The sequence below is a fragment of the Ranitomeya variabilis genome, chromosome 5, assembly GCF_051348905.1.
Source record: "Ranitomeya variabilis isolate aRanVar5 chromosome 5, aRanVar5.hap1, whole genome shotgun sequence".
NCBI classification, from domain to species: domain Eukaryota; kingdom Metazoa; phylum Chordata; class Amphibia; order Anura; family Dendrobatidae; genus Ranitomeya; species Ranitomeya variabilis.
The window spans coordinates 70,451,824-70,596,002 of record NC_135236.1 but is presented as its reverse complement, the minus strand read 5'-3'; the positions used below and the strand labels follow the sequence as shown (position 1 = coordinate 70,596,002).

Below are 144,179 nucleotides of genomic sequence, written 5' to 3'. Positions count from 1 at the left end.
TACACTCTGTATAATACCTCCATACCTCCATGTCTGGATACACTCTGTATAATACCTCCATGTCTGGATACACTGTATAATACCTCCTTGTCTGGATACACTCTGTATAATACCTCCATACCTCCATGTCTGGATACACTCTGTATAATACCTCCTTGTCTGGATACACTCTGTATAATACCTCCTTGTCTGGATACACTCTGTATAATACCTCCATGTCTGGATACACTCTGTATAATACCTCCTTGTCTGGATACACTCTGTATAATACCTCCATGTCTGGATACACTCTGTATAATACCTCCATGTCTGGATACACTGTATAATACCTCCTTGTCTGGATACACTCTGTATAATACCTCCATACCTCCATGTCTGGATACACTCTGTATAATACCTCCATGTCTGGATACACTCTGTATAATACCTCCTTGTCTGGATACACTCTGTATAATACCTCCATACCTCCATGTCTGGATACACTCTGTATAATACCTCCATGTCTGGATACACTCTGTATAATACCTCCATGTCTGGATACACTCTGTATAATACCTCCTTGTCTGGATACACTCTGTATAATACCTCCTTGTCTGGATACACTCTGTATAATACCTCCATGTCTGGATACACTCTGTATAATACCTCCTTGTCTGGATACACTCTGTATAATACCTCCTTGTCTGGATACACTCTGTATAATACCTCCATGTCTGGATACACTCTGTATAATACCTCCATGTCTGTATACACTATGTATAATACCTCCTTGTCTGGATACACTCTGTATAATACCTCCATGTCTGGATACACTCTGTATAATACCTCCATGTCTGGATACAATCTGTATAATACCTCCATGTCTGTATACACTCTGTATAATACCTCCATGTCTGGATACACTCTGTATAATACCTCCATGTCTGTATACACTATGTATAATACCTCCTTGTCTGGATGCACTCTGTATAATACCTCCATGTCTGGATACACTCTGTATAATACCTCCTTGTCTGGATACACTATGTATAATACCTCCATGTCTGTATACACTATGTATAATACCTCCATGTCTGGATACACTCTGTATAATACCTCCATGTCTGGATACACTCTGTATAATACCTCCATGTCTGGATACACTCTGTATAATACCTCCATGTCTGGATACAATCTGTATAATACCTCCATGTCTGGATACACTATGTATAATACCTCCTTGTCTGGATACACTCTGTATAATACCTCCATGTCTGGATACACTCTGTATAATACCTCCTTGTCTGGATACACTCTGTATAATACCTCCTTGTCTGGATACACTGTATAATACCTCCTTGTCTGGATACACTCCGTATAATACCTCCTTGTCTGGATACACTCTGTATAATACCTCCTTGTCTGGATACACTCTGTATAATACCTCCTTGTCTGGATACACTCTGTATAATACCTCCATGTCTGGATACACTCTGTATAATACCTCCTTGTCTGGATACACTCTGTATAATACCTCCTTGTCTGGATACACTGTATAATACCTCCTTGTCTGGATACACTCCGTATAATACCTCCTTGTCTGGATACACTCTGTATAATACCTCCTTGTCTGGATACACTCTGTATAATACCTCCTTGTCTGGATACACTCTGTATAATACCTCCATGTCTGGATACACTCTGTATAATACCTCCTTGTCTGGATACACTCTGTATAATACCTCCTTGTCTGGATACACTCTGTATAATACCTCCTTGTCTGGATACACTCTGTATAATACCTCCATGTCTGTATACACTATGTATAATACCTCCATGTCTGGATACACTCTGTATAATACCTCCATGTCTGGATACACTCTGTATAATACCTCCATGTCTGGATACACTCTGTATAATACCTCCATGTCTGGATACACTCTGTATAATACCTCCATGTCTGGATACAATCTGTATAATACCTCCATGTCTGGATACACTATGTATAATACCTCCTTGTCTGGATACACTCTGTATAATACCTCCATGTCTGGATACACTCTGTATAATACCTCCTTGTCTGGATACACTCTGTATAATACCTCCTTGTCTGGATACACTGTATAATACCTCCTTGTCTGGATACACTCCGTATAATACCTCCTTGTCTGGATACACTCTGTATAATACCTCCTTGTCTGGATACACTCTGTATAATACCTCCTTGTCTGGATACACTCTGTATAATACCTCCATGTCTGGATACACTCTGTATAATACCTCCTTGTCTGGATACACTCTGTATAATACCTCCTTGTCTGGATACACTGTATAATACCTCCTTGTCTGGATACACTCCGTATAATACCTCCTTGTCTGGATACACTCTGTATAATACCTCCTTGTCTGGATACACTCTGTATAATACCTCCTTGTCTGGATACACTCTGTATAATACCTCCATGTCTGGATACACTCTGTATAATACCTCCTTGTCTGGATACACTCTGTATAATACCTCCTTGTCTGGATACACTCTGTATAATACCTCCTTGTCTGGATACACTCTGTATAATACCTCCATGTCTGGATACACTCTGTATAATACCTCCTTGTCTGGATACACTCTGTATAATACCTCGTTGTCTGGATACACTGTATAATACCTCCATACTGTCCTGCCTATAGAACGTGGTTTCAATGAGCAGCTACTTCCTGCATTCTCTCAAGGTTCCATTATGAGGAGGTTCCATTGTGACGTCACGGCACTGTGTGTCCATATATGGACAGTTACGTCACTGGAGCTTCCCCGGGCGGAGATAAAAAGCAGCCGGAGTCCCCGGACAGAGCATCGGGATTCTGAGCGGACTGGAGAGAGAATCCGCAGAGCATCTTCCCTGAGGGAGGTCTATTAACCCCTTAGCTGCCACTTCTACATCTAGAGGGGGGGATCTGAAATACCCACACCTTATAAATGCCATAATAGTCTTTCCAGCTGCCCAGGGTGGGCGCCCACACCATCCATTCAGGACACCTGTTGCCCATCTCATGCATCATCCTCAGTACACCTATGTGCAGCCTTCATTTGCGCCTTCTTAGCGCCTTTTTCTGGGTAGACCTGTTCCACCATCTTATGGGGTAGCATTATATCCTCCTTTCAGCATTCCATTAACTCATCACATCCCGTCTCACCAGCCACCTTCCCTCCCTCATTTCTATGCTGCTGCCAAGGGCTCGGTGCAGGATCAGCGCAGCTCTGTGCATGGGGCACAAGTGAGACCCCCATCTCCACCATGGAACACAGCTAGTCCCCCCTCTTCTTCCTATTGGGGGCAGATTGGGTGGCTGCAAACAATCCAGCGTTACTGAGGCACAGCTCCGATCATTGCCCCTGCACTAAGGTGGGCATCACTTCACTCCTGGGCGCTGGAAGGGGCTATGACCGGGAAGCTGCTGGAGAAACTCCCCGTGAATATGACATCCCTGCTACCGGACACTCTCTACTCCGAGGATGGGCAGGATCTGACCGGAGCTCTGGCCATTTACCCTGGTGGGGGCAGCGAGCAGCATTACTCTGCCATGTCTGCAGGTGAGTGTGGGCACACATGTGGGGGGCACTAGCACAAAGACAGGTAGGAGGCAGGTGAGTGTGGGTGCACACATGGGGGGCACTAAGGCAAAGGTGTAGCATTATGCAGGTGAGTGTGGGTACACACATGTGGGGGGCACTAGCACAAGGGCAGGTAGGAGGCAGGTGAGTGTGGGTACACATGTGGGGGGGCACTAGCACAAAGACAGGTAGGAGGCTGGTGAGTGTGGGTACACATGTGGGGGGCACTAAGACAAAGGTGTAGCATTATGCAGGTGAGTGTGGGTACACACATGTGGGGGGCACTAGCACAAGGGCAGGTAGGAGGCAGGTGAGTGTGGGTACACATGGGGGGCACTAGCACATGAGTAGGAAGATGCAGGTGAGGATGGGTACACATGTGGGGCACTAGCAGTAGGGCAGGTAGGAAGCAGGTGCGGATGGGTACACATCTGGGGGCACAAGCAGTAGGATGCAGGTGAGGGTGGGCACACACATGGTGGGCACTAGTAGTAGGGCAGGTAGAATGTAGATGAGGGTGGGTACACACATGAGGGGGGCTAGCTCAAGGACAGAGGTGCAGTAAGGTGCTTGGTTTATGAGGGTGGACAGATTTTGGGGACTAGGTGATGGGGTTGTTTTATTATTATAATGGAGAAAGTAGCCATGTATTTAAGAGGTACTAGCAATGTAGCTTAAAAGGGAGGTGAAAATGTATCCAAGCACGACTAATAATGAGCTGCTGCTGTATGTAATTATCAGTTAAGTTCGGTCGCCTCCTGTCATGTATCTATAGGAATGTTACGCTGATGATGTCTCTGCCGCATGTCACATATTCACACTCTCTTGTTGTTGGAAGCAGTAACTACTGTAGTATACAGCTCAGGTATGGCAGAGGGGCGCTGACAGTGTAGCCCACCTTTGCTGTGCCTGGCCTGGGGTCATTGCTGATGTCAGGCTCCCCAGTAAGATGTGGGGCAATGTCTTGGTCTCCTTACTGTATATGAGGACAGGTTTGCCCAGTTGTTTCCCGGAGGGTTCCCCACCACCAACAGAGCCCCCCATGTGCAGAACTCCCATGTGCAGTGGCCCCCATTCCCAGAGCCCCCCATGAGCAGAGTACCCCCATGTGCAGAGCCCCCCCATGTGCAGAGCCCTCCATGTGCAGAGTACCCCCATGTGCAGAGCCCCCCCATGTGCAGAGCCCTCCATGTGCAGAGTACCCCCCATGTGCAGAGCCCCCCATGTGCAGAGCCCCCCCATGTGCAGAGTACCCCCATGAGCAGAGTACCCCCATGTGCAGAGCCCCCCCATGTGCAGAGCCCTCCATGTGCAGAGTACCCCCATGTGCAGAGCCCCCCATGTGCAGAGCCCCCCATGTGCAGAGCCAGATGCTCCAACACCGAGAAGTGAACGTCACATTGTGGGGGAAGGAAGTCTTTAAATATGGTTGCGGAGGTGGGGGAGCTCCCAGCCCGGTGTGTGGGGGTGGCAGGAGACTGAGTTGGGAGGTGACACGTGGGGGCAGCTGGTGACAGCTCACAGGATAGTGGGTGAGTAGGTGTAGTGTGGGGGGCAGGGGGATTTCCAGGTTTAACTCCTTAAAATGCAGATGACCTTTAAAACTTTGAGGAGCATAAAAGGTCAATCTAGAGAAAACTTCATATAACTCCAATAAAAGGAATATAATGACTTGTGTACTTGCAACTACGAGTATACACATAAGAGGACACTACACTTATACAGATAGAGGACACTACACGTATACAGATAGAGGACACTACACGTATACAGATAGAGGACACTACATGTATACAGAGAGAGGACACTACATGTATACAGATAGAGGACACTACATGTATACAGAGAGAGGACACTACATGTATACAGAGAGAGGACACTACATGTATACAGAGAGAGGACACTACATGTATACAGAGAGAGGACACTACGTGTATACAAATAAGAGGACACTACATGTATACAGATGGAGGATACTACATGTATACAGAGAGGACACTACATGTATACAGAGAGAGGACACTACATGTATACAGATAGAGGACACTACATGTATACACATAAGAGGACACTACACTTATACAGATAGAGGACACTACACGTATACAGATAGAGGACACTACACGTATACAGATAGAGGACACTACATGTATACAGAGAGAGGACACTACATGTATACAGATAGAGGACACTACATGTATACAGAGAGAGGACACTACATGTATACAGAGAGAGGACACTACATGTATACAGATAGAGGACACTACATGTATACAGAGAGAGGACACTACGTGTATACAAATAAGAGGACACTACGTGTATACAAATAAGAGGACACTACATGTATACAGATGGAGGATACTACATGTATACAGAGAGAGGACACTACATGTATACAGATAGAGGACACTACATGTATACAGATGGAGGATACTACATGTATACAGATGGAGGATACTACATGTATACAGAGAGAGGACACTACATGTATACAGAGAGAGGACACTACATGTATACAGAGAGAGGACACTACATGTATACAGATAGAGGACACTACATGTATACAGATGGAGGATACTACATGTATACAGAGAGAGGACACTACATGTATACAGATGGAGGATACTACATGTATACAGAGAGAGGACACTACATGTATACAGAGAGAGGACACTACATGTATACAGAGAGAGGACACTACATGTATACAGATGGAGGATACTACATGTATACAGAGAGAGGACACTACGTGTATACAGATGGAGGATACTACATGTACACAGAGGACACTACATGTATACAGATAGAGGACACTACATGTATACAGAGAGAGGACACTACATGTATACAGAGAGAGGACACTACATGTATACAGAGAGAGGACACTACATGTATACAGAGAGAGGACACTACATGTATACAGAGAGAGGACACTACATGTATACAGATAGAGGACACTACATGTATACATATAGAGGACACTACATGTATACAGATAGAGGACACTACATGTATACAGAGAGAGGACACTACATGTATACAGAGAGAGGACACTACATACATACAGATGGAGGATACTACATGTATACAGAGGATACTACATGTATACAGAGAGAGGACTCTACGTGTATACAGATGGAGGATACTACATGTACACAGAGGACACTACATGTATACAGATAGAGGACACTACATGTATACAGAGAGAGGACACTACATGTATACAGAGAGAGGACACTACATGTATACAGAGAGAGGACACTACATGTATACAGAGAGAGAACACTACATGTATACAGAGAGAGGACACTACATGTATACAGAGAGAGAACACTACATGTATACAGAGAGAGGACACTACATGTATACAGAGAGAGGACACTACATATATACAGATGGAGGATACTACATGTATACAGAGGATACTACATGTATACAGATAGAGGACACTACGTGTATACAGAGAGAGGACACTACATGTATACAGAGAGAGGACACTACATATATACAGATGGAGGATACTACATGTATACAGAGGATACTACATGTATACAGAGGATACTACATGTATACAGATAGAGGACACAACATGTATTCAGATAGAGGACACTACATGTATGCAGATAGAGGACACTACATGTATACAGAGAGAGGACACTACATGTATACAGATAGATACATGTTGTAGTGCAGCGGGGTTGGTGCAGTGTGACAGATAGGCAGGGACCACAGGAAAGTTCAAAGCCAAAGTCTTTTAATGTCCAAAATAACTCACGAAATGAACAACACACGGTATCCTCCGTATCACAGCCGGAGTGTCACAACAGTCCATATGCAAGACCGGTTGCCGAGGGTGACTACACCAGCGTGTCACGCTGTGGGGGGCGGGGTTCACTGCTCTTGGCTCTGTGTTACCTCACACAAGCTGGACGCTGCAGAGCCACCTGCTCTGCCACTTGCAAACAAGCACTGACACACCCAAACCCTTTACTGCAGGGTTTTTAACTGAAATCTGTGGCCATGGGCCACTTGTAAGACCTGGTCCGGAGGGAGTGAATTGCCCCACTACCATCCTGTAGTTCACTCCAAAAACAAAAGCCCTTAACGTGTTTTCCTGAACATTGCCTTGGCCAAATATCTTGACCAGGTCCACACTTACTTTTATTTTGCCTTGTGACTCACAGGCGTCCTGATGTGGACACAAGGCACCCCAGCGGGTCTATTAGGACTCCGTCCGCATCCTGGAGGATACATATCGACCCTCGCATATGATCCCCCTCACTGCCTCACATATCCCCTCTGTTCAAACTTGTGAGGTTTAACACTTGTCACCATATAGGGGGCCCATGACAGGGCATCTGCATTTCCCTGCGACTTCCCTGCGTGATGTTCCACAGTGAAATTTAAATTTTGCAAGCACAGGAGCCATGTGGTGACCCGAGCATTCCTCTCATTGGCGTTTCTCAACTAGTCCAAGGGTGAATGATATGTCACCAAGCGAAACGGTCGACCGAGCAAATAATAACGTAGGGACTCCAAGGTCCACTTAATGGCCAGGCACTCCTTCTCGACTACGCTATCATTTTTCTTGTTCGGGATGAGTTTCCTACTTAGGTAGGTGACAGGATGTTGTTCTCCGTTCACCTCCTGCGACAGGACCACTCCTAGGCCAACGTTAGATGCATCCGTCAGCCCGATGAAGCCTCTCTTGAAGTTGGGACTGATGAGGACGGGCTATCCACACAGCGCCACCTTCATAGACTGGTTATGCTTCCTCCGCTTGCGGGTTCCACTGCACCATGATCGAATTCTTTCCCTTTAGGAGATCGGATAGGGGTGTTGTTCTCCCAGAGAAATCAGGTATAAACTTACAGTAATACCCAAGAATGCCGAGAAATGCTCTTACCTGTTCGGTGGTCACAGGTCAGGGCCAGTACTGTATGGCCTCGATTTTATTAATCTGGGGTTTGATAACCCCACGGCCGATCACGTATCCCAACTACGGGGCTTTCTTGAGCCCTATCGCACATTTCTTGGGATTCGCCGTCAAACCCGCTGCTCTGAGTGAATCTACTACCGCTTGCGCCCGGGGCAAGTGGGATTGCCAGTCAGTACTAAAGATGATGTCATCCAAGTACACTGACGCATACGTCCGGATGGGGTTGTAGGACTATGGCCATTAACCTCTGGAACGTAGCTGGTGCCCTATGTAGTCCAAAGGGCAAGACAACATAGCGATACAGACACTCTGGTGTTATGAAGGCGGTCTTTTCTTTTCCCAATTCTGCACCTGCCAGTAACCCTTGGTCAAATTGAGCGTGGTAAAGTACTGGGCCTGACCCAGTTGCTCGATCAGCTCGTCTACCCGGGGCACTGGATAAAGGTCATATTTCGACACCTCGTTCAGCTTACGGAAATCATTACAGATAAGTAAGGACAAGCCGGCTTCGGGATCAGTACAATGGGACTAGCCCACTCACTTCGGGACTCCTCAATTACTCCCAGCTGAAGCAATTGTTTCACCTCACTCATGATGACTTGTCTCTGGCCCTCGGGCACACGGTACTGTTTCATTCGTACCCTTACGTGATGCTCAGTGACAATGTCTTGCTGGATGACAGAGGTACGACCGGGTAGTCCCGAGAATACATTTGTATTCTCTTGTACTAATTTCCGCACCTCTCGCCGCTGCTGTTTCAACAGAGTGTCTCCTATCTTTACGTCTCTCTCGGCCTCCGTCCAGGCCAATATCGGAGGGTCCCCAGATGACATGTCTGGTGTCACTTCCGTAAGCATACACTCCCGGTAGTTCCACGATTTTAACAGATTGACGTAATACAACTTTTCAGGTTTTCTTTTCCCGGGCTGGTAAACTCGGTACTTTACTTTTCCCACTTTTTCCCAAACTTCATATGGCCCCTGCCACTTGGCCATAAGCTTGCTTTCGGTGGTGGGCACCAAAACAAACACCCGATCTCCTACTTTAAAGAAGCGGAACGAGGCTTTTTTGTTATATATGCAGCCTTGCGCTGCCTGCATTCAGTAAATGCTCTTTTACTATAGGCATGACCGCTGCAAATCGGTCCTGCATATTGGCCATGTGCTCAATGACACTCTTATGTGGCGTAGGTTCCTGCTTCCACGTCTCTTTGGCTACATCTAGCAGACCCCTAGGATGCCTCATACCTTTCCGACCGCACATTTAGCGTTTCCCACTCCCACACTACATCCTCATCCCACCCTCTCTCTGTTGGAGTCCCTCAAGGCTCAGCCCTGGGGCCCCTACTTTTTTCCATATATACCCTTGGCCTAGGACAACTCATATGACATGACATGACACTCAGATCTACCTCTCTGGCCCAGATGTCACCTCTCTGCTGTCCAGAATCCCGGAGTGTCTATCAGCCATATCCTCCTTCTCCACCTATCGCTTCCTAAAACTCTATGTAGACAAAACCGAACTCATCATATTTCCTCCATCTCGCGTATCTCCCCTACCCGACCCATCTATTATGGTAAACGGCATCACACTCTCTCCCACACCTGAAATCTGCTGCCTCGGAGTAGGGGTACTGTCACACAGTGGCACTTTGGTCGCTACGACGGTACGATCCGTGACGTTCCAGCGATATCCATACGATATCGCTGTGTCTGACACGCAGCAGCGATCAGGGATCCTGCTGAGAATCGTACGTCGTAGCAGATCGTTTGGAACTTTCTTTCGTCGCTGGATCTCCCGCTGTCATCGCTGGATCGTTGTGTGTGACAGCGATCCAGCGATGCGTTCGCTTGTAACCAGGGTAAACATCGGGTTACTAAGCGCAGGGCCGCGCTTAGTAACCCGATGTTTACCGTGGTTACCAGCGTAAAAGTAAAAAAAAACAAACAGTACATACTCACATTCCGGTGTCCTTCAGGTCCCTTGCCGTCTGCTTCCCACTCTGACTGACTGCCGGCCGGAGCAGAGCACAGCGGTGACGTCACCGCTGTGATCTGCTTTCACTTTACGGCGGCACTCTGTCAGAGCGGGAAGCAGACTGCAAGGGACCTGACGGGCACCGGAATGTGAGTATGTACTGTTTTTTTTTTTTTAACTTTTACGCTGGTAACCACGGTAAACATCGGGTTACTAAGCGCGGCCCTGCGCTTAGTAACCCGATGTTTACCCTGGTTACCCGTGACCTCGGCATCGTTGGTCGCTGGAGAGCGGTCTGTGTGACAGCTCTCCAGCGAACACACAACGACTTTCCAACGATCACGGCCAGGTCGTATCGCTGGTCGTGATCGTTGGAAAGTTGCAGAGTGTGACAGTACCCTAACTCTCGACTCTGCCCTGTCCTTCAAACCGCACGTCCAAACTCTTGCCACCTCCTGTCACCTCCAACTCAAAAATATTTCCAGAATCCTTTCCTTCCTCAGCTCACAATCTACTAAAACTCTTGTGCATGCCCTCATCATCTCCCGCCTTGATTACTGCAACAACCTCCTCTGTGGCCTCCGCACTAAAGGTACCTTCACACGAAACGACATCGCTAGCGATCCGTGACGTTGCAGCGTCCTCGCTAGCGATATCGTTTCGTTTGACACGCAGCAGCGATCAGGATCCTGCTGTGATGTCGCTGGTCGCTGAATAAAGTCCAGAACTTTATTTGGTCGTCCGATCGCTGTGTATCGTTGTGTTTGAAAGCAAAAGCAACGATACCAGCGATGTTTTACACTGGTAACCAGGGTAAACATCGGGTTGCTAAGCGCAGGGCCGCGCTTAGTAACCCGATGTTTACCCTGGTTACCAGCGTAAAAGTAAAAAAAACAAACAGTACATGCTCACCTGCTCGTCCTCCAGCGTCTGCTTCCTGACACTTACTGAGCGCCGGCCCTAAAGTGAAAGTGAAAGCACAGCGGTGACGTCACCGCTGTGCTGTTAGGGCCGGAGCTCAGTCAGTGTCAGGAAGCAGACGGCAGGGGACGCGCAGGTGAGTATGTACTGTTTGTTTTTTTTACTTTTACGCTGGTAACCAGGGTAAACATCGGGTTACTAAGCGCGGCCCTGCGCTTAGCAACCCGATGTTTACCCTGGTTACCCGGGGACCTCAGCATCGTTGGTCGCTGGAGAGCGGTCTGTGTGACAGCTCTCCAGCGATCAAACAGCGACGCTGCAGCGATCGGCATCGTTGTCGCTATCGCTGCAGCGTCGCTTCGTGTGAAGGTACCTTAACTCTCTTGCACCATTCCAGTCTTTCCTCAACTCTGCTGCCTGACTAATCCACCTCTCTCCGCTGCTCCCGTTTCTCCCCTTTGCAAATCCCTCCACTGGCTCCCAATTCCCCAACAAATCCAGTTCAAACTACTAACACTGACCTACAAAGCAATCTACAACCTGTCCCCTCCCTATATCTCTGAACTAATCTCCCACTATCTTCCCTCACGTAATCTTCGATCCTCCCAAGACCCCCTACTCTCCTCCACACTTATTCGTTCCTCACACAACCACCTCCAAGATTTTTCCAGAATATCCCCCATACTCTGGAATTCCACGCCTCAACACGTCTGATTATCCACCACCCTCGGATCCTTCAGACGGAACCTGAAAACCCATCTCTTCCGGAAAGCTTACATTATGCAATAACCATTCTCCCGCCTCACCACCACCCGACCTGCTGCACCCCCGACCTTCTGTCTCTTCCCCATTATCCCATAGAATGTAGGTCCGCAAGGACAGGGTCCTCTCCCCTCTGTACCAGTCTGTCATCAGAAATTTGTTTACTGTAAATGGTATCTATAACTTTGTATGTAACCCCTTCTCATTTACAGCACCAGGGAATTAATGGTGCTATATAAATAATAATAATATAATAATAATAATGCCTGCCATACAATAGTTCAAAAAGAGAAAAACCCTTGGAAGCCCGTGGTACCTTGCAGATAGCGAACATTAAATAGGGCAGTAACATGTCCCAATCCCTCCCGTTCTTGGAGACCACCATTTTGAGCATGGACTTGAGGGTTTTGTTAAAGGGAACCTGTCACCCCCAAAATGGAAGGTGAGCTAAGCCCACCAGCATCAGGGGCTTATCTACAGCATTCTGTAATGCTGTAGATAAGCCCCCAATGTATTCTAAAAGATGAGAAAAAGAGGTTAGATTATACTCAACTGGGGGGGCGGTCCCGCTGCGGTTGGCGTCGCAGTCAGGTCCGTGGCCTCCTATCTTCTTACGATGGCTTCATCTTCTTGGATACTACATGTATACAGATAGAGGACACTACATGTATACAGATAGAGGACACTACATGTATACAGATAGAGGACACTACATGTATACAGATAGAGGACACTACATGTATACAGAGGACACTACATGTATGCAGATAGAGGACACTACATGTATACAGATAGAGGACACTACATGTATACAGATAGAGGACACTACATGTATACAAAGAGAGGACACTACATGTATACAGAGAGAGGACACTACATGTATACAGAGGATACTACATGTATACAGAGAGAGGACACTACATGTATACAGAGAGAGGACACTACATGTATACAGATAGAGGACACTACACGTATACAGATAGAGGACACTACATGTATACAGAGAGAGGACACTACATGTATACAGATAGAGGACACTACATGTATACAAAGAGAGGACACTACATGTATACAGAGAGAGGACACTACATGTATACAGATAGAGGACACTACATGTATACAGAGAGAGGACACTACATGTATACAGAGAGAGGACACTACATGTATATAGAGAGAGGACACTACATGTATACAGAGAGAGGACACTACATGTATACAGATAGAGGACACTACATGTATACAGAGAGAGGACACTACATGTATACAGAGAGAGGACACTACATGTATACAGAGAGAGGACACTACATGTATACAGATAGAGGATACTACATGTATACAGATAGAGGACACTACATGTATACAGATAGAGGACACTACATGTATACAGATAGAGGACACTACATGTATACAGATAGAGGACACTACATGTATACAGAGGACACTACATGTATGCAGATAGAGGACACTACATGTATACAGATAGAGGACACTACATGTATACAGATAGAGGACACTACATGTATACAAAGAGAGGACACTACATGTATACAGAGAGAGGACACTACATGTATACAGATAGAGGACACTACATGTATACAGAGAGAGGACACTACATGTATGCAGATAGAGGATACTACATGTATAAAGATCGAGGACACTACATGTATAAAGATCGAGGACACTGCATGTATACAGAGAGAGGACACTACATGTATACAGAGGACACTACATGTATGCAGATAGAGGACACTACATGTATACAGATAGAGGACACTACACGTATACAGATAGAGGACACTACATGTATACAGATAGAGGACACTACATGTATACAAAGAGAGGACACTACATGTATACAGAGAGAGGACACTACATGTATACAGAGAGAGGACACTACATGTATACAGAGAGAGGACACTACATGTATACAGATAGAGGATACTACATGTATACAGATAGAGGATACTACATGTATACAGAGAGGACACTACATGTATACAGAGAGAGGACACTACATGTATACAGAGAGAGGACACTACATGTATACAGAGAGAGGACACTACATGTATACAGAGGATACTACATGTATACAGAGAGAGGACACTACATGTATACAGAGAGAGGACACTACATGTATACAGATAGAGGACACTACACGTATACAGATAGAGGACACTACATGTATACAGAGAGAGGACACTACATGTATGCAGATAGAGGACACTACATGTATACAGATAGAGGACACTACATGTATACAGATAGAGGATACTACATGTATACAGATAGAGGACACTACATGTATACAGAGAGAGGACACTACATGTATACAGATAGAGGATACTACATGTATACAGATAGAGGACATTACATGTATACAGATAGAGGACACTACATGTATACAGATAGAGGATACTACATGTATACAGATAGAGGACACTACATGTATACAGATAGAGGATACTACATGTATACAGAGAGAGGACACTACACGTATACAGAGGACACTACATGTATACAGATAGAGGACACTACATGTATACAGAGGACACTACATGTATACAGATAGAGGACACTACATGTATACAGAGAGAGGACACTACATGTATACAGATAGAGGATACTACATGTATACAGATAGAGGAAACTACATGTATACAGATAGAGGACACTACATGTATACAGATAGAGGACACTACATGTATACAGATAGAGGACACTACATGTATACAGAGAGAGGACACTACATGTATACAGATAGAGGATATTACATGTATACAGAGAGAGGACACTACATGTATACAGAGAGAGGACACTACATGTATACAGATAGAGGACACTACATGTATACAGATAGAGAACACTACATGTATACAGATAGAGGACACTACATGTATGCAGATAGAGGACACTACATGTATACAGATAGAGGACACTACATGTATACAGTGAGAGGACACTACATGTATACAGAGAGAGGACACTACATGTATACAGATAGAGGACACTACATGTATACAGATAGAGGACACTACATGTATACAGAGAGAGGACACTACATGTATACAGATAGAGGACACTACATGTATACAGAGAGAGGACACTACATGTATACAGAGAGAGGACACTACATGTACACAGATGGAGCATACTACATGTATACAGAGAGAGGACACTACATGTACACAGATGGAGCATACTACATGTATACAGATAGAGGACACTACATGTATACAGAGAGGACACTACATGTATACAGAGAGAGGACACTACATGTACACAGATGGAGCATACTACATGTATACAGATGGAGGATACTACATGTATACAGATAGAGGACACTACATGTATACAGAGAGAGGACACTACATGTATACAGATAGAGGACACTACATGTATACAGATAGAGGACACTACATATATACAGAGAGAGGACACTACATGTATACAGATAGAGGACACTACATGTATGCAGATAGAGGATACTACATGTATACAGATAGAGGACACTACATGTATACAGATAGAGGACACTACATGTATACAGAGAGAGGACACTACATGTATACAGATAGAGGACACTACATGTATACAGAGAGGACACTACATGTATACAGATAGAGGACACTACACGTATACAGATAGAGGACACTACATGTATACAGATAGAGGACACTACATGTATACAGATAGAGGACACTACATGTATACAGATAGAGGATACTACATGTATACAGATAGAGGATACTACATGTATACAGAGGACACTACATGTATACAGAGAGAGGACACTACATGTATACAGATATAGGACACTACATGTATACAGATAGAGGACACTACATGTATACAGATAGAGGACACTACATACATACAGATGAGGATACTACATGTATACAGATAGAGGACACTGCATGTATACAGAGGACACTACATGTATACAGAGAGAGGACACTACATGTATACAGATATAGGACACTACATGTATACAGATAGAGGATACTACATGTATACAGATAGAGGACACTACATGTATACAGAGAGGACACTACATGTATACAGATAGAGGACACTACATGTATACAGATAGAGGACACTACATGTATACAGATAGAGGACACTACATGTATACAGATAGAGGATACTACATGTATACAGAGAGAGGACACTACATGTATACAGAGGACACTACATGTATACAGAGAGAGGACACTACATGTATACAGATATAGGACACTACATGTATACAGATAGAGGATACTACATGTATACAGATAGAGGACACTACATGTATGCAGATAGAGGACACTACATGTATGCAGATAGAGGACACTACATGTATACAGAGAGAGGACACTACATGTATACAGATAGAGGACACTACATGTATGCAGATAGAGGACACTACATGTATACAGATAGAGGACACTACATGTATACAGAGAGAGGACACTACATGTATACAGAGAGAGGACACTACATGTATACAGAGAGAGGACACTACATGTATACAGATAGAGGACACTACATGTATACAGAGGACACTACATGTACACAGAGGACACTACATGTATACAGATAGAGGACACTACATGTATACAGAGAGAGGACACTGCATGTATACAGAGGACACTACATGTACACAGAGGACACTACATGTATACAGGTAGAGGACACTACATGTATACAGAGAGAGGACACTACATGTATACAGAGAGAGGACACTACATGTATACAGATAGAGGACACTACATGTATACAGAGAGAGGACACTGCATGTATACAGAGGACACTACATGTATACAGATAGAGAACACTACATGTATACAGATAGAGGACACTACATGTATACAGAGAGAGGACACTACATGTATACAGATAGAGGACACTACATGTATACAGAGAGAGGACACTGCATGTATACAGAGGACACTACATGTATACAGATAGAGAACACTACATGTATACAGAGGATAGTACATGTACACAGAGGATACTACATGTATACAGATAGAGAATACTACACGTATACAGATAGATGACACTACATGTACACAGAGGGTACCTAACACTGTCCTCCTGATCTGATGGGAGCCAGCACCATAATCATGGCATGTAAAAAGCGAGCAGATTGGAAAGGCTCATTTCTAGGAAATTACATTTCCTTGTATCATAATTAGGGAAAAAGTCAGTATGTGTGAACCTGGCCAAAGGGACCAAATTATTATTTTAGTAATCTTTCCGCTATAGATTGTTCTCAGAAATACTGTTTGTCTTTCACCCCAGTGTCATTACACATGCATGGCACAGGTCTATTCCTACAGTTAGACCAAAAGATACCTGCTGTAGTGATTTTGGGAATCTCAAAACTTTAATCTGATTGGCGACATAATCTTTACATGTGACCCAACCTGTTACATTACAAATGCCTCAAAGAAGACACAATGTAAGTAAATGTTATCATTGTGAGGAAGTAATAATATATATATACATAAGGGGATCGCAGGAAGAAAAAATGCTCAAAAGGGCGTTCCCATTTCTTAATATAGTGCTTCTTAGAATTAAGTCCCCAAGGGCAGGGCCAGCGTTTGGCACAGGCAGACCAGGCAGACGCCTGGGGCCCCCACCTACAAGGGGGCCCCCTGCATGTGCAACCCCTGTATGAAGTGCCCAGAGGGTTTTCAGCAGCAAATAATGCTTTGCATTGCTCTGTAGTCCTAGAATGTCTCCCAAACCCCCCTTGAGACCCCCTCAGTGCAGTGATTTACTCATGGGGTCCCAGAGCTCTGTGCTGTTTGCTGTAGGATCAGGTTTCACCGTCACATACAGCAGGGATCAGCATTGGCTCTGACCAGTCACTAAATCACTGCTGGTAATCTGACAGGGCGACCTGCTGTCACTACTGTCTGTATGACACAAGGCAGGAATATTGTCTGCTGAATCAGGGTATTTATTATATAGAAATAAATGAATCCCCACGTGAAATAATAAGGGTAAACTATACATATATAGTACAGGTGTGCATAGGAATCAGCGTTTTTGGTGCATTTTTTTTGCAGCCAAAGCCTGCTATCTTGGCAGTAAAAACACTGCTTTCAAAGCCCCCATTTTTTAGGGTATGTGCAGAGGATCCGGAAATGGCAGCCCTTAGGATGCAGAGGACATGTGAGGTGTCCAAAGTGCTGCCATGTTTTGAACACAGGTGATTCCGCATGTGTTCATTGAACCGTGCGGAATCACCGCGTCCTATACATTGCACGGGTGAGATTTCTCTTGAGGAGACTCACGTCTAAGCCATATAAATTGGCATGCTGCGGTCTGGACAGACGCGCCCCATGTCCGTCTCCGCAGGTGAGGTGCGGGTGTCAGTGCACGCATAGTAGAGATGGAATTTCTTGAAATCCCCTCCACTATACTGTAACATCTGGCCGCTGCGGGTTGGACGCTGCACAAGTACACAACAGCCGACCTGCAGCGTTTTCTGATTGTGGGCACACACCCTTAGAGCTTTTGCTGTTCGTTTTTTACAGTATGCATTTTGTCTACAGTACATGTTTAATAAAGTTAGTGTTATTCACAAAAAAACGCAGCGAAAAACAACGTTGCAACATTTGTAGCATTTTAAAAACTTTTTCATTGCTTTCTACAGGTGAAAAAAATTTCTGAAAGCGACACGCTGCAGATTTAGAAAAGGCTGCAGTTGTGAAATTCAATCAGGGGAAAATAAAAGGGTGTGCAGGAGATTTCTGAAAATCACAGTGTTTGCTTGTGCTGTAAAATGCTGTAAACTTCTTATTTGCAGAAGAAAGAGCTGCAAAAATTCTGTATATGAACATGGCGAAAAGCTGCTTTATAAAGTGCCAGCAAAACAGAGGAGATTTCTGAAATCTCCTGCAGGCGCTTGTTTTTTTTCTGAACTGTAGCGCTTTTTAAATCCGTAGCGTGTCACTTCTTTCAGTGTGTGTTCACCCGTAGAAAGCAATGAAAGAATAAAAAAGCTGCAGATATTGCAACGGCATTTTTCACTGCAATTTTCTAAGTGGTTTTGGTGAATTAAACTATTAGGTCTCGTTCACATGTTCAGTATTTCACATCAGTATTTGTAACGCAGAAACAGCAGTGGAACAATGAGGTTATGTGCACACGTTGCGGAATCTGCCGTGGATTTTTCCACACAGATTCCTAAAAATCTGCAGGTAAAACACAGGGTGGATTTACGGCGGAATTACCGCATTTTTTGTGCGGTTTTCAACTGCATTTTTACACCTGCGGATTCCTATTATGGAGCAGATTTTCCCAGTAGTAGGTCTTGTGGTCCAGTGTGGACATGAACTTTAAGTTTGGGTTTATTTAGATCTAAAGAAAATCTGTTAAGGATCTCGAAGATGAAAGAGAAATAGAAGCCACAGCCTTGGATTTCTTTCCTCTTTTATGTAAATTAAAGAAAAGCCACATATACAGATATTAGAAAAAACTTTTTGAGGGTGATCAATGAGTGGAACAGGCGGCCACAAGAGGTGGTGAGTTCTCCTTCAATGGAAGTCTTCAAACAGAGGCTGGACAGACATCTGTCTGAGATGATTTAGCGAATCCTGCATTGAGCAGGGGTTTGGTCATGATGATCCTGGAGGTCTCTTCCAACTCTAACATTCTATGATGTACAATTGTGTGAAAAAGTGTTTGCCCCTACCTGATTTCCTATTCTTGTGCATGTTAGTCACACTTAAATGTTTCAGATCACCAAGCAAATTTTCATATTAGACAAAGATGACACAAGTAAATATGAAATGCAGTTTTTAAATGAAGGTCTTTATTATTAACCCCTTAGTGACAGAGACAATTTTGTACTTAATGACCAGGCCAATTTTTATATTTTATGTGGTTCTAACTCTGGAACGCTTCAACAGATCCCACTGATTTTGAGATTGTTTTTTTTGTGACATATTATACTTCATGTTAGTGGTAAAATTTCATCGATATGACTTGTGCTTATTTATGCCATTTGCCATTTTCAAACCTATAATTTTTGTTCCCTTAAATCAGAGCGTCATATCGCACAAAATTGTTAATAAATAGCATTTCCCACATGTCTACATCAGCACAATTTTGGAAACATCATTTTTTTTGTTAGGACGTTATAAGGGTTAAAAGTTGACCAGTGATTTCTCATTTCTCATTTTTCACAAAAAAATTACTTTGGAACCAAACTGTTGTATTTTTACAAAGGGTATCAGGAGAAAATGGACCACAAAATATGTTGTGCAATTTCTCCTGAGTACGCCGATACCACGTATGTGGGGGATAGCCACTGTTTGGGCACATGGCAGGGCTTGGAAGGGAGGAAGTACCGTTTGACTTTTTGAATGCAAAATTGGCTGGAATCAATGGCAGGCGCCATATCGCATTTTGAGACCCCCTGATGTACATAAACAGTAGAAACCCCCCAATTCTAATTCCAACCCTAACACAGCACTAACCTCAACACACCCCTAACCACAACCCTATCCACAACACCCCAACACAACCCCAACCCTAACCCCAACCCTAACCCCAGCCCTAGCCCCAACCCTAACTCCAAACCTAACCCTTGCCCAACCCTAACCCTAGCTCTAACCCCAACCCTAACCCTAGCCCCAACCCTAACCATAGCCCCAACCATAACCCTAGCCCAACCCTAACTCTAACCTTAGCACAACCCTAATCCTAGGTCTAACCTCAACCCTAACCCTAGCCACAACCCTAACGGAAAATAGAAAAAAATACATTTTTTTACTTTATTATTTTTACCTAACTATGGGGGGTGATAAAGGGGGGCTTGATTTACTTTTTGTTATCACTGTGATAGACCAATACGAAAAAGCTACTGTTGCCTGGTGCCGGCCAGCAGATCTTGACGGGCGCACTGCACATGCGCCCGTCATTTTCTTCCCAGAAGAAGATGCTGAGGGCCGAGGGACAGAGCCGGAGGGACCCCATTTTTCTCTCCTCTGGTATGCTAGATCATATCAGAGGAGAGAGAGATAAATGCGAAAACTGCCTTTTTTTTGCGGTTGCTGTTATTTGGCGAATAATGGCGATCGTAACACTGGGGATGGTAAACACTTATCCGAATAATGTTCTCCGGGGTCTCGGCTACCACCAGAGAATTTCCTACGCTGGGGGCGTTATACCCTTATTTCTCAGTGCCATTAAAAAGGGGTGCTGAGGAATAAGTACCCTTAACTGCCACCGTTAAAAGGCGTATCGGCGGTCATTAAGGGGTTGAGGGAAAAAGAAATCCAAACCTACAGGGACCTGTGTGAAAAAATGATTGCCCCCCCTCCCTCCCTAAAACATAGATTAACTGTGTTTTATCACATCTTTGGGAAGCTGAGTTAAAATTCCTTAGCCACAACCAGACCGAATTACTGCCATTCCTGTTCTTAATGAAGCAATCACTTAAACAGGATGTGCCTGACAAATTAAAGTAGACCAAAAGATCCTCAATAGTTAGACATCGTGCCGCTATCTGAAGAAATTCTGGAACAAATGAGAAACAAAGTAATTGAGATCTGTGCAGAAAAGGTTATAAAGCAATTTTTAAAGCTTTGGGACTCCAGCGAACCACAGTGAGAGCCATTATCCACAAATGGCAAAAACATGGAACAGTAGTGAACCTTCCCAAGAGTGGCTGGCCAACCAAAATTACTCCAAAAGCGCAGCGACATCTCATCCAAGAGGTCTAAGATGTCACAAAAGACTCCACAACAACATCCAAAGAACTACAGGCCTCACTTGCCTCAGTTAAGGTGACACCATAACAAAGGGAATGGGAAAAAATAGCCTGCAGGGCAGAGGACCAAGACGAAAACCACTGATGAGCAATGAGAACATAAAGGCTTGTCTCAAGTTTTGCCAGAAAACATCTTGAAGATCCCCAAGACTTTTTGGACAATACTCTGTGGACTGACAAGACAAAAGTTGAACTTTTTGGAAGATGTATGTCCCATTACATCTGGCGTAGAACTAACACAGCATTTCAGAAAAGGAACATCATACCAAAAGTAAAACATGGTGGTGGTAGTGTGATGGTCTGGGGCTGTTTTGCTGCTTCAGGACCTGAAGGCTTGCTATGGTAAATGGAACCATAAATTCTGCTGTCTACCAAAAAATCCTGAAGGAGAATGTCCGGTCATCTGTCCATGACCTCAAGCTGAAGAGCACTTATGTAATGCAGCAGGACACTAATCCAAACCACACCAGCAAGTTCAACAACTTTGGAGTGGCCTAGTCAAAGTCCTGACTTTAATCCAATTAATATGCTGTGGCATGACCTAAAAAAGGCGGTTCGTGCTCCGAAACCCTCCAGTGTGGCTGAATTACAACAATTCTGCAAAGATGAGTTGTGAAAATTCCTCCATAGTGTTGTAAAAGACTCATTGCCATTTATTGTGAAAGGTTGATTGCAGTTATTGCTGCTAATGGTTGCCCAACCTGTTATTAGGTTTAGGGGCAATCACTTTTGCACGCAGGGCTCTGTAGATTTTTTTTTTTCCCTTAATAATAAAGACCTTCATTTAAAGGGAACCTGTCACCCCCCCCCCAGGCATTTTTAACTAAAAGAGCCACCTTGTGCAGCACTAATGCTGCATTCTGTCAAGGTGGCTCTTTAAGTTGGGGTCCCTGCCAATGCTGAACTATTAATTTTTATAATTTGCCCCTCATACCTGTAGTTTGTCCGGGGGGCATGTCTTTTTCCCCCGGACACAAATGCCTCCCCAGCCATCACTCAGGCCCTCCGCGCGCCGCCTCCACTTCATTAATGTCCCTGGCGCCTGCACTGTAAGTTCCCATAATGTGATGGGAGTCGAAGGGAAGTGCAAACTGCGCATGCCCGACAAAAAACCTTACAGCGCAGGCGCCGAGGAAATTAATGAAGGAAGTGGAGGCGGTGCTCGGAGGGCCTGTGTGATGGCTGGGAGGCGTTTGTGTCCCGGGGGAAAAGACATGCCCCTCGGACAGACTACAAGTATGAGGGGCAAATTTAAAAATGAATAGTTCAGCGTTGGCAGGGACCCCAACTAAAAGAGCCACCTTGACAGAATGCAGCATTAGTGCTGCAAAAGGTGGCTCTTTTAGTTAAAAACGCCTGGGGGGTGACAGGTTCCCTTTAAAAACTGCATTTCGTATTTACTTGTGCTATCTTTGTCTAATATGCAAATTTGTTTGGTGATCTGAAACATAAGTGTGACAAACATGCAAAAGAATAGGAAATCAGGAAGGGGTAAACACTTTTTCACACAACTGTACGTGAATGCAGAGTTCTTTTCCTATTGTTGTAGTGCACACTCAGGCGATGATCACATAATAAGATCTTTCTTGGTTGTTAGTGATGAGTGAAGGTGTTAACCGAGCATGCTCAGGTGCTAACCGTGTGTCATGGTCATGCTCAAAAAATATGTTCCAAGTCCCCGCGGCTGCATGACTCGCGGCTATTGAATAGCCGCAACATATGCAGGGGTTAACAAACAGGCAATCCCTGCATGTGTTGCGGCTGTTCGACAGCCACGGGACATGCAGCCGCGGGGACTTGAACATATTTTTCAAGTATGACCATGACACTCGGTTAGTACCTAAGCATGCTTGGCTAACCCCTTATCCCAGCACATTTGCTCATCACTATTGGTTGTGTCTTAGAACCCAAATATTGACTCATATAAAAGATGTGTCTTGTGGAAATGCTCCTGTCACCTGACCATACATTCCAGTGGGCAATTCAAATGGATCCGATTTCACAACATCAGCTGAATACAATATTACATAGATCCTTTAGACCTGAAGAGGCTGCTGCTCCTACTTTAAAAATGCTCGTCCGAATAACTGTATAATACATGATGAAAGTTTTGCTATCTAATATCAATATGAGCATTTTAGGAGTCCAGCTTGTAGCTCATTTTAATTTTTTGAATTTTTGGATTATACAGTCATACTGACGTGGACAAAACTAAAGTAATTTCAAATGGCAACTTTCTGGCTTTAAGAAACACTAAAAGAAATCAAGAACAAAAAATGTGGTAGTCAATAATGGTTACCTTTTTTAACCAATCATAGGGGAAAAATTATGGAATCACTCAATTCTGAGGAAAAAATTATGGAATCACCCTGTAAATTTTCATACCCAAAAATAACACCTGCATCAAATTAGATCTGCTCGTTAGCCTGCATCTAAAAAGGAGTGATCACACCTTGGAGACCTGTTGCACCAAGTGGACTGACATGAATCATGGCTCCAACACGAGAAATGTCAATTGAAACAAAGGAGAGGATTATCAAACTCTTAGAAGAGGGTAAATCATCACGTAATGTTGCAAAAGATGTTGGTTGTTCACAGTCAGCTATGTCTAAAATCTGGACCAAATACAAACAACATGGTAAGGTTGTTAAAGGCAAACATACTGGTAGACAAAGGAAGACATCAAAGAGTCAAGACCGGAAACTTAAAGCAATACGTCTCCAAAACAGGAAATGCACAACAAAACAAATGAGGAACGAATGGGTGGAAACTAGAGACAATGTCTGTGACTGAACTGTAAGAAACCACCTAAAGGAAATAGGATTTACATACAGAAAAGCTAAACGAAAGCCATCATTAACACATAAACAGAAAAAAAACAAGGTTACAATGGGCTAAGGATAAGCAATCATGGACTGTGGATGGCTGAATGAAAGTCATATTCAGTGATGAATCGCGAATCTGCATTGGGCAAGGTGATGATGCTGGAACTTTTGTTTGGTGCCGTTCCAATGAGATTTATCAAGATGACTGCCTGAAGAGAACATGCAAATTTCCAGTCATTGATGATATGGGGCTGCATGTCAGGTAAAGGAACTGGGGAGATGCCTGTCATTACATCTTCAATAAGTGCACAAGTTTATGTTGATATTTTGGGCACTTTTCTTATCCCATCAATTGAAAGGATGTTTGGGGATGATGAAATCATTTTTCAAGATGATAATTCATCCTGCCATAGAGCAAAAACTGTGAAAACATTCCTTGAAAAAAGACACATAAGGTCAATGTCATGTCCTGCAAATAGTCGGATCTCAATCCAATTGAAAATCTTTGGTGGAAGTTGAAGAAAATGGTCCATGACAAGGCTCCAACCTGCAAAGCTGATCTGGCCACAGCAATCGGAGAAAGTTGGAGCCAGATTGATGAAGAGTACTGTTTGACACTCAGTAAGTCCATGCCTCAGAGACTGCAAGCTGTGATAAAAGCCAGAGGTGGTGCAACAAAATGCTAGTGATGTGTTGGAGTGTTTTTTTGTTTGTTTTTCATGATTCCATAATTTTTTTCTCAGAATTGAGTGATTCCATAATTTCCCCCCTATGCTTGGTTAAAAAAAAGTAACCATTACTGACTACCACATTTTTTGTTCTTGATTTCTTTTAGTGTTTCTTAAAACCAGAAAGTTGCCATTTGAAATGACTGTAGTTTTGTGCCATGTCTGTGATCTGCTTTTATTCTACAAAATTAAACAACTGAATGAACATCCTCCAAGGCCGGTGATTACATAATTTTTGCCAGGGGTTGTATACTCACCCCCCATTCGCAATTCACATTAATATTTCTATTAATCAATATGGAGGATGAAGGGTTCAGCGGCTCCTGGTCACTTCTGCTTATGTTGGAATTAAGACCCTATATTAGCAAGTAAATCATCCTCCATAAAATGTGCTGACATTCAATTTAACATGGATATTATTCTCTAGAAGCATTGCTTACTAAAGGGATTGTCTCAACTAACTTCAAAATTTGCCCTCAAGAAGATCGGCTGGTGCGGCCAGCCATGCAACTCAAAGGTAAATGTAGTCTTACAAGCTGTCCATTTGATTCCACCACAACAAGAACCACATTTTCACTCTCTGTTCTGATTCATAGATGATGGTCCTCCTGACAACAATGTCCATATACCCCAACATGTCCATACGCTTCATAGAGGCTGGTTCTGGGCAAATAACCCCCTTATATAATGTCCATAAGCCTCATAGAGACCGGTCCTGAGTAGGCTTGATCGAATAGCTTTGGATAACTCCTTATCCGAATAGCTATAGCGCTTACTGAATAGCTGCAGCGGGAACCCAGATACCTGGGGCGCTCCCGATAATCAGCTGCTCGGCGCCGCAGCTGTGTGACAGTCACAACAAACTGGCTCTCCATGCATGTACGGTGACTGTCACACAGCCGCGACACATGCAGCTGCGGCACCAAACAGCTGATTTTTGGGAGCGCTCAAAGTATCCAGGTTACCGAGGCAGCTATTCGGCAAGCGATAAGGACCTATCCAAAGTTATTCGATCAACCCTAGTCCTGAGCAAAGAACCCCCTCATATAATATCCTTATGCCCCAACATGTCCATACATCTCAGAGAGGCTGGTCCAGAGCATAGAAAACCCTATATAATCTCCATATGCCCCAACATGTATACAAGTCTCACAGACACTAACCCTGAGCAAAAAACCCCGTATATAATGTCCATATGCCCCCAATATGTCCATAAGCCTCATACAAGCTGGTCCTAAGCAAAGAACCACCTATATACATCGAGTTGGTGACTGGTGAGCCCTGGAGTTGGTGACTGGTGAGCCCTCGAGTTGGTGACTGGTGAACCCCGGAGTTGGTGACTGGTGGGCCCTGGAGTTGATGACTGCTGAGCCCTGGAATTGGTGACTGGTGGCTACTGGAGTAGGTGCCTGGTGAGCCCTGAAGTTGGTGACTGGTGGACCCTGGAGTTGGTGGCTGGTGAGCCCTGGAGATGGTGACTGGTGAGCCCTAGAGTTGGTGACTGGCGAGCCCTGGAGATGGTGACTGGTGAGCCCTGGAGTTGGTGGCTGGTGAGCCCTGGAGATGGTGACTGGTGAGCCCTGGAGGTGGTGTCTGGTGAGCCCCGAAGTTGGTGGCTGGTGAGCCCTGGAGTTGGTGGCTGGTGAGCCCTGGAGTTGGTGACTGGTGAGCCCTGGAGATGGTGACTGGTGAGCCCTGGAGTTGGTGACTGGCGAGCCCTGGAGTTGGTGACTGGTGAGCCCTGGAGTTGGTGACTGGCGAGCCCTGGAGTTGGTGACTGGTGAGCCCTGGAGTTGGTGACTCGTGAGCCCTGGAGTTGGTGACTGGTGAGCCCTGGAGTTGGTGACTGGTGAGCCCTGGAGTTGGTGGCTGGTGAGCCCTGAAGTTGGTGACTGATGAGCCCTGGAGTTGGTGACTGGTGAGCCCTGGAGTTGGTGACTAGTGGGCCCCAGAGTTGGTGACTGATGAGCCCTGGAGATCGTGACTGGCGAGCCCTGGAGTTGGTGCCTGGCGAGCCCTGGAGTTGGTGCCTGGCGAGCCCTGGAGTTGGTGACTGGCGAGCCCTGGAGTTGGTGACTGGCGAGCCCTGGAGTTGGTGCCTGGCGAGCCCTGGAGTTGGTGACTGGCAAGCCCTGGAGTTGGTGACTGGCGAGCCCTGGAGTTGGTGACTGGTGAGCCCTGGAGCTGGTGACTAGTGGGCCCTAGAGTTGGTGACTCGTGAGCCCTGGAGTTGGTGATGCTGATAGTCACTCCAAAAAAATTAATTGCCGACGAGACTCCATTGTAACCGTGTTTCTTGCTATATATCACAGCCACTTCACTCTGCGGTATATTACTTATATACTCATAAACGCTCAAGAATATGTTCCAGAGAAGGGAAAGTGCCATCTTGTCATATTTTCCTGAAGCAATCATTAGATGTATTTTATTCATACAGACCCCCCCATGGATATACTTAGCACACGGCTAAATAGCACACCGTACTGTAACAATTTACCAGTACAGCTGCCTGTCGCTTATCACTGAATTACCAGCACGCTTTCTCCGACTTCTGGTGCTATGGAGATATATTAAACCCTCTGTAACTCTCTCGCTGCTGGGGGCCATGTACAGAAACTTACATAGAGCAGAACTGCAATTATTACATTGTGTCCAAAGGTGATCATATTGTGTCACAGTGCACAGAAACGGCAGACAAAACAGGAAAGCAAATGAATGACATTGAGCCTTTGTTGAGCCCCTCAGTGTGATGTATTAATAACGCAGGCACACACAAAGGACAAGGGTCCTCGCGGCAAACTCCCAGAGAGGTCACACAGTAAGTGCCGGACCTTACTCAACACAGAATAGGAGGGGACAACACTTGTCTCCTCATTCACGTCCTTACTAGTCTTCAACTTGTAAGAAAGGATTGTGTCGTTCCCTTTATTTGATGAAATTCTGTAGCTATGAGGAGAAAGACCCAATTAATTATGTGGTCACATTTCCCACTGAGAAGGGAAAAGGGTTCAACGTTAACTGGGTAACTGGGTTCAACCTTAACTGGGCAAATGGGTTCAACGTTAACTGGGTAACTGGGTTCAACGTTAACTGGGTAAATGGGTTCATATTTTTGCAGTAGGTACATAGCTGCTGCAGGGGATGCATGCTCATAAAGAGGGTTGTCAGGTCTTAAACTACAAGTCTGAAGTCACTCTGACTGTAGACTTGTGAATCCTCACAATGCACACACTCCAGCCATATGCTCTGCCGCATATTCCCAGCCACATTCCCACTAGACTGTTTCCAGCCTCACCCAATACTCTTGCATTGCGTGTGTTCGTGCCCATGTAGTCAGAATTTGGCCAGGAGTATGCATATCGCATACTTGAGGTCCGAGAATCCTTACAGCGTGCACTGTGCGCATGATGTGAGGATTCACAAGTCTGCATTCATATAGTGACTGCAGACTTGTAGTCCAACGGCAGACAACCCCTTTAAGGAGGTCTTTCCTGCTCTGCTGACATCACTATATTCCCCATAATATATCAATTCTGGAGTATCCTTAGAATTTATATAATTCCTTTGTTAATCCTTCTAGAAATATAAGAATAAATTGACAACAGGCTGTTACCAGTTATGGGTGTCTCGCTAAGAACTCTACCATTGTCCAATCAGTGTGTACAGTATCAAACAGTGCAGGGACACACCCCCTAGACAGAGGGGAATGGTAACACCCAGTTGTCAATTTAGCCATATATTTACAATAGAAATAACAGAGGAACACTGTAGTGCAAAGGGGAGATGCTCCAGAAATACAAGTATCGTTAGGAGACATGACAGCTTCACTGAAATATACTGTATTATGTATTGTGCTCACCACATCATAAGATCTGTTCTACAAGGGCTGACATATTTTACTAATAATATTATGACTGTGGAGAGGATAGTGTGACCATGTACATAAGTGAGCCCCTTATATTCTTTCTCTCTCTCTTCAGATAATGTAATGGATTTAGGTCTGTCAAATGACAAGACATCCCAGGATCTTTCTTACACAAGTACATTCCAGCCAGGCAACAAGACTGTCACATATCTGGGAAAGTTTTCTTTTGATTCCCCTTCCAACTGGTGCCAAGAAAACATCATCAGCTTAATGAGCGCTGGTATCCTTGGTGTGCCGACTTCTCAAGCCCCCACTGGTGGTGGAGGCGGAAGCAATGGGAGCGGCGGTGGAGGAATTATGGGTCAGGCACAAAGTGATGTGGAGTCTATGTTCCACAGTCTTCCGCCTTACTCTAGTTGTGGGGACCTGTACCACGATCAGGTGGGTTTTCAAGGAGGTGGAATGACCCCATACTCTTCGCAGGAATACCAATCAACTAAACAAAGTCTAGACTCTAGTGTATTCCCAATGATACCAGACTACAACTTGTTTCACCACAACACTGAGATACCCACAGTGGACCAAAAACCTTTCCAAAACATGGAAGCAATGCGGGTCAACCCACCACCCATCACTCCACTGGAAACCATCAAAGCTTTCAAGGAAAAACAGGTCTTGCCAAACTTCGGGGGTATGAACCATCAACCTCCGCTTACCCTCAAACCCATCAGGCCACGAAAATACCCCAACCGCCCAAGCAAGACCCCATTACATGAGAGACCTCATGCTTGTCCTGCTGAAGGGTGTGACCGGCGCTTTTCACGCTCTGACGAGCTGACCCGCCATCTTCGAATCCATACAGGCCACAAGCCCTTCCAGTGTCGTATTTGCATGAGAAGCTTCAGCCGTTCTGATCACCTGACAACACATATCCGCACACACACGGGGGAGAAGCCTTTCGCTTGTGACTTCTGTGGGCGCAAGTTTGCACGTAGCGATGAGAGGAAGAGACATGCCAAGATTCACCTCAAACAGAAGGACAAGAAAGGAGCGGATAAGGCAGTCTGCTCTCCCTCGGTGGCACCAGCAGTTACCACATGCGCTTGATCTCTCACCCAAATTACTTTTCCTGAAAGGGAATGCTTGATTCAGTCTCCTCATCACTGTCATCAAATGCTCTTCAGACTTATTGAAAGGGTACACATCCAGAGATCAGCGCTGAACTTTGCATTCTTACTCCTTCCATTTTCGGAGCATTAACCTATCACACTCCTGAAGACCTCTTTACCCCACCTGGATAAATATGTAGAGAATGACTTTCCTTTGGAAGTCTACTCTAACTGTAGATCCCTTCTGCTCTCTCCTGTGCATACCTGCTCCCCTATACCCGAACTGCAATCCTCTCTGACTTGTATAGCCTCACTGATGAGAATCTGGCGGCACAAGGGTCTCAGGGTACACAGGATTTAGAGAAACTAAATCCATAGTTTGAGGCAGGGTTGCTTAATTGCTGCTATGGCAAAAAAAAAACAAAAAACTGCTGCTACGTCCAAATGTTAAATCCTCACGTGCCTGTTGTCTGTGTCACGTGGCTTCATTCCTTCTCTATCTGTCATTCTTTCCATTCTCATCCTGCTATCATCATCCTTCTAGTATCACATCTGACAGATTTCACATCTCTTCCTTAAAGATCTATTCTCCTTCTCTTTCCTTTCCATCCCCCATCTCCTCTCCCTTTTTCACTCTCTCGTATAATTCCCCCCCACCCCCATTTTTTCTTTTCAACGTCTGTCACACAATTTTATTACAGGGGGAAAAAAGAAGGAAAAAAAAGCATCTACAGCTTGAGTCAGTGTGTGCAAAAGCGTGCGTGCATGATAATATAGGATTTTCATCATTACCGTCCCCATGTGTCGTTGTCCTCAGCTGCAGAGGGATGGAGGAACAGGAGAACAGTGATAATTGTTTGACCAAAGAGCCAACCCAGTTTGGTGACTTTCTGCAGTTCTGTCCATTGGTCTAAGTGTTACTTACCCAGCAGTTGTAAAAAAACCCAACTTTTATTAACTCGCTGGTCCAGGCAGATCAATCATATATTAGAATAGAAGTCGTTTCACCACACGTGGGTCCTGTGTGGTTGGGAAAGGGCCGAATCCAAATCTTCTATGTAAGGGCTTCACAAGCTGCGGTTATGGCATGCAGCTTGTAAATAATAAGAAGGGGTGTACTATAGTCGTAGTCGGACCCTGAAACCTAGAGGGGCCAAAATGTCCCCTTGACTAATATAAGAAGACCAATACCAGTGAAAGTTGAGGGGCCTGTAGGTTTGGGGCCTACGAGCTTCAAGTTACGTCTTTGATGGTAAGATTGATCAAACTGTACTACATCCACTTAAAAATAGAAAATCCCTTTTATTTTTCCAAATTGAGAGGACCTGGAACAGGCAGGGTATAAGAACCCATGATAAGGTTTACGTAATGATAAGTGAATCCCATTACAAAAATCAAGAAGTTCCTTATCTTATACTTGCTGACACCACTGCACCCACTTCTCTAGGGGAGCTAGGTTTTGTTCACCCCCTTATCCCTTTGTGGGAGAGAAGACGGGTCTTGAAACGCTTTGAGGAAAAGGGTAGTCCTATGTAAATTTTAGCATAGGCCAGTAAGTAAATTTTGCAATACAGATGGAAGGAGGATATTACAAATTTTGCATTGAGGCCCAGGAGCATCATGTGGAGGCGAGATACGGCTAATCTAAGCTGTGGCCCCCACTTTTCACAGGGCTTATTGGATGTGCGTTTTTGACACATGGTAGTGGTTAATGACTATGGAAGGAATATGCCCTCCGCTGTTACATTTCCATAGGATTATAGGGACTTCTCTCAGTTTTCTCTAGCCTCTACCTTGATCACGTTCTCTCTGTGTCAGCTACTCATCTCTAAAATGCACTCTCCTAATTTCTCCTCTCTCCCTGTATTCTCCTTGTCACTCGTGCTTCCTCCACTCACTGTCATTCTCCCTCCTTCCCAGATAATCCTGCCTGTGCTTCAGCCCTCTCCTTTTATATAATGACATGTGTTTGTCACTTTGAGAAGAGTCGGTGGGGGGCCAGGGTTTGGGGATGAGCCATCCCACCTCTCTTGCATGTCTCTGCATGACAGTCAGGTCTAAAAAAAAACAAAAATCAAATTTTATTTTTTGTTTTCTGATGTTCTTTTTGCTGCTATGGTAAAGATATCATATAAAAAAAATCCAAACAACGAAACAAACAACAACAACAAAAACTTTGCCCCTTTACTGCCAGTCCAAAGACTGAAATGACAGCCTTTGTGGAAAAGCCTATAGTGTATATTGACAAGTGTAACCCAAGAAGTGTATCAACAGGAAACATTTAGTAGCTTTAAAAAGGGACAATGGGCTAATTACAGGGCAACAATGGCTATTGTACTTTACAAAGTAAACTATAAAGAAGGGTACTAAAAAAGTCTTTAACGGAAACCTGTCACATTAGACATGGTGTCCTATCTGAGAAGTCCAATGAGTGGTCCTTATCAGTCATTGACATCTATCACAGTAGGTACATTTACAAAGGGAAGGTTGTCAATCACTGATTAGGACCGCCCACTGGACTCCTAAGCCCCCCAAAAATGGCCAGGGATCCTCAGATTAAGCAACATTTCCAAAGATGTTAATCATGTTATACTGTATTACTTTGCAGCACAGTAATGCTTTTGAGCTGCTGAAGACCCCCTATATTTTCAGAGTTCTGTTCTCACTAATTTTTACCTTGTAAGGCCACATTCACACTTTTCAGTATTTGGTCAGTATTTTACATCCGGATTTGAAGCCAAAACCAGGGGTGGGACAATCAAAGGAAAAGCCCATATAAAGCGCCATGAATAAATTGCGCTATAATAATAAATAATAATAGAAACACGTCACCACTTCTGTATTTATCTGGATATTGTTAACTTTACCGAGCCGTCCTGTTATCCACTATATCAAATTCTCAAGGCACGTAACACGGAGCAAGGAGAGCTAAGATAAAACCATTTTTCTGCAAATTACACTATTCTTGGTGTAAAATATGTAATCCTGAAGGTTCTAGGAGAGTCGGTTCTGTGACCAGCGCTTAATAGATTCTTAGCGTATTAAAATGACTTTTTTTAAATGTGACATCTTGTAAGGATGTAAGAAATTAATTTGGCGGTAGAGTACGATAAACGCCAGCAGGTACAAGTCATATTTTTACTAATGAGCTGAATATCGTAAGTATTTGTACTATTAGATCTCTCTAAACAATTCCAAAAATAAGAACACTCTATGGAGTTGTTTTCCATACATCAGCACTTTAATTATTAAGTAGATTGCTCTCCATATGTATGAATGCTGCACTTTTTTTTCCTAAAAGCAGTTCCATGGTGAAACGTTAAACCTTACCTATGTTCAGACATCACTAGGTACTTTATTTCTTTTCCATGTCATCCAGTTATACTTTTTCCTATTTCAGCAGGGTTTAGAAAAAAAAAACAGCTATTTTTTGGCAGCTATGAAGGCCCTGTTCACATCATACTTATACCAAACGTACCTATAGGTTTCCATACATCTGGAGGGGCCACAGTCCTCCCGCCAGTGTATATGGGTATTGCATTTTATCTGGTATGCTATATCTCAGACGCAGGGGCGGACACAACATTGGTGCAACCTGGGGCTCAAGAGGTAAGGAGACCCACTTTCATCTCCAAAACCGGTGGAATCCTTTATTATGATGAGCTATTTCGGCGCTCTTTTGTATGTGTCCGCCCCTGCTCAGAAGCCTACACTAATCCATACACATGTACACAGTACATGTTTTGTTTTTTATCGGATCGGATATTGAGATTCCAACTGTCCTATTCTTCATCATTATCTATTGGGGTACAGCTGAGTGGTCCCTATACACAATAAATGGTTGGCTGGTCCAGCCGGCGGGTTTGGACGATACATTCAAGGGGGGCCTTTAGTTACACGTTCTGGTTTCAAAGATATGCATAGCTTTTGCTTTCTGCTCTTTTTGTGACTTCTCAGGTTTACACTGGATTAAATGGCAGTATAGAAGTAAAAAAAAAAAGCTACAAATGTGGATAATACATTTTTCCATGTTCTAAAGAGGAGTTTTTGCTCTCATTTTATTGCTGCTGACTCCTGTGTATTCTGTTCTGTCTTCTTTTTTTAAATCTGAAATACGGTTCCAGAGATATGGGCCTTTTTACTTAGTGCTCATTGGTAGCAAGGGGGCGTTGCTTATAGGGTAATAATGCAGAGGAGCCTAAAGACACGCCCCAGAGGATCCTGTAAACCACGCCCCCCCCTGGGAAACCGCTTAAAAATAGCACAAAATAGTAGGTCCATATCTCAGGAACTGTATGGCAGATAAAAAAAACAACAAAAAACTAATTACTCAGGGGAGCATCGGAAATAAAGTAGGAGGAAATACTGGGCACTCTTGACCTGGTGACAAGTAATACAGTGTTCTAAGGGATATGTATGCATGGACTTTTAGCGCTATGGCTGAACTTCTATCTGCTTTAAGCCATGCTTGCACACAGATATCCATGCTACTCTACATATCGGCAAACAATTCTAGATGCAACAGGTTAAATATACATGTGATATTGAAGTGCACTGTATAGTCGGGAAAATATTTTGTAAAACCTATGCTCTAGCAGTGAAGAGCTTAAAGGTAATGTACAAAGTCCCTTTTCTATATATGCATGTAATAATCTGCAAAAGAGGTATGGGATATGGAGGGGGGCAGCGTTTCCACTCGCATTCCTGGCCTTTATAGATATCCTGATATTGAGCTGGTGCTGTTACATGGCTGTTGCACTTTACAGTGGTGTCTGGTATACAGATAAAAAATATGCTGCATTGTATCACGACTATCTCTATATACTGATGATGACTACGCTGCATTGTATAACAACTATCTCTATATACTGATGATGACTACGCTGCATTGTATAAATGACACTGAGTACCTCTACGCTCCCCACATGACTACATGGTACAGATCACACTTGCCACTGCTTTTACGTGTGCACTAAATGTTCATAATCATGGGAGGGGAAACTGCTGCTTTTGTGGGGATATTTTCCAAAATGGCGGCTGTTTTATTACACGCTTATTTTATTTTTTTTTTTGTACAAAATTGTAAAACAAAAAACAAAAAAGTGAAAGCAAATGTTCTATATATTTTGTGGCTGTTTATATTCCCAGAGATATTTCTATGTACCTTATAATAAGGTGGATTAATATATATATAGATCTATTTCCAGAAACCAGTGGCTTACCTTGATCTTGGGCAGAGGGACCTTCTGTCTGGGAGAGAGATGCTATGCTGCCAATAAGTCTGCCAGATCCCACGTTTTTTTTTTCTCCCTCTGTAACGTGGACGTGTCAGGCTGATAAATAAAAGCATTTCAATTGAAGACTGGTAAAAATTTTCATCTCTATGTACTGTGTCCTGTTGTTTTTATTCAGTGTGATATGTGATGGCTGAATGATGAGTGATATTTGTATTGAGATAGAAAAATTTAATCTCCTAGGTTAAAATGTTTTTTAAAAAAAAACAAAAAACAATATATACCCTATTCATTAAAGCGAACCTGTCACCCCCAAAATCGATGGCGAGGAATGCTCACCGGCATCAGGGGCTTATCTACAACATTCTGTAATGCTGTAGATAAGCCGCCGATGTTACCTGAAAGAGGAGAAAAAGAGGTTAGATTATACTCACCCAGGGGCGGTCCCGCTCCGATGGGCGTCTCAGGTCTGCTCCGGCGCCTCCTATCTTCATTCCATGAAGTCCTCTTCTGGTCTCCGCGCCGCTGCTTCGGCGCAGGCGTACTTTGTCTGCCCTGTTGAGGGCAGAGCAAAGTACTGCAGTGCGCAGGCGCCGGTAAGGCCTGCGCACTGCAGTACTTTGCTCTGCCCTCACCAGGGCAGACAAAGTACGCCTGCGCGGAAGCCGCGAAGCGGAGACCAGAAGAGGACGTCATGGAATGAAGATGGGAGGCACCGGAGCAGACCTGAGATGCCCATTTGACCACAGACCACAGCGGGACCGCCCAGGTGAGTATATTATAACCTCTTTTTCTCCTCTTTCAGGTAACATCGGGGGCTTATCTACAGCATTACAGAATGCTGTAGATAAGCCCCTAATGACGGTGAGCTTACCTCACCATCGATTTTGGGGGTGACAGGTTCCCTTTAAAACAGCATGAATTACACAAGTGAATAATAACTTGAAACATCTTCAAGTCTCCTCCTCTGGGAACATAGGTTTCCACTAATAGGTTCCTACTATTGTAGTTTGTTTTCTTTACTTTCACTTTCTCCATGGACCAGCAGATGGCGGTGTTCACTTCCAATTACTCAAATAGCCATCAACTTCAACTGTGTTCTTTTCTCTTGGCCCCCTCCTTACAGCTGCAGGACTCCAAAATTGTATCCATTTTCTATGCAGAGGATTTGTAGCTTTAAATATATATTAGAAAATCAGTCAGCATTAAATTATTTTTATTTAGACTGAAAAATGGTGTTCAATGATGTGCACTTGAAAGTGTGACTGCACTTTCAAGTAAGAATAAGCAGTTATGTGAGTGCATATGAGGAATAACACAATTTCTGGCCATTATACGACTTGTAGTCTGCATTTTTTCAAATTTTTCTCTCTGCACTAAAGACCGCCTTAGCAATTTCTTTTGGCGTTCTCGGACTTTTTCTTCCTTCAGCTTCTCCCTTTCGCATAGATAAGGTGTATTTTGATCTTTTACTGCAGACAGATTTGTAGACAGATATAAGCAGTTTTTGAGAGTGAATGACCAGTGCAAGAAAAAAAATAATACATATATATATATATATATATATATATATATATATATATATATATATACACACACAGTACAGACCAAAAGTTTGGACACACCTTCTCATTTAAAGATTTTTCTGTATTTTCATGACTATGAAAATTGTAAATTCACACTGAAGGCATCAAAACTATGAATTAACACATGTGGAATTATATACTTAACAAAAAAGTGTGAAACAACTGAAAATATGTCTTATATTCTAAGTTCTTCAAAGTAGCCACCTTTTGCTTTGTTGACTGCTTTGCACACTCTTGGCATTCTCTTGATGAACTTCAAGAGGTAGTCACAGGGAATGGTTTTCACTACACAGGTGTGCCCTGTCAGGTTTAATAAGTGGGATTTCTTGCCTTATAAATGGGGTTGGGACCATCAGTTGTGTTGTGCAGAAGTCTGGTGGATACACAGCTGATTGTAATAATTATAGGGGATAATTCAGGAGACTCTTTGCGTGGAACAAGACAACTACAGGACACAGTTTTATAAGTGGTAAAGTCTATATTATCACACGGTGATTCAAACAGGTGCAGAGAGAAACTCAAGTCCACAACACTTGGTGCAAATAATAAACGCAGCTTAGCAGTCTTCAGAGAAAAATGCAATCAAGCAGAAAGTCTATGAAGCACAATTATTCTTGAGGATACTTGACACGAATAAATCCTTGTCTTAGTCCAGACACAGATAGATATGCTTATAGGCAGTTCAAATCATATCTTAGCTCAACCAGGGAGGCCTGGTTAATAGTCCCAGGTTAATGCAAAGCAGCAGCAGCAGCTTACATGTCCAGCAAATGCAGATGAAGTAAATACGAGCAGCAGATGAAGGAGGATTACTGGAAACTTGTGTATGCAGCAGGGAGTAGCAGGATCACCACACAGGTTCACAGGAGCAGGTGTATAGCCAGGGAGTAATCAGAGGTCAGGAGCTGGATGCAAGGCAGAATACTCTAGCACAGACTGAAGGCTGGGGTGGAGTTTTATAGCAGGAAGACACAGTGCACATGAGACCAAAGACGCCATCTTGGAAGAGGGCAGTAATGCACAAAAGGTAAAAAATGTTCAGAGTCCTGACATTACTCCCTCCTTAGAAGCGGCCTCAGGACGATCCTGGACCTGGTTTCTCAGGGAATCTCAGATGAAAATGAGAAATCTTCTGTTGGGCATTGATGTTTTCCACAGGTTCCCAAGAGTCTTCCTCAGGGGGATATCCCTGCCATCTTATCAGATATTGGAGCCAATTCCTGCGAATCCTGGAATCAATATTTCCTTCACCACAAATTGTTCTTGCCCATCAATCACCACAGGCTGCGGAGGTGGCACAACACGTCCCTGGAAGGTATTAGGAGATACATGCTTTAGTAAAGATACATGAAAAACTGGGTGTACCTTCATTGTCCTAGGCAGCTTCAGCCGGCAGGCCACAGAGCTCACAATACCGTTGATCTTGAAAGGGCCAATGAATTTCTGTCCAAGTTTTTGTGAAGGAACGTTTAACTTCAGATTCTTAGTTGCTAACCACACGGAATCTCCTACCTTGAACATGGGTGCAGGTTTACGGAATCTATCAGCCGATCTCTTATAACGTTCTTGAGCTGTGGTCAGGGATTCCTTCAGAACCTCCAGATTTTGTCTCATCGCAGTCAGCCTTTCCTCCACTGTCGGAACCGGAGAATTAATTGGAGACCTAGGTAAAATACACGGATGATAACCCAGATTGGCAAAGAAAGGTGTAAATTTAGTGGAGGCGCTCTGAGAATTATTATATGAAAATTCGGCTAATGGCAACAACTCCAACCAATCATCCTGGAGATGGCTGACATAGCATCTTAGATATTGTTCCAGCATCTGGTTGGTACGCTCAGTCTGACCATTTGTCTGGGGATGGTAAGCAGAAGAGAGACAGACATTAATATTTAGTGCAGAGCAAAACCCCTTCCAGAATCTTGAAGTGAACTGTACTCCATGGTCAGAGATGATCTCATCCGGAACCCCGTGCAACCGAAAGACATTCTGTATAACCAAGTTCACTGTATCTTTAGCTGAGGGGAGGCCGGTGCACGGAATAAAATGAGCAGCTTTAGTCAGGCGATCAACTACCACCGTGATTGTATTCATGCCGCCTGATGTAGGCAGCTCCACAATAAAGTCCATTGATATAGACCCCCAAGGGCGGGACGGAACCGGTAATGGTTGTAGAAGACCCGTAGGTGCCACATGAAGAGTCTTGTAACGGGCACATACCTCGCAAGAGAGAACATAGTCCTTGGTATCCTTCAGGCAAGTTGGCCACCAGAAGAATTGGCTCAGGAACTCTTGTGTCTTCTGTACCCCCCTGTGACCAGCCAACTTGGAGTCATGTACCAACTTGAGGATCTGCAGACTGGCGACCTCCGGGACGTAGATACGTCGATCTCTGAACCACATGCCACCCTTAAAGACAAGATTAATATCCACAGGTTGGTTGGCCAGAAATACATCACCTTCATAGGCCTCCCTGCACTCCTTCCACAAGTCCTGATCGTGGATAACTCCGATTAAATTGGCATCAGATAGAATGGTCTTGGACGGGGCTCCAGGTACGGAATCAGCAGCATGGATTCAGGATAAAGCATCAGCCTTCCCATTACGAGAACCTGGACGGTACGAGATAACAAAGTTAAATTGATTTAAAAATAAGTTCCAATGAGCCTGACGAGGAGAAAGACATCTATCGGATCTAAGGAACTCTAAATTGCGATGGTCAGTTAGTACTATGATCTGTTGTGCAGCTCCTTGCAGATGATGCCTCCATTCTTTGAAAGCCACAATAATAGCCAGCAATTCCTTGTCTCCCACGTCGTAATTCTTCTCTGCTGAGGTTAGTCTACGGGAAAAGAAAGCACAAGGATGTAGCAGACTCTTCTCTCCAGTTCTTTGGGAGAGAATAGCCCCCAAAGCATTATCAGAAGCGTCCACCTCCACAATGAAAGGTTGTGTTGGATCTGGGTGTATCAACAGTGGTGCTGATGTGAAACAGATCTTAAGCCGATCAAAAGCTTCTTGAGCCTGTGATGACCACTTAAAGGGCTTTTCCTTTTTTGTCAAGGAAGTAATGGGATGGACAATATCAGAAAAATTTCGAATGAAGCATCTGTAGAAATTTGCAAAACCAATAAAACGTTGGACCTCCTTAACGTTCTTGGGTACCGGCCAGTCAAGGATAGCCTGAATCTTACCAGATTCCATGTTCAGCCCCTGGGGAGAGATGATATAACCTAAGAACTGTATCTCAGAACGATGGAACTCGCATTTCTCCGGCTTAATATACAGATGGTTCTCTTTCAGACGTCTTAAAACAGTTTTGACATGTTCGTCATGTTCCTGTAGAGAGTCAGAAAAGATTAGTATATCGTCCAAATAGATCACTACAAACTGGTCCAAAAAATCTCTGAAAATGTCATTAGCAAACTGTTGAAATGTTGCAGGGGCGTTACAAAGCCCGAAGGGCATCACAAGAGATTCAAAGTGTCCATACCGGCATCTGAATGCTGTCTTCCACTCATCCCCTGGACGAATACGCACCAAATTATAAGCCCCACGAAGGTCCAGTTTAGAGAACACCTTAGCATGGCGGACTCTTTCCAGTAATTCGGGAATCAGAGGCAAAGGGTAACGGTTTTGTACGGTTACCTTATTGAGTTCTCGATAGTCAACACAGGGTCTCAGGGTCCCATCCTTCTTCTTTACAAAAAGATAGGTGCCCTGCTGGTGAGGAAGAAGGACGTATGAAGCCTTTGGCCAGATTTTCATCAATATACTCTTTTAAGGCTTGAAGCTCAGGTGCCGCCAAAGGGTATACGTTACCAAAAGGAATGGCTGCCCCGGGAAGCAGCTCAATGGGACAGTCATAATGCCTGTGTGGAGGAAGCTGATCTGCATTCTTCTTGTCACAGATGTCAGAGAACTCTTTATAAGCTGGAGGTAAAGAAAATACCTGTACATGTGGTTCCGTAGTCGTGGACTCAGGGACAGCTTCTGTTAACGCTGAGTTGCTCCTTGTTGAGAAGATAATCTCCTTGGTCTCCCAGTTGATAATTGGGTTCTGAGAACGCAACCAAGGAATGCCTAAAATCACAGGAAAATGAGGAGAAGAAATTAGCAAGAAAGAAAGTTGCTCCTGATGATTAGGCTCCAACAAAATTTCAGGGGTACGGTCTCCTGATCCACAGTCCCAGAGATTAAAGGTGACCCATCCACTGTTTCCATGGTAATTGGAGAGGCTCTTTGCTGAATTTTAATACCATGTTCCTTGGCAAATGCGATATCCATGAAATTGCCACCTGCACCAGAGTCAATCATAGCTGAACTGGAAATCCACTGTCCTGAACACAGGATCTTAATAGGGAGAGAACAGTGAGAGTTCTTTTCCTTCAGCTCCTTAGGGGGTGAAGTCATAGAAAGTGAATGGAATACAGCGTTTAAAGGCAGGCTACATTCAGAGATGTCAGATTCATCATCACAGTTGTCATACTCCCCTATTGCTGCTAGCACCTTGTTAGGCCGTCTAGGACACTTAGGACAATTGATCAAGAAGTGGTCAGACTGGCCGCAGTAGAAACATAGACTTTCACGAAGGCGATGCTTCGGCGCTCATTGATCTCGCGCCTCTGAACGGAATCAATTTGCATGGGCACCTCCTCCACCTCCCGAGAGGTTTTACCTGCAGGCTCTTTCGAAGGAAGGGAAAAGTTAGAAACACGGTTATATGCAGCAAATTTCTCCTGCCTACGCTCAGTAATGCGAGTGTCTATGCGCACACAATGCTGTATAAATGTCTCTAGCTCTTGTGGTGACTCAGAGCTGGCTAGTTCATCTTTTACAATACTAGACAGACCCCTTTTAAAAATAGGCAATTGTGCATAACTGTCCCAATTGGTATCTACCGCCAATCTCCTGAATTCAGTGGCATACTCAATAACAGAATGTTTAGCCTGGCGTAAAGACAACAAAGCAGATTCAGCAGTTGCACGGCGATTAGGGTCATCAAACATTAATGCCATAGCGGCCAAGAAATCATCCAAGTCATTTAACCGTGGGTCACGAGACTCAATCATCGGATTCGCCCAGGCGAGCGCTCGTGAGGTCAGTAGTATTATTACACACAATACTTTGGATCTATCGGTAGGAAAATGGTCAGCATGCACATCAAAATATAGCATACATTGATTCACAAAGCCACGAAATTTGTCGCGATCACCATTAAATCTGAATGGGGGCAACTTAGGTGGGCTAGCTGGTGGCGGTTGCCCAGAGGGTAAAGTCACTTGTGCAGCTATTTGCGTGCTTATGTCCTGAAAAGCCCGTCCATACTGGGACTCTATGCCAGCAAGTTTGTTTTCCTGGGCTGCCATGCGGTTGCTCAAGTCCTGCAAAGTCTGTCCAAACACTTGTTGATTGAGTTCAAAGCTTCCAAACTTCTTTTGCAGACTTTCCACATCTTTCTGCAGTGATCTAATTATGGAAAACACCTGCTCTAATCTGCTTTCTGCAGTCATTGTTCCAGCAGTCTCCTTTTTTTTTTTCTTAGGCTAGAGTATTCTGTAATAATTATAGGGGATAATTCAGGAGACTCTTTGCGTGGAACAAGACAACTACAGGACACAGTTTTATAAGTGGTAAAGTCTATATTATCACACGGTGATTCAAACAGGTGCAGAGAGAAACTCAAGTCCACAACACTTGGTGCAAATAATAAACGCAGCTTAGCAGTCTTCAGAGAAAAATGCAATCAAGCAGAAAGTCTATGAAGCACAGTTATTCTTGAGGATACTTGACACGAATAAATCCTTGTCTTAGTCCAGACACAGATAGATATGCTTATAGGCAGTTCAAATCATATCTTAGCTCAACCTAGTTAATAGTCTCAGGTTAATGCAAAGCAGCAGCAACTTACATGTCCAGCAAATGCTGATGAAGTAAACACGAGCAGCAGATGAAGGAGGATTACTGGAAACTTGTGTATGCAGCAGGGACTCAGAGCAGAGTAGCAGGATCACCACACAGGTTCACAAGAGCAGGTGTATAGCCAGGGAGTAATCAGAGGTCAGGAGCTGGATGCAAGGCAGAATACTGAAGGCTGGGGTGGAGTTTTATAGCAGGAAGACACAGTGCACATGAGACCAAAGACGCCATCTTGGAAGAGGGCAGTAATGCACAAAAGGTAAAAAATGTTCAGAGTCCTGACACTGATAGTCCTACTGAACAAACTGTTAGAATTTATATAATGGCAAGAAAAAAGCAGCTAAGGAAAGAAAAACAAGTGGCCATCATTACTTTAAGAAATGAAGGTCAGTCAGTACGAAAAATTGGGAAAACTTTGAAAGTGTCCCCAAGTGCAGTTGCAAAAACCATCAAGCGCTACAAAGAAACTGGCTCACATAAGGACCGCCCCAGGAAAGGAAGACCAAGAGTCACCTCTGCTTCTGAAGATAAGTTTATCCGAGTCACCAGCCTCAGAAATCGCAGGTTAACAGCAGCTCAGATTAGAGACCAGGTCAATGCCACACAGAGTTCTAGCAGCAGACACATCTCTACAACAACTGTTAAGAGGAGACTTTGTGCAGCAAGCCTTCATGGTAAAATAGCTGCTAGGAAACCACTGCTAAGGACAGGCAACAAGCAGAAGAGACTTGTTTGGGCTAAAGAACACAAGGAATGGACATTAGACCAGTGGAAATCTGTGCTTTGGTCTCATGAGTCCAAATTTGAGCTCTTTGCTTCCAACCACCGTGTCTTTGTGCGACGCAGAAAAGGTGAACGGATGGACTCTACATGCCTGGTTCCCACCGTGAAGCATGGAGGAGGAGGTGTGATGGTGTGGGGGTACTTTGCTGGTGACACTGTTGGGGATTTATTGAAAATTGAAGGCATACTGAACCATCATGGCTACCAAAGCATCTTGCAGCGGCATGCTATTCCATCCGGTTTGCGTTTAGTTGGACCATCATTTATTTTTCAACACGACAATGACCCCAAACACACCTCCAGGCTGTGTAAGGGCTATTTGACCAAGAAGGAGAGTGATGGGGTGCTACGCCAGATGACCTGGCCTCCACAGTCACCAGACCTGAACCCCTTTGTGAACCCAATTGAGATGGTTTGGGGTGAGCTGGACCGCAGAGTGAAGGCAAAAGGGCCAACAAGTGCTAAGTATCTCTGGGAACTCCTTCAAGATTGTTGGAAGACCATTCCCGGTTACTACCTCTTGAAGCTCATCAAGAGAATGCCAAGAGTGTGAAAAGCAGTCATCAAAGCAAAAGGTGGCTACTTTGAAGAACCTAGAATATAAGACATAATTTCAGTTGTTTCACACTTTTTTGTTAAGTATATAATTCCACATGTGTTAATTCATAGTTTTGATGCCTTCATTGTGAATGTACAATTTATACAATACAGAAAAATCTTTAAATGAGGAGGTGTGTCCAAACTTTTGGTCTGTACTGTGTATGTATGTATGTATATATATATATATATATATATATATATATATATATATATATATAAATATATATATGAAGAAGCATAATTCTCTAATAAACAATATTACAAAGTTTCCTATCTTCGCTTGTACTATTGATTTATGGGGAAAAAAATGCAAAAAGTGTAGTTACTATTTAAACAGCATTTTATGAAAACCTGCATTGCCATTCAGATGCAGTTATTACAATACTTAGTAGTTCTCAAGTGTAAAAGACTCTTGTTCATATCTGTCAACTCTCCAAGAATGTCCGGTAAGCTCTCAGAAAAAATGGAGAATTCCAGAACTTTTGGAAAAGTTTACAACATTGCCGAAGCCTCCCCCAAAACACCTGGAAAGTATAGTAACATGAAGGTTTCTTGTGCGTGACCCCGGGATACTTGGCGACCAAACAAGGACTTGGCATCCAAATGCACATTCAGGGGGTGGGATATATATATATATATATATATATATATATATATATATATATATATATATATATATATATATATATATATATATATAGGCAAGGTTTGGAAGAAAAAAAGGGGAAAAAGGTGAGTGGGCATGTGAAAAATGTCAATTGGCGCTATGTTAATTACCATCCTTTAGGGCATCTCCAAAAGCTGTTATATCACTTGCTTTACCTGGACCTTTTTGATGAGGCATTTATTTACAAGTCACTTGATCTATTTTACCATCTTAACAGTTAATCTAGTGATGTTGAAGCTATTCAGAGAGGGTATAAAGCCTATAGAAATAGGGCTTGGTCCTAAATCTCCACTGCCAGGTCAGACACTGGACAACCCCTTCCATTAGACAGCTGTTGGCCAAAAGATCTTTCGGCCGACAACTATATCTTTCGACCTCCCAATACACAGGCTGGGACAAGCTTTCCCTTTGACAGCAGCTTATCTCCCCGCCAAACAAAATGATTCTCTGTCCCTATAGCCATATCATTCTCAATCCCAACATTATCTGTTGGGGTATAGTTTGGCCAACTTTTATCTAATATGTATGGGGGGCCGTTAGTACCATGATAGAGCCTTTCATCTTATTAACCTGATCTTCATTTTATCAGTATGTATGTAATTATTAATATTGGGAAATACAGATATATAGGATTAATAGTCACAGTAATATACTTGTCTTAATTCCTGATTGCTGTGGTTTTGCAAACAGGGGAACCCACCAAATATGTTCATAAAATCCACATTTTTTCCACATCTAGAACAAAACATACATTTTCACAGATTGCCAGTGTTTGGTAAATGATTTAGCTGATCGGAGGACCAGACGCAGATCCTAGGTTTATGATTGGCCGGCCTCATGCAGCGAAAGTGAGGTAAACAGATCAGAGTTACCATAGCAACAGAAGCAAACTGCACAAAAAAGAGAGCGTAAGTAATTAACATTTGTGTCTAGAATGTGCATAAGGAAGGCTATATATGTGAATGCATTTTAGTGCATTGGAATGAAAGCAGGTAGTTGGCTATGAATGGCTGTAAAAGGGAATGTCTGCACAGAAAAATAAGTAAACCAGTATATTATGAGAACAAATGATGCAAAAAATGTGAATACAATCCCATCAAGGCACAAAAAACGGAAAGATGAAGTTATTACTAGAGGTCATTTAAAGTGCACCTCTACTTCCACACTAAATGTGGCAGGTATGCAACTTGTCAGAGAGATACAATCTTCGCTTCTGACAGATCCTGCACATTGGGATCTGTCAGGAATTAGCATATGAGTTCCTTAGGACATGCATAATACTGGTGTCATAGAGGAAGAATCTATATGAATTAAATTTCTTTTTTTAAGTTTCTATTTGTGAATTTTTAATGAACAGTGAACATTTTGTAATAAACAAATCGCACACATTTTAGATCCTTCTATACATGAAATGTGTTGTCTGTAAAACAGTCAAGTGCACAAAATAAGGAAGATACAATACATTAACCTTACTGAGCACCATAGTAGGACTTTGAAGCTAGCACATACAGTTGTGCTCAAAAGTTTACATACCCTGGCAGAATTTTTACTTTCTTGGCCTTTTTTCACAGAATATGAATGATAACACCAAAACTTTTTCTCCACTCATGGTTAGTGGGTGGGTGAAGCCATTTATTGTCAAACTACTGTGTTTTCTCTTTTTAAATCATAATGACAACCCAAAACATCCAAATGACCCTGATCAAAAGTTCACATACCTCATTTCTTAATACCATGTATTTCCCCCTCTAACATCAATGACAGCTTGAAGTCTTTTGTGGTAGTTGGGGATGAGGTTCTTTATTTTCTTGGCAAAAAGCCTCCAGTTCCAGTAAATTCCTGGGCTGTCTAGCATGAACTGCGCGCTGGAGGTCTCCCCAGAGTGGCTCAATGATATTGAGGTCAGGAGACTGAGATGGCCACTCCAGAACCTTCACTTTGTTCTGCTGTAGCCAATGATAGAGACTTGGCCTTGTATTTTGGATCGTTGTCATGTTGGAACATCTAAGTACGTCCCATGCGCAGCTTCCGAGTTGATGAGTTCAAATTTGCCTCCAGTATTTGCTGATAACGTGCTGCATTCATCTTTGCTTCAACTTTAACCAAGTTTCCTGTGCCTTTGTAGCTCACACATCCCCAAAACATCAGCAATCCACCTCCATGTTTTACAGTAGGAATGGTGTTCCTGTCATCATAGGCCTTGTTGATCTCTTTCCAAATGTAACGTTTATGGTTGTGGCCAAAAAGTTCAATTTTGGTTTCATCACACCAAATTACCTTGTTCCAGAAGTTTTGAAGCTTGTCTCTGTGCTGTTTTGCATATTGTATGAGAGATCCTTTGTTACATTTGCGCAGTAAAGTTTTTCTTCAAGTGCCTCCTTATTGTGCATCTTGAAACAGCCACACCGCTAGTTTTCAGAGAGTCCTGTATTTCAGCTGATGTTATTTGTGGGTTTTTCTTTGCACCCCAAACAATTTTCCTGGCAGATGTGGGCAACATTTTTGTTGGTCAGCCTGACCGTGGTTTTGTTTTTACAGAGCCCCTGATTTTCCATTTGTTAATCACAGTTTGAACTCTGCTGACTGGCATTATCAATTCCTTGGATATCTTTTTGTATCCCTTTCCTGTTTTATACAGTTCAACTACCTTTTCCCATAGATCCATTGACAATTCCTTTGCTTTCCTCATGACTCACAATCCAGAAATGTCAGTGGCTGGATGAAAGATGCAAGAGTCTGTCTGGATCCCAGAAAATCACTCAGCTTTTATGCACACACTGATTACAAGCAAACAGGTCACAGGTGAGGATGTTACCTTTAGTAGCCATTCAAACCCATTTGTGTCAACTTCTGTGCATGTTATCAGGCCAAAATCACCAGGTCATTTGGATGTTTTGAGTTGTCGTTATGATTTAAAAAGAGAAAACACAGTAGTTTGACAATAAATGGCTTCACCCAACCACTAACCATGATTGTAGAAAAAGTTTTGGTGTTATCATTCATATTCTCTGAAAAAAGGCCAAGAAAGCAAAAATTCTGCCAGGGTACGTAAACTTTTGAGCACAACTGTAAATACTGCACCCTTAAAGGGGCTATCCAGGCCTAAATTACTTTTTTGGCTCACAGTAAAAAAAAAAAAATAACAGGCAGGTAGTTGCTAACTACCTGTCTGTTCTATAGGGCACCTGCTCAAAGTGGTCACAGAGAACTACTGTCGGCGATTCCACTGCTCTATGTCAACAGAGCAGCTCTTCCTCTTTCGGGCTCCTCTGTCAACGGGGCGTAATTGCCGACATCATGCTGATTAACTGCGAGAAACCCATTGTCAAGACAGCAGGGAGCCAGCTGTCAATCATCAAGACATCAGCAGTCACGCTTGGTCAACAGAGCAGAGAAAAAGAGAAGCAGCTCAGCTGCTCTGCTGACGTGAAGTAATCGGAAGCCGCAGAATCACCGTCAGGAGCAGTCTGAGACTGCTCTGTGCTGGCAGAGATCTGCACCGGGCAGAGTAAGCTGGTAGATAGCAACCACCTGCCTGTTAGTTCTTAGGCCATTGGTAAAAAATTAATATAGTCCTGGATAACCCCTTTAAATAGGTGTATATTTGGAAATTTCCACCATGTAAAACACAAATCCACTGACCCCATTCACTCACTTCCTGGAATAACCACCAGACACTCCGGCCTCCATGCCTTACAGCCCCATAACCTTACCATGCACCTGGACATTTCACCAAATACAAGTAGAAATAATAATAGAAAGCCCTAAAAAAAAGCAAGGTAGCTACCGGACACATAGTTGATGAGAAGTATGTATCACAGAGGTGGTTGTACTCTGATATAAACCTGAAGTACTGCTCTAGTGCACACAGTACTAAGAGGCTTGTTATGTGCATTTGGATCAGATTTATGGGCAGCCTGAGAGATTGCCGGGTCTGGCTGCCCACATACCCCACCTCTGGGTGTGGTTCACAAGTTCACATGGAACCTGGTTGTTTGACACATGGTCTGTATGTTGAGGTAAGACCTGTGTGATTTCTTCAGACTGAGCCGGTATACTGGACGCTATCCAGCCTGAGTGTCCTGAACTGTCTCTAAAGTGACTTTGTTGGAACTGTTTACTTTATTTTGCCTGCACTGAAAGGCCATTTATTTTTCTTTGCTTGTGGCATGGTTTATGAAGCACCAATAAACCAGCCTGGACATTTAAATGGAAACGGTTCCTGTGTTATTTCACCATCGCACCCAAGTGAATGGTATTCCCACAAGGCATAAAGTAGCAAACTTCTTCTATTCACTCCCATTGTAAAAAAAACAAAACAAAGAAAGGTCTGATTAACATTTTTTCCTGCATTCCTCAGTATAGGGGGGTCAGTTGTGCAAATGATAGATACGGATCTTTTGCAGAGCTTTTAATAGAGATGATGAACACAAAACTTAAACAGGTAATTACAGTACACAAATATAAGAAACACATTTTTATTTAATGACCTCTTCCTGACAACTATTCTCAAATACTCAAATAGTCTCAAATTTTCTCTTCTCTGTGGGCATGTGGTAGTTCTTATTGGTGTAAATAATTGGTGTAAATCGCACCACGAAAAATCCATCCTTATTCCTTACATATGACCCATGATTCAAAGCACATATTAAAGGGAACCTGTCACCCCCCCCCCAGTCGTTTCAAACTAAAAGAGCCACCTTGTGCAGCAGTAATGCTGCATTCTGACAAGGTGGCTCTTTTAGTTCTGGGTGCTGTAACTTGAGAAATAATCAGTTTTATAATTTGTCTGAAATACTTGCTCCTCAGTCAAGTAGGCCGGCGTTTCCCCCCTGCTTCAGACAGCACACAGCTGTCACACATCTTCTTGGCGTCGGGCGCCGACTCCTCCTCACCGCTGTTTTCAAAAGTAGCCGGCGCCTGCGCTCTTTTCCCCTGCCTGGTGCAGGCGCAGTGAGCGCTGCCCGTCTTTCCTCATATGCAGTCCAGCTGACTGCGCCTGCCCAGCCGCCCTGCTTGTGATTCCCAGCCCCGCAATGTGAATAAATCATAAGTCACTGCGGGGCTGGGATTCACAGGCAGGCGCAGTCAGCTGGGCTGCATATGAGGAAAGATGGCCAGCGCTCACTGCGCCTGCACCAGGCAGGGGAAAAGAGTGCAGGCGCCGGCTACTTTTGAAAACAGCGGTGAGGAGGAGGCGGCGCCTGGCGCCAAGAAGATGTGAGTGACAGCTGTGTGCTGTCTGAAGCAGGGGGGAAACGCCGGCCTACTTGACTGAGGAGCAAGTATTTCAGACAAATTATAAAACTGATTATTTCTCAAGTTACAGCACCCAGAACTAAAAGAGCCACCTTGTCAGAATGCAGCATTACTGCTGCACAAGGTGGCTCTTTTAGTTTGAAACGACTGGGGGGGCGGGTGACAGGTTCCCTTTAAGCCATACTGAACTAGAAAACCCAACATAAGAGGTGATCTTCTTTGTGTCCTGTCACATTGTGGTATAGTTCCTCAGGGGTGTGGTCTCCATGCCACCACCCAACATCCCCACATTACCGTATCATTCCTGCTTGAACTGATCTTTTTGGTACTTGATAATGTCTGTTACCCTTACAATACAATTGATGTGCTTCCACCGGCGCAAGAGCAAAGGAGCTGATGACAGCTCCCTGCTCCGCTGGGAACTCCAGCAGAAAGCAGGACACTTCTGGACTTCGCCCTGTTGGAGATGACGGCACACACAGGAGACGTCGGATGGCGCGATGCAGGGATGTCATAGCGCCATCCAGCGCCCACTGCTGTACAGAATAGAAGAGGAGACAGAGGCTGCGCTCGACGGGTGCCTGGAATTAGGGAAGTATAAGCTTTTTTTTATTTTTCTTATATAGTATTGCCACAGAATAAGGGCCATCAAAAGAGGAGCTGGTTGTGGGGGCATAATACTGGGGGCTGCTGGATATGGGGGACCATAATACAGTGAGCTGTTGGCTTTGGGGGACCATAATACTGGGGGCTGTTGGATGTGGGGGACCATAATAAAGAGGGCTTCTGGCTGTGGGGGATCATAACATTGGGGCTGCTGGGACATAATATTGGGGGCTGCTGACTTTGGGGGGACCATAATACTGGAGTTGCTTGCTGTGGGGGACCATAATATTGGGGGCTGCTGACTGTGGGGAACAGTATACTGGGTGCTGCTGGCTTTGGGGGACTATCACACTGGGGGGGTCTGGCTGTGGGGTACATTGGGGGCTGGCTATGGGGAAAATTATACTAGGGACTATCACACTGGGGGCTGGACTGTGGGGGGCATTAGATAGCTGGCTATGGGGGACATTATACTGGGGGCTGGGTATGGAGGATATTATACTGGGGGCTGGCTGTGGGGCGACATTATACTGGGAGCTGGCTGTGGGAGACATTATACTGGGGGCTGGCTGGGAAGACATTATACTGTATAGAGGGCTCTTTTGAGATCATACTATATAGGAGGCATTGTACTGTATAGGGGCTACGGGGGAAATAATACTGGGGGTTCTGGAGGTATCATACTGTAAAGGGGGTTATGATGATATATACTGTATATTGGTGGCTGTAGTGGATAGTATACTGTGTGGGGTGCTGTGGAGGACATTATACTGCACATAATGGGATGTGGGGGCCATTACACTGTATTGGTAACTGGGGTGACAATACTGTATGGGGTGCTGTGGAGGCCATCATACTATATATTGGGGGGATGTCGTGGCTCAGTGGAGGCTATCATACTGAATGGGGTGTTGTCGTGGACATCATAATATATATTGGTGGGCTGTTGTGGATGCCATTTTGTATGGGCGACTGTGGTGAACATCAAACTGTGTAGGGGGACAGAGTGAGGAGGGGTACAGTCTGGAGAGGGCAGTGTGGTGGGCAGTAGGAGGGCAGAGGGTGAAACAGGGACACAACTTACATAAGAGCACAATATGGAGACAGGTTAGCATGGTGGGGGACGTGTGGAGATATAGAGTGTAAGGGAAAACAGTAGAGAAGAGACAGCTTTGGTATATAGACTGTGGTTCATAAGGGTGGATGGCGTGGCTATTATATCTGATAATGGCAGACAAGAAGGTCATACAGTGGGTGGTTATAGATCATTAAGGTGTACAGTGTTGAGGCCATATACCATGCAAGGCTTATTTAGAGCATAGTTTTGATGGATATTTTTATGCAGAGGGCATTTTAATAACATACTTATTTTTAAGGTCACAGTGTTAGGATGTGCTCCAGAAGTCTGGAGAAGAGGGAAGTCTGCAGAGATGAGATGTGGATCTGAAAAGTCATCATGTATTCTGGACAAGATGGAGACAGAAAGAAAGTACAACTCTAATCAGATAAAAGTGCACCTAAAAGGTACCTGGATGTAAATGTTTACTTGTTGATACTGACTTTGTCTCATCAGTTCTGTGGTTCCTGTAGGTCCAAAGTCTGATAATGACTGATAAAAAGAACTCCCAGCATCTCCTTACCATTATTAAGGACATACTGGGAGTTGTAGGTTCATGTGATACAAATGTATATGGGCTGACTTGACATTGCAATTGATTGCTGTACTAAACTAAGTGATGTAGTCATGTACTGATGGTGGTTCTGGTGATGCATTTGTGTACTTTTTTTTATTTACTGATGGTAGTTCTCGTAATGTAGTTATGTACTGATTAGGTTCTGGTGATGCTTTAATGTACTGATGATGGTTCTGGTGATGTATTCATGTACTGATGGTGATTCTTGTGACTTTTTTAGTTACTGATGATGGTTCTGGTGCTGTATTTATGTGCTATTGATGGCTCTGGTGTTGTATTTATGCACTGATGATGATTTTGGCTTCATATTCATGTACTGATGATTGTTCTGGTGATGAATACATTACCATAACACTAATCACTATATGAATACATCACCAGAGCTATTAGTAGTACATGAATACAGCACCAGAACCACCTTCAGTACCAGATTACAACACCAGAACATCAGTATATTAATAGCCACAAGAACCACTATCCGTACAAGAATATAACCACAAGAACCATTATCAATTTTGTTGCAAGCTGTATTTGTTGCATGAGGGATTCAAAAACCTTCATATGTATCCCTTTATCTATAATGGGGTCGTCTATTTAGTTTCTATTAGGCATCCACCAAATGCTGGGCACCTTAATTGAAATCAAACGACCCTTATTATAGTTAAGCTATATTAGTTTTCATGACAATCCTTGTGTCTGAAAAATATTTAGAATTGAGAGTCCTCAGTGGTTGATATCTTTTAATGGCTAACTGAAAAGATGGTAACAAATTGCAAGCTTTCGAGACTACATACGCCTCTTCATCAGGCAAAGACGTCTTTGCCTGATGAAGAGACGTATGTAGTCTCGAAAGCTTGCAATTTGTTACCATCTTTTCAGTTAGCCATTAAAAGGTATCAACCACTGAGGACTCTCAATTCTAAATATTTTTCTATCTACTGGCTAACACGGTACCAAGATATATTTCTTTCCTGTATCCTTGTGTCTGACATTTAAAATAGTGGACATCAGGGATAAATATCGCTATTTGTCCCTGGTATTGTGCAAATGGTCAACAAACAATTAATGAATCTATATCTAACTTTGAACTTGCACTCCTTGTTGAGCCTCACCCCTAAAGTACACGACTTACATATGCTGGTATTATTTTCACAAAAAAAGGTAACAATTCTAATGGAAGTGGTCATCAGAGCTTGTTACCTGACCCAATGGAGAGATGTGGGGGTGCATTAGAGCTCCTGTTACCTTAGTTACTGACCCATTCCTTTGCTTGGTGGATGAGGGTGCATCAGTGGGGAGGGGGGCGTCATTGGGTTCAGATGCTTAGGGCACCAAAATACCTTGTCCCAGCGTTGATAGATACCAATAAAAACTTGTGCTTGGCACTAAAAGAACAAGCCAAGAGGATCAGAATGAAGAAATCATCAGGACGATGGCTCTAACCTCGCTTCTATAAACCTGCCTGGAACAGGACTTCTTCAGGGGCAGCGCTGACGTTACTTACCACAATTTCTTTCATTGCTGCCCTTCCATGATATCTGAAATCAATAAAGCGGATAGAAGCAGTGGGCAAGAAAACCGCACCGTCGAGACGCTACTTCTGTCACTGCCAGTGACGGCATCAGTTGAGCGGTGATAAAAGCAGGGTGAATGGCAGCAGCACTGCCCCCTCATGATGCTCACCAAAGCCACGTTCACATGTTCAGTATTGGTCAGTATTTTACATCAGTATTTGTAAGACAAGATCAGGAGTGGAACAATCAGAGAAGTATAATAGAAACTCGTGCAGTTCGGCCACTCCTGGTTTTGATCAGGGGCTGCCAATGGTGTCGTCATCTGCAGGACCATAGCGCACTGGTCGTTAGCTCCACATACAGAGTACATCCAGACACTGCTGTAATCCTTCATTGCATGTGCAGCAGCGCAATTGCAGGCTCGCAGTCGAAGAAAAAATAAAAGGGCAAGCAGAACAGGGCTGCTGGCCAAAGTACTGTGGTACCCAGAAAAGGTCATCATCCAACCTAGCTTTATGTGCTTATCACTCTGGAATACTTTTTACAATCCCAGTTATTCTGAGATTGTTTTTTCGTGACACATTGTACTTCTTGCTAGTGGTAAATTTAGGTTGTTGCATTTATTTATGAAAATATTGGAAATTAGCAATTTTCAAAGTTTGAATTATCATGCACTTATAAGTCATAACACACCCTTTCAGACTTCACAAGAGATTGAAATTCAAAGTGGAGTGAAAAATGTAAAATGACATTCTTTCAACTAAAATGTTGCTTCAGCTTAACATTTTTTATTCTCACAATTGGTAATGAGAGAGAATACATCAAACAATTTGGTAAATAATTATTACTGAATGTACTGATACCCCATATGTGGCTGAAATCAACTGTTTAGGGGACATGGCACAGAAAGTAAGGAGCGCTGTTTGACTTTTAGAGCTCAAATTTGGCTGCAATTTATTCTGGACACCATGTCACACTTGCAAAGGTGACACAATAGCATAAACAAGCTACAAAGGACACCATTTTAGAAACAGCACTTTGTAATCGGGTATCCCAGGGCCAGGGGCTCCTTTCTTGCCCCTAATGCACCCTAGCTATCCCTGTTCCCCAGATTACTTCTAATGGTGAAGACACCGAGGCCGTGTACCTTGCTGAGCTCCTGAATCTGCCCTCAGTCTGTTACCGTCTCCCAACCAGGGAAGAAGGGAGTAATAGTGTATGGCTATACCTCAACCAGACTAACAAGGTAATACAAACAGGGTTAAAGGAAAATACCAATCATACAGAAATGCACTCACAAAAAAACAGAGGAAGACACCGAGGAGTGAAGGATGGGAAAAACCAAAGTAGGAGGAGATGATTTGCACACAACCTAAATCTAACAGTCTTAGATAAATCCTCCAAATGCCTTCTGAAACAACACACCACCAACTCCTGAACCATGCAGCAATGAAGCTAACTCTGGTAATGCTTACTTGCCAGAGTCCAGTTTATATAAGAGAGGGGAGTGGCCAATAGTGAACAGCTGAGAGCCTTAAGGCAGGTAAGTTTCCAGGATCTTTCAACTGAGCAGATTAACCCCTGCACTGCTAGAAGAAACCTGCACCCTTTAATATGAAGGTGAAATGCTTCTAGTCAGTGCAGGAGTAGGAAAAATCAGATGGCGCGGTCTTCTGGCTCCCTTCTGTCGCGGGAACCCCGTGACAAATTCATTTAGGGGTGTACTGACATTTTTGAACTCACAGGTGCTTCACAAAAGTTTGTAAAATTGGGACATGAAAATGAACTTTTTTGTGTAAAAAAAAAATGTTTTTAAAAAATGTCAGTTTAACCTAAATTTTTTACTTTTCACAGGGGTAACAGTAGAAAATGGACCCACATACAGTATGTGGTTGGCAACTACTGTTTGGGTCCATGATATGGCACAGAAGAGAAGGAATGCTACTGGAATTTTGGAGTGCAATTTGGGCTGGAATGGATTGTGGACACCAAGTCACAATTTCAGTACCCCCAAGGTGCCAAAACAGCATAAAGTCCCCACAAGTGTCCCTATTTTGAAAACTACACCCCTCAGGGTGTAGCGTATAATAATATTTTTGGAGCAATATGTTCTTTTCAAAAGTTTATAACATTGGGACACAAAATTGAAAAATTATATTTTTCCAGTAAAATGTTGCTCTAGCACCAAATTTGTATTTTCCACAAGGAGTAACAGGAGAAAATGGAACCCACAATATGTAAAGAAACTCCTCCCTAACGTGACAATAGCCCATATGTGGTTGGAAACTACTGTTTGTACACCAGGGAAGGCTCGGAAGGAAAGAAAGCTATTTGGCTTTTGTAGTACAAATTTATCTGGGGTAGTTTGCAGGTGTCACTGGCAAAGTCTTCAAGGTGTCAGAACAGCAGAAACACCCCCCCCCCCCCCGCCCCCAAGCTGACCCAATTTCACCATAGAATAGTCTTTAGTGGATTTTGCTGGGAGTTCTAGTTCTGCTTCTGAGTATCTAAGGCCAGTCAGATAAGTTTGCTTCTGACGTTTCTTTCTTACCCTGCACTCTCCCTATATTATTTAGGAGGTATATGATATACTCTATGGGCTTTTAGGGAGCCAGGTCAAAGTTGTCTTCTCTAGTTTTACATTCAGGCCATGTGCACACGTTCAGTATTTTTCGCGTTTTTTTCGCGTTTTTTCGCTATAAAAACGTGATAAAAACGCGAAAAAAACGCTTACATATGTCTCCTATTATTTACAGTGTATTCCGCATTTCTTGTGCAAATGTTGCATTTTTTTCCGCGAAAAAATCGCATTGCGGAAAAAAAAAGGAACATGTTCATTAAATTTGCGGAATTGCGGGGATTCCGCACAACTAGGAATGCATTGATTTGCTTACTTTCCGCATGTGGCTGTGCCCACCATGCGGGAAGTAAGCAGATCATGTGCGGTTGGTACCCAGGGTGGAGGAGAGGAGACTCTCCTCCACGGACTGGGCACCATATAATTGGTAAAAAAAAAAGAATTAAAATAAAAAATAGTGATATACTCACCCTCTGATGGCCCCCGGAGTCTTCCCGCCTCTCTTCGGTGCATGCTGCCGCTTCCGTTCCTATAGATGGTGTGTGTGAAGGACCTGCGATGACGTCACGGTCTTGTGATTGGTCACGAGACCGCTCATGTGACCGCTCACGTGACCGCGACGTCATCGCAGGTCCTTCACACACACCATCTATAGGAACGGACGCCGCTGAGGAGATCGGCTGTCTGCAGGTGAGTATAACCCTTTTTTTTATTTTTTTTAAACATTCTATCTTTTACTATTGATGCTGCATAGGCAGCATCTATAGTAAAAAGTTGGTCACACTTGTCAAACACTATGTTTGACAAGTGTGACCAACCTGTCAGTCAGTTTTCCAAGCGATGCTACAGATAGCTTGGAAAACTTTAGCATTCTGCAAGCTAATTACGCTTGCAAAATGCTAAAAAAAACGCGAAAAAAATGGGAAAAAAACGCCAAAAAAAAATGCGGATTTCTTGCAGAAAATTTCCGGTTTTCTTCAGGAAATTTCTGCAAGAAATCCTGACGTGTGCACATACCCTCAAGGTTTATCCAGGTCGTACTGAAGCCGGTAGGGCACAGGTGTCAAACTGCATTCCTCGAGGGCCGCCAACAGGTCATGTTTTCAGGATTTCCTTGTATTGCACAGGTGATAATTTAATCACCTGCACAGAATGATTCCAGCACCTTGTGGAATGCTAAGGAAATCCTGAAAACATGACCTGTTGGCGGCCCTCGAGGAATGCAGTTTGACACCTCTGCGGTAGGGCCTGCATTACTGGATACTATAGTCTGTAAAGGAATTAGGGTACGTGTCCACGGTCAGGAAACGCTGCGTGTTTGACGCTGCGTGGGGCCGCAGCGTCAAACACGCAGCGTCCAGATGTTCCAGCATAGTGGAGGGGATTTTTTGAAATCCCGTGTCCACTATGCGTGGAAACACGCACGCGGCGGGCCTGCGACTCCGGACATGCTGCGCGTCTTTTCAGATCGCAGCATGTCCGTGTTCCTTGCGGCGACGCTGCGTCGCCGCAAGGAATAACACAGGGCCCTATGCGAGGGGTGCGATGATCCCGGATGTGTACAATGAACACATCTGGCATCATCGCGTCCCTGAAGGGGGCGGGGCTTAGCGCCGAGCGGCTTTGCCGCTCCGACGATACCGCCGGCCATCCTGATCGTGGACACATACCCTTAGGTGGGGTTTGTGCAGTTTTTTCTTAGTTAGATCTAGTAATGAGCGAATATACTCGTTACTCGAGATTTCTCGAGCACGCTCGGGGGGTCCTCTGAGTATTTTTTAGTTCTCGGAGATTTAGTTTTTCTTGGCGCAGCTGAGTGATTTACAGCTATTAGCCAGCATAAGTACATGTGGGTGTTACCTGGTTGCTAGGGAATCCCCACATGTACTTATGCTGGCTAACAGATGTAAATCATTCAGCTGTGGCTAGAAAAACTAAATCTTCGAGCACTAAAGAATACTCGGAGGACCCCCGAGCATGCTCGGGAAATCTCGTGTAACGAGTATATTCGCTCATCACTAGTTAGATCCTTTATCCCCATGTTTACTACCACCAGGGCTGCAAATAGGAGTTTCAGGGCCTCATACTGGCAACATTTTCAGGCCCCCTTGAGACTCTACCCAGGCTCCACCCCAGCTCCGCCTACATCCCTCGAACCTTCCACAGTCCCACCGCCCACTCTTGGAAAAACTCCACTTCTGCACCAAGTCCTTACAATCACACATTAACAGTTCCCATAGAACACCAGATCACATACATAACCATCAGCTTTTGTTTTGGCCAAAAGATTTTTTTATATGCCACCAATACAAAGTGGACTCTTTTGGCAGGGCACTACTCTAACCTATTAAATATTTCTTAAAATATCCAGTACTCTTTTTAGGTATATTATTTATCTATTTTTCACATACATTCTTTAACATGACTAATAATACCATACACAAGAGACAAATACCATCACACCATGGCTGGACCACATATTACCACCACATAGTGACAGAATAATGCTACATACAAGAAACATATACCGCCACACCATGACCAGACCACATATTACTACCACACTGTGATCGAATAAGACCACATACAAGTGAGAAATACTGTCACACCATGACCAGACCACATATTACCACCCTTGTGTCTCATTTCTGGCCCCATATGTTCTCCCATCTTGCCCCCATGTGTCTACATTCTGCCTCCATGTGTCTACATTCTGCCCCCATGTGTCTCCACTCTGCTCCCATGTGTCTCCACTCTGCCCCACATGTTCTCCCATCCTGCCTCCATGTGTCTCCATTCTGTCCCATATGTTCTCCCATCCTGCCCCATATGTCTCCATCCTGCCTCTTATGTTCTCCCATCCTGCCCCATGTGTCTCCATTCTGCCCCATGTTTTCCCATCCTGTCCGATGTGTCTCCATCCTGCCTCATGTGTCTCCATCGTGCCCCAATGATCTCTCATCCTGTCACATGTGTCTCCATCCTGCCCCATAAGATCACCCAGTCAGCCCCATATGATCTCTCATCCTGTCCCATGTGTCTCCATCCTGCCCCATATGATTTTCTATTCTGTCCCATGTGTCTTCATCCTGCCACATATGATCTCCCATCCTGCCCCATATGATCTCCCATCCTGCACCATATGATCTCCCATGTTGTCCCATATGATCTCCCATCCTGCCCCATATGTCTCCACCCTGCCCAATACAGTATGTTCTCCTATCCTGCCCTATGTGTCTCCTGTTGTGAATTCCGTCTGGGCTCCCTCTGGTGGCCTTTAGCGATACTGCGGGTCTGGAGATGGGCTCAGCTGCTTCATTTCCTGCTTTGCTGGTTCCTATTTAACTCCACCTGCACCTTTGTTTGTTGCCTGCTGTCGTTGTATTCAGTACTGGTTCTGATCTCTCTGGACTTCCTTGTGACCTGTCTCCATCCGGAGAAGCTAAGTCTTGCTAGTTCATGTTTGCTCATTTTTCTCTTGAAAATATGTTTCATTATATGATGAGTTCAGTCCAGCTTGCTTATATGTGATTTTTTGCTTGCTGGAAGATCTGGGGTGCAGAGTGCGCCCCTCACATCGTGAGTCGGTGTGGGGGTTCTTGTATTTTCTGCGTGGATAGTTTTTGATTAGCGGGCCTCATTTGCTTTAACCTGTTTTTCATTACTACGTTTGTATTTTCCCCTTAACTCACCGTTATTATTTGTGGGGGCTGTCTAAACTTTGGGGTCATTTCTCTGAGGCAAGTGAGGCTTGGCTTTCTCTCTAGGGGTAGTTAGTTCCTCAGGCTGTGACGAGGCGTCTAGGTTTTTAGGTAACGCTCCACGGCTGCCTTTAGTGTGTTTTGGATAGGTTCAGTGTTGCGGTCAGTATAGTTTCCACATCCCCAGAGCTCGTCCTAATATTCTAGTTTACCTATCAGGTCCGTTTGGTGATCCTACCACCGGATCATAACAGTCTCCATCCTTTCCCATACGTTTTCCCATTCTGCCCTGTTTCCATACTGCCCCATGTGTGTCCATCCTGCTCCATGTGTCTCCATCCTGCCCCTATGTGTCTTCATCCTGCCCCATATGATCTCCCATCCTGCCCTATGTGTCATCCTCTCCCATATGTTATCCCATCTTGCCCCCATATTTGGGCTTTCAGTACAAAGAAAAGTAAAAAAATGTTTCTCCTTACCTAGCTGCGGTCCAGAGTTGTCGTCTCCCTCATGCATTTTGAGGCGTGGACGAGTCAGCGCATAGCATTGACGCCATAAGTTGGCGACAGGCGCACCTGCAGCGCCCCAGAGTCCTGGTCGTTGCAGAACTGACGCTCCGCCGCTAAGGGGAGTGATGGTACATCTGATGGCACTTAAGGAGTTCACCTGACCAGGTATCACAGTCACACTTTACACTTCACATTCTGGCCACCAGGGGGAGCAAAGGGTTCTATGTATTAGGCCACTCCTCACAATCTGGTAAAACTGGGGGTTGGATAGGAAGTTAGTCAGAAGCTGACTGGGTTGGAACCAGGCAACATCCTGTGGCAGACGGTGTTGCAGGGGAAGCTTCAGGGGGGTCTCTGTCAGGGGTGGGATCCTGACAGTGGCCTAGCGAACAGAACAGAACGTTACGGAGCCGCGCCTGCACTCGAATGCGGCGGCATCCTAAGAAAGGAAAAGAAGCGAGGTTTACTGTGGAGAAGTGAGAAACGAGATCGCAGCAAAAAGGAGATAAAGCCAGTAGGAGTCGTGCCGTAAGATCGAGGTAACATCCTACTGAGGCGCGTAGCCGGTGGCTGGAACGCCGAGGAAGTATTAGGCTCCAAGCAATACTTCAAACAGCGGCAGGACAGTTAATTTTAAGTTGGCTGTCTCACCTAAATCACCTAAGCAGACATAGGGGGCAATTGTGGGAGAGAGGCGACGCTAGGGTCCCGGAAGAACTCCAGGCCTACCCGTCATACGGGTTGAAGGATAAGACGTGCACTCTCGCTAGTGCTGGTGCAGACTGAACCTGGAGGGATACTCCAGACTATAATCCTATACAACAACAGTCGCACTCAATAAAGGAGTTTTTAGAATTTTCGTTAATCAAAAAAAACGTGATTTCTTTATTGTGAACAAACACCAAAATGAGGGTATCACCGCAGTGTTTCAAGGTAGGTAACGTTTCAACCCGCAGGGTCTTTCTCAAACCTTACTGTAATATGAGAGAATCCGGTGTCTGCGGTGGTGGTGCGTCCTATCCATATCATCTGGGGGACGGAGAAGAACATCAGAATAGATACGAGTTGTGAGAAAGAAGAACATCAGAAACAGACACAACAGTTGTGAGGACTATCCCGTGGTGCTCAGCAGGGAGGTACTACAACACACAGGCGCTAGAAGGTAGGCACTGATTTCCACCTGCAAAGGGAACTCTGGACGTGCCTTCGGACCGGCTGGTCTCAGCCAGCCCTGTTAGCAGTACTCTGGATTGAGGATCCTGAAGCCTTCAGTAAAGAGGTAAAGAGACTGCAACCCTGTGTCCTCGTTATTCATTGCGACCTGCACCACGCACCATCATCCCATCTTTTATTGGACGCCCCTTAGCAGGGTCACGGACCGGGTCTAGCCACCGTGACAACCCCAGAACTGAGACAGAGAGGCCCGGTACCGAGTACCCCGCGGCCTTGCGTCTGGGGGCGCTCCACACCGACGTCAGCTGCCAGCCTGTGATTGACTGGCGGCTGTAACTATTGCTGTGCAGGAAGCCTTCCCACATGACAATGGATTTTAACTGAACCAGCATGATCCTGTCCCTGGGGCCCGGTGAGCAGAAGCAAAAAAGTAGGGACCCCGATCTGGGTCACCCTCTGCTCACTGGGCCCCAGGATGGGTTAAAGTTTTTACACATTTGTTAGATCACTTTTTAGATGGCAGAGTGAAAAGAACAACAGTTTTTTCACGTTATTCACTGTGCAGTATAAAAGTGCTAAGAAAATTGCATTCTTTGGTGAGTAAGATCAAAGTGATAAAACATCTATACAGGTTTTTCATCTTTTACTACTTTTGCACACTAAAAACTATGTTTTACAAACAAAAAGGGTACGTTTTCATGATGAACATTTGGTGAGTTTTTGATGTTGCAGATTTTTTGCAGCATTTCTGCATCTATTAGCTAAATTAGGTTACCTGTGATTTTATCTTGTTTATGTTGCTGCAATTTTTGTTTTTTTGTTGGTATGTCATGCTTTAAATAAAGCTGCTTTGTTTTTGATACTATCTGTTATTTGGCTTTTACAAAACTTTATTTATCACTCATATAGTCACGTGCAGATCACATCCACAGAGGAAATGCACGAAAAAGACCTATGCATTTTTTCCACATCTAATGCAAGTCTATGGGGAAAACACAGACTTGAACTAGTTTGACGGAAAAAAAAATATTTTTCTGTCACAAAAACAAAATGAACTGGATTTAAATATTTTTTTGTGCTTTCAGATTTTTTTCCATCAGGCAGGGTTTTTTGTGACATACATTTCAAGTTTTATGGAAATATTAAAAAATAATATTTATGTATTCAACATTATATGAAATACAGCTTAACTATAAATTTTTTGATGATGATTTACGTGAAAATTTTGCTTCCGGAATGTCTCTCTTCATGGTCCAGCAAAAGTCAGCCAGCATACTGGGGCTCCACTTGCCTTGGTACCTCAATTCCCTAGTAGAAATCTGCGGATGAAAAAGCTCCCGATGCTGGTCACTGACAACACCAAGCCTAAAGATAAAAATAAAGAGCAAAATTCATGAACTTCAGCACTATTTTGGAGAATTTGATGCGAAAAATACAAGGAAGATGACAAGATCCGAAAAAAATTACTTTTTACCAATACCAATAATATCACTACAGAAGACTGAATAATAATAATACTGCACATAGAGTGACTGCAGACTTTAACTTCAATCCTGGAGAACCCCTTTCATCAAAACCACTGTACTAAGACTGATATCACCACTATGCAATGACCTTAAAATGCTAATATCAGTTCTGCACTAAATCTCTGCAGACCATATATATGTGTTGTAGAGATCTGTACTCACTCGGCTGCTGTTGAGGTAGGCACAGGAAGCGGTATTGCTGAAATGTTCAAGCAAGTTTATTAAAACTGCATAAACCACTCTGGATAGAAAAACAAACGAACAGCCTTTTCTGGCACAAAGTGAAAAACAAACAGGAAACAAGCAGTCCATATAGTACTGGGGGTCCACCCGCTCAGGTCAGTGTCTTAAATTAGCAACACACACTGGAAACCCACACCTCCAGCCACAGACACTGAATGAGAGACTTGGCCTCCATTTTATCTGCCAAACCACACCCCTGGGGTTGGGATACGTGAGCAGTCATTCCAACCCATCTCTTATGACTGCTCGTAAAACCCTGCCCTGGAATGGCCAAATAACTCTCTCAGCATTATATGTGCTGGAGCATGCATCCGAGCTCACATCACCGCAGCTTATAGCTGCGATAACACATATTTCCCCTCAAGGACTCGTCTAGCGGACATCTTACATACCCTCCCCCTCTGCCCTAAGCCGGAGGGCTTGGCACCTTCTGTCAATAAACAGTGGATCTTCGATAGAGAGTCAGCATTGCCATGCAGTTTCCCTGGTCTATGCCCCACATGGAAGTTAAAATCCTGAAGTGCTAGAAACCACCTGGTCACTTGGGCATTGTTCCTTCTTCTTCCTCATCCACTTCAGTGGGGCCTGGTGTGACAATAGTCTGAACCTCCTGCCTAAGAGATAGTACCTGAGAGAGTCCAACGCCCACTTGATGGCTAAATATTCCTTTTCCACTATGGAACAGTCTCGCAGGATGACAACTTCTGGCTAAGATACACTATAGGGTGCTCTTCCTTGGATTCTCTGTCCTGCCACAGTTTAATAAGGTTCACATTGTACATCTGGTAGGGTTTCTGTTTCCCCGGTTGGTGGATTTTGTAGTTGGCCTCACCAACTTTCTCCACTACCTCATAGGGACCCTGCCACTTAGCCAAGAATTTGGTTTCCACTGTGAGAACCAGCACCAGCACTCAATCCACTTGGTTGAACTGTCTTACCCTGGCTGATCTATTATACACTCTGGACTGGGCTTCCTGAGCCTTGAGAAGGTGCTCCTTCACAATGGGCATCATGTTGGTGATCCTCTCTTGCATCTGGGTGACATGCTCTACCACGCTTCTATAGAGGGTGGTTTCAACTTCCCAAGATTCATTCGCCACATCCAGGAGTCCTCGAGGGTGTCATCCATAGAGCAGTTGAAATGGGGAGAAGCCAGTGGAAGCTTGAGGAACTTCCCTGATGGAGAACAGCAGGTAAGGGAGCAGGCAGTCCTAGTCTCGGATGTCCTTCTCCACTGCTTGTTTCAAGCATCGCCTTAAAGGTTTTGCTAAACCTCTCCACCAGTCTGGGAATGGCATATAGAGGTTCTGAGCTAGGAAATTTGCAGGTTTTTGCACAGCTCCCTCATGACCTTTGACTTGAAGGGGTCCCTTGGTCCATTAGTATCTCCTTCAGCAGCCCAGTTCAGGAGAAGATGTGGATCAGCTCCTTAGAGATACACTTGTCAGAGGCATTTCTTAAGGGTACCACCTCTGGGTACCAGGTAGCATAATCCAGGACCACCAATATATATTGATGTCCTCTTGCGGATTTCACCAAGGCACCCACCAGGTACATCGCTATCTGCTCGAATGGCACCTCGATGATAGGCAATGGTACCAGAGGACTACGGAAGTGGGCTACTGGGGAGGTCAGCTGGCATGAAGGGCAGTCGACAATAGTTCATAATTTCTCTGTAACACCCCGGTCAGTGGAATCTCTGCAGAATGCACTCCTGGGTCTTATCTGGCCCCAGGAGACCACCCAACACATGGGAATGAGCCATGTCTAACACCCTGCATCTATAGTGCCTTGGTACCAATAACTGCTCTTAACAACCTGCGTCTATAGGGCCCTGGTACCAATAACTGCTCTATCACCTCATCTCTTGGCTTGGTTACCCTATAAAGCAGATCACCAATCACAGCAAAATAAGGGAACCGACTGTCAGCCCCCGGCTCCTGAGGCACACTATTTAATACAGTAACATTTTCAAATGCCCCTCTTAGAGTCAGGTTCCTGAGTTGGGCAGTTCCACAGTTTCCCTCGGACACCTCCAGCTCAGGGATATCGGCCTCAGTGGATGCTGCCTCATTCTCATGGCCAACAAGCACACAAAATGGAAACCTGTCATCCGCAGCCTGCGATGAAGTTTCTTTGGAAGCAACCTGGCTGTTGTCCGGACAACCAGATGTCCTCCTTTTTCCCACAAGTCCCAAAATAATACAAAGTCCCGCCCTATTATAATAGGCTGCAATAGGTCCTTGACCACGCCGACCTCATGGGACTCGGTGCCACAGTTTGTCTTTATGTCTTTATGACCACTTGGGCCACAGGATAGTCCTTAGAGTCGCCATGGATACAGCAGACGCCCACCCTCTTTCCAGGAATCAGATGATGGGGAATGGTGGCCCTCACTAGGGTTACCAAACTCCGAGTCCAGCAGACCAGTCATTTGCACCCCACTTACTGTCACGGGGCATGCCTGCGGCCAATCTCGCGTTTGGGGGACAGCCCTGCAGGCCGGATATGCATAATACGAGCAGCGCCATCCGGTGCTGTAGTCCATTGGCTTGGTGATCATGGGACAACGGGCGGTTATGTGGCCAGGGGTATGACACATCCAACAAATTAGACTATGGGAAGGTACTCTAGTTCCCCTCTTTTGGGTGTCAGCCCCACTCTGGGAACCCCTTCCTTCCCCACGGAACTCTCGACCGCCTGGTACCTCTCCACCAGGCTCACTAGATTATCAGCATTACGGGGATCTCCCAGGGCAACCCAGGATTGCATCGGCCTCGGCAGGGAGTGTATTAACCTGTCCATAACGACCCTCTTCACATCTGTGCTGGGGCGGAAGATTCAGGTTGCAATCATTTTTGGACCAGATGTAGGAGGTCAAACTTTTGGGACCGGGGAGGTTTTTCACTGCAATAGGCCCAGTGGTGCACTCGCTGCGTCCTGACAGAGTCACTCCTAAGCATGCCAAGATCTCAGCTTTCAACTTGGCATACTCTTTAGCGTCCTGCAAGGCCAGGTCATAATAGGTCTTCTGCGGTTCCCCTGTTAAATATGGCGCCAGGACCTCCGCCCACTGCTCCGAATGCAATTTCACCAGTTCCGTCACCCTCTCGAAAATCGTCAGGAACGCATCAACGTCATCTCTCGGGGTCACCTTTTGCAACGCTCTTCTTACCGTTTTCCTGGCATACGAGTCGTCACCTGGAGTTGGGGAGGAGACCGCTGGCCTCCCACGAACCGCCTCTGCGAGAAATTCCATTCGGCGTGTTAGAGCCCCCTGCTGCTGGTGTTGTAGCTGCTGTGCCAACAGCTTATTCGCTTTTTGTTGTGCCATTTTCTGCTGTTGACTGGCGAGCTGGTGCTGTTTTTGCACATGGACCAAATGCTTTACAAGCTCCCCCATGCTGTCAGATTTTCCTTTCAACCAGGACATGCGGTATTGGCAGTCACACTGCCTCTTGGGATTTGTGCTTGCGCTTCTAGCACCAATTGTAGAAATCTGTACTCACTTGGCTGCGGTTGAGGTAGGCACAGAAAGCGGTATTGCTGAAATGTCCAAGCAAATTTATTAAAACTGCATAAACCGCTTTGGAAAGAAAAAACAGACAGCACTGATTAGAAGCACTTCACCTTCATATTAAATGGTGCAGATTTCTTTTAGCAGTTCAGGGGTTAATCTGCTTAGTTGAGAGCTCCTGGAAGCTTTCCTGCAATAAGGCTCAGCTGTTCACTGTTAGCCACTCCCATCTCCTATAAAATCTGGGCCCTGGCTAGCACTCGCTGTCCGATATAGCTTTTGCTGCATGACTGGAGGTTGTTGGTTGTTGTTATTTCAGAAAGCATTAGGTGGATTTATCTGTGAGGGTTGCCAGGTTTTGAGTGTGTGATAATTCCCCTTCTTCTCCTACTTCGGTTTAACCCCATCCTCCACTCCCAGGTGCATTCCTGTTGTTTGTGTGAGTATATTTGTATGATTGGTACTTTCCTTTATCCGTGTTCGTATTATCTTGTTAGTCTGTTTGGTGTATTACGGTACACTACTACTCCCCTCTTCCCTGAGTGGGGGAAGGGTCACACTGAAGGCTGATTTAGGAGCTAAGGCAAGGTACGTGCCCCAACGTCTTTACCATCAGAAGTAATCGGGAAACATGGCGAGTTGGGTGCCCCTAGCGTTAGGGACAGGAAAAGAGTCTCTGGCCTGGGACACCCAACAATAGAGTTAAGACAAATGGCCACCAAAGACCTCCACATAGTAGGATGACCTCCACAGCTACCCCACACAGTATAATGTCCACCACAGCAAACCCACACAGTATGATGATCCCCCACAGCCACAATACAAAATGATGATCCTCCCTCCACCCAATAGTATAATGGTTCCCCCACAAATAGCCCCATTTCAGTATGATGGTCCCCCGCAACCCTGTATATTACTATGTTGGCCCCATCTACAGCACCATATATAGTATGATGGTCCACCCTTACAGCACCGTAGGCTACATTCCCATGATCAGGAAGTATTAGCGCTTTGGACACAGTGTATTTTTGCTACGTCCAAATTGCTGCGTTCAGATTTACTGCATCCTATATCTATAGTGGAAACTTGTTGTGAAGACTAGCATCTCCGCAACAGAAATTGACATGCTGTGGCTCATAAACTTGTACTGCGGGTGAGTTTACGCAGTGTCAAATAAAAGCACAATGAGCATGGGATTTCTGTAAATCGCATCCACTGTGCTTGTACTGTACAAATGCAGCGTTTTGAAAGCAGTGCGAAGGCACTGCGTCCAAAACGCTGCTGTTCCTGATTGTAGGCATATACCCTTATATAGTATGATGGTCCACCTCACAGTCCCCCCATAGAGTATGGTGATCCACCTCACAGCCCCTTATATGGTATGATGGTCCACCCCACAGCCCCCTATATAGTATGATGGTACCCCCAACATCCTCATATATAGTATGTTTCACCTTCCAACCCCCTATTTTGTATGATGGTCCGCCTCACAACCTCCTATATACCGTAGTATGATCTGCCACCTCACAGCCCTTTATATGGTATGAAAGTCCACCCCACAACCCACTATATACCACAGCATCTTATATAGTATGATGGCTCACCTTACAGACCCCTATATAGTATGATGGTCCAGCCCACAGCCCCCTATATAGTACGATGGTCGTCCCCACAGCTTCCTAAATAGTATGATGGCACCCTACATAGAATTATGGTCCACCCCATGGACCACTATGTAGCATGATGGTCCCCCCCACAGCCCCTATATAGTATGATGGTACCTCTAACAGCCCCCTATAAAGTATGATGGTATCCCAACAGCACCCTATATAGTATGATGGTTCACCCTACAGACCACTATGTAGTATGATGGTCTACCCTACAGCTCCCTATACAGCATGATGGTCCACACAACAGATCCATATACAGTATGATGGTCCTCCCCACGGCCTCCTATATATCATGATGGTCTACCCCACAGCATCTTATAAAGTATGATGGTCAATCTTACAGCACCCTATATAGTATGATAGTCCACCCCACGGCTCCCTATATAGTATGATGGTACCGCTAACAGCCCCCTATATGGTATGATGGTATCCCCAACAGCCCTCTATTTACAGTAGTATGATGCAGGGCCGGACTGGGACTAAAATTCAGCCCTGGCATTTGAAGTTACACAGGCCCACTTGTCACATGGTGACTGTATAATATCTTTGTACACTTGTAGGCAGGGCCGGTTTTAGGCAAAGTGGGGCCCTAGGCAAAGTTTAAAATGGGTCCCCAAATGCTAACATATTGCACATCACACAGAAGCCTTTCTGTTGTATTTACGTGCGCTGAGTTCAGGCCGCTAAACGAGTTTGATCGACAATACTGAAGTTGTTCAACGCTTGTTTCCCGGCCTCTTTCCACCAGCTGAGGAATAATGATGAGACAGAACGATCACTAATAGATCACCATACAGTATCATGTTTTCAGCAGCACATCTACAGTTTACACTGGCAATGTGCTGCTGACAACAAGGCTTTTTGTTCCAGCAAAAACAATCCGAATATGCAGCATTTTACTTGTTTAGTAAAATACACCCCATAGTCCTCCATATATTATAATGTGCTCCATAGTCCTCCATATAGTATAATACACTCCCTATAGTCCTCCATATATTAAAATACACTGCTCAGTCCTCCACATAGTATAATACACTCCTCATAGTCCTCCATATAGCATAATACAATCCTCATAGTCCTCCATATAGCATAATACAATCCTCATAGTGCTCCATATAGTATAATGCACCGCCACAGTCATCCATGTAGTACAATTCACTTCCCATAGTATAATGCACCCCATAGTTCTTCATATAGTATAACGTATTCCCCATAGTCCTCGATACAGTATAATGCAGCCCACATATAGTATAATGCAGCCACCCCAGAGTATAATGCAGCCACCCCAGAGTATAATGCAGCCACCCCAGAGTATAATGCAGCCACCCCACAGAGTATAATGCAGCCACCCCAGAGTATGTAACCCCCATAGAATATAATACAGCCCACCTCCCCATAATATATAATGTAGCCCCCCATAGAATATAATGCAGCCCCCCATAGTATATAACGCAGCCTCCCCCATAGAATATAATATACCCCCACAATAGTATATAACACAGCCACATAGTACATAACATGGCCTCCCCCATAGAATATAATATACTCCCCATAGTATATAGCAAAGCCCGCATATTATATAGCACAAACCGCATTGTATACAGCACAGCCTGCATACTATAGCACAGCTCGCGTAGTAGATAACACAGCCCACACAGCAGTATTCAGCACAGACCACACAGTAGTATACAGCACAGACCACACAGTAGTATACAGCACAGCCCAAGTAGAAGTATACAGCACAGTCCACACAGTAGTATACAGCACAGCCCAGAGTAATATATACAGCACAGCCCACAAAGTAATATATACAGCACAGCCCACAAAGTAATATATACAGCACAGCCCACAGAGAACTATATACAGCACAGCCCACAGAGAACTATATACAGCACAGCCCACAGAGAACTATATAAAGCACAGCCCAGAGTACTATATACAGCACAGCCCAGAGTACTATATAAAGCACAGCCCAGAGAGTACTATATACAGCACAGCCCAGAGAGTACTATATACAGCACAGCCCAGAGAGTACTATATAAAGCACAGCCCACAGAGTACTATATACAGCACAGCCCACAGAGTACTATATACAGCACAGCCCACAGAGTACTATACACAGCACAGCCCACAGAGTACTATATACAGCACAGCCCACAGAGTACTATATACAGCACAGCCCACAGAGTACTATATACAGCACAGCCCACAGAGTACTATATACAGCACAGCCCACAGAGAACTATATACAGCACACAGTAGTATACAGCACAGAGCACAGCCCACAGAGAACTATATACAGCCCACAGTAGTATACAGCACAGAGCACAGCCCACAGAGAACTATATACAGCACAGAGCACAGCCCACAGAGAACTATATACAGCCCACAGTAGCATACAGCACAGAGCACAGCCCACAGATAACTATATACAGCCCACAGTAGTATACAGCACAGAGCACAGCCCACAGAGAACTATATACAGCACAGAGCACAGCCCACAGAGAACTATATACAGCCCACAGTAGCATACAGCACAGAGCACAGCCCACAGATAACTATATACAGCCCACAGTAGTATACAGCACAGAGCACAGCCCACAGAGAACTATATACAGCACAGAGCACAGCCCACAGAGAACTATATACAGCCCACAGTAGCATACAGCACAGAGCACAGCCCACAGATAACTATATACAGCCCACAGTAGTATACAGCACAGAGCACAGCCCACAGAGAGCTATATACAGCCCACAGTAGTATACAGCACAGAGCACAGCCCACAGAGAACTATATACAGCCCACAGCAGTATACAGCACAGAGCACAGCCCACAGAGAACTATATACAGCCCACAGCAGTATACAGCACAGAGCACAGCCCACAGAGAACTATATATAGCACAGAGCACACAGTAGTATACAGCACCAAGCACAGCCCACAGAGAGCTATATACAGCCCACAGCAGTATACAGCACAGAGCACAGCCCACAGAGAACTATATACAGCCCACAGCAGTATACAGCACAGCCCACAGAGAACTATATATAGCACAGAGCACACAGTAGTATACAGCACAGAGCACAGCCCACAGAGAGCTATATACAGCCCACAGCAGTATACAGCACAGAGCACAGCCCAGAGAACTATATACAGCCCACAGTAGTATACAGCACAGAGCACAGCCCACAGAGAACTATATACAGCCCACAGCAGTATACAGCACAGAGCACAGCCCACAGAGAACTATATACAGCCCACAGCAGTATACAGCACAGAGCACAGCCCACAGAGAACTATATATAGCACAGAGCACACAGTAGTATACAGCACAGAGCACAGCCCACAGAGAGCTATATACAGCCCACAGCAGTATACAGCACAGAGCACAGCCCACAGAGAACTATATACAGCCCACAGTAGTATACAGCACAGAGCACAGCCCACAGAGAACTATATACAGCCCACAGCAGTATACAGCACAGAGCACAGCCCACAGAGAACTATATACAGCCCACAGCAGTATACAGCACAGAGCACAGCCCACAGAGAACTATATACAGCCCACAGTAGTATACAGCACAGAGCACAGCCCACAGAGAACTATATACAGCCCACAGCAGTATACAGCACAGAGCACAGCCCACAGAGAACTATATACAGCCCACAGTAGTATACAGCACAGAGCACAGCCCACAGAGAACTATATACAGCCCACAGCAGTATACAGCACAGAGCACAGCCCACAGAGAGCTATATACAGCCCACAGCAGTATACAGCACAGAGCACAGCCCACAGAGAACTATATACAGCCCACAGTAGTATACAGCACAGAGCACAGCCCACAGAGAGCTATATACAGCCCACAGCAGTATACAGCACAGAGCACAGCCCACAGAGAACTATATACAGCCCACAGCAGTATACAGCACAGAGCACAGCCCACAGAGAACTATATACAGCCCACATCTCTTCTCTTCCTCCCCTCACCTCCTCCGAGAATGGCCCCACAGTCCAGAAAAAAAAAAAACTCTCCTCACCTCTCCTCGTGCCCAGCGTTGCTTCCTGGTTCCTGCTCCTGTCTCAGCAGCTGCAGTCTGCCCAGGACACAGCAGGTGCGCGATGATATGACATCATCGCGCACCCGCAGTGTCAGAGGAAGAGCGGGGAATGATGGGAGAGGAGCGTCTGTAGACGCTCTCTCCTCCATCATTGCATTCAACTGTACCGGCGTCTATACGCCGGTATAGTTGAATGCGGGGGCGGCGGATTGAGCGGCCCACCACTGGCACCGGCCCTTCTGGCATTTGCCAGAAGTGCCCTATGGCCAGTCCGGCCCTGGTATGATGTACCCTAACAGCACCCTATATAGTATGATCTGTGCAAACTGTAAAGCGCTGCGGAATATGTTAGCGCTATATAAAAATAAAGATTATTATTATTGTCCACCCTACGACCCCATATAGTGATTTCTAAAACTTAACATGGACAAAACAGAATTCATTGTCTTCCCCCCATCTCACGCGACCCCCCCAACGAACCTATCCATTACAGTAAACGGCTGCCCACTCTCCCCAGTCCCACAAGCTCGCTGCCTCAGGGTAATCCTTGACACTGATCTCTCCTTCAAACCGCATATCCAAGTAATTTCCACTTCCTGCCGCCTTCAACTCAAAAATATTTCACGATCCGTACATTCCTAAACCAAGAATCTGCAAAAACCCTAGTCCATGCCCTCATCATCTCTTGCCTCGACTACTGTAACCTCCTGCTCTGTGGCCTCCCCTCTAACACTCTCGCACCCCTCCAATCTATTCTAAACTCTGCTGCCCGACTAATCCACCTGTCCCCCCGCTATTCCCCGGCCTCTCCCCTCTGTCAATCCCTTCACTGGCTCCCCATTACCCAGAGACTCCAGTACAAAAGCCTAACCATGACGTACAAAGCCATCCACAACCTGTCTCCTCCATACATCTGTGACCTCGTCTCCCGGTACTTTCCTGCACGCAACCTCCGATCCTCACAAGATCTCCTGCTCTACTCCACTCTTATTTCCTCTTCCCACAATAGCATACACGATTTCTCTCGCGCATCACCCCTACTCTGGAACTCTCTACCACAACATATCAGACTCTCACCTACCATTGAAACCTTCAAAAAGAACCTGAAGACCCACCTCTTCCGGCAAGCCTACAATTTGCAGTAACCACCGATCGACCAAACCACTGCACGACCAGCTCTATCCTCACCTACTGTATCCTCACCCATCCCTTGTAGATTGTGAGCCCTCGCAGGCAGGGTCCTCTCTCCTCCTGTACCAGTTGTGACTTGTATTGTTCAAGATTATTGTACCTGTTTTTATTATGTATACCCCTCCTCACATGTAAAGCGCCATGGAATAAATGGCGCTATAATAATAAATAATAATAATAAATTATATAGTATGATGGTCTATCCCACAGCTCCCTGTATAGCATGATGGTCCACACCACAGATCCCTATATAGTATGATGATCACCCCCCAGCACCCTATATAGTATGATGTCTACCCCACATCTTATATAGTATGGTGGTCTGCCTTACAGCATCCTATATAGTACGCTGGTCTACCCCACGGCCCCCTATATAGTATGATGGTCTACCCCACCACTCCCTATATAACATGATGGTCCACACCACAGACCCCTATATAGTATGATGGTTTACCCTACAGCATCTTATATAGTATGATGGTCCATCTTACAGCCTTTTATATAGTACTAGAAAGAGGCCCAATGCTATCGCATCGGGAGTGCGGTGAAATTAACATCTGTGTATGCTTAGTGATGCTGACAGGAGCAGCGGACGTCTCGCACCGTTGGCGCTTTCCAACATATCTGCTCTATATCATCTAGGGATGTGTCGTTTGTGAACGATCCGAGTCAAACAGCCAGCTCCCTGCTGTGAACGACGGGAGTCGGCACCCCAGTGGGAGCCACTAAAATCCCTGAATGGCTCTCACTGGGCGTAAAATCCCTGTGTTTGGCAGAAGTAACTTCACCCACCCGAACAAAACTCATCCCACTCATCAATTTAATTGGCTACTAGCAAGTGGGCGAAGTTTCTGATGTAGGTGGGCGGGGTTTTGGATGCCTTACATCAGCATAAATATGTGTTCACATATTGTGAACACATATTTACTAGGGATCCATTTAGGATCCAAAAAGAGACGGCTCTTTTTGGTGAACGAAGCCGTGAGAGCCGGATCACCTAAAAGAGCCGGACTGCCCATCACTGATATCATCCCTCTGCATTTTTTTTATTTTTGCGCCGGCGCAGTTCATGGCCTTGCGGCCATGAACTGCGCCAGCGCAAGTGACACACACGTCACTACTATTCCCGAGCATGCATAGTAACGACGCGGCCACGAACTGCGCCTTCGCAAGTGACACTGCCGCGGTGCCTTATGGGATTAGGGGACAGCGGCCGGAAGTCCCAACTGGCGATTATATATAGATGAGGGTCTACCCCACAAATCCCTATATAGTGTGGTCTACTCCCCCAACATCCTATATAGTATGATGGTCCCCCACAGACCCCAATATAGCATGATGGTCAACACCACATACTCCTATATAGTATGATGGTCCCCCCACAACCCCCAACATAGCATAATCCACACCACAAACCCCTATATAGTATGATGGTCCCCCACAGACCCCAATATAGCATGATGGTCCACACCACATACCCCTATATGGTATGATGGTCCCCCACAGACCCCAATATAGCATGATGGTCCACACCACATACTTCTATATAGTATGACGGTCCCCCACAACCCCCAACATAGCATAATCCACACCACAGACCCCAATATAGCATAATCCACACCACAAACCCCTATATAGTCTGTTGGTCCCTCACAGATCACCTAATCCAGACACCTCATCTTCCGTCTATTTTTCTACCCGCTCTTGCAGTGGACGCTAGTGGCACGATGCAGAGGCATCATCGCCCCCCCAACGTCCCCTGCGTGGTGCTGGCCTCCGGCAGGTCACTGTCTAAAATGGAGTTTGCTGGGGTAAGTGACGGTGTTGGTGGCTCCATCACAATAAAGAGTATCAGCATCCTGAAGACCCCAATACTGTTAGGCTTGTAGCACACAATGGCATTTTAATACCTCACAGATGTCAGCTGACCTGTCATTTTCTTATCCAAACCCTTAGTCTGTCATATACAGACAAAATAATATATTTTTCAAATGTTGGTTGGATAATTTTGTAAATTTGGTAGAAATAATGATTAATAAACCAAGGTAAAGAGACCGGAGCGCTAGAAATACGGCGCCATTAGTTACGGTCTGCGCATTCCTCAACATACAGTTCCCGCCTTTAGCCTGACGCATGCGCAGTTGCGCACTATTAGTTGCGGCTCACAGTGTTGCACTGCTAAACCACGCCCCTTGGCGACGTCATATCCGCTCTGTTCGTAACTAGGAATGTACACTTCCTGGAGACGGACACAAACCCGGAAGTTATAGAAGCAAAACAACAAGAAGAGCAGAAAAGCTCAGGAACGATGAGTTGGTGAGTACTGACATGTCTGCCGCCTGTTACTGTGCTTGTGTGTGGTCTCACGCGAGCTGTACGGCGTATATGACAGTCGGGTGGGAAGGAGGTGCTGGGACTTGTAGTCCTACATCCCATTGTAATATTTATAAAATGATATTATGTTTCCAGACTATCACTTGTCAGTAGATACAGTGATACAGCAGGTCGCAGCTCTGGGAAATGCAGCTGACAGCTGCCATGATCCTCTTTATAAGTCGCATATAAGCAAGATGCCCTTTGTTTTCCTGAACATTCAGCTATGAAGTGGTTATAAGTCAACTGGGAGGAGCTATGAGAAAGAGATGAGAGAGCATTACAGTGAGTTCACTGACGGATTCTCCGTTAACTCCTTCTGCAGTCAATATATATATGTGAGGCTATAGGAGGGAAATAGGGAAAGCTTTTAATTAAACCCAATTGCAAAAAATAATTTTTAGCCCCAAATAAACCCGTGGAAGCATCAGAGCAGACGCGATGCTGCCGCCGTCCATTGATTGCCCGCACCCCCTGCATGTCCCGTACACTGCAGTAAAGGACTGTGTGTAGGAAATGGTGAGTGTCCCTTTACTTTTTTTCTCTTACTTATATAAACAATATAAAAAGTGTCCCCAAAGGTGGACAACCCCTTAAACTACCGGTGACCTAATCAATAGCAGATCGCTTGGAGACTAATTTTTCGCACTTCTATCGATCAGAATGAATGATGGGCATCAGATATGTGTGAGGGAAATGTACTGTTTGGGCGCACGGCAAGGCTTGGAAAGGAGGGAGCGCTGTTTGACTTTTTGAATGTAAAATTTGCTGCCATAATTAGCGGCCGCCATGTCACGTTTGGAGACCCCCTGATGTGCCTACACAGTGGAAACCCCTCACAAGTGACCCCATTTTGGAAACTAGACCCCTTTGGGAACTTATCTAGATGTATATTGTGCACCTGGAAACCCCAGGTGCTTCACAGAAGCTTGTAACGAAAAGCCATGAAAATATTTTAAAAAATCACATTTTTCCCACAAAAATCTTTTTTAGCTCCAAATTTTGTATTTTCACAAGGGTAACAGGAGAAAATGGACCCCAAAATTTGTTGTGCAATTTCTCCTGAGTTTACGATAACCCCATATGTGGTCAAAAACTACTTTTGAGGCACAGAGCAAAGCTCAGATTTATATCGGGTTTTTATGTTTGGCAGCTGTCGCAAACTAAAAGACGCTTTTTATTGCAAAAACTAGTTTTTTCATCACCACATTTCGAAAGCTATAATTTCTCCATATTTCAGCCGATAGTCATGTGAGGTCTTGTTTTTTTTGCGGGACGAGCTGACGTTTTTATTGGTAGCATTTTCGTTCACATGACATTTTTTGATCGCTTTCTGTTCTGATTTTTGGGAGACTCAATGAACAAAAACCAGCAATTCTGGAGTTGTTTTTTTTTTTTTTTTTTTTAAACCTTTCCATGTGAGATAAAATTGCTAAGGCAGCTTTATTCTTCGGGTCAGTACGATTACAGCGCTACCCAATTTATATAGTTTTTTTATGTTTTGGCGCTTTTACAAAATAACAACTTTTATAGAAACAATTATTTTTGAATCACTTTATTCTGAGAGCTATAACTTTTTTATTTTTCTGCTGATGGAGCTGTATGACGACTTGTTTTTTTGCAGGACAAGATGACGTTTTCAGCGGTACCGTTTTTTTACATTCATCTTTCTTTTTGATCGCATTTTATTTCACTTTTTATTTGTTTTTTGCCTCGTTTTTTTTTTTTTTTTTTTCTTCTTTCCGGTGTTCACTGAAAAGGTTAACTAGTGGGACAGTTTTATAGAGTGGGTCGTTACGGACACGACGATACCAAATGTGTGTACTTTTATTGTTTATTTTTTTTTATTTACATAAATGTATTTATTGGAAAAATATTTGTTTCCTTTTTTTTCTGTATTTGGGCATTTAAAAAAAATATATATATATTTTTTACACTTTTTAATACATATATTTTTTTACATTGTCCCATCCTGGGACATCACTGTGTAGTGTCAGATCGCTGATCTCATGCTCTGCAATGCTTCTACACTGCATAGTATCACATCAGCATCTGGAAGGAGGTGTCTCAGGTCCTGCTCTCAGCAGGAGCTCAGAAGCCATCTTCCCTGTAGGACCCCGCGGCCATCTTGCGCCCTGGGGTCTCCATAGAGACTATCAGGACAACACGATCGCATCACCGTCGTCCTGATGGAAGGTCATTCCCTGTGCGATGCTCCTCTGTGTCGCTGTCACTACTGACAGCGACATTAGGGGGGTTAAATGCCTGCGATCGGTGCGAATGGTGATCGTGGGCGTTGCTGCAGGGTGTCGGCGCTCACACAAAGCTGACACCCACACTCGATCGCCTCAGCGCTCAGCGTGAGGCTGCGCGATCGTGCCGCCGTACATGCACTGCTGTTTGCGGGAACGCAGTTCCAGCAGAGCAGTACATGTACAGCGCATGTCGGGAAGGGGTTAAGGCCCTTATAGTACTTTTGTAGTGAATCCATCATTACAATATCATGTGGCAGAGAGTTCCATAGCGTCACTGCTCTTTCAATAAAGAATTGCCATCTTTGATTACTGTTAAGCCTCCATTTCTATAGATTTAGATGATGCCTTCTTGTCACTGTCACAGGCCTAAGTGTCAAAAGATCATCACTGTATAGACTCTATACTGTCCCTTCATATTTGTACATTGTAAGAAGCTTGCCCCTAAGCCTTCGTTTTGCAAACTGAATAACCCTAGGTTTGATAACCTTTCTTGGTGTCTGCAGGTCACCCATTCCCTTAATAACCAAGGTCACTGTTATCTGTACCCATATTCATGTCCTTTTTTTTTTTTTATTTACTGCGGAGGCCAAAATTGTGCAACGTTCATGAGAAAATCCCTAAAATTGCTACTGTCTTACATATAAGAGGGTATCAATATAGAAAAATGATTATCATCATTTGAAACTAGATGGTTACTTTTGGTATCCCACATTCAACTTGTGATCCCTATGATCCGGGTAGTGTGGTGGACATCATGAGGCCTCACATGGACAGTTCACACTTAAAATGATGCCTTTAATATGGACGATGTGATCTAGACTAATTTAATTTTCAAAGCAACACACAGGAAAAATTGGCGTCACTCGCGATGCCATAAAAGTTTTTCTTTGTTCACTAAGCCTTTAAAACATGAATGCAGGTACAAAAATGGGCGATGTCCATTTAGCGCACAATGGCGCTTCATTGGGTCCAACACCCGTCAGCAGTCTCTTTGTCCGGAGCTCTCGTGCTGTGTTGTGACCCTGGCGCCCAATCGGTGCGGGCATCACGGACACCGCCTTCAGATAAATCGATCATGATTTGCTGATCCCGGACTTCCTCTTCATGTTTGATTTGTCCAAAGGCGGAGACAGTGACACCAGCGCTGATTGGACGCCGGTGTCACATGACACAACAAGAGAGCCCTGGGGAGAGCGAGTGCCGACACCATGGGAACGGCGCCGGCACGGGAGGTGAGTATATTTGGTTTTATTGGGGCCAAGCGAGGGGTATGACAAGAAGTTGTCCAAGTAGTTGACAACTTCTTTAATCTTTTTAGTCCCCATAGGGCAATTGAACCACCAATCATTCAGTCATGTAGTAAGGAGGCCCAAACGGACATGTTGCCGAAATGGCACAAATCCATTGTTGCTGGCAGAGCTTGACAGTGGCATTAAATTGATTAAACAGCAGTGATTGGCACTACTTCATGTTGCTGCTGTTAGTACTGTAGGTGCTGGCTGTGTAACGCACCTGCCCTGTGTGGAGTCGTCTCTGCTCCTGGACCAACTTCATACACCTGCACCCTTATGTAATAGTACGTCATGGAGCAGGAAGGAGGTGAACTCCTGGAAATCCCTCAGAGTGTGAGTTGCTGTTGCAGCTACTCAGACGGGAAGTTACCAACATATAGACTAAGTGTATCATTAGAGGAGAAATAATGAGATGATGAGACTATCGGTCAGTTTTTGTGAAAATTAAAGGGAACCTCTCACCCCCAAAATTGAAGTTGAGCTAAGCCCACCAGCATCAGGGGCTTATCTACAGCATTCTGGAATGCCCCCCATGTATCCTAAAAGATGAGAACAAGAGGTTAAATTATACTCACCCAGGGGTGGTCCTGGTGCTTGTCCGGTCCGGAGCCTCCTATCTTCTTACCATGACGTCCTCTTCTTGTCTTCATGCTCCGGCGCAGGCGTACTTTGTCTGCCCTGTTGAGGGCAGAACAAAGTACTGCAGTGCGCAGGGAAAGGTCAGAGAGGCCCAGCACCTGCGCACTGCAGTACTTTGCTCTGCCCTCAACAGGGCAGACAGTACACCTGCGCCGGAGCCGCAGCATGAAGACAAGAAGAGGACGTCATCGTAAGAAGATGGGAGGCCCCGGACCGGACCAGCACCGGGACCACCCCTGGGTGAGTATAATCTAACTTCTTTTTCTCATCTTTTAGGATACATGGGGGGGCTTATCTACAGCATTCCAGAATGCGGTAGATAAGCCCCTGATGCCGGTGGGCTTAGCTCACCTTCGATTTTGGGGGTGACAGGTTCCCTTTAATGTCTATTTGGACTTGTAGATGGTTAAGGGTCTTTTTCCAATGCATCTTTGATTTCTGTCCAAATTAACATGTATAAAACACTAGAACAACTATCCAGTAGATACCTTAGGAGCGACAGGGGGAAGATTAAAGTACGCTCTCTACATCCCCCTCCAATTTTCCCAATGATCATTTTACCACTATAGCACAAAAGCTTTTAAGGTTTGCCACCCATGGAGTAATATGAACCTATCCATTTCCAGTTGGCAGACTAGCGCTTCCCCAGAACTCGGCCCCATCGCTCTTGCTTCTCCGGTAGGCAAAGCCGGCCCAGGACGGAAGGTAGTTGAGATAGTATTGGACCTCTGATGTCGGCACAGCTAGGGTGGTCTGTGAGTCTTACACCTACGGAGATAGTTTGGATTTTACGCTCAGCCTATTTGGCATCCGATGGAAGTACACAGGCTTTAAAGCATTAAACGCATCAAGGGCAGGGAGCAAAACTGCTTGGTATAATTGTTATAATGTGTGGTTTTTACCCAGCTATGTATGTGTCCATCTGCTACATGAATTAATTGCCAGTCAGTTCAGGCCTCGCATCTGATTCAGTGGTTCAGAATGAAACAAACCTCTCCACAGGATTGGGTCTACTAGGGTAAGGCCACGTGAAGCTGCCATGATGCGGACGGGAACTTTGTAGCTAGCCGGCATTCTATGTTAATACAATTGGTGCAGTTATCAAACTAATTGCTTCACGGTTTTGTGGCTAAACAGGAATTGCATTCATAATAATGCCAACGAGAAGCGACGCCATCGTGTGAACCTTCCCTAATTCTTTGAGGGAGTCTGAGCTTTTTGTGACATTTTGCTAAGGCTCAGTTCATATCATGTTAAATTCTTCCAACAGAGTAAGTTTTGTTTTTCTCTCTCTCTCCCTCCTTCATGTACAGTTTATCGCCCATGTTTTCCATCATACAGGCACAGAGGGAGGCAAGTGTCACCCCCTGGGTCCTGTTTGGTAGAAGATAGAAAAAAGGCTCCTGGATGCTTCAGTATTAAATAGTCGATTTTTGCTATTCCATACAGTTTTTAAAAAACAAACAATAAAAAATACCTCTGCAATGTGCACCAATAGAACTTGTTTTACATACTTTGGGACAATGTAGCCCAAAGGATACTTTTTTTTTGGTAAATGCTATTTCTTCTGCCCCCTGTTCTTCTGATAGGGGCAGCGCATGCTTATCCAAACCAAAAATAGGGACACCGAGCTCTTTGTCTTACTCCAGAGTGATTGTCCCAAAAGTTACGGTAAATTTAAAAAAGGGATTGTCATAGAACATTCCCTTTAAGAACTGATAGTTTTAATAATCAGGGCATTTTTACATGCCTGGAGATGTGCGTTTTCTGGCAGCACAAGAGATACACAGCTTTGACAGCGCAGAACGCTCTGCACAGCCCATTCTTGGGTATTTTTGGCCACCCTCCAGCTCCTAGAGAAAAATATCTTATGTAGCCAAATATGTTCCGCAAACAGCATCCATACGAAGTCCCCTCCTCCCTCGTTCATCTCCGAGCTCTGATTCACCTAGTTCTGCATTCACCCATACCGGATCATCCGCATTATGGCAGCGGCACCTTGGACGGAATGAGGGCTGGGTACTTTTTCACAGGGATATGTGGCGGTACAAACACTCTTGAAGAAACAAGAAAATGTTAGTGCAATCCAGCCACGATTCTTTTACCTTTTGTAAAAAGTTTTTTTTTTTAAAGATTTTTCAAAAAGGTGGGAAAGAGCAGGGAATAGGTTAATTAAAGAACAGTAGTGATATTCTTATATACCAGGGCTGTGGAGTCGGTAAGCCAAACCTCCGACTCCTCAATTTCCATGACACGACTCCACCAAAATGGGCTCCGGTTCCACGACTCCGACTCCACAGTCCTGTTATATACGACGTAACCAGCAGAGCCCAGTGATTGGTTGCAGTGGTCACATCAATGATGTATGACTACTGAAGAGGCTGCACTGGGTCAGCAAAGAATTGTTCTTGGTTTTTGGTTTTTTTTTATTATTATTTTAACCAGCTTTTTGCTAGTTTTCCATAAATCAGTGAACATACCTTTTATAGAGGACTTGTTGGTTAAATTTGACTGCCTTATATTGCCACCATGCCATAATGGATGACCCGACACTCTTTTGAACGTGCCACATTTTTCCAATGCAGCAAAAGATAGAAAATAATATATATAAAAAAAAATCCCCATACCTGGGTACACTACCCCTAGGAGAGCACATGGCAAAGATTTCGATGAGCCTGTTGGTGATTGCTGGGGCTGGGAGGGGTGTCAGTTAAGATTGGAGGGGCCTGGGTTGGCATCGGACAGTGTGATTCTTGCACAAATCAGGACGCCCACTTGACTCTTCAGTGCATTATCGTACAGCATTTTACTAATAATTATTATTATTGTATTTTGATGTAACCCAGAGTCTCATGTGCAGCACCATGGTGCTATATAAATAAATAATAATAATAATAATAATAATAATTACCTTGGTCACTTTTGCTGAATCTTAAAAAACAAACAAATGCCTCTACCATCAGCCAAGCCCATTGAGCTCATAGGGCCCGGAACCACCATTTATTGGGGAAGATTTACGAAGACAGCTGTTTTATATGCCAGACTGAAAAGAAAACTAAAATTGAGTAAAATGTGCCAAATTTAATTTACAAGTCTTATTTGTCTTAATACTTTCAAAAGATTTTGGACTGACCTAAAGTTGAAAAATGAACTCTACGCCTCCTATGAGCAAGTGCTGATCTAGGCCCAAACTTGACATTTTCTGGCATAAAGCTTTAAATATGTCTAAAATGTGTTGTCCATGCCCTGTCCTGGTACAACACAACTATTTTTTTTACTATATACTTTTGCTGAGCATGGGGCCAAAATTGGTACTTTTTCCGAACATTTTACACAATTTGCGCCCTTTTGGTGCCCATAAACGCCCATATACACGGCCTAATAAAGTTTAGCTAATGTGTGTAATGGTGAAAATAGAACGGGGCTCGAATGGATAGACTGTCAGGTAAGTTTTTATGGCACAGTGACAGTCTTTAGTGCGAAAGTGACCTGATGGGTTATTGTTTTAAAGGCTTTTTTTTTTTTCAAGAAGACGACCTCTTGTCCATATACGTTATCAGGGCATATGGATGTCTTGGATGTGGTTCCCTCATTTTGGGAGTTGCCACCCTCTAACTAGCCAAGATTGCTCTTTTTAAGGCTACTTTCAGTTTTTTGCGGTTAGGCAGGATCCAGCAAATTTAAAAAAAAAAAATCGGATCTGTTGCAAATTGTGAAAAAATTATGCAACGAAACCGATTTTTAATTTTTTTTCTTATATGAAGGAACCTGGGGAGATACGACTTCCTGCTCGAGAGAGAGAATGAATTTGTGTGGAGAATGCATGAAAAACCGGATTCATCCTTTCACATTTCAGTTTCATCCGTTTTGCGTTGGATCAGTCGCTGGGCGTTTTTTTGCCGGACAGAAAAAGCGTTCCTTTGTGCGTCTTCTCTGTCCGCCGGAAACAGCTTGTTTGACGGATCCGGCAAAAAACGGATGAAACGTGACGCCATCAGGCGCAATCTGGTGCTAATACAACTCTATGAGAAAAAAAAGGATCCGGCGGAAAAAATGGATCCGTTTTTTCAAAACTCGCCGGATTGTGCCTGACTGCAAAAACCTTATATGTGAAAGTAGCCTAAGTGATCAGATGATTGCCAAGACAGGGCCGTAAAATAAGGTCTCGTGCAGACTACTGTATGACACTGATCCATAGCACAGAGCCCAAAGCATTCTGTGGGTCATACGGGACCTCTGTATATGATGGTGCTTTGCTTCCTTCATCAGATTCTATAAATTGGATACATCCAGCTTGGTGCACATTGGTTTAAATCCAATTTGCTCAATCCTTCTGTTCTTGATGTATTCATGGGAAGAGTGAGAGTCTGTGTAAAGGCACAATCAGATGCAGGGCTAAGGAGTCAGAGTCGTGGAGTCGGTGTCATGGAAATTGAGAAGTCAGCGGTTTGGCTTACCGACTCCACAGCACTGGTCAGATGGCCGTATAAATTGGACTGAGATCGGATCGGTACAGACGGTCCAATGGCTTTCCTGATGTCAGCGTGACCGATATATATATATATATATATATATATATATATATATATATATATATACAGTGCCTACAAGTAGTATTCAACCCCCTGCAGATTTAGCAGGTTTAATAAGATCCAAATAAGTTAGAGCCTTCAAACTTCAAACAAGAGCAGGATTTATTAACAGATGCATAAATCTTACAAACCAAAAAGTTTTGTTGCTCAGTTAAATTTTTATAAATTTTAAACATAAAAGTGTGGGTCAATTATTATTCAACCCCTAGGTTTAATATTTTGTGGAATAACCTTTGTTTGCAATTACAGCTAATAATCGTCTTTTATAAGACCTGATCAGGCCGGCACAGGTCTCTGGAGTTATCTTGGCCCACTCCTCCATGCAGATCTTCTCAAAGTTATCTAGGTTCTTTGGGTGTCTCATGTGTACTTTAATCTTGAGCTCCTTCCACAAGTTTTCAATTGGGTTAAGGTCAGGAGACTGACTAGGCCACTGCAACACCTTGATTTTTTGCCTCTTGAACCAGGCCTTGGTTTTCTTGGCTGTGTGCTTTGGGTCGTTGTCTTGTTGGAAGATGAAATGACGACCCATCTTAAGATCCTTGATGGAGGAGCGGAGGTTCTTGGCCAAAATCTCCAGGTAGGCCGTGCTATCCATCTTCCCATGGATGCGGACCAGACGGCCAGGCCCCTTGGCTGAGAAACAGCCCCACAGCATGATGCTGCCACAACCGTGCTTGACTGTAGGGATGGTATTCTTGGGGTCGTATGCAGTGCCATCCAGTCTCCAAACGTCACGTGTGTGGTTGGCACCAAAGATCTCGATCTTGGTCTCATCAGACCAGAGAACCTTGAACCAGTCAGTCTCAGAGTCCTCCAAGTGATCATGAGCAAACTGTAGACGAGCCTTGACATGACGCTTTGAAAGTAAAGGTACCTTACGGGCTCGTCTGGAACGGAGACCATTGCGGTGGAGTACGTTACTTATGGTATTGACTGAAACCAATGTCCCCACTGCCATGAGATCTTCCCGGAGCTCCTTCCTTGTTGTCCTTGGGTTAGCCTTGACTCTTCGGACAAGCCTGGCCTCGGCACGGGAGGAAACTTTCAAAGGCTGTCCAGGCCGTGGAAGGCTAACAGTAGTTCCATAAGCCTTCCACTTCCGGATGATGCTCCCAACAGTGGAGACAGGTAGGCCCAACTCCTTGGAAAGGGTTTTTTACCCCTTGCCAGCCTTGTGACCCTCCACGATCTTGTCTCTGATGGCCTTGGAATGCTCCTTTGTCTTTCCCATGTTGACCATGTTTGAGTGCTGTTCACAAGTTTGGGGAGGGTCTTAAATAGTCAGAAAAGGCTGGAAAAAGAGATAATTAATCCAAACATGTGAAGCTCATTGTTCTTTGTGCCTGAACTACTTCTTAATACTTTAGGGGAACCAAACAGAATTCTGGGTGGTTGAGGGGTTGAATAATAAATGACCCTCTGAAAAAACTTTTCACAATTTAAAAAACAAACAAACAAAGAAATAACATTCTTTTTTGCTGCAGTGCATTTCACACTTCCAGGCTGATCTACAGTCCAAATGTCACAATGCCAAGTTAATTCCAAATGTGTAAACCTGCTAAATCTGCAGGGGGTTGAATACTACTTGTAGGCACTGTATATTTCCATGCAGCTGTCACGCTCGGGTCTGGAGAGGTGCGGCCATTCCGAGCACAGTTGTCTGATATCGGCCCAATTTATACCCCGTCTGACTACACTGTAAGGGTGCTCATACACTTTACATAGATGCCTTTTGGCTGAGCATGAAATTATTCCTAATGAGAAGCAGAAAAAGGGCTGCCAGACATCTCTGATGGTGGTTTATTTCCCCTGAGATCTAAGAAATTGGGCATGCTGAAAGCCAATATACCCGATTAGTTCTTTAGGCCACGTTCAGTATTTGGTCAGTATTTTGCCTCAGTATTTGTAAGCCAAAACCAGGAGAGCAACAATCAGAGGAAAAGTATAGTAGAAAAACTTCAGCACTTTTACATTTTTCAACCACTCCTGATTTTGGCTTACAAATACTGATGTAAAATACTGAACATGTGAACGTGGCCTATCTCTGACATCTTCATCAGTGGTAAGATCCTTTGTCCCATTATACACATTGGCCAACCATTATTTCTTCAGTTTATGAGCACCTAAAGGTAGCACGTTGTGCAAATGTTCCAATTTTGGCACCGCACTCAGCAAAAGTGTATAATAATAAAACATGGTTGTGGCGTACTAGGGCTTGACGACAACTTTTATAGACAGATTTGTGAAGCTTTATGCCAGAAAATGTGATAAAATTTATCCCAGTTGTGAACCTTCCCATAGGAGGTGTAGATTTCATTTTCTGATTTAAGGACAGGCCAAAATTTTCCAAATGTTTTAAGGGATCTACGCCTTTTTAAATTAAATTGGTGTATTTTATTTCAGTTCTTTTTTTGTTTCCTGACTGGCATATAAAACACCTGTCTTAGTAAATCTTCCCCGTTAAATGGTTGTTCGGAGCCCTATGACCTCTGTGGGTTTGGCTGATGGTGAATGTTGGGAGAGTTACCCAGCCCCGCAGAAAACGGGCAATTCGGCCAACTTTTGTCTGTTTTGTATGGTCATCTCAGCAGTTTAGCAGAAGGGCGCATTGGGTATCTAGTTTCCAGCTTCCAGACAGGGCTGAGTCGGTCGTCTACTCAATCCCCCGAGGTCTTACACTTTTGGTAACAGAGCTCCTTGGCGTTAACAGATGTAAATTTGCGTTTTTTTTGCGTTGAGATGTCGCCATGATCCATACATTATAACGTTACCACAAGCTGCTATGTCCTACTCCTCTCCGAGAACAGATTGCAGCCCTCCGCCATGCCAAGAATTTCCATGGAAGAAGCCTCACCCGTCCATTTCTGTTACCACTCTGATTTCAGGCATCTGAGTTCCTGGATTTCGAGAGAGGTTTTTTTTTTTTTAGTGGTCTTGTAGGGGTGGTAATTTTTTATCCCTAGACTATGGCTGATCTGAGGAGCCTGGGACAGCTATTGGTGCCACTTCCGTCACCGATACCCCTACATGGGATTTAGTTTTCGTGAACTGGGTCTGTGCAGGCGTTTAACACTTTGCCCCAATTTATCGTGCAGTTTTTGCACTATTACAATGGTTGCGTTAGCGGGAGAGCGTAGGAAGGGGTTAACGCAGCCCTCTTCTCGAGATGTTAAAAAGCAGTATTATATCTGTGTATTTTCCCTGCAGTGGATTGTGCTTTCCACGAGTCCATCTGGAGATCTGTACTGTAAACAAGCTGTGAGTCAGGCCTTCTAAATATACCGAGGCATAGCCAGCCTCCGAAACGCCGTCCAGCCACCGCTGACACCCTATTGGCTGACGACAAGCTCGTTGCCATGTGCATATCTACTGTGGGTTTTTTTCTTTCTTTTTTTTTTTTCATAATAATTTTTTCTTTTTAATTATCCGCTGCTGCCAGATAACCGACGGTGCCAGAATCGGGCACATCCCGACTGTTGGGGGGGGGGAGTATGGCGAGAGAGAGTGAAGACTAAACTTGTGAGGAGTGGAGGAGAGACGTGACCGGAGCGCCGTCAGGGGTGTGCTGATCTCTGTATAATGACAATGTACAGAGTGTTATACACGGTATATACTGACGGTGTGTACAGATGCTGGATGTCTCTGTACCCTGAGGCTAGTCCTCCCTAGGGTAGGCATGGTGTGTGTGTCGGTCTGGCCGTGTCTATAGGTAATCATTAGTGGTCAGACCTCAGTCTGTTCCTGTTCTCCTCCTCGATCTCTTTCCCCTTCCTGTCTGCTATAACTATACGCTTGTTATCCACGGTGAGCTGATCTGATGTTTATAGAAAGTCTATTTCCAGGTGGTGGTGATACGTCTATGGTTAGTGATGGGTGCAGATGAGCGGTGTAATATGTGTATACAGGATGTAGGTGACAGAGGAGTGATATAGCGGACGCTACTGAGCACATCCATCTCTGGCCTCTGTTATGATGCGTTTATCCTCTGCGTAGAGAACGGTGGCTAGTAGGATCGATCAGACACTCAGTTTATGAGTCTCTCCATTCCTCCCCTCTCCCATATGTGCATTCACCACAGCCTGTCAATCACTGTGAGATTGACACAGGGGGAGCACTCTCCTTAAGAATATTCTGGCCTCATGAATTCTGAGACTGGAGTATTTTTCATGAAATCCTATTAGTCAAAATGGCACAATATATTTTGCTTAATAGGAGAGCGGGCCTGACTGTATACAGTGCTGTCCCTTATAGTACATTCTAGTCCATCATGTCCTTTAAAGGGTTAATCTCAAGCTAGTAAATTATTCTCTATCGATAGGATAGGGGATATCTTCTTTATTGATGGAGGTCCAACCGTTAGATCCTTTTGCAATTCCAAGAACGGAGCTCTGATAACTGGGAGCAGAGCTCTTCAGAGCCCCATCTCAAATGGAGTATGTGCATGCTGGAACTCCATTTACTATGTGCCTTGCTCCCCTTTGTCCAAAAGACCCATAGACAATGAATGTAGCTGAAGTTTCCTTTCAAGACTGGGCTATGCAGAGCTTGGTTCCTGAGTTCCAAAGCACTTTTCTTTGGAACACTGGATAACTTCCTATCTTGGGACTAACGGCTTTAAAGAGCTTGTCCAGATTTGGGATGAAAGTCTGCTGTCACTCTATGTGACAACGGACTAATCTTCACATTGTGTGCACCACACACTGTCAGGATTCTCCGGTGATGGTGGCGAGTGCGTGTGACCGCAAGTATGCGATTTACACAATTCCGGCTAGATATTCACGGCCTCATTCAATGCAAGTGACTTGAGTGAGGCCGCGCACATCTAGTTAGCACGTTACCACCCACTCTCGGCTCCAGAGAATCCTGACAGCGTGTGGTGCACGCACCGTGAGTATTCAGTAGTCTGCAGTCACATAGAGTATGTTCAAATAGCATTTATTTCACAGTGATTTTAATTTTTGGCCAAAATTTGTGAAATCTGCATTGCATGAAAGCTAATAGGGTCTCTGCAATTTAGTTCACATGCATCAGAACATTTTCATGCAAATCTACAGTAGAAATAATTAGGCCAGCTTTGGATTTCACCCTGACATGTAAACATGGCTCTAAATTACTGTGCCATGCATTTCTGACTACGAATTGATTTATTTTTTTAAATGGGTTTATCGAGAATAAAAAGTAAAAATAATAAAGTATTATCAATTAATCAATTCTTAAATGCCTTTTAATTGGCAAATCACATTTGTTTTGTCTAAGGTTCTAAACACTGTAGTTGGTTAAAACTGCTTTCTTGTTGGAAAGTCAGGCTGGACAGCAGTGTGAGAAGCCTCTTCTTACCTCAGCACCCCTGGTATCCCCAGTATTAGATCAGATAGACATGGTGGACAGCAGTATGAGAGGCCTCTTCTTACCTCAGCACCCCTGGTATCCCCAGTATTAGATCAAATAGACAGGGTGGACAGCAGTGTGAGCAGCCTCTTCTTAGGGTACTGTCACACTAAACGATTTACCAACGATCACGACCAGCGATACGACCTGGCCGTGATCGTTGGTAAGTCGTTGTGTGGTCGCTGGGGAGCTGTCACACAGTCAGCTCTCCAGCGACCAACGATGCCGAAGTCCCCGGGTAACCAGAGTAAACATCGGGTTACTAAGCGCAGGGCCGCGCTTAGTAACCCGATGTTTACCGTGGTTACCAGCGTAAAAGTAAAAAAAAACAAACAGTACATACTTACATTCCGGTGTCTGTCCCCCGGCGTTCTGCTTCTCTCCACTGTGTCTGTGCCAGCTGGAAAGCACAGCGGTGACGTCACCGCTGTGCTCGCTTTCCGGCCGGCCGGCGCTCACAGTGCAGAGAAGCAGAACGCCGGGGGACAGACACCGGAATGTAAGTATGTACTGTTTGGTTTTTTTTACGTTTACGCTGGTAACCACGGTAAACATCGGGTTACTAAGCGCGGCCCTGCGCTTAGTAACCCGATGTTTACCCTGGTTACAAGCGAACGCATCGTTGGATCGCTGTCACACACAACGATCCAGCGATGACAGCGGGAGATCCAGCGACGAAAGAAAGTTCCAAACGATCTGCTACGACGTACGATTCTCAGCAGGATCCCTGATCGCTGCTGCGTGTCAGACACAGCGATATCGTATGGATATCGCTGGAACGTTACGGATCGTACCGTCGTAGCGATCAAAGTGCCAATGTGTGACAGTACCCTAACCTTAGCACCAATGGTATCACCAGTGTTAGATCAGATAGGCAGGGTAATCTGCAGTATGAGAGGCCTCTTCTTACCTCAGCACCTCTGGTATCTCCAGTATTAGATCAGTTAGACAGGGTGGACAGCAGTGTGAGCAGCCTCTTCTTACCTCAGCACCTCTGGTGTCTCCAGTATTAGATCAAATTGACATGGTGGACAGCAGTGTGAGCAGCCTTTTCTTACCTCAGTACCTCTGGTACCTCCAGTATTGGATCAGATAGATTCTAAAACTCTGGGCAAAACCGTCAATGAAAAAGACCTGGGTGTGTATGGGTGGATGACAAACTCACATTTAGTGGCCAGTGTCAGGCAGCTGCTAAAAGGGCAAATAAAATAATGGGATGCATTAAAAGAGGCATAGATGCTCATGAGGAGAACATAATTTTACCTCTATACAAGTCACTAGTTCGACCACACTTAGAATACTGTGCACAGTTTTGGTCTCCGGTGTATAAGAAAGACATAGCTGAACTGGAGCGGGTGCAGAGAAGAGCGACCAAGGTTATTAGAGGACTGGGGGTCTGCAATACCAAGATAGGTTATTACACTTGGGGCTATTTAGTTTGGAAAAACTAAGGCTAAGGGGTGATCTTATTTTAATGTATAAATATATGAGGGGACAGTACAAAGACCTTTTTGATGATCTTTTTAATCATAGACCTGAGACAGGGACAAGGGGACATCCTCTACGTCTGGAGGAAAGAAGGTTTAAGCATAATAACAGACGCGGGTTCTTTACTGTAAGAGCAGTGAGACTATGGAACTCTCTGCCGTATGATGTTGTAATGAGTGATTCATTACTAAAATTTAAGAGGGGACTGGATGCCTTTCTTGAAAAGTATAATGTTACAGGTTATATACGTATACTAGATTCCTTCATAGGTCGTTGATCCAGGGAACTAGTCTGATTGCCGTATGTGGAGTCAGGAAGGAATTTTTTTCCCCAATGTGGAGCTTACTCTTTGCCACATGGTTTTTTTTTTGCCTTCCTGTGGATCAACATGTTAGGGCATGTTAGGTTAGGCTATGGGTTGAACTAGATGGACTTAAAGTCTTCTTTCAACCTTAATAACTATGTTAGATAAAGGTGAACAGCAGTGTGATCAGCCTCTTCCTACCTCAGCACCCCTGGTATCCCCAGTATTAGATCAGATAGACAGGGTGGACAGCAGTGTGAGCAGCCACTTCTTACCTCAGCACCTCTGGTATCTCCAGTATTAGATCAGATAGGGTGGACAGCAGTGTGAGCAGCCTCTTCTTACCTCAGCACCCCTGGTATCCCCAGTATTAGATCAGATAGACAGGGTGGACAGCAGTGTGAGCAGCTACTTCTTATCTCAGCACCTCTGGTATCCCCAGTATTAGATCAGATAGGGTGGACAGCAGTGTGAGCAGCCTCTTCTTACCTCAGCACCCCTGGTATCTCCAGTATTAGATCAGATAGACAGGGTGGACAGCAGTGTGAGCAGCCTCTTCTTACCTCAGCACCCCTGGTATCTCCAGTATTAGATCAGATAGACAGGGTGGACAGCAGTGTGAGCAGCCTCTTCTTACCTCAGCACCCCTGGTATCTCCAGTATTAGATCAGATAGACAGGGTGGACAGCCGTGGAATTGGCTTCTTTTTACCTTAGCAGTCCTGCGTTTGCGTCTCAGCGCAGCAGGCTTGGTGATGTTACTAGATAGACCCTCAGTCCACACACAGCAGAGACCAGAGCATCGCACGGTGGAATGGGACTAGGTGAGTAGTATTTTGTTTTTTATTGTTGGTCACTACTGTGGAACATAAAGCGTGTATGGTTGTTTGGCAATCATACTGTGTGTGAGAGGGCTGTGGGGGCCATCATATTGTGTGGGAGGCTCTGGGGAGTCATACTGTATGGGGTGCTGTGATGCTATGGAGAAATCAAACTGTGGGGTGACTGGGGGCCTTATGCTGTAGAGTATGATACTGTGTGAGGGTGTTATGGAGGCATCATATTATAGGTGGGGGGTGACTTGGGGCATCTTACTCTTATTCCTACTGACATTTTTTTTTTTCTATTCTTGGAGACCCCTTTTGAAGCCTTCAGTCAGTGGAGTTGTAAATTCTGATGTCTGACGGCTCAGGAATAATGCGCAGTAAGGGGCGTCCAGATGGCACCCCTGTAGTCTAGCTGGCTTAAGTGTGATGCAACGTGTTTGATTCTTTTAGATTTCTTGCCATGGAGGAGTTGGTGGCATTGATGGTTTTCCTGACATTTTCTCAGTGAAGGAGTGTGAGGACCTGGGGACAATCCTCGGGATCTTATTTAGCGATCCCCATGAGTGACGTGGTCTGTGTCCTCCTGTGCTGTAACAATAAACAGGAAGGAGTCCAGGCCGCAGCCAGCGATTACCTGCCCATAATTGTATGACTTGTGGGCCCAGGCGGAAGAAGGGGGAGACCGAGCCAGGAATAAGTGATCGGAAGTCTTTGGCCTGCCTGGAGCTCAATCTACTACATGGCAGGCAGGAGGAGAGATTATTAGTGCAGCACAAACATATTGCCAGTCCTTAATGGGGCCACTCGTTAGCCCTCAGGACGGTTCCACACATCCGTGTTTCGCAGTATGTACTCTGGACTGACTGCACGTCTCCACCTGAACTTGGCAGATCTTCTGACCTACGCTGGTCAGGAGATCTGCAGCCAGTCTGTGCATCGCGGCCTAATACAGAAGTGTCCTTTCTCGTCTTCTACCCCCCAGTCCTCGTATGAGGCCTCCCTATGTCACCAGTAATCGCAGCTGCAGAATACTGAGATTAGATCTGTGTTGACTGATTCTAGCATCAAACGGAAGATTTTTGACAGTAACTCCCGATCTCTACAAGATTAGGTATTTGTGACTTTGCTTAACATATGCAGCTTATGCTAAACTTCTTATACTGTGACATTTCGATCCTTGTGACCGTCCATAGACCTGCATGGATTCTTACTAGAGTAACGCAGACTGGGTAGAGATTCTGTAACGACGGCTGTCACATTTCTTCTTGTACATCTCTTCCCAGTTTGCCTTATTCTTCTATGTATTTCTGAGAGTCTTATGGACTGAAACATCTTTACGCTGTGGATTGGGTAAAACAAATATTATCTCTATCTATTGTGTATGGTGGCCTCTTGACTGTCTTCCGACAGATGATATCGGTGGACATAAGGATCGTGCAAATGGAATTTAAAGGGAATTTGTCAATAAGTTTTTGCTGTGTAATCCGAGAGCAGCATTACGCTGGGGCTGAGACCCTGATTCCAGTGATGTCACATGCTGTGATGCTTTCTGTCGTTTTGACACAATCCCTGTTTTCTCTGCTGCCGATTTAGCAGGGCTCAAATCCTGAGCTGTGTATATCTCCGCCCACACCAGTGATTGGCTGTCAATATGCAGTGTACATAGAAAGCTGCCAATCAGTGGTGTGGGCGGGGTTACACAGAACAGTTGACTAGGAGGTACAAGACACCTAGTCCTGTAGTGATAATCGCCTGCTGATAATATACTTATTTTATTGACACAACAACACGCAGCCTAGTAATTGACACATCACTGGAATAAGGCTCTCTGTCCCTACATCATGCTGTTCTCAGATTACATAGCAACAAAATGGTGACAGATTAATCGCCTGATCCATTTATTCTTTTGGAGGTAAGCTGATGCAAGATTATTCTGGGAATGGCTGTCTCATAGAGGGAAGCGGAAAAGCTTGACAGTGCTGAGTGTCCCCATGTGTGGGAAAATCAGGAGAGATGACTGTCGGCCGAACGAGCGTTCAGCTGAACGCTATCTAATGTGTATAGCAGCTTAAGACATATTTTGCAGTAGATTTGTCAGAGGTGTATAATTTTGTGAATCCACTCTAAAAAACCCGCACTGTATGGTCTGGAGTCATTAGTGGGCTTTAGGCTAAACTCACACTTGGGTAACGTTCGTGTATTTCCAAACTACACCAAGCTGTATTTGCTGCCGACACGGCTCGCGCGTTTCACTGTTTTATTACATTTTGTTATCGTCGTTCGGATATCTGGTGATCAGAGAAAGCGTGGTTGCTGGAGATGCCCCTGTACACGGGCGTAGACGGCTCTGTTCATCCTCTCATTCACCGCCGTTCATTGTGAAGTCTCCTCTTCCCGTGGGTGTATAACCATCACTAGATCTGCTGCTCTACCCTGTTTATTAAAAAGCTTAGCAATGTATGACCCACTTATCATATAATGAGTAATAAAATATTTCTGTAAAATCTGAGGGTGGCATCGCCTCGCTTCATGCTTAGTTTCATATTTTTTTTTTCTTCTACTTTTTAATCTGAAACAATGGCATATGTGCCCAAACACAGAAGCAGGAGACCTTGCTTGTGGCCTTGATGTCATGTTAAAGGGACGATTATCATGGTGTCTGGCAGCAGTAGCTGAGCAGATGTCTAGTTTTATGGAGAAATTATCACTTACCAATGCGACTCAGAAATGCCCTGTCTGGATGGGGCTCTCCGTTCATTCTATTAGAGTGGTGAAGATGGCCGAGGTCAGCACTCGGCATTGTCTGGCAGTCCCATAGAAGATGAATGGAGCCGTGGTGCACTTGTGCATGATGATAACTTTTAGTGATGGGGAATAACATTAAGACTAGCGATGCACAGTGGTTAGAACTGCAGCCTTGCAGGGCTGGAGTCCTGGGTTGTCCAAGGACAACATCTGCAGGGAAGAATTTTATGTTCTCCCCATATTTGTCGGTTTCCTCCGGCCTCTCCGATTCTCTCCCACTCTCCAAAGACATACTGATAGGGAACAAAGATTGTGAGCCCCAATGGGGACAGTGACGGTAATGTCTGTAAAGCGCTGCAGAATATGATGGCGCTATATAAGCAATGCATAATAAATAAATGCACATGACTTTTGCAGTCATAAACCTCAATGGAAGTCCATCGCAACAGCATCTTCTCTTAGGCTTCCTTTTCGTGACCCAAAAAAGTCCAACATGGCAGATGAGCTTTTCAACAGATCTGTTGAACTATTTCTAAGATTAAAAAAAAAGGTACAGATGGTTTTCAGAAAACTAGTCTAAAGTGGGCTATTCATCCAATATCCCTAGTGTAGTCTATCGGGGAGTACCGTGTAATGCTCCAGCTTACCTGTGGTGGCGCTGCAGAAAAAGTTATTTTGTATGTTCCAGCTATTTGTGGGGATCCTAGAAGCTAGCGTTGCTCTTCCTTATTAATGGAGGGGGGTGCACTGTGAATATTAGAGTAACCATCGTTTTGATTTTATTTATCATAAATGAGTAGTACATGTGAAAATAAGCAACTTTTGCAATATATCTGATTGGAGAAATCTGCCTCTTTCTCCTCCTGGACTGATCCTTCAATCTCAGAATTCACAGGTAACCTTTGGGTGCTCATAAAGTTCTATGGAGACATGTAACTGTCAGTTTAGGAGAACTTGCAGCAGAATGTCTGTGTCGGCCTCTCGCTCCTCCCAGTCTGTAGAATTTTAAAAGCACCAACTGTCATTTCCCATGTCGGTAATGGGAAAATTTATCTTCACTGGACACAGATTTCACTGCCGAATTGAGAGAGAAAGATCAACCCAGGAGGCGAAAGAAGCAGATTTCCATGATAAAATATATTACAAAGTTGCTTATTTTCTTAAGTACTCTTGGTTTTCATTTTTATTTCACAAATCAAAAGTTACTCTCTAAGCGGGGGAGGAAGCCGTTGTTACTTGGGAATAGGTAGGGCAGCTATGACTACTGAAACCAGCCAGACGTCTGACACAAGGGAATGTTGTCTGTCCAGTTGATTTGCTACTTGCTGTACACATGATTTAGAGAAAAGATGGCCGAAACCCCAGTGCAAGTCACACGCTCGTCCTGGAAGTCATTTTGGTTGATGACTTCAGCATTGTTTGAGTTCCACCACCCGCCATGGGCTGTCACATCATTGTAGAAAAGCCGCCATATAGATGGGCGGGCGTGGAGCCTGTCTATATGTCACCACACAGATCTAGCTCTAATAATGTTACTAAGTACCACTAAATGTCAAGGTTAATTAAAGTTGTAAAATGTTCCCGTAACCCTGACAAATAGCAGGTATTACCAAATCGCGACCAGTTGTCAGATGGACCTTTTTGTTTACCCAGCGACACATTACAATTGGCTATATACCTTTTTTTTTTTTTTTTTCTCCCGCCAATATGGAACCAATTCGCACACTTTGCGAACAAGTGAGGAATCTGACTCGGGTGGTTCTGGATCTGGCCAGAGAGCACCAGTCTCAGCTGCAGGCTCAGCTTCCTAGTGTTATGGATGCTATCCAGAACCCTCCGCTGCCCGCAGGAACTATAACAACTCTACCTTCTGATGTACAACTGGTCGCTCCCAAACCAGTAGTTGCTCTCCCTGATACATTTTCAGGGGAGAAAGATCAGTTCAGGGTGTTTATGGAGAGCTGTAGGTTATTTTTTGTACACTGGTACCCCAGTCTTCAGAGGATGAGTCCCAACGTAGGGGAATAATCATGTTCCTAGTGCATGAAGGCCCTCAGACTTGGGCACTCTTTGTCCCCACTAGCCCTAGAAAGGTCTTTATTTGACGCTTTAGGGCTAATTTATGACGCACCCTACAGGGTCCAGGTCGCAGAGGCAAAGATACAGAGGGGACCGCACCACTGAGGATATCTGTACCAAATTCCGGCAATGGTCCACTGAAGTGCTGTGGAATGATGCAGCCCTCAGATGCTACGGTAGTTCCGCAGAGGCCTCTCAGGCTGGTTTCACACTTGCGTTTTTATCTGCATGCGTTTTTTAAAAAAACGCATGTGTGAAAAAACGCATGTAAACGCGGTAAAACGCATGCGTTTTTTAGACGCATGCGTTTTTATAGAAAAACACAAGAAAACAAGAAAAAAACAAAAAACCCTAACCCTACCCCTAACCCTACCCCTAACCCTAATCAGTGGCCACTTATATAAGTGCCACGTATATAAGTGCCACGTATATAAGTGCCACGTATATAAGTGCCACGTATTTAAGTGCCACGTATTTAAGTGCCACGTATTTAAGTGCCACGTATTTAAGTGCCACGTATTTAAGTGCCACGTATTTAAGTGCCACGTATTTAAGTGCCACGTATTTAAGTGCCACGTATTTAAGTGCCACGTATTTAAGTGCCACGTATTTAAGTGCCACGTATTTAAGTGCCACGTATTTAAGTGCCACGTATTTAAGTGCCACGTATTTAAGTGCCACGTATTTAAGTGCCACGTATTTAAGTGCCACGTATTTAAGTGCCACGTATTTAAGTGCCACGTATTTAAGTGCCACGTATTTAAGTGCCACGTATTTAAGTGCCACGTATTTAAGTGCCACGTATTTAAGTGCCACGTATTTAAGTGCCACGTATTTAAGTGCCACGTATTTAAGTGCCACGTATTTAAGTGCCACGTATTTAAGTGCCACGTATTTAAGTGCCACGTATTTAAGTGCCACGTATTTAAGTGCCACGTATTTAAGTGCCACGCATTTAAGTGCCACGCATTTAAGTGCCACGCATTTACGTGCCACGATATTTCAGTGCCACGTATAACCACGTAGTTATAGTATTTATAGTACGTGGCACTTAAATACGTGGCACTGAAATACGTGGCACTGAAATACGTGGCACTGAAATACGTGGCACTGAAATACGTGGCACTGAAATATGTGGCACTATGACTGTCAGAAAATGTTCAATAAACGGTTAGGGGTGAGGTTTGGGGTAGGGTTAGGGTTAGGGTTTGGATCCCTTTATCACCTTGATGGTGGTGGGTGACTTTTCAGTGTGTTTTCTGTTTTTTTTTCTATAAAAACGCATGCGTTTTTAACGCAAAAAAACGCATGTGCTTAAAAACGCATGCGTTTACATAGACAGCAATGCATTTTTTTGCCGCGAAAAAACGCATGCGTTTTTTCGCGGCAAAAAAAACGCGCAAAAAAATACTACAGGTTGCATTTTTGAAAATGAACGCATGCAGAAAAAAAACGCATGCGTTTGTAAACGCGACCAAACGCATACAAAAAACGCATGCGTTTTCAATGTTAAGTATAGGGGAAAAAAACGCATGCGTTTTTTTTGCAAAAAACGCTGCAGACAAAAACGCAAGTGTGAAACCAGCCTTAGATACACTCAAGGACGCTCTGTCTCTACATACTTCACCTTGTTCCTTTAAGGAGACCATGACCCAAACTATTCATTTGGATCGCAGAATTCTGGAAAGGTGTGATGAGCAGCAAGGGGATTCAGTCATTCCCTCTGAACCTGTCCATTTCTCCGATGGAGGTTGGAGCTGCCAGCTCTCGGGCCGTTGAGAGGAGACATTGGTACAATCTCAGACTCTGCTTTTACTATGCTCGCGCAGGGCATTTTCTTAGGAACTGCATGATACACCCACAAACAAGCAAGTTGGTGGGAAACACCTAAGTCTGGATGATTGTCGAGGAGGTCACCCAGACTTTTAGGTACCTTTTTACTCCTCTGATAAAGTACTGCTTAACGTGGAACTTTGTTTTCAGAACCTGTGGTTACCTACACTTTCTTTCATTGACTGTGAATCTGCTGCCAACTTCATTGATTCAAGACTGGTTCTTTAAATTAGGATTAGGAACAGTTAGGTTAGAAAGACCCATTCAAATTGTCGCCATTGACAGTTGTCTTAGTTCTGTACAGATTTGCTCCGCTAGTCTTGAGGGTCTGCCAGCATACCTGAAAGACTTCGGAGATGTGTTCACGGAAAAAAGAGGCAGAAATGCAAGTGCTTCTAACAAAATTAGAATATAATCAAAAAATTAATGTATTTCAGTTTTTCAATACAAAAAGTGAAACTCCTATATTACATAGTCATTACAAACGGTGATCTATTTCAAGTGTTTATTTCTGTTAATGTTGATGATTATGGCTTACAGCGAATGAAAACCCAAAAGTAATTATCTCAGTAAATTAGAATACTTTATAACACCAGCTTGAAAAATGATTTTAATCCCTTAAGCCCCGGAGCTTTTTTCGTTTTCGTTTTTCTTTCCCCTTCTTTCCAGAGCCATAACTTTTTTTTTTTTCCTTCTGTCAATATGGCCATGTGAGGGCTTATTTTTTGCGGGACGAGTTGTACATTTGAAGGATACCATTGGTTTTACCATGTCGTGTAATAGAAAACGTAAAAAAAATTCCAAGTGCGATGAAATTGCAAAAAAAGTGCAATCCCACACTTGTTTTTTGTTTGGCTTTTTTGGTAGGTTCACTAATTGCTAAAACTGACCTGCCATTATGATTCTCCAGGTCATTATGACATTATGAGTTCATAGACACCAAACATGTCTACGGTCTTTTTTATCTAAGTGGTGAAAAAAATTTCCAAACCTTGTTAAAAAAAAAAAAATTGCGCAATTTTCAGTGACCCGTAGCGTCTCCATTGTTTGTGATCTGGGGTCGGGTGGGGACTTATTTTTTTGTGCGCCGAGCTGTCAATTTTAATGATACCACTTTTGTGCAGATACGTTCTTTTGATCGCCCGTTATTGCATTTTAATGCAATGCCGCGGCAACCAAAAAAGCATAATTTTGGCGTTTTCATTTTTTTTCTCGCTACGTCGTATAGCGATCAGGTTAATCCTTTTTTTTTATTGATGGGGTGATTCTGAACGCGGCGATACCAAATATGTATAAGTTTGATTTTTTTTTTTGTTTGTTTTGTTTCATTTTGATTGGGGCGAAAGGGGGGTGATTTGAACATTATTTATGTTTTTTTTATATATATATTTTTAAACACTTTTTTTTTTATTTGCCATGTTTCAATAGCCTCCATGGGAGGCTAGAAGCTGCCACTACACGATTGCCTCTGCTATATAGAGGTGGAGTACAGATCACCTCTATGTAGCAGAATTACAGGTTTGCTTTGAGCGCCGACCATAGGGTGGCGCTTCTAGCAATCTGCCATCAACAACCATAGAGGTCTCAAGGAGACCTCAGGTTGTTATGGCAACGCACTGATGACCCCCGATCATGTGACGGGGGTCAGCGGTGCAAGCACTTGTGGCCGGCGGAGCTTGTTCAATGCCGCTGTCAGAGTTTGACAACGGCATTTAACTAGTTAATGGGTGCGGGCGGATCTCGATTCCGCTCGCACCCATTGCAGGCACATGTCAGCTGTTGATAACAGCTGACATGTCGCAGCTTTGAGGTGGGCTCACCGCCGGAGCCCACCTCAAAGCGGGGTACACTGCCAGCTGACATACTATCCCTTCAGCTGGCAGAAAAGGGTTAAAATCCAAAATGTTGGGTACTGAAATGTATGGTCAGTAAATGCACTCAATACTTGGTCAGAGCTCCTATTGCATCAATTACTGCATCAATGCGGTGTGGCATGGAGGCGATCAGTCTGTGGCACTGCTGAGGTGTTATGGAAGCCCAGGTTGCTTTGATAGCAGCCTTCAGCTCGTCTGCATTGTTGGGTCTGGTGTCTCTCATCTTCCTCTCGACAATATCCCATAGATTCTCTATAGGGTTAAGGTCAGGCGAGTTTTCTGGCCAATCAAGCCCAGTGATACTGTTGTTTGTACACCAGGTATTGGTACTTTTGGCAGTGTGGACAGGGGCTAAGTCCTGCTGGAGAATGACATTTCCATCTCCAAAAAGCTTGTCGGCAGAGGGAACCATGAAGTGCTCTAAAATGTCCTGGTAGACGGCTGCGCTGACTTTGGTCTTGATAATACACAGTGGACCTACACCAGCAGATGACATGGCTCCCCAAACCATCACTGATTGTGGAGTCTTCACACTAGACCTCCAGCAGCTTGGATTGTGGCCTCTCCACTCTTCCTCCAGACTCTGGGACCTTGATTTCCAAATTAAATGCAAAATTTACTTTCATCTGAAAACAACACCTTGGACCACTGAGTAACAGTCCAGTTCTTCTTCTCCTTGGCCCAGGTAAGACGCTTCTGGCGTCTGTTGGTCATGAATGGCTTGACACAAGGAATGAGACACTTGTAGCCCATGTGCTGGATACGTCTGTGTGTGGTGGCTCTTGAAGCAATGACTCCAGCAGCAGTCCACTCCTTGTGAATCTCCCCCAAATTTTTGAATGGCCTTTTCTTAACAATCCTTTCAAGGCTGCGGTTATCCCGGTTGCTTGTGCACCTTTTTCTACCACACTTTCCTTCCACTCCACTTTCCATTAATATGCTTGGATCCTCTCTCCTCCTGTACCAGTTGTGACTTGTATTGTTCAAGATTATTGTACTTGTTTTTATTATGTATACCCCTCCTCACATGTAAAGCGCCATGGAATAAATGGCGCTATAATAATAAATAATAATAATAAATTATATAGTAATACAGCACTCTGGGAACAGCCGGCTTCTTTAGCAATGGCCTTTTGTGGCTTACCCTCCTTGTGGAATGTATGTGAATTACTACCTTCTGGACATCTGTCAGGTCAGCAGTCTTCCCCATGATTGTGGAGCTACTGAAACAGACTAAGGGACCTTTTTAAATGCTTAGGAAACACTTGCAGGTGTTTTTGTTAAGTATTCTAATTTACTGAGATAATGACTTTTACGTTTTCATTGACTGTAAGGCTACTTTCACACTTGCATCGATACGTACCCACGCATGCTGTGAAATAACTGCAAGACGTGGGCAGCGGATGCAGTTTTACAATGCATCCGCTGCCCATTCTGCAGTCCGGGGAGGAGGGGGCGGAGTTTCGTCCGCGCATGCGCGGTCGAAAATGGCTGATGCGGCGCACAAAAAAAAAGTTACATGGAACGTTTTTTGTGCCGACGGTCCGCCAAAACACGACGGATGCGACATGTGGCAATCCGTCACAATGCGTCGCTAATGCAAGTCTATGGAGAAAACACGCATCCTGCGGGCAACTTTGCAGGATGCGTTTTTTCTCCAAAATGACGCATTGCGACGAACGTCACACGACGCTAGTGTGAAAGTAGCCTAAGCCACAATCATCAACATTAACAGAAATAAAAACTTGAAATAGATCACTCTGTGTGTAATGACTTTATATAATATGAGTTTAACTTTTTGTATTGAAGAACTTAAATAAATTAACTTTTTGATAATCTAATTTTGTGAGAAGCTCCTGTATAAAAGATGTCAGGAGAGTGAAAACTCACCCCTATAACTTATATGCACCCTAACAGGGTACATCAAAAGGGGGTACTTGATATAAGGCCCCTGCTGAGAACTGCACCAAATTCTAAGATCATGGAGGAGAAGCTAGCTACTGTGATGCTAGTCACTACTCATGGACAGGCCACAAGGCTGGGTAATCACAAAGGTCAGAGGTCAAAAGACAGGAGGGTACGTCATAGACAGAGGGGGTGACACAAATGGTCAGGTCATGGACCAGGAATATAGCGGATCAAGTAAAGGGTCGAGGCAAACAGTTGGTCATAGCGCAGTCCTAGGTCAGGCAACAGTAGATCTGAGCACAGTGAAACAATGCAAACAAACACCAGTGAGAAAGAATAGTAATCCGCTATTTTGCACTTCATTTGGAAATCAAGGTCCCAGAGTCTGGAGGAAGAGGCCACAATCCAAGCTGCTTAACATCCACAATCAGTGATGGTTTGTAGATCCGTGTCATCTGCTGGTGTAGGTCCACTGGGTTTTATCACGACCAAAGTCGGTGCAGCCGTAGACCAGGAAACTTTAGAGCATTTCATGCTTCCCTCTGCCGACAAGCTTTTTAATATGGAAATTTCATTCTTCATCAGGACTTGACACTAGTGATGAGCGAATATACTCGTTACTCGAGATTTCCTGAGCACGCTCTGGTGTCCTCCGAGTATTTTTTAGTGCTCGGAGATTTAGGTTTCCTCACCTCAGCTGAATAATTTACATCTGATAGCCAGCATAAGTACATGTGGGGGTTGCCTGGTTGCTAGGGAATCCCCACATGTAATCAAGCAGGCTAAGAGATGTCAATTATTCAGCTGAGGTGAGGACAACTAAATCTCCGAGCACTAAAAAATACTCGGAGGTCACCAGAGCGTGCTCGGGAAATCTCGAGTAATGAGTATATTCGCTCATCACTACTTGGCACCTGTCCACACTGCCAAAATTACCAATACCTGGTGTAAAAACAACAGTATCACTGTGCTTGATTGGCAGCAAACTCGCCTGACCTTAACCCCACAGAGAATCTATGGGGTATTGTGAAGAGGAAGATGAGACACCAGACCCAACAATGCAGACGAGCTGAACGCTGCTATCAAAGCAACCTGGGCTTCCATAACCTCTCAGCAGTGCCTCAGGCTGATCGCCTCCATGCCATGCCGCATTGATGCAGTAATTGATGCAAAAGGAGCCCTGGCCAAGTATTGAGTGCATTTACTGAACATACATCTCAGTAGGTGAATATTTCGGATTTTAAAATCATTTTTCAAGCTGGTGTTATAAAGTATTCTAATTTACTGAGATAATGACTTTTGGGCTGTCATTGGCTGTAAGCCATAACCATCAACATTAACATAAATAATCACATGAAATAGATCACTCTGTGTGTAATGACTCTATATAATATATGAGATTCACTTTTTGTGTTGAAGAACTGAAATAAATTAACTTTTTGCTGATATTCTAATTTTGTCTATTTTGTTCTCATTCCTATACTACTTTGTGGGGTCTGATGATGGTCCTCCGTTTACTTCTGTGCATACCGACTTATTTCTTCTGAATAAATGTCACATGATCGTGTGCGGCAGCCAATCGTATTTGTTTGTTAGGGTCCCTTAAGGCTATTCTCTACATGGATTTTTTTTTTCGTTCCGTTCTTGATTAGCAGTATAGTAATATTTCCGGACCATCTGTCTCCAGATTACAGCACTTTTACATTATATCATTGTTACCCATGTGTTCAGGATATGTCGCTTTGGCATAGACTTTAGTGAATCTCTCCTGTGCCACATTTCCATACTTCTAAGCTAGAAAATCTTATTTCTGCAAAGATAAATACAGATTATTTTTTTTTATTGTTTTTTTAGATTATATTTCCACATTTTTTTTTTTTATTAAATTGCATTTACCGTCCTTGTGTTTTAGCTCAGATAATCTGACCCATAAACAGGTTTGAGTCCAATTCATTATGGTGGTGATTTTGGTGTGGAGTTTGTTTCAAGAATCTCCATTTTACAGTTAGCTAATTTTGACAGAAGCATTTTATAAATATTAGATTGCCCAAGAGAAAAGATGAAATGGGGCACCAAAAATGAATAGTTCCAGTTTTCATCGGATAACTGCTTTTTAAAAAAAAAAAAAAAAAAAAAAAAATCAGTTAAATGGGTTTCTGAAGTTGACCGCCTCTTCAAAGGGCATCAGGACAAGGTCCACATTGTTTGGCAGTAGCACACATGACATTGTGATTCATGTATTTAGTGACTTTTATACCATGCCCCCTCTTGCCCCTATTTGATGCCAGAAAATGGGCTCCTCCAAAAGGTTTCCTATTCGTATAGGTTCCAGAGAAACACCATGGGAGATTTGTCAACTCTTCTGTGATATAAAAAAATAATTTTGCCGAGACTTCATTCACGTCTTTGTCAGCAGTCCCTCTTGCAAATTTTGCATGAAATAAAAATTGGTGCATGTTCCGTTGTTGTTGTTTTTTTTTTTTTTTTTTTTTTTTACCTTGTGTAATGGAACCGGCACACTGTTAATGTAGTTGATATGTTAGTATGGAGCAGAACAATGGAATCGACCAACACAGATGTAAAAAACAATCTTTGGGACCACCGAACTTGATCATTTAGGAGGACACGTGGTCGTCCTTCTGGTAGAGACCATTCTGCATGAGCTAGGCCAAACTTTGCATCCATGCTTTAGGCTGTGTTTACATTGTGTTTTAGGCTACTGTGTGATGCCACATCGAGGCTTACGTCTGAAGTTTTGGAAAACAGGATTTGGGCGTTTTTGCAGATGGACCAATTGACTTTAAAGATACAATTTTCGCCAGCATCCACCTATTTGAGGCAGATGCCAAGACATGGTCGCCTGCCTCAAATAGGTGGATTGTGTCGAAAATGGTGTCTGACAAGCAACAATGTCTACATCATTAAAGTTTAGTACAATTTTAGTATGTGTTTTTACATTTTTTGCTTTTTGACAAGGGCTATTGCTTTCAGGAAATGGTTTAGGCGTAAATGTGACAATGTCTGCCAAATGGCAACTAATTGTAGCTGCCAGAAGTGGAGCAAAGAAGGTCACCCAAGAGGTGGCATCAAGGGGGTGTCTACTGGCATGGGTCATTGTGATGAATTTGGTGAATATTCAGACTGCTTCATCTAATTTTGCATACATCTGAAAAGTTAACCACATCTTGTTAGTAAAGGGGTTTTTTTTTTGTATATATTCTCTATTTAGAAATTTATTTATTTTTTTCGCGTCATAATAAGTAAACAGATGTTACCTTAGGAAAACCCGGCCAGATCTGTTCCACTGTGTAAGTGCAGACAGGAAAAGATCAAGTAGGGTTAACGGCGTGTTATCGGTGCGGTAATACTCGCACCCCTCTTCCTCTTTTCTCCACGCTTGCTCTGCTTTTCCGTTTTGAGCTTCTTGCAACATCGGTGTAATGGAAAAGAAAGTATTGTTAGTTACTAGCGTAGATATTTATAGAGGATTTCTAGGTGAGATGTGTTAATACAAGAATGTAATCTATTAATAAATGCAGCGTCACGACTGGAAATCCCCCTATAAAATAATATAAAAAATGCTGAATTCATTCAACTACTGGGGGGGGTGAATAATTTGGAGCTTTACCTAATTCAAAGTGTAGGATGGGAAGTGACAATACATATAAGACATAAACTGATGGAGCTTTTAATTTAGACAAACTGATCTCAGCCCAGGAAATGCGTCAAGGTACGGGGCTGTTCAAGGTACGGGGCCGTTCAAGGTTCGGGGCCGTTCAAGGTTCGGGGCCGTGCAAGGTTCGGGGCCGTGCAAGGTTCGGGGCCGTTCAAGGTTCGGGGCCGTGCAAGGTACGGGGCCGTTCAAGGTTCGGGGCCGTGCAAGGTTCGGGGCCGTGCAAGGTTCGGGGCCGTGCAAGGTTCGGGGCCGTGCAAGGTTCGGGGCCGTGCAAGGTTTGGGGCCGTGCAAGGTTCGGGGCCGTGCAAGGTTCGGGGCCGTTCAAGGTTCGGGGCCGTGCAAGGTTCGGGGCCGTTCAAAGTTCGGGGCCGTTCAAGGTGCCGGGCTGTGCAAGGTTCAGGCCGTATTTCTTGGTTCCCACCTCTTGCTACACTCAAGTCCTTGACAAAGACCGCTCAGGGTCGAAACGTTGGACCATATCTGTATTGACTCCTTTCCGGGTCAAAATAAAAAAAATAATTGCAGCAAGTCCTATAGTCTCTTATCCTTTCTGTGGTGCTGATCTTCTGATTAGTCACCTCCGCGTAACCTCATGCGTGTGTCATACTGCAAAGATGACACCACGCCGGGCCTATTAATCACAAGAAGAGGTGGTGATGCCGGCAAATAGGTCACTGGTCAGGCGGCCATAGACTACCAATATGGCCCCTGGACCAGGGTCCTATGAATCTTTTTGATAATCTCTAACAGTCACCTCTTTCTTCCCGACAGCACATATAGGAGCCCTAATCTCAAAATAAATGTGAATCCTACAGCTGGGTCACATCAGCCATTTCTGGCATATTCTGTGGATATGCAAGGTTTGCTTCAGGTGGGACAGCCCTTTTAAATAGGTTCTATTTAGGGAATATAGTATAGTCTACACCAGTGTTCCCCAACTTTGGTCCTCAAGAGCCACTAACAGGTCATCTTTTCAGGATTTCCTTAGTATTGCACAGGTGATGGAATTATTGCCTGTGCAGGTGATGCAATTATCACCTGGGAAATACTAAGGAAATCCTGAAAACATGACCTGTTGGTGGCTCTTGAGGACCGGACTTGGGGAATACTGGTCTACACCAATCTGAATTTGATTAATTTAAGAAAAGGTCATCAATATCGTAGTCGCGGACAAACCCTTTTAATTCTAATATGTGGCTTCACAATTGCAAACCAGATCCATAGTCCAGTGGGCAGTCGGCCCATCCTGCCACCTCCGACCCTGGCATACACAGTCTCTCCATGCATGCCCCGCAGTGCAGGTGTCCAGACCTAATGTAGATGGGGAGGCTTTTTATATTTTGCCCCAAAGATGAGAGAAAAGGGAATGTCTCTTGTGTGCCATTTTTTATTTTTTTTCCGCTGCCTGGTCAGAAGCCTGAGGCCGGGACTAATGTTTAGTAAAGGGTTGGAAGTGGTGAATCAGAAGTGTCCTCACACTGTAGATCATGGGATAAAATATATATATATATATATATATATACACACACACACACACACACACACACACACACACACACACACACACACACACACACACACACACACACACACACACACACACACACACACACTCTCACACACACACACACTCACACTATTTTTATTTATTATCTTTTTATGTCTTCTAGGAACCCTTTTAAGGTTGGGCCGAAAAGGCAGATTGTTCCTAAAGCAGTAAGTAAATAAAAGATAATAGATCTAATAAATCACAATGCTTTATTTTTTTGCAGTATTATAACCTCAGTCGTCCTACTGAAGTCTTCAGTCTTCTGAGAGCCAAGAAATGCTCATTTTATCTATTGTGCACCTTTCCTAGTCTGTACATATGGGGTTCTGAGTGTACCGCTCAGCTTGCTGCCCGGTACAGCTTAGGGTCCCCACATTCTGGTTCTAGGAGGTTTTTCATGGTAGTATTTACCAATTGGTAGAATAATCCTTGAAATAGTGTCCCCAGAATCACATCTTATCATCGGACATCAAGCTAGATAAGTGATTAATTTCTGGGGGGTTAAATCGGTGTTGTCCACACTTATCCACAAAACAGGAATGGGCTGTACTGTTCCTCTGAAAATCAATGGACCCAAGAGAGAGCCACCTATGTAGACCAGCACTCTTCCTCTGCCCCTTGCCTGACACTACAGTACACATGTATGCACTGAGTTTTCTCTGCAGTGGATTGCCGCCTATATTTGCAGCTTCCTTATGACATGATGATAAATAAGGAAGTTGTGAAATTAGCAGGCATAGTTCCCAAGTGGTGCGGGCAGGAGGATGGCAGGCAGAGCTCGGTGCTTGGCTCACCATGACCCCTGGTTTGGTCTACCTGGAAGGAGGTATCATCAGAGGGCCATGCCGCTGATCTCAGACTGCATGGATGGAGATGTTATCGGGACGGCCTGTCACCAAGAGTAGGCCGTACCCTCGCCCGATTTTGTGATGTTACATCCCTGAAAGCAGAGATAGCACTGAGGAGCAGATCCCCTGTAATCCTTATAGTACCTGCAATTCAAAACCACACTATGGATGTCAGCTTTATAGTTTATGAAGGCATGACCATATGAATTACTTTCTCTATTTCCCCAGAGTACCCCTTTAAAGCACCACTCCAGCATTTTTCTTTCTTTTTTTTTCCAGCACTGGAGTGGTGCTTATAATGTAAGGTCTCTGCCCCAGGTCTTGTTTTCGCCTTCCCTTTTTTCGGCGCGGCTCTGTACTCGAGGCACCATCTGGTGACCACAAATTTTGACTGCTCAGTAGTTTACATCACAAGCTCTCCATGCAAGTCTCATATTCTCATAGACTTGCATTGAAGAGTGACCTCCGGCTCTTCGAGCAAACACTGGGGCCATCTGGCAGGTCACAACCTTCCGGAGACCCGATGGGCGCGGGGGCAATCGTTGATGAACATGGCGGCTGATGAGTATAAGAGCACGGTCAGGGACCTTATATTAGAAGCACCATTCCAGTGGTAAAATAAAAAAACAAAAAAAAACCCAAAGCGCTGTAGTGTCATTTGTAATTACTATATATGAAATGCTATCAGGTCTGATAAGCCCCCAGGACCTTTCCATAGACTGACAGCGTAATCATCATGCCCATGATCTGGTGGGCGCTTGCCCTTCTACCACACAGTGGGTAGATGATGCCGTCTGTATGTTTTGGGATTTTTACTCCCATCTTCCACAAGGCCTCCCTTTGTGTCTGTGTACCTTGTCACCCACATCATCTGCAGACATCCCAGCTTTTCTGTCACTGCAGAGTGGGCAGGCGCAGCTCTGACATCATGGACACGGAGATTACCAGGCACTTCCCATTACTGCCTTTCACTACACAGTTCTGCTTTCCACCACTGTAAGAATCGGGAGGAAGGTCAAAGTCATGGAACATAGATATTTGCTAATCAGTCAGATACGACACAATGGGGATTGTGAAGTAATCACTAGTATTGTTCCGCTGGCAGATTTGCCTAAATATGTCTGAGGCCGGATGTAGACCGTAGAGAATGAAGGTCGGTCATAGTAAACAGGAGCTGTCATCTATTTTAGTAAGGAATCAGATTCCCCATTATATCAGCATGACTTTTCTTCATAACTCTGCATTGATTTCCCTCCCAGAAATTTGGGAATAAATTGACAACTGGATGTTACTATTTTTGAGCCATGTCCTTACACGCTCTGACACTGTCCAATCAGTGGTAACCGGCTAGAGACACAGTCATATCTATATATTTATATATAAATAAATGTGATACAAACCTGGAAAAAAAAAAATAATAATAATCTTTATTTATATAGCGCCAACATATTCCGCAGCGCTTTACAGTTTAACAGTTTGAAACACAACAGTCATTAGTAACAACGTTAACAATACAGTAATTAAAGCAACGCAAGACGCCCCTGCTCGGGAGAGCTTACAATCCACAATGAGGTGGGGGAGATACAAAGTACAGGTGTGTATTTACAATGATGTATTAAGGCTACGTTCACATTTGCGTTGTGCGCCGCAGCGTCGGCGCCGCAGCGCACAACGCAAACAAAAACGCGGCAAAACGCACGCTAAAACGCTGCGTTTTGCGCCGCATGCGTCGTTTTTGCCCGCAAGTTGGACGCAAAAAAAATGCAACTTGAAGCGTTTCTTGCGTCCAACGCTTGCGGCCATGCGGCGCAAAACGCAGCACAACGCATGTCCATGCGCCCCCATGTTAAGTATAGGGGCGCATGACGCATGCGGCGCCGCTGCGGCGCCCGACGCTGCGGCGCTGACCGCAAATGTGAACGTAGCCTTACAATGATGTCCAGCCATCTTCAGGGAGTGGGGGATAGATGGAAGTAGTGAATGGGCTACACACAAACACAAAATCACTGATTAGGGAACATGATAGGCCGCTCTGAACAAATGTGTTTTGAGTGAGCGCCTAAAACTATGCAAATTGTGGATGGTCCTAATATCTTGGGGTAGAGCATTCCAGAGGATTGGTGCAGCACAGGAGAAGTCTTGGAGTCGTGAGTGGGAGGTACGGATTAGTGCAGAGGTTAGTCGAAAGTCATTTGCAGAGCGCAGTGGTCTGTTAGGCCGATAGACAGAAATGAGGGAGGAGATGTAAGGGGGTGCCGCACTATGGAGAGCTTTGTGGGTGAGAACAAGTACATTGAATTGTATCCTGTAATGAATGGGCAGCCAGTGTAATGACTGGCGAAGAGTGGACGCGTTTGAGTAACGATTAGCTAGATAGACAACCCTGGCTGCTGCATTAAGGATGGACTGGAGAGGGGAAAGTCGAGTGAGGGGGAGGCCAATTAATGGAGCTTTGCAGTAGTCCAGGCGGGAGCAGATCAGGGCGACAGTGAGGGTTTTTGTTGTTTCTATAGTGAGAAAGGGGCGGATTCTAGAGATGTTCTTTAGGTGTAAGCGGCATGAGTGGGCAAGAGATTGTATATGGGAGGTGAAGGAGAGATCGGAGTCAAAAAATGCTCCAGCATCCTATGTGCTTAGAGGGGTTAATCGGCCATATTAAGGTCTGGGTTTTTGTGAACAGCTGAAGAGTGGGTGGGAGGCTGTTCACCATATCTCCAACTCAGTTGTGGTCTAAAAGGTAAATGTGGAGCCTTTGGACTCATTCAGTGTTCGGCGTGTCTTGAGATGACATCTCCAGAGCTGTGCTTGTATTAAAGAGAACTGAACATTGTTTGTTTTGTTTTTTTATCTCCTGTTGTTTATCTTGTTATGCCAGAAGGGCTTAGTTTGTTTACATAATCTTTCACTGGTTTATGCAATACGTTTTTGATAAATCAGCTGAAAATTTAAAACGTAAAGTGTGCCAGTGACTACCTCTTTGAGCAGCTGAGTGAGACGACCTACCACAATACAAATATAATATACACTGTTGTGAATTCTGCTCTTGGGCTCCCTCCGGTGGTTGCTAGTGGTAGTGCAGTGGTCTCTGGATTGTAATCTGGGCAGGTGTTTCTGCTTATTGCAGTTCTATTAGGTATTTAGGTTTGTAGGATCCATCAATCCCTGCCAGTTGTCCATTGTTTCTTGGAGGGATTGCATCTTGTCTGGCTCCATTTGCCCTGCTGTCGTTTTCAGCTAAGATAAGTGTCTTGTTTGGTTCTCTGTAGCACGCATGCAGTGTGCTTTTATGTGCAGTGCAATCTATTGTGTTTTTGTCCAGCTTAGACTTTAGTTTGGATTTTTCTGTCATGCTGGATTCTTTGGAGATGCAGATATGCATCCTATGTCTTTAGTAAGATGTAGTAGATAGTATATTCTGCTGTGGATTTTTCTAGAGTTTTAATACTGACCACTTAGTACTCTGTCCTATCCTTTTCTATTTTAGCTAGGAGTGCCTATTTTGCTAAGCTCTGTCTTTTCTGCCTGTGTACGTATTTCCTCTTAAACTCACAGTCAATATTTGTGGGGGGCTGCCTATCCTTTGGGGGCTTTGCTCTGAGGCAAGATAGGATTTCCCATTTCCATCTTTAGGGGTATTTAGTCCTCCGGCTGTGTCGAGGTGTCTAGGCCTGGTTAGGTACATCCCACGGCTACTTCTAGTTGCGGTGTCAGTATTAGGATTGCGGTCAGTACAGGTACCACCAACTCCAGAGATAGTCACATGCGGCTCCAGGGTCACCGGATCATAACAGTACAACTGGCCTACAATGAGTTAAATGCATCTCAGAAGAAGGGAGGAAAAGTGCTGAGCCATTTTTTTTTTCTGTAGTCTGTTATGTCTTTCCTTCCCTCTTTACCTCTGGGTGACTGAGGAGCTGTGTGTTGGCATGGATGTTCAGGGATTGGCTTCTCGTGTGGATCAGCTGGCTGCTAGGGTACAGGGTATTTCCGATTATCTTGTTCAGACTCCGGTTTTAGAGCCTAGGATTCCTACTCCTGATTTGTTTTTTGGGGACAGGTCTACATTTTTGAGTTTTAAAAATAACTGTAAACTGTTTTTTGCTCTGAAACCTCGTTCTTCTGGTGATCCCATACAGCAGGTAAAAATTGTAATCTCCCTGCTGCGTGGCGATCCTCAGGATTGGGCATTTTCCCTGGAATCTGGGAATCCTGCCTTGCTTAATGTAGAAGCTTTCTTTCAGGCTCTAGGGTTATTGTATGATGAACCAAATTCTGTGGATCATGCTGAGAAGACCTTGTTGGCCCTGTTTCAGGGTCAAGAAGCGGCAGAATCGTATTGTCAGAAATTTAGAAAATGGTCTGTGCTAACTAAGTGGAATGAGGATGCTTTGGCGGCAATTTTCAGAAAGGGTCTTTCTGAATCTATTAAAAATTTTATGGTGGGGTTCCCCACGCCTATTGGTCTGAGCGATTCTATGTCTCTGGCCATTCAGATTGATCGGCGCCTGCGTGAGCGCAGAGCTGTGCGCGCTGTGGTGTTGTCCTCAGAGCAGATGCCTGAGCCTATGCAGTGTGATAGGACTCTGTCTGGAGCGGAACAGCGGGGATTCAGACGTCAGAATGGGTTGTGTTTTTACTGTGGTGATGCTTCTCATGTCATTTCGGTCTGCCCTAAGCGTACAAAGAGGATCGCTAGTTCAGTTACCATTGGTACCGTACAACCTAAATTTCTGATATCTGTGACATTGATTTGCTCATTGTCGTCATTTTCTGTCATGGCGTTTGTAGATTCTGGCGCCGCCTTGAACTTAATGGACCTTGAATTTGCTAGACGTTGTGGTTTTCCCTTGCAGTCTTTGGAGAACCCTATTCCTTTAAGGGGCATTGATGCTACACCTTTGGCTAACAATAAACCCCAGTTTTGGACACAGGTGACCATGTGCATGGCGCCAGCCCATCGGGAGGATTGTCGCTTTCTGGTGTTGCATAATTTGCATGATGCTATTGTGCTGGGTTTTCCATGGTTGCAGGTACATAATCCGGCGTTGGATTGGAAATCTATGTCTGTGACTAGTTGGGGTTGTCAGGGAGTTCATGGTGACGTTCCTTTGATGTCAATCTCCTCTTCCTCCTCTTCTGAAATTCCAGACTTCTTGTCTGATTTTCAGGATGTGTTCAATGAGCCCAAGTCCAGTTCCCTTCCACCGCATAGGGACTGTGATTGTGCTATTGACTTGATTCCAGGTTGTAAGTTTCCTAAGGGTCGACTTTTCAATCTGTTTGTACCTGAACATACCGCCATGCGGAGTTATATTAAGGAGTCTTTGGAGAAAGGCCATATTCGGCCATCTTCTTCACCATTGGGAGCGGGATTTTTTTGTTGTTGCCAAGAAGGATGGTTCCTTGAGACCCTGTATTGATTATCGCCTCTTGAATAAGATTACGGTCAAATTTCAATACCCTTTGCCTTTGCTTTCCGATTTGTTTGCTAGGATTAAGGGGGCTAGTTGGTTTACTAAGATTGACCTTCGAGGGGCATATAATCTTGTTCGTATTAAGCAGGGTGACGAATGGAAAACTGCGTTTAATACGCCCGAGGGCCATTTTGAATAACTTGTAATGCCTTTCGGGCTCTCAAATGCTCCATCTGTTTTTCAGTCCTTCATGCATGATATCTTCCGGAATTATCTTGATAAATTCATGATTGTATATTTAGATGATATTTTGATTTTTTCCGATGATTGGGAGTCTCATGTAAAACAGGTCAGGATGGTATTTCAGATCCTTCGTGATAATGCTTTATTTGTGAAGGGGTCTAAGTGTCTCTTTGGGGTGCAGAAGGTTTCTTTTTTGGGCTTTATTTTTTCTCCCTCATCTATAGAGATGGATCCGGTTAAGGTTCAGGCCATTCATGACAGGATTCAGCCCACGTCCGTGAAGAGTCTTCAGAAATTTTTGGGCTTTGCTAATTTTTATCGCCGTTTCATTGCTAACTTCTCCAGTGTGGTTAAACCCCTGACCGATTTGACGAAAAAGGGTGCTGATGTTACGAATTGGTCCTCTGCGGCTGTCTCTGCCTTTCAGGAGCTTAAACGCTGATTTACTTCGGCCCCGGTGTTGCGTCAGCCAGATGTTTCTCTTCCATTTCAGGTTGAGGTTGACGCTTCTGAGATTGGGGCAGGGGCCGTTTTGTCTCAGAGGAATTCTGATGGTTCCTTGATGAGGCCATGTGCCTTCTTTTCCCGAAAATTTTCGCCTGCGGAACGTAATTATGATGTCGGGAATTGTTGGCTATAAAGTGGGCGTTCGAGGAATGGCGACATTGGCTTGAGGGAGCTAAGCACCGTATTGTGGTCTTGACCGATCATAAAAATCTGATTTACCTCGAGTCTGCCAAGCGGCTGAATCCTAGACAGGCTCGATGGTCTTTGTTTTTCTCTCATTTTGATTTCGTGGTCTCGTATCTTCCGGGTTCTAAGAATGTGAAGGCTGATGCCCTCTCTAGGAGCTTTTTGCCTGATTCTCCGGAGGTCCTTGAACCGGTCGGCATTCTAAAGGAAGGGGTGATCCTTTCTGCCATCTCCTCTGATTTGCGACGGGTTCTTCAGGAATTTCAGGCTGACAAACCTGACCGCTGTCCTGTGGGGAAACTGTTCGTTCCTGATAAATGGACTAGTAGAGTGATTTTGGAGGTTCTCTGTTCTGTGTTGGCTGGCCATCCTGGTATTTTTGGTACCAGAGATTTGGTTGGTAGGTCTTTCTGGTGGCCGCCTTTGTCGCGGGATGTGCGTTCTTTTGTGCAGTCCTGTGGGACTTGTGCGCGGGCTAAGCCTTGTTGTTCCCGCGCTAGTGGGTTGCTTTTGCCTTTGCCGGTCCCTGAGAGGCCTTGGACGCATATTTCTATGGATTTCATTTCAGACCTTCCGGTTTCCCAGAGGATGTCGGTTATCTGGGTGGTTTGTGACTGGTTTTCTAAGATGGTTCATTTGGTGCCTTTGCCTAAGTTGCCTTCCTCTTCTGATTTGGTTCCTCTGTTTTTTCCGCATGTGGTTCGTTTGCATGGTATTCCAGAGAATATTGTGTCTGACAGAGGTTCCCAGTTTGTTTCTAGGTTTTGGCGTGCCTTTTGTACTAGGCTGGGCATTGATTTGTCTTTTTCTTCCGCATTTCATCCTCAGACAAATGGCCAAACCGAGCGAACTAATCAGACTTTGGAAACGTATCTGAGATGCTTCGTGTCTGCTGATCAGGATGATTGGGTGGCTTTCTTGCCATTGGCCGAGTTTGCCCTTAATAATCGGGCTAGTTCGGCTACCTTGGTTTCGCCCTTCTTTTGTAATTTTGGTTTTCATCCTCGTTTTTCTTCAGGGCAGGTTGAGCCTTCTGATTGTCCTGGTGTGGATTCTGTGGTTGACAGGTTGCAGCAAATTTGGGCTCATGTGGTGGACAATTTGGTGTTGTCTCAGGAGGAGGCGCAACGTTTTGCTAATCGTCGTCGGTGTGTTGGTTCCCGGCTTCGGGTGGGGGACTTGGTTTGGTTGTCTTCCCGTCATGTTCCTGTGAAGGTTTCTTCCCCTAAGTTTAAACCTCGGTTTATTGGTCCTTATAGGATTTCTGAGATTATCAATCCGGTTTCTTTTCATTTGGCCCTTCCAGCATCTTTTGCCATCCATAATGTTTTCCAGAGATCTTTATTGCGGAAATATGTGACGCCCGTTCTTCCCTCTGTTGATCCTCCGGCTCCTGTGTTGGTGGATGGGGAGTTGGAGTATGTGGTTGAGAAAATTTTGGATTCTCGTTTTTCAAGACGGAAACTTCAGTACCTTGTCAAATGGAAGGGTTACGGCCAGGAGGATAATTCTTGGGTTTTTGCCTCTGATGTCCATGCTACTGATTTTGGTTCGGGCCTTTCACCGGGCTCGTCCTGATCGGCCTGGGGGCTCTGGTGAGGGTTCGGTGACCCCTCTTCAAGGGGGGGTACTGTTGTGAATTCTGCTCTTGGGCTCCCTCCGGTGGTTGCTAGTGGTAGTGCAGTGGTCTCTGGATTGTAATCTGGGCAGGTGTTTCTGCTTATTGCAGTTCTATTAGGTATTTAGGTTTGTAGGATCCATCAATCCCTGCCAGTTGTCCATTGTTTCTTGGAGGGATTGCATCTTGTCTGGCTCCACTTGCCCTGCTGTCGTTTTCAGCTAAGATAAGTGTCTTGTTTGGTTCTCTGTAGCACGCATGCAGTGTGCTTTTATGTGCAGTGCAATCTATTGTGTTTTTGTCCAGCTTAGACTTTAGTTTGGATTTTTCTGTCATGCTGGATTCTTTGGAGATGCAGATATGCATCCTATGTCTTTAGTAAGATGTAGTAGATAGTATATTCTGCTGTGGATTTTTCTAGAGTTTTAATACTGACCACTTAGTACTCTGTCCTATCCTTTTCTATTTTAGCTAGGAGTGCCTATTTTGCTAAGCTCTGTCTTTTCTGCCTGTGTACGTATTTCCTCTTAGACTCACAGTCAATATTCGTGGGGGGCTGCCTATTCTTTGGGGCGCTGCTCGTAGGCAAGATAGGATTTCCCTTTTCCATCTTTAGGGGCATTTAGTCCTCTGGCTGTGTCGAGGTGTCTAGGCCATGTCAGGTACATCCCACAGCTACTTCTAGTTGCGGTGTCAGTATTAGGATTGCGGTCAGTACAGGTACCACTAACTCCAGAGATAGTCACATGCGGTTCCAGGGTCACCGGATCATAACAATACACAGGGCGAAATAAGTATATTGAACACGTCACCAATTTTCTAAGTAACTGTATTTCTAAAAGTGCTGTCATTAAATTCTCACCAGATGTTGGTAATAACCCACCCAATCCACACAGACAAATCAAACCATCGATGATTATAAATTAAGTTTTGTGTAATAATGAGAAATGACACAGGGAAAAAGTATTGAGCACGTTTACTGAAATTTATTTAATATTTTCCACAAAAGCCTTTGTTGGTAATGACAGCTACGAGGCGACTCTTGCATGGAGAAACTTGTCGCCTGTATTGCTCAGATGTGATTTTTTTTTTATTTTTGGCTCATTCTTCCACACAAACATTCTTTAAATCCTGAAGGTCCCTTGTTCTCCTTCTATGAACTCTGAGCTTTAGTTGCTTCCATACATTTTCTATTGGATTCAGGTCCGGTGATTGGCTCGGCCATTCTAGCAGCTTTATTTTCTTTTTTCTGAAACCAATGTAGAGTTTACTGGGCTGTGTGTTTGGGATTATTGTCTTGCTGAAATGTCCACCCTCGTTTTATCTTCATCATCCTGGTAGATGGCAGCAGATTTTAATCAAGAATATCTCCGTACATTTGTCCATTCATCCTTCCTTCAATTCTATGAAGTTTGCCAGTAGCTCTCCGCAAGTGGTCCTTGGCTCTTCGACAACTCTTCTGATAATTATTTTCACTCCACTGTCTGACATCTTGTGGGGAGCACATGGTTGTGGCCGATTTGATGGTGAAATTGTTTTTTCCACTTCCGGATTATGGCCCCAACAGTGCTCACTGGTACCCTCTGTAGTTTAAAAATTCTTCGGTAACCAATGCCATTAGTATGTTTTGCAACAATAAGGTTGTGAATTTCTTGAGACAGCTCGCTGGTTTTACCCATCATGAGATGTTTCTTATATGGCACCTCGGTAATGAGACACCTTTTTATAGGCCATCAGGTGAACCAGCTGATATTTTAGCATTGCTTTCTAATTACTGACTTCAGCTGGTGTCATGACTTTCCTTGGCTTTTTGCATCTCTCTCCATGTATTCAATACTTTTTCCCTGTGTCATTTCTCATTATTACACAAAACTTAGTTTATGAACATCTATGGTGTAATTTCTTTGACTGTGTGGATTGGATGGGTTGTTACCGACATCTGGTGAGATTGCTAATTTCACTATATACTAAAGTATTTCAATTATATAATGCAAATGATCACAGGTTGAATACTTTGGGACCAATAAAAAATGTGTGAAAACAGTTGAAGGGGAAAAAAAATTTAAATCCTCCCTTTTTTTAAAATAAATGAGAAAAATAAGCATCTTCGGGTTTTGCCACATCAGGTTTATCAAACCTATAAAATTATTTTATCCATACTGTAAATGCCATAAAGGAAAAAAATCAGAACTGCAGAATTTTTATTTTATTTTTTTTTTTTTGGGGGGGGGGGGGGATTATCACTTCTCATGCAAAAAAAACTGCAAATAAAAATAAAAACTGATGAGATTGGTACTAATAATAAATGCCATGTCACTTTGCATCCATGGAAAAATAGAGATTTCAGAGAATGGTGTCACAAAACAAGTTAAATAAAAATAAAAAAAAATAAAAAAATATATGTGGAATTTGCATTTTTTTTACATCACTTTGGATTTGTTTTTACCCATTTTTCATTGCATTGTATCATAAAGAGAGTGGCGTCATTCAGAATTACTTACCAGCCGCCATCTACTGCTCTTCCCTGCACCACTCCGGTCCCACTCCACCATCTTGTCATTGGGCACCGGTTACTAGCTCTCAGTGTAATTCTATGATAACCTTGTTCTGGCTCATAGACATACATTGGGAAGTGACCTACGGCTCACCCAGCAAACACTGGAGCCATCTGGCAGGTCACAAGTAGCAGAAGACTCCTGGAGCTGCACTGATAAAAGAGGACGACGGTAGCTGGTTAGTATATTACTAAATAACCTATCAAAAAGGAGTGCTGAACTCTAGTAATTAAATGTAAAATATGTATAATAATCCTTACTGTTGCATAGTGAAAAATAATAAAACATACATCAGACAGAAAAATAATTTTGGTGTCAAATGGATGTGTTCCAATAATGTATATATGTGTGAGTCAGTAAGCCAAATCTCAGACTCAGTTTCCCTGTCTCCGACCCCACAACACTGGTCACTGCTGAGCATGTACATAAAGTGCAGCACAGATTCATCTCAGCTCCGACCCCACAGCACCGGTCACTACTGAGCATGTACATAAAGTGCAGCACAGATTCATCTCAGCTCCGACCCCACAGCACCGGTCACTACTGAGCATGTACATAAAGTGCAGCACAGATTCATCTCAGCTCCGACCCCACAGCACCGGTCAATACTGAGCATGTACATAAAGTGCAGCACAGATTCATCTTAGCTCCGACCCCACAGCACTGGTCACTACTGAGCATGTACATAAAGTGCAGCACAGATTCATCTCAGCTCCGACCCCACAGCACTTGTCACTGCTGAGCATGTACATAAAGTGCAGCACAGATTTATCTCAACTAAAAGCCCAGATCCTCAGGTCAGGAACAGACATTTATAGGACATTCCATAACTTTCACACATTCTTAGGAAAAAAATGACAGCACATTGTGCATTTTACTAGTGTACCCAATTTCTTATATATTTTAAGAGTCTGTCGTTCCTTTTTATACCGACTTTGACTCCACCAAAATGGAGACAGACTCCATCTCTACATCCCTGCTGCATAGACGATGATAATCCAAAGTAATGCCATGTGGCAAATACTTTAGCTACTTATGTTTGATTCATATGTCCGCAGACAGAGTTAAACACACACAGTAATAAGTCTGCACTCACCCAAGAGAACGCGCCTGATGTGCGTTTCGCTTATATAGTAAGTCAGCGTCCCTGATGAAGCTATAAGCGAAACGAACAACCGGTTAAACCACATCAGGTGTATAAAATCTGCCGCCTCTTCCCCACACCTATGGCAAGCTGCAGTGGTGGTTCTACCCATGTCCTATAACCTGCTAGATGTCAGATAGCATTGATGGACTATATACATTTGGGTCAGCTTGTTATTAATTGCCGGTGAAACATTGTCGGGAGGTCAAGGCCTCGCTCCAATCCTCCTCTGATAGGGAGGACATTAGTGTCCTTCATATGGCCTCAACCAAAAATGGTGACCAGGAGCATCTCCTGCTTAGTCACTGGGTTTATAAAAAGCAGATATACCCCCTGGCTCTTTAGCATTCAAATCAAGGGGTATGAGAATATTTCCAATGTCTGGGAACTGGGTATTTAGGGAATGCCTTAGTCACAGATACCTAAAGAAAGCTTGTCTGGGGACTTACTAGAGCGGTTGACATTGACCGAAGGAAACCGTAACACCCTGGATATATACCTGTGCCACTGTCTTGATCCCTGATTTTGATCAAAAGGGATCATCTTGGGAATGTAGCAGATCAGGAAGAGCAGAGTGGAGGATGGAAGTGCATTTTTAGTTGAATAATTATATAGTTTATTCTTCTTTGTACAAACTGAGACGCTCATGAGTCTTCTCTTTTTCCTTCAGGTAGAGAGGGACTTTGAGCGAGAATGTGGCAAGCTCCAGCAGTGAGTAGTCTACCCAGATACCCTCCAGCTCACTTCTACACTTTTGGGTCTCGCCCAGTGATTGCATGTCTCCATCTTTTCTCATTCCTCCACAGGTTGGAAGACCAAACCAAAAAGCTCCAAAAAGACATGAAGAAGAGTATAGAGGCCGACCTAGGTGTACTGTCTTCTCCTTTCTAAGTCAGATTGCTTAGTAATAGAAATATTCCTCCTGTCCTAATACTTGTGCGTTTCTGCATCTTCCCTCAGCCATGTCCAAGTCTGCTGTCAGGATCACCTCCGACCTTCTTGGCAATCCCCTGTGTGAGCCGGACCAGGATTTCTTGGTAATGGTGACCGCCCTTGACACGGCAATGAAACGTATGGATGCTTTTAACCAAGAAAAGGTAATTCACTAATCTGTATGAGCGGCCTTCAAAGTGGATCCATCACCAGATTTCACAATATAAACTGTATAAATTATTAAACAGATCTTAGACCTGATGAGACTGGGGAATTTACTTTGAAAATCCATATCTAAATGGCTGTATAAAATGCTTTTATTTTCTCAGGCCTTTTATTGCAACGGATTATGTATTAATTTCCACTTGGATTTTTCAAAATAAATACACCAGCCTCATAAGGTCTCGTGATTTGTTGTCTTTCTTTTCGTTTAAATTTAACCTCTTTTCTGTTTTGGGCAACGATTGGGGCAGTAGGTGAAGCTCAATAATAACAAAATAAGCCTTTTGGGTTGCCGCAGTGACTTCCCTGTAACAACACATGAGTGCTGCAGCCAATCATTGTGATTAGCCCAATTGATTGTCTGCAGCAATCATGTGTTTAGACCAGACATCACTGCTGCAGCCCCGTAGACGGTTACATGAATAGAGGATAGAGATGGTGGCCGTATATAGCAGTATGGAGATGGTAGCCATGTATACCAGGATGGGGGGGCATGTATACCAGGATGGGGGGGTTTATGTATACCAGGATGGGGGGGGCATGTATAACAAGATGGGGGTCATGTATACCATGATGGGGGGGGGGGGAGAAGTATACCATGATGGGGGGGGGGGCATGTATACCAGGATGGGGGGGCATGTATACCAGGATGGGGGGGGCATGTATACCAGGATGGGGGGGGCATGTATACCAGGATGGGGGGGGGGCATGTATAACAGGATGGGGGGGCATGCATAGCAGGATGGGGATGGGGGGGCCATGTATAGCAGGATGGGAGGGACATATATACCATGATGGGGATGGTGGGGCATGCATAGCACGATGGGGATGGGGGGGCCATGTATAGCAGGATAGGGATGGGGGGCCATGTATAGCAGGATGGGGGGGCCATGTATAGCAGGATGGGGATGGGGGGCTTTGTATACCAGGATGGGGATGGTGGGGCATGCATGGCAGGATGGGGATGGGGAGGCCATGTATAGCAGAATGGGGGGGCCTTGTATAGCAAGATGGGATGGGGGCATATATATCAGAATGTGGGCGCATATATATACCAGGAGGGGATATTACTCCTCTAGCAGTGTCTGCACAGCTTTCCACCCCCCATGACAGTGCGTCTTCACCACATTTTTTGCTTCAATTTTGTTTCTATTTTGCTCCTCTAAAACCTAGGTGCATCCTATCATCCTATAGGCCAAAAAATACTGTATATAATGCTTTTTACATCATTTTACAGCATCTGTGTCCAAAACCATCAAAAAAACCTTAGGGTAGTTTTTCAACATTTTTGGGGGGAAACCAGTATTTCAAGTGATTAGATGTTTCCCCATGTAGGTACTAGATGTAGGGTGCAGAATGCATTTCTAGAGATCTCCTGTTTTACTCGTGATGCTTTTCCTGTTTTCCAGGTAAACCAAATTCAGAAAACTGTGATGGATCCATTGAAGAGGTAAAAGAAGTCTGCTCCATGTTGTTCGTGTTCGTTTGGTTGTAAGGGGTGAACGTGCCCTTTAAGGAATGTCAAAAATATAAAGCGGTTTTGCTTGTAAGAAAGTCTTGTCTGCAGTTCAAATGCAAAGTTATGTGTCTCCATAGTTACAAACTGCAAACAAACACTATGTAGTCTGACCTTGTAGTCCTATCCCATTTTATATATCGCCTTCTAATATACATGAATTCAGGCTTATAGCAAGGAGTAGTAAACGGGGTCTAAAGCGTAGTCTGTTACCTTGGAGGCCCAAAGGAGACATTGTAGCTGTGGTACAAAATCGTTGGAAATTTTTAAAGAGAATCTGGCAGCAGGTTTTTGTTATGTATTCTGAGAGCAGCATTAGGGTGATACAGAGACCCTGATTCCAACAATGTATCACTTAATTTACTGACTGCAGCAGTTGTGATAGAATCAGTTTTCTCTGCTGAACTTTGTATAACCCCGCCCACACCACTGATTGGGTGTTCTTTCTGTACATTAACAGAAAGCAGAAAAATCAGTGCTGGGGGCGAGGTTGGACCAGGAGACACACCTAGTCCTGTAGTGATAATCTCCTGCTGAGTAACTCTTTCCAACATGTGCCGTATATATACACGTCTCTGCATCGCGCTGTGACTGACTTAAGGTGTCTGCCGTCTCTGACAGCAGGCCATCCCTGTTGTTGCCCCGGGGGCTGTACCTCCTCCCTCCCCTCTCCGCGTTGGCGATCGCCAATCAAAGCGATGTCACAATAAAGTTACAAAAGAAAAAAACATGTGACGTGCCGTGAAACTAATGGCGCCCGTATCGTACCAGATGAACATTTTCCAGGAGCGGTTCCCCAAAGAGCAAAGACGGGATGAACACAGAAAGGGTGCAGAGTATGGGGCATGCTCCAAGAGGGAAAACCGAAAGGACACAATTTACCATTGTGAAACCTGGCCTTTGCATTAAGGATTGCTTCAAAGTGTACCACACGTCCACAAATTACTAAAGTTAGTTTTTACACTGTTGACTCAAAAAACTTTTATAATCTGACATACTCCGCACAGCTTACACATCATGCCACATTATAAATTCATACACCAGTAAAACCAAAAGCATTATTATCATAACTACAACTATGCTTCTAGATAAATTTCTTCAGGGGTCTGGTTTCCAAAATGGGGTCACTTGTGGGGAATCTCCACTGTTTAGGCACATCAGGGGCTCTCCAAAAGCAACATGGCACACCCAGACCATTCCATCAAAGTCTGTGCTCCAAACCGCCACTTCTTCCCTGCCAAGCCCTGCTCTGCACCCAAACAGTAGTTTTCCCCCACACATGGGGTATCGGCGTACTCGGGGAAATTGCACAAAAGTTTTTGTAGTCCATTTTCTCATTTTACCCTTGTGAAAGTAAAAAATTTAGGGCTAAAAGAAAATTTTTGTAGAAAAAAATGATTTTTTATTTTTTTTAATTTTTTGTTTTCACGGCTCAACTTTACAAATTTAAATTTATGAAGCACCTTTGGGTTCAAGGTGCTCCCCACACATCTAGAGAAGTTCCTTGAAGGGTCTAGTTTCCAAAATGGAGTCACTTGTGGGGGATACTGCTCTTGATTCCAGACAATTTTGATTTAAAAAAAAACTGTGTGCCAAAACAGTGGTTTTCACCCACATATTGGGTTTTGATGTACTGTGGGAAAAAATGCTCAACAAATTTTGGGGTCCATTTTCTCCTGTTACCCTTTTTAAAACAAAAAAATGTTTAAAAAAATGGGTCTGAAGTAAAAATTTTGTGAAAAAGTAAAATGTTCATTTTTTTCCTTCAATATTCCGTTAATTACTGTGAAGCACCTGAAGGGTTAATAAACTTCTTGAATGTGGTTTTGAGCACCTTGAGGGGTGCAGTTTTTAGAATGGTGTCACTTTTGGGAATTTGTCATAAAAGCCCCTCAATGTCACTTCAAATGTGATGTGGTCCTTTTTAAAAGAAAAAAAAAATCATTTTGTTGGAAAAGTGAGAAATCTCTGGTCATCTTTTAACCCTTATAACTTCCTAACAAAAAAATATATATTTCAAGAATTGTTCTCATGTAAAGTAGACCTGTGGGAAGTGTTAGTTATTATTAACTATTTGGTAACTATTTGACATAAGTATAAGGGCATAAAAGTTTGAAAATTGTGAAATTTTCTAACTTTGTTTTTCAAATGTCTGATTTTTTTTCACAAATAAGCACAAGTCATATTGAACAAGTGTTACCACTGTCATAAAGTACAATATGTCACGAAAAAACATTCTCAAAATCTGTGGGATCCGTTGGAGCGTTCAGTTATTACCTCGTAAAGTGACAGCGGTCAGAATTGTAAAAATTGGCCTGGTCAGGAAAACCGGCTTCGGGGTGAAGGGGTTAAAAACACTGATTTTATTCAAGAAAATTACTTGGCACTCAGAAGGTTTGCAGTGAATGAAAAGATTTGTTTATTGGGTAATCTTTGTAATTAACGTTCCGGTCCTAGACTTGGACCTTCATCAGAACTGATTACCACCGGTGAAAGGGAGAATGCTGCTGCTGCTGTGGCACTGATGTATGTGGCGTACAGAGCGCGATTCCTTAGCGATAGCAGCGTCCTCCCTTTCACCGCTGGTAATCAGTTCTGATGAAGCAGGGGTGTTGTCACATTTTTCAGATTTACAATGTACAGGGGCAGTCTGTGTGATAACCTCCATGTATTGGGATAGTATAGAATTTTTCGGATCTGTTCCACGCAGGTATAGCAGCGTGTTCCCCTCTCTGAACATGGCCGTGAAGCGCAGAGAGCAGGCGCTGCAGGAATACAAGAGACTTCAGTTAAAAGTTGAGAAACACGAAGAAAAGGAAAGGACGGGGCAAGTGATAGCCAAATTGCACCAGGTGAGGGGTAGATGGTGGCGTCATGGCTGCTGTCCCAGTGTCACACCTCAGCAGTAATGGGTGACGTAGCGGCACTAGACAGGATTGTCATCTCTAACATGTGGTTACAGTTTCTGTTTCTGCCACTTCCTTCTCAAGCCTATTTCAGGCAGCCATTCCCCCCATCAGTGACTATAAATATTCCCTAGAGAGTATGGCAGCATGTGACGGGCACTGTGGGCTTGGTGTCGGCCACCGGTCACGGAGGGGACGGCGCATTCTATGGGCTCGCTCTTCCTGTTTCAGCGCTGACCTTTGGCACAAAATGCTTTCTCCTTTCTCACATTTCTCTCAATTCTTGAACAGATACCACCCTGGCCGTTCCCTGTATGCAGAATATGTGTTTAACCGCTGTTTACTACGTACTTAAAGGGGTTTTCTCGTATAGAAAAAATAAATGTAATAAAAACTCTCAAGTGGGTTTCTTAAAGGGGTTGTCCACTGCTAGGACAACCCCATCTGGAACTAAATGTTCATCCCTGATAAAATAATAAAGCCTATACTCGCCTCCTGTCCCGACACCATACCAGCGGTGTCTGCACTCGCGGTCCCGGGGCTGGGATGCGGTGGAATGACACATGATGTCCGGGGCCCAATCAGTGCTGATGTCACTGTCCCCACCGTCATACAAACTGAACATGAAGCGGAATTTCGGGCTCCCGCTGGTCTCTGGCTTCCTCTTCAAGTTCATTTCGACAGGAGGCGGGGCAGTGACGATGACAGGAGGCGGGGACAGTGACGATGACAGGAGGCGGGGACAGTGACGATGACCGGAGGCGGACAGTGACAATGACAGGAGGCGGGGACAGTGACGATGACAGGAGGCGGACAGTGACAATGACAGGAGGCGGGGACAGTGACGAAGACAGGAGGTGGGGACAGTGACGAAGGCAGGAGGCGGGGACAGTGACGAAGGCAGGAGGCGGGGACGTGACGACGGCAGGAGGCGGGGACAGTGACGGCAGGAGGCGGAGACGTGACGACGGCAGGAGGCGGAGACGTGACGACAGGAGGCGGGGACAGTGACAGGAGGCGGGGACAGTGACAGGAGGCGGGGACAGTGACGATGACAGGAGGCGGGGCAGTGACGATGACAGGAGGCGGGGACAGTGACGATGACAGGAGGCGGGGACAGTGACGATGGCTGGAGGCGGGGACAGTGACAATGGCAGGAGGCGGGACCGCAAGTGCAGACATCGCTGGAATGGCACCAACACGGGAGGTGAGTATAGGCTTTATTATTTTATTGGGGCCGAACATTTAGTTCAAGAAGGGCTTGTCCTAGTAGTGTACAACCCCTTTAAAAAAAAAAAAAAAAAATGACCAACGATTCCTGCGACCTATGGCTTTCACGGCTGCTAATTCTGAATACAATCACATCCCCAACTATAAGAGGGTGTTCACACTTAGACAACTGTATTATTATTATTATTATTTATATAGCATCATTAGTTCCATGGTGCTGTACATGAGAAGGGGTTACATACAGGGTTATAGATATCGTTTACAGTAAACATATTTACAGTGACAGACAGTACAGAGGGGCGAGGACCCTGTCCTTGCAGACTTACATTCTACGGCATTATTTTAGTTTGGTTATTTATGTTCTCTCTCCAAATGGATTTGTACAGATACATGGTGGAAAAAGTTCTGCAATGATTCTTATGTTTTTGATTTCAGTACAAAAACTTGGCAATTTAACCCGGGGTGTGTAGACTTTTTATATTCGTACTGGTTTTGAATGAGCTGATACACATCGCCATCCATGGCTGTCTATAGGGTAATGTGCTCATTTAGAAAGAAAACACTAAAGTCCTTGCTATTCCGGTGCGATTTCGACACCTCGCATCTGAAAGTTTAGTTTTGTAGGATGCAGACACTGCCATCTAGTGTTATGACTCTGAACTCCCTGAAGTCACCAGATTCCCATGGTGGTGTGATTGTGACCCACAGGCCCGGGAAGAGCTGCGCCCCATCCGGGAGGATTTTGAGGTGAAGAACCGCCAGCTGTTGGATGAGATGCCAAAGTTTTATAACAGTCGTATCGATTTCTTCAAGCCCAGCTTCCAGTCATTGATCAGAGCACAGGTATGAATGAGATCGGTTCTTCATCATTTCTACATTTTGTCTTTTTTTTTTTTTTTTTTCTCATTTTTGTAACATGTGAGCACTTTTAAGTATTACTCCCAAAGGTGGCCCATTCATTAGATTACAGTCAGCTGAACCTGTCAAGTTTTGGCCGACCCTGTCGGTTTTGGTTGACCATTGATTGTTTAGAAGGTTGAACCAACTCGTGGCAGAAAGTCGTGGCGGGTAGGGTGGGTAAAGAGTGATCAAGCGTGTTCAAAGGCAGGTAGCTGCGGGTTTAGCACAGTGGAGAGGGGCAAAAAACACATATGAGTGATCACCTAATCTAGGTAACCACATTTACATCTAAAGGGGAACATCAGCAGATGACTATACTGTTACTGAAAAAGAAAAATGCTGCAAAGACCATGACCGATATTACCACTATACAGTGCCCACACAGTGGTGGTCCTGCAGAACATATAAGAGATCACAGCACAGTTACAGATAATGAAATACCGCTGACGTTCTTTCTGATGGAATCGTTCACTTTTCCCTTCTTTTCCATCTGGCCCAGACCGACATGACAACTTCTTCCAGCCAGGACTCGTCTGCAGAGAATACAACAAAGACACATCTGACTTCTCATATATTCAGCACCGTCCCCATCTATTCTCAACCTGCACAAACTCCTCATCCTGCTGATACCCCAATACTGAGCCGCTGCTGCCGTATGTGAACCTATTACTGCCCCTGATACCCCAATACTGAGCCGCTGCTGCTGTATGTGTCCCTATTACTGCACCTGATACCCCAATACTGAGCCGCTGCTGCCGTATGTGAACCTATTACTGCCCCTGATACCCCAATACTGAGCCGCTGCTGCCGTATGTGTCCCTATTACTGCACCTGATACCCCAATACTGAGTCGCTGCTGCCTTATGTGAACCTATTACTGCCCCTGATACCCCAATACTGAGCCGCTGCTGCCGTATGTGTCCCTATTACTGCCCCTGATACCCCAATACTGAGCCGCTGCTGCTGTATGTGTCCCTATTACTGCACCTGATACCCCAATACTGAGTCGCTGCTGCCTTATGTGAACCTATTACTGCCCCTGATACCCCAATACTGAGCCGCTGCTGCCGTATGTGTCCCTATTACTGCACCTGATACCCCAATACTGAGCCGCTGCTGCCGTATGTGTCCCTATTACTGCCCCTGATACCCCAATACTGAGCCGCTGCTGCTGTATGTGTCCCTATTACTGCACCTGATACCCCAATACTGAGCCGCTGCTGCCGTATGTGAACCTATTACTGCCCCTGATACCCCAATACTGAGCCGCTGCTGCTGTATGTGTCCCTATTACTGCACCTGATACCCCAATACTGAGTCGCTGCTGCCTTATGTGAACCTATTACTGCCCCTGATACCCCAATACTGAGCCTCTGCTGCCGTATGTGTCCCTATTACTGCACCTGATACCCCAACACTGAGCCGCTGCTGCCGTATGTGTCCCTATTACTGCCCCTGATACCCCAATACTGAGCCACTGCTGCCATGTGTCCCTATTACTGCACCTGATACCCCAATACTGAGCCACTGCTGCCATGTGTCCCTATTACTGCACCTGATACCCCAATACTGAGCCGCTGCTGCCGTATGTGTCCCTATTACTGCACCTGATACCCCAATACTGAGCCGCTGCTGCTGTATGTGTCCCTATTACTGCCCCTGATACCCCAATACTGAGCCGCTGCTGCCGTATGTGTCCCTATTACTGCCCCTGATACCCCAATACTGAGCCACTGCTGCCGTATGTGTCCCTATTACTGCACCTGATACCCCAATACTGAGCCACTGCTGCCATGTGTCCCTATTACTGCACCTGATACCCCAATACTGAGCCGCTGCTGCCGTATGTGTCCCTATTACTGCACCTGATAACCCAATACTGAGCCGCTGCTGCTGTATGTGTCCCTATTACTGCACCTGATAACCCAATACTGAGCCGCTGCTGCCGTATGTGTCCCTATTACTGCACCTGATACCCCAATACTGAGCCGCTGCTGCCGTATGTGTCCCTATTACTGCACCTGATACCCCAATACTAAGCCGCTGCTGCCGTATGTGAACCTATTACTGCCCCTGATACCCCAATACTGAGCCGCTGCTGCTGTATGTGTCCCTATTACTGCCCCTGATACCCCAATACTGAGCCGCTGCTGCCGTATGTGTCCCTATTACTGCCCCTGATACCCCAATACTGAGCCGCTGCTGCCGTATGTGTCCCTATTACTGCATCTGATACCCCAATACTGAGCCGCTGCTGCCGTATGTGTCCCTATAACTGCACCTGATACCCCAATACTGAGCCGCTGCTGCCGTATGTGTCCCTATTACTGCCCCTGATACCCCAATACTGAGCCGCTGCTGCTGTATGTGTCCCTATTACTGCACCTGATACCCCAATACTGAGCCGCTGCTGCCGTATGTGTCCTACAGCACCTGATACCCCAATACTGAGCCGCTGCTGCTGTATGTGTCCCTATTACTGCCCCTGATACCCCAATACTGAGCCGCTGCTGCCGTATGTGTCCCTATTACTGCACCTGATACCCCAATACTGAGCTGCTGCTGCCGTATGTGAACCTATTACTGCCCCTGATATCCCAATACTGAGCCGCTGCTGCCGTATGTGTCCTACAGCACCTGATACAGCAGCTCAGTATTGGGGTATCAGGTGCTGTAGGACACATACGGCAGCAGCGGCTCAGTATTGGGGTATCAGGTGCAGTAATAGGGTCACATACGGCAGCAGCGGCTCAGTATTGGGGTATCAGGTGCAGTAATAGGGTCACATACGGCAGCAGCGGCTCAGTATTGGGGTATGTGACCCTATTACTGCACCTGATACCCCAATACTGAGCCGCTGCTGCCGTATGTGACCCTATTACTGCACCTGATACCCCAATACTGAGCCGCTGCTGCCGTATGTGTCCCTATTACTACACCTCCTGTGTGGTTCAATAACTGCTCCTCTTACTGCCCCACATAATAATGCTCACCACTGTGCCCCTAACATGTTGAAACTCCCTTTTGGGCCTTCCAAGATGGTAAAATTGGTCCTTAGAAAATATTAATTCCTTCTGTGAGTGTTCTAAAAAGTAATAATGCCACATTTTGCCCTCCCAGAAAGTAATAATTCTTCCTTTAACAGTTACATTATAGGGGCACTCTGGGTATTGTATCTTAAAGGGCCACTGTCACCCCCCTCCAGCCGTTATAAACTAAAAGAGCCACCTTGTGCAGCAGTAACGCTGCATTCTAACAAGGTGGCTCTTTTAGTTTTAGGTTCAAGTATACCCAAAATAAAGCGTTTTGATACTTAGCCACAATACCAGTCTTTAGCCAGGTAGGCGGGTCCTCACTCCCCAGCTTGAACCGCTACTCTGCCGTCACTCCAATCTTCATGGGCTTTCGGCGCCGCCCCCTCAGCGCTGTTTACGTTTCAAAACCGGCGCTTGCGCTGTGTACTACTGTGCTGCACAGGCGCAGTAAGCTCTGGCTGTCTGACGTCCCAGCCAGGCTTGCAGACTGCGCCTGTGAAGCAGTGCGGCCACCCACCTTTGGAATCCCAGCCCCGCACTGTGTTATGCATTATGCACAGTGTGGGGCTGGGATTCCAAAGGTGGGTGGCCGCACAGGCGCAGTCTGCAAGCCTGGCTGGGACGTCAGACAGCCAGAGCTTACTGCGCCTGTGCAGCACAGTAGTACACAGCGCAAGCGCCGGTTTTGAAACGTAAACAGCGCTGAGGGGGCGGCGCCGAAAGCCCATGAAGATTGGAGTGACGGCAGAGTAGCGGTTCAAGCTGGGGAGTGAGGACCCGCCTCCCTGGCTAAAGACCGGTATTGTGGCTAAGTATCAAAACGCTTTATTTGGGGTATACTTGAACCTAAAACTAAAAGAGCCACCTTGTTAGAATGCGGCGTTACTGCTGCACAAGGTGGCTCTTTTAAGGCCCCGTCTCACTAAGCGATTTACCAACGATCACGACCAGCGATACGACCTGGCCGTGATCGTTGGTAAGTCGCTGTGTGGTCGCTGGGGAGCTGTCACACAGACCGCTCTCCCCAGCGACCAACGATCAGGGGAACGACTTCGGCATCGTTGAAACTGTCTTCAACGATGCCGAAGTCCCCCTGCAGCACCCGGGTAACCAGGGTAAACATCGGGTTACTAAGCGCAGGGCCGCGCTTAGTAACCCGATGTTTACCCTGGTTACCAAAAAAAACAAACAGTACATACTCGCCTTTCGGAGTCCAGGTCCCTTGCCGTCTGCTTCCTGCTCTGACTGAGCCGCCGTACAGTGAGAGCAGAGCGCAGCGGTGACGTCACTGCTGCGCTCTCACTTCTCACTGTACGGCCGGGAGTCAGTGAGAGCAGGAAGCAGACGGCAAGGGACCTGGACACCGAAAGGCGAGTATGTACTGTTTTTTTTTTTTACATTTACGCTGGTAACCAGGGTAAACATCGGGTTACTAAGCGCGGCCCTGCGCTTAGTAACCCGATGTTTACCCTGGTTACCAGTGAAGACATCGCTGGATCGGTGTCACACACACCGATTCAGCGATGTCAGCGGGGCCTCAACGACCAAAAAAAGGTCCAGGCCATTCCGACACGACCAGCGATCTCGCAGCAGGGGCCTGATCGCTGGTATGTGTCACACATAGCGAGATCGCTACTGAGGTCGCTGTTGCGTCACAAAACTTGTGACTCAGCAGCGATCTCGCTAGCGATCTCGCTATGTGAGACGGGGCCTTTAGTTTATAACGGCTGGAGGGGGGTGACAGTGGCCCTTTAAGTGCCCACTTTACATTTAATGTTGCCCTCTGATTGCCCCTAAAAGCTAATAATATTCCCTTAGTGCTTCCTTAGCAATTAGTAACGCCTTGAGTGCTTCAGCAAAAGTAATAATGGCCCCCCAGTCCACATACAGTAATAATGGTCCCTGAGCTGCCCAACATACAGTAATATGGTCCCTGAGACCCCCACATACAGTAATAATGGCCACGGAGACCCCCACATACGGTAGTAATGGCCAGTGATCCTCCTTCACATACAGTATTAATGGCCACTTATTCCTCCCACGTACAATAATGGGCCGAGGCCCGCTACATACAGCAATGATGGTCTCTGAGGGCCCCCCCCCCACGTACAGTAATAATGCACCAGAAAATTGAAGAAAATACATAAAGTATATGTACAAACTCTCCTTACCCCGAAGTCTGGCGAGTTCAGCTAGCACTTAGAGTGGCCCGATGTTGGAGGAGCAGTGCGGTGACGTCATCAAGCCACATATATGGGGACTCTGAAGTCCTGTGCATTTTGTGGGCCACAGGCCTAAAGCGGCCTACAGAACAGACTGATGGAGCAGGGAGACCATGGCTCCCGGCTCCACCACAGAGATTACCTGTATTGGTATGCTATACACACCCATACTGATAAGCGTGGTCATTGCTTCAGGTGGGCCCCACTGTGATTGTGCCCGGGGTGACCACCATCTTTGCCCCCCACTGATATCTATACTACTGGGCGTGTTGGATCCTTTTTCTATTGCAGAGGAGCTTTATGGCCACGGCTTATTTCCATTCTGCTGACCGCCATGGGAAGGTGTTTGGCCGGCTTTCTTCTAATCCAGCTCATGTCCTCTCTCCCCAGGTGGTGTACTACACCGAGATGTCTCGGGTGTTTGGAGAGCTAGCTCTGCAGGTGGATGAAGTGCCGCTGTCAGACGCCGACAGAGAGAAGGAAAACGAGGCAAAACTAGCCGAGCTGCGCGCCTTATCCATCGTGGCCGATGACTGATGACAGATGGCACCTAAGGGCCGGGGCTACGGTTACACGGACCATCAGGGGATGTCTGCACCACTGCATCCAGAATAGGACAGACTGGAGCCTGCACTACTGATTACCCTGTCCTCAAGTACCCCCCATGGCTTCCCGCTTGGACCCTCTAATTGCTTGATAAAAGCACGCGGGGCATCCTGGACAGAATGGTCTATAAGGTGCCTTTGTAAAAAATAATCGTCAGACATTCTCACATTTTAGCCTTCTGTCGGCCGAGTTCTTTTCTTTTTTTTTTCTTTTCCGGCTGCACATAAGGCCGGTTTCACACGTCAGTGGCTCCGGTACGTGAGGTGACAGTTTCCTCCCGTACCGGAGACACTGACACACGTAGACCCATAAAAATCAATGCATCTGTTCAGATGTCATTGATTTTGTGCGGACCGTGTCTCCGTGTGCCAAACACGGAGACATGTCAGTGTTCGTGGGAGCGCACGGATTACACGGACCCAATAGAGTCAATGGGTCCGCGTAAAACACGCACCTCACACGGACATTCTCCGTCTGGGGTCCGTGTGCGTGCAGGAGACAGCGCTACAGTAAGCGCTGTCCCCCCCACATGGTGCTGAAGCCGCCATTCATATGTTCCCTGTAGCACCGTTTGCTACAGAGAAAATATGAATGATAGTGTTTAAACTAAAGATCCATGTGTCCGCCGCCCCCCCACCCCCTGTGCGCCCCCCCCGCTGGTCAGAAAATACTTATCCGGGTCCCCCGTCGGCTGTCGCTCCTTCCTGGTCTGGCCGCGCCTCCTACTGTATGCGGCCGATTACACTCATGAATATGTGGCTCCACCTCCAATAGGGGCGGAGCCGCCTATTCATGAGTGTAAATGAGCGGCCCCACGTGACCGCATACAGTAAGCCGCGGCCAGACCAGGAAGGAGCGACTGCCGACGGGGGATCCGGGTGAGTATTTTCTGACCAGCGGGGGGGGGCGCACAGGGGGTGGGGGGGCGGCGGACACATGGATCTTTATTTTAAACACTATTCTTCATATTTTCCCTGCAGCAAACGTTGCTGCAGGGATGATATGAATCGCAGCTTCAGCACCATGCAGAGTGGGTACCACACGCTCCGTGTGGTACCCACTCGCCATACGGGCGGCACACGTGTGCCGCAGGTATGGCCTCCGTGAGTTCCCAGGCACACGGACACGGATAACTCCGGTACCGATTTATTCCGGTACCGGAATTATCTGGACGTGTGGGACAGCCCTAATACGGTCCGTTCTTCCCGCTATACAACTAGTCGCTCCTAGAAAACTATAACTGGTGCGCTAACGTCACGTGTGTGTGTCGTCCATTACTGTTTGCTCACACTTACATGGGTGAACGGAAGCACCACGTTATTTCTCAGATGCCACTTTGGTTGCTTCAATACATCAGGAAATAATTATCACTAGGAAACAGGCATTTTAGGCCTTGAGAGGTGGTAAACTCACCCCTACTACACATGTTGTCAATGTTCCATCCATTCTTAATAGCGTCTTGTTATAGGGGCATATATAACCACTTGCAGGGAAGAAAAAATGTATTTACAAGTGACATGTAAAAGTTTGGGCACCCCTGGTCAAAATTACTGTTATTGTGAAGTTCAGCAAGTTGAAGATGAAATGATCTCTTACAGGACTAAAGTTAAAGATGACACATTTCCTTTGTATTTTAGGGAAGAAAAAAAAGCCACAAAGCAAAAACATTTTCATCTTTTATATTTTAAAAATTACAAAAAGGAAAATGAGCCAATTCAAAGTTTTGGGCACCCTGCATGGTTAGTACCTGGTAGCACGCCCTTTTTTGCAAGTATCACAGCTTGTAAATGCTTTTTGTAGCCAGGCAAGCTTGTTTGAGGGATTTTTCTTTGATTCTTCCTTTGAAAACTCTTCCAGTTCTGTGATATTCCCGGGTGTTCGTCTTGCGTCCTCTGCAATTTTGAAATCTAGCCTCAGGTTTACAATGATCTTCAGATCAGGGGACTGTGAGGGCCATTGTAAAACCTTCAACTTGCGCCTTTGGAGGTCGTCTATTGTGGATTCTGATGTGTTTAGAATCATTATCCATTTATAGAAGCCATCTTTTTAACTTCAGCTTTTTTTTTTTTTACAGATGTTATGTTTCCATCAATAATTTGTTGAAATATCATTGAATCCATTCTTCCCTCTACCCGTGAAATGTTCCCCGTGCCATTGGCTGTACACAACCCCGAAGCATGATTGATCCACCTCCATGCGAGATGTTCTTTTCCTGAAATTCTGTTCCCTTTTTTCTCCGCACGTACCAATGATCATTGTGCCAAAGAGTTCTATTTTAATCTTGTCGGTCCACAGGACTTGTTTCCAAAATGCATCAGTCTTGTTTAGATGTTCTTTTTCATACTACTGATGTTGAATTTTATGGTGAGGACGCAGGAGAGGTTTTCTTCTGATGACGCTTACATGAAGGCCATATTGGTGCAGGTGTCTCTGGAATTGTGGTGCATCACTACTATTCAGAGTCTGCTTAATCTTTCTGATTGTCTTTTGCAGTGAAGCGGGAGTTCTGATTTGCCTCTCTATAAATCCTGTTACATTTCGAACTTAGGAAAGGGCAACTTGAAAACACTTTGCTATCTTCTTATAGCCTTCTCTTGCTTTGTGGGCCTGCACCATTTTCAGAGTGCTAGGCATCTGCTTAGAAGAGCCCATGGCTGCTGTCTTTTGGCACAAGGTTAGAGGAGGCTGGGTTTTTATGAAGCTTGGAAATCTGCATCACCCGGCCTTTCCCAACGATGACCATGAACAAGCCATAACCCTAACAGGCTAACTAAGGTCTGAAACCTTGGTCAAAGTTATCTGAGCACACAAAGCTCCAAGGGTGCCCAAACATTTGCATCGGCCCATTTTCCTTTTTGTCATTTAAAAAATGACAAAAATGTCATATAATATAACGTGTCATCTTTAACTTTAGGCCTTTTAGAGATCTTGTTATCTTCAACTTGCTTAAGTGTTCACAATAACCGTAATTTTGATCAGGGGTGCCTAAACTTTTACATGCCGCTGTACGTATTCACCCATGATAGGTGGTCACTGTAAGATCTTTTTCCTAGGGTGATGACATGTGTCCGCTGCAGATAATCACTTGCCTTAGTGGTGATGCTTGTATGTGTGACTTGAGGCCACTGATTGGCTGCAGCGGTCACATCTCTTTAGATTTGGGTGTATTCCAACCTGTCACATTGCAAACCCCAACATGACAGCAGGAAATTGCTGGATAGATACATCCATTTATCCAGCAGATAGTTGTAGATTCTGTCTCATCTTGTTAAATGGGTAAAATTGCAAAGTGCTGGGAAAAAAACGAGCAACTGCAACTTGCCTCTTAGTATAAGTCTTCTCTGTTCTCAAGAACTGAGAGGTTTTTAATTCTAGTTCACTGCTCTTTGCCGACGACCCTGCAGTCTAGAAGCAGTCGCCTGTCTCCTAGGTCGCTGGATCCGTCCAGCCTCGGGGTCTCTGTTCTTCTCTGATGCTGCACAGTTGCAGCGCGCACAGTTTGGAGCAGTGGTCGCTGGTCTGTGCTGTCAATCTTCAGGAGCACACCGCAAGCAGGAAGGTAGGGGAGCAGTGCGCTCCGGAAGAAAGAAGGAAGGTGATAAAATCCCTTTTTAAGTTGGCAGCAAGCAGAAGTTCACACAAACAAAAGGAAATTAAAAAGTTGAAGCTTTTAGTTCAGATGTTCCAGAACATTGGGTTTGTAAGATTCTGCTACGCTCTGTGAGTGTACAGTGTAACCCATATACTCGTATATGCTACCTCACCTTCCGGTCCTTTTCCTAAAGTTATATATATGTATACAGTCATTCATCACTCTCCGTCCATCATCACCACCCAGTATCTACACTACACTGCACTGGGTTATTCTCCTCTGTCGCCCTCCTGTGGACACTGCAGAAACTTTCATAAAATACGATCGTTTTAACTTTTAGAGGTAAAAAGAAAAAAAAAGTCCAACTACAATAATAAAAATGACCTTGTAAATACACACATGTAGCAGAGCTCGTAATTTTATACAGCTGATCATCCGCGGGTACAGCTATTTATTTATTACTTGCCAGCTCTGCTACATCTGCACAGTCATTCCGTCATGTGAAAAAAAATTCCGTTCAGCAATTTCATTTTTAAAACTGGAAGATGTCGGAAACCAGGAACAAAATCTGGTTCCTCCAAAATGGAAAATGCTCCAATAAAGGGATTGTTTGAGATTAGTAAAAAGGGTCTGCAGAACAGCGCCACTTCTGTACATAGGCCGTGGCTGGTATTACATGGGAGTCCCGTGCAAGGGATAAAACTGCAATGCCAGACACAGCCCATGGACAAGGATGGTGCTTTTTTTTGTATTGGGGTGGGGGGAGATGAGCCTTTTTATTTTTCTCAAGGGACCACTTATATGTTGAAAGCGGTCCTGCACAGCTATTATTTTGGTCAGCCATTTTACAGGGGACAGAGCTCAGACGCTGCTGACAGGCTGGGACTTCTGGTGCAGATGCTCCTTGGTTACACTATAAGGGAACATTCCTGATTACGCCCTGCGCTGTCTGTATTGTGGACTGGGCTCTGCGCTCATGATATTTGCCACATAGACTGTTACTTGGCTCCATCACATAGGAGTCTGCAGGCGGCTGACACCAGAGAATGTAGCTGAAGCTGATTATGTGGAGATCCAGTATGGGCGATCCTTGTGATTCGGGCTCAGGGCTTATTCTCCACTAATGCATGTATAGTTTTTATTCTATGTCTTAATCTGTACACTGAAATACTGTCTTTTAATACTGTGCTTCCTGAGCCTTATAAGTCTCTATTTTAATAAAAATACCAAAATATGTTTTACTTTTGACTCTCTTTATGACCCAAGTTCTGTATCTGACGTTTGCAGGGAATCTGCCATCAGGTTTTTGATAAGTTATCGGACATCATCATGATGTAGGGATAGATACCCTGATTCCAGCAATGTATCACTTACTGGGCTTCTTGTTATAGTTTGATTAAAATCCCTGTTTTCTCTGCTCTGGATCTAGCAGTGCTCTGAATGCTGAGCTTTGTATAACCCCGCCCATGCCACTGATTCGCAACCTTCTGTGTGGGCGGGGTTACACAGGGCAGGAGGACTTCCAGGCACCAGACACCCAGTCCTGTAGTGATAATCTCCTGCTATCAAAACGCTGGTTTTTATTGAAACTGCAACATGTAGCCCACTAAGTGACACATCCCTGGAATCAGGGTCTCTACCCCTACCTCTTGCTGCTCTCAGATCACATGGCAAAAACTTGACAGATTTCCCCTTAAAGGCACTTAGTTACCAACATTGGTCTTGGCCATGGAGACGGGCAGCTCTGAATACCCTGCATGACCAAGTAGAGGGCATCCTGGGGTAACAGTGGGCTCCATCGGGACAAAACTGGTCACCTAAAGATTAGCAAATGCTGTCCGAGAAATCTCCTTGTCAGATGGAGGGATCGGGATCAGCTCTTTTCTGGAAGGTTTGTGTTCAGTATTTGTAGAGAAAAACATCCCCCATATGGATATTAATTTATAAGACCTATAGAAAACCCCAAAGAAATCATCCCAAAAACACACCAAACGCCGTGTAGCAAGCATTCTTCATCTTTTATATAAAACCATCAAGACTAATGCAACACGCACACTACGCCAGTCTAAATAGAGTACAAGGCGTCGAATCATTGAGAGGGCCTCCGGGGTGAAATAGCCCTGATGAATCGGCCTTTTTGTACTTAATTTATATTTTATTATAGATTTTAAAGGATATGGACATTTTGGGGGGCAACTTAAATATATTTATTTGTAGCTAAAAAAATATCTATATAATTTGCTTTCATGAGAAATGTTCTTCATTTGGTTTCTACAGCCTCTATGTATCACAGTACATTGCAGGGCTGGAGAATACATTACCAGTGAATTCCAACTCCAGGAGATGATTCCATAAAATAAATAGGATCTTTATTATACATTAGTGCATTAAAAGCATGTACTAAAATAGGCGAAAAACTGCAGAAAACTGTCTTGGGCAACGCGTTTCTGACCATTCTGGTCCTTACTCATAGTCCATGACTTACAGAAGGGAACAAACAGATATACACACACATCTTGGAGGGCAAGATCTTACCCTCCTAGGCGTGTGTGCATTTTGTAAATGTAGGCTATGAGTAAGGACCATAACGGTCCGAAACGCGTCAGCCTAAGGTGGTTATCTCCAGCCTTTTGGTTTTTTTTGCAGGTTTTCAATGTATTTTTGATTAAAAGCCCCATTTATTTTATGTTGTTGTGCGCTGACGTTCCGGTAGGACTTACAAGTGGATACAAGAGAGTAGAAGCTGCGCCCGATCTGGGTGAGCCGTGGTCTCCACTACTTTGTCCCTGACTAGTCTGGAGATCTCCTTGGTCTTCATGGTGTTCGGTCAGTGGCTCCTCTTGTTAATGGTGTTGCAGCCTCTGTGGCATAAAGAAAACCTTTCACTTGTCTGAAATATGTCATTGTTTTTCTTCCTGGCGTGGTTGTCGTTGCTCTGAATTTCTCATTGTTCCTGAGACATGACAAGTAAAAGTAGTCTCGTTAGTCGCCTGGGTTTGGTTCTCAAGAAAATGTCCACAGAGAAGATTTGAGGACCACAATGACTAATGTTTGCATGTAAGATGTGGGCGGTCATATCTCGGGACTAGAGGCGCAGATTCTGGACGACAAGATAGATCCTCTTTTAAAGAAAGCCCATTCATTGTAATAATGTGAATGTAATGCTTTGCTTCTCCTGTGGGGGGTGCTGCAATGCAAAAGATTAACCCTGTAGTGCAGAACACACTTTAGAGTAGGTTTATACGAATTAACTGGTCCAACTAATTAGATATCCATATACTTTCTTCATTTACCCTCCACTTTACATATTAGTATTATTACATCTGACCACTACACACGACTAGTTGATGGCGTATTATTCCCTATATCACTAGTGCAATAAAGCAAGGACACTGTACAGGGGACGTTTTGCACAATAGATTGCACCCTGTGTATATTTGCAATCCTTAACAATCCTTTAGTAGATCTTTCTCTACAATGGCCTCATCTGGGACGGTTCTATACAAAGGTTAGCCCTGGGCATAATTTACCACCAGCAGCACACTTGCATGCTATATACTGTACTCACACTCGCTATACAAAGACCAATAATACCGCTGTACAAGACACAAATTATACTGTGTGCAGAATTATTAGGCAAGTTGTATTTTAGAGGATTATTTTTATTATTGATCAACAACTATTGATTAACTCAATAAACCCAAAAGACTCATGAATATCAAAGCTTAATATTTTTGGAAGTTGGAGTGGGTTTTTTTTAGATTTGGCTATCTTGGGAGGATATCTGTTTGTGCAGGTAACTATTACTGTGCAGAATTATTAGGCAACTTAATAAAAACCAAATATATTCCCATCTCACTTGTTTATTTTCACCAGGTAAACCAATATAACTGCACAAAATTTAGAAATAAACATTTCTGACATGCAAAAACAAAACCCCCAAAATTAGTGCCCAGTATGTCCACCTTTCTTTATGATGACACTCAGCAGCCTCCATCCATAGATTCTGTCAGTTGCTTTATCTGTTTACGATCAACATTGCGTGCAGCAGCCACCACAGCCTCCCAGACACTGTTCCAAGAGGTGGACTGTTTTCCCTCCCTGTAGATCTCACATTTTATGAAGGACCACAGGTTCTCTATGGGGTTCAGATCAGGTGAACAAGGGGGCCATTATGTCATTATTTTTTCTTCTTTGAGACCTTTACTGGCCAGCCACGCTGTGGAGTAGTTGGAGGCATGTGATGGAGCATTGTCCTGCATGAAAATCATGTTTTTCTTGAACGATACTGACTTCTTCCTGTACCACTGCTTGAAGAAGTTGTCTTCCAGAAACTGGCAGTAGGTCTGAGAGTTGAGCTTCACTCCATCCTCAACCCGTAAAGGTCCCACAAGTTCATCTTTGACGATACCAGTCCCCCACCTCCACCTTGCTGGCGTCTGAGTCGGAGTGGAGCTCTCTGCCCTTTACTGATCCAGCCTCTGGCCCATCCATCCGGCCCATCAAGAGTCACTCTCATTTCATCAGTCCATAAAACCTTTGAAAAGTCAGTCTTAAGATAAAACGTCAAGACTGGGCCAAGAAATATCTTATGTTTCTTGTACAAAGGTGGTCGTTTTTCAGCCTTCCTTACCTTGGCCATATCCCTGAGTATTGCACACCTGCTTTTTGTTACTCCAGTAACGTTGCAGCTCTGAAATATGGCAAAACTGGTGGCAAATGGCATCTTGGCAGCTCCACGCTTGATTTTCCTCAATTCATGGGCAGTTATTTTGTGCCTTTTTGCCCAACACGCTTCTTGCGACCCTGTTGGCTATTTGCCATGAAACGCTTGATTGTTCGGTGATCACGCTTTTCAAAATTTCAAGACTGCTGCATCCCTCTGCAAGACATCTCACAATTTTGGCCTTTTCAGAGCCCGTCAAATCTCTGTTCTAACCCATTTTGCCAAAGGAAATAGTTGCCTAATAATTAAGCACACCTTATATAGGGTTTTGATGTCATTAGACAACAACCCTCCTCATTACAGAGATGCAAATCACCTGATTTACTTAATTGGTAGTTGGCTCTCAAGCCTGAACAGATTGGAGTAGGACAACATGTAGAAAAAGTATCATGTGATCAAAATACAACTTGCCTAATAATTCTGCACACAGTGT

The 144,179-nt window shown here is 44.6% G+C and overlaps 2 protein-coding genes across 2 annotated transcripts; both read left to right on the top strand.

Annotated features, from left to right (window-relative positions):
• Nucleotides 1–2,827: 2,827 nt before the first annotated feature.
• On the top strand, nucleotides 2,828–35,847 carry EGR3 (early growth response 3). Its single transcript, XM_077262175.1, has 2 exons — nucleotides 2,828–3,568; nucleotides 29,494–35,847. Exons 1-2 carry the CDS (start codon nucleotides 3,418–3,420, stop codon nucleotides 30,483–30,485), a joined length of 1,143 nt encoding a protein of 380 aa, XP_077118290.1. The 5' UTR covers nucleotides 2,828–3,417; the 3' UTR covers nucleotides 30,486–35,847.
• A 40,901-nt stretch (nucleotides 35,848–76,748) lies between these two features.
• On the top strand, nucleotides 76,749–135,651 carry BIN3 (bridging integrator 3). The gene is made up of 9 exons (XM_077262174.1): nucleotides 76,749–76,835; nucleotides 109,465–109,510; nucleotides 122,529–122,569; nucleotides 122,665–122,726; nucleotides 122,819–122,955; nucleotides 124,423–124,463; nucleotides 127,240–127,381; nucleotides 129,374–129,508; nucleotides 135,213–135,651. The coding sequence occupies exons 1-9, from the start codon at nucleotides 76,828–76,830 to the stop codon at nucleotides 135,357–135,359; spliced, it is 759 nt and encodes a 252-aa protein (XP_077118289.1). The 5' UTR covers nucleotides 76,749–76,827; the 3' UTR covers nucleotides 135,360–135,651.
• The last annotated feature ends 8,528 nt before the right edge of the window (nucleotides 135,652–144,179 follow it).

What these genes read in the sequence shown, in the direction of transcription:
- EGR3 (XM_077262175.1), top strand. Translation starts at nt 3,418, where the DNA reads ATGACCGGGAAGCTGCTGGAGAAACTCCCCGTGAATATGACATCCCTG. An exon ending in TTACTCTGCCATGTCTGCAG is followed by an intron (nt 3,569 to 29,493) that starts GTGAGTGTGGGC and finishes CTCTCTCTTCAG; the next exon opens with ATAATGTAATGGATTTAGGT.
- BIN3 (XM_077262174.1), top strand. An exon ending in GAGTATAGAGGCCGACCTAG is followed by an intron (nt 122,727 to 122,818) that starts GTGTACTGTCTT and finishes ATCTTCCCTCAG; the next exon opens with CCATGTCCAAGTCTGCTGTC. An exon ending in ATGCTTTTAACCAAGAAAAG is followed by an intron (nt 122,956 to 124,422) that starts GTAATTCACTAA and finishes CCTGTTTTCCAG; the next exon opens with GTAAACCAAATTCAGAAAAC.